This window comes from Pollicipes pollicipes, unplaced genomic scaffold, assembly GCF_011947565.3.
Source record: "Pollicipes pollicipes isolate AB1234 unplaced genomic scaffold, Ppol_2.1 Scaffold_4295;HRSCAF=5057_pilon_pilon_pilon, whole genome shotgun sequence".
NCBI classification, from domain to species: Eukaryota; Metazoa; Arthropoda; class Thecostraca; order Pollicipedomorpha; family Pollicipedidae; genus Pollicipes; species Pollicipes pollicipes.
Window position 1 is genome coordinate 7,275,881 of NW_023596461.1, and position 128,267 is coordinate 7,404,147.

A 128,267-nucleotide genomic window follows, 5' to 3' on the forward strand; every position below is an offset into this window, starting at 1 on the left:
CCGAGGATAAACTGGAGCAGCTGAGAGAAGCGTGAAGAACACCCGTTTACGGTGGCCTCAAAGGTATACCTCTGTGCTCCACATAATGCTATAGCATTAGTGGGTCAAACTGACATCCACCATAATATAAAAAAACAACTGGCATTCCTTAAAGGTGCATGACGTTACGCTCTCAAAAGCGCCGTGCAAAGGCTAGGGTGGAAATGTGGTCGACGCTGCACAAGGGGTTTTGAGAGGGTAATATTTCAGTGCGAAAAGACTCCTTGACATGGGGGTAGTTTCCTATTCAGATGTTGGGGCTTTTCCCCCCTCCCCCCCCCAGCTTGGGGTCCATTCCCCAAAAAACTTTGGGAAGAAAATGACACAAATCTGGAGAGAATACTGTTTGTTGGCACATTTGCCCATTTGCCCCCCCCCTACCCCAACTCATGTAGTGAAACTACGCCCCTGCTCCCTGATAATCATTCAGGGTATTTGACAGCGATTGCTCTCAATAAAGCATAAATAAAACAAAGAGATAATTTTGTCGATCCTCACAAGGGCTTTCCGTGCGTAATTTCTTTCGTAGCGTCTTTTTCGTGAAGATCCCGAGATCTGTTCAGAAATGCTCCCAAGGTCTCAGTTTGGAAGGCGAAATGGCCACGGTATGATAGAATGGTTTAATGTAGCATGCCTTAAAATAGGAAATTAAGTGACATTTTGGATAAAATGAGATGCTGCGCGCGCTGCTGTACTTCAAAAGAAGTATTTCGGGGTATGATCTTTGTGTCCTCACTTTTCCAAACGATAAATCCTTCGGGTCCCACTTAAGACTTACCAAAGACGACTATTTTGAGGCGAAGCGAGATCATTTGAGTTTGTATCACGTGGATCGGTAATCAATGAATCGGAGGTACTGCGAAAACCTGGGACCACGAGCGGAACTTCGCAAAATTCAAGGTGGGGTGGGGCTGAGAAGACCGGACAATCTCCAAAATATAGATGTTTTGCTGCTTTTAGAATTCCTAACCGTTTGTTGTGCAGCCATGACAAACATTGTGGTCGGGGAAAGGCTCCTCTAATGACATAAAAGCGCTACTCATTATGAAACTGCTCGCATGATGAAACAACGTATGCATCTAAATAGTGTTGGCACCCGAGAAAGGAAGCAGGCAGTCCAGCTAAAGATACCGTGTAAGGGAAGCCTATTCGTAGTAATCATATCTTTCAAATGTAGTGAAACTGCGGTGGGCCGGCAACCCGTGCAGCTATATCATGGGTTAGTGACGCATACGCCCACTGCAGTGCTGCAGGCGGTGATAAACCACTTCACATGCTTTGGTGCAACCACCCAACATTTCATCAGCTCATCACCCAAGTACGAAAACGGTTAGACAGCTGAGCTTACAAAAGCGAATCAGTTTTGGTTAAATTACACCATATGGAGGGCTGGCAAAGAGCGTTCTCGTTCCCTCGCCGTGTAAATAAAGTGCCGTGGATAATCGACCGCTGTAAATCGGGCGCCGTGGATAATCGACCAATCTATCAAAACGTCATGTGTCGGGTAATGATCGCGCTAATAACGGTACGTGGGAACTCAAAGTACCTTTCGAACGAATTTCATGTCGACACGCTCATGTGAAACAATCGAACATTGTTCAATCGTCACAACACCGAAACATACGCGTTCGCGGCGGCGTGTCATCCGTCGTCATGGAAACATGCCGGGGACTCACTGGCATTCTCACTTTTTGAAAAGCAATTCAAATGCTCTCGCGCGCTTGAAAGCCTGTTTAATAGTTGACAGGCTTGAGTCTCTGAAGCATGCATTTGTATTGAGAACAGACCTCTAGATCATGCATTATGCATTCATTTAATGCATTAATCCGCGGTGCTAATCACATGACTGGACCATGACCAAGGGTGATGGATTTCACCATCTGACTAACTCGCTCACGTTGGTTCATGGAAGACGACAGCACCAGAGCTGCAAACTGTAACTGGCATCAGTCCCGACAGTGGAAGCATCTTGATATATCATCCGCAAGCATGAGGTACAAACGAGCTTGTAATGTGTGGTCATTTTAAGAACACGGCATCATCGGAAGCCATTGGGTTCAAGGTGCATCCGAAGAGAAAAACAGAAGAAGAAACAGGGTAGAGGAGCGAAAGAGAGAAAATCATACACGACACGGAAACCTGTCGGCTGTTTGCTAGCTGCCGTTGTGATGCTTCTATGTTTCCAACAGCCCGCCAGTTGAGAACCATTCACCTGCTGCTGTGTTGCGGTGCTGTTCACCAGGCGCCCACCGTACACGCGGCCAAAGGGGCCATCATGGCCCTCACCTGGCCGCCGGCGCCGTTTCTCAGCTCGTTGGTCACCTCACTCGCACCGCCACCTTCCCATGCTCTCCATTATTTCCAATTATCCCCGACGTAATACATAAGCACTAATTACGGGAGCTTACTTCCTTCTGGGTCGGCGGCTTTCAATTTTCGGCCCGCCACGGGGAAGTGGGCGTGGCGTTGGCGCCATTCGCCATCAATCACCATCTGATTTGAGCGCCAACTACCGGTGCTGGTTGTAGGGCGCCGCGGCGTAATCGCGGCCCGTAATGGAATCAGATCAAATAATGGCCGCGCCGTGGCGGTCAATGGCGCGGCACCTCCTGCGGCGGCACCGCCGTCGGCCGCGTGTCGCGCCGTCTTTGTCGCCTTTCCGGCGCGCGGCGACTCCGGCGCGTCGCCAGCGTCGCTTTGGCCCCGGGATCCATGGAATTTGTCACCCGGACAAAGGAGTGTCACTCACACACCCCAGCCGCGACGCCGAAATTTGAAGAGCTTGCGCGGGCCCGGCTGTAATTACGCTCACGGCGGCAGGTACCCATTGGGCCCGCCACAAGGAATGGCAATCACTCGGTCTTTTCATTTACCGCCCGGTGCGGTGGAATGCCGCATTCCTGCCGCGTTTTGGGGCGAGCCGTCAGTCTCAGGCCGGAAACGCTGACTCCGAGCCCGAGTTCCGACGGCCGATTCAGATGCTGGTGTTGGTGATGCAGGGGCTGGTGTTGTTCCGGGACGCCTGGCGCAAGCCTGCGGAGAACTCGTGGATGCAGCGCACCAGTCAGCACCTTCACCAGTCAAGGGTGAACTGTTGTAGGCGGCCGAATTTCATCACAGTGCAGTGGGTCGCGTCGCTGATTTCTGTTGAGTCGGAGCCTGACTTTACCTTTGGTGATGTTTGGACGCGGCCGCTGTCAATGGCCTACAGATTACTGACACTACATTGTTGAGGCATTTAGGTTTTTAAAAATGAGTACTTACACAAGTGATCATTGGTAGGTGTAGTTTTGTTTAATGTACATAGAAAATGTAACCCTGAATTCTGCTTAGGATCATAGTATCAAGGAAAAGTTATATCTATATATGTATACATGCATATAAACATGTACATATAATCTCCCTAGTAAGAGATCACAACTCACTCAAGTCTTTTTACAGGCAAGACACATAAGGGGTGAAATACAGGATGCTGATGACGATGGTATCTGTCGGGAGAAAAGCCAAATAAAAAACGCAAGAGGAACGTAGAGTAAATATCAGTTTGTTACTTCGAAACCAGCTCGTTACATCGCTGCAATGTGAGCCAAATCATGTGCTACCTTGACATGTATGTTGCAATGTGTGTTTTTGTTTTCTGTTTGGTCGACACAGGCGTTGGCATCACCAGACCAGGGCTATATCGGAGGCAAGACCGAACGACGTCAAGCCAGACTTAGTTCACGCAAAATACGACGTGGTTGGACGCATCAGAGTTACCGAGGCGGCTGGGTCGATAAAAGTCAGCAGCGAACCCGCCCAGCGAGAGCCACCACATGTCGGCCGCCCCCCCCCCCCCCCCCCTAGTCATTGCGCAACGACAGACACTCTTAGGGCTAGTGCCGTTGTTGGACTTACTCAGAGCCATCATCAGTGCAGCGGCTGGTCTCGCTGCAACTAACGTAGCGGTCGGCCCCTACAGCCCTCCAGTGCAGCCCGCGACTTTACCCTCCAGCTCGGCTCAGCTCGGTCCCTCCACACTGCTGTACGCCTGTCACTGTCATACAGTATCATCTGACGGCTCGCCTCCAGGCTGCGTAACTGCAGTATGACTGTCCGCCGTCTCGCTGTCTATGTTTAGCAGTGTGACTGTCCACCAGCTCGTTGTATGTGCCCAGCAGTGTGACTGTCCACCAGATCGCTGTCTACGCCCAGCAGTGTGACTGTCCGCCAGCTCGCTGTCTACGCCCAGCAGTGTGATTGCCCACCGGCTCGCGGTCTGTGTTCAGCAGTGTGGCTGTCCGCCGGCTCGCTGTCTATGTTCAGCAGTGTGACTGTCCACCAGCTCGTTGTCTATGTTCAGCAGTGTGGCTGTCCACCAGCTCGTTGTCTATGTTCAGCAGTGTGGCTGTCCGCCGGCTCGCTGTCTATGTTCAGCAGTGTGACTGTCCACCAGCTCGTTGTCTATGTTCAGCAGTGTGACTGTCCACCAGCTCGTTGTCTATGTTCAGCAGTGTGACTGTCCACCAGCTCGTTGTCTATGTTCAGCAGTGTGGCTGTCCGCCGGCTCGCTGTCTATGTTCAGCAGTGTGACTGTCCACCAGCTCGTTGTCTATGTTCAGCAGTGTGACTGTCCACCAGCTCGTTGTCTGTGTTCAGCAGTGTGGCTGTCCGCCGGCTCGCTGTCTATGTTCAGCAGTGTGACTGTCCACCAGCTCGTTGTCTGTGTTCAGCAGTGTGACTGTCCGCCAGCTCGCTGTCTGTGCCCAGCAGTATGACTGTCCACCGGCTCGTTGTCTGTGTTCAGCATTGTGACTGTCCACCAGCTCGTTGTCTGTGTTCAGCAGTGTGACTGTCCACCAGCTCGTTGTCTGTGTTCAGCATTGTGACTGTCCACCGGCTCGCTGTCTGTGTTCAGCAGTGTGACAGTCCACCATCTCGTTGTCTGTGTTCAGCAGTGTGACTGTCCACCAGCTCGTTGTCTGTGTTCAGCAGTGTGACTGTCCACCAGCTCGTTGTCTGTGTTCAGCAGTGTGGCTGTCCACCAGCTCGTTGTCTGTGTTCAGCAGTGTGACTGTCCACCAGCTCGTTGTCTGTGTTCAGCAGTGTGACTGTCCACCAGCTCGTTGTCTGTGTTCAGCAGTGTGACTGTCCGCCAGCTCGCTGTCTGTGTTCAGCAGTGTGATTGTCCAACGGCTCGCTGTCTATGCTCAGCAGTGTGATTGTCCATCGGCTCGCTGTCTGTGTTCAGCAGTGTGACTGTCCACCGGCTCGTTGTCTATGTTCAGCAGTGTGATTGTCCACCGGCCCGCTGTCTGTGTTCAGCAGTGTGATTGTCCACCAGCTCGCTGTCTATGTTCAGCAGTGTGATTGTCCACCGGCTCGCTGTCTGTGTTCAGCAGTGTGACTGTCCACCATCTCGTTGTCTGTGCCCAGCAGTATGACTGTCCACCAGCTCGTTGTCTGTGTTCAGCAGTGTGCCTGTCCGCCGTCTCGCTGCCTATGCCCAGCTGTGTGCCTGTCTACCGTCTCGCTGCCGGTCTCCAGCAGCCGAGCCTCTGTCGGCTCGCTGGGCCTGCCCACATCGGCTTTACTCGCGTCCGTGCCGCTATGCCTCGCCAGCGTGGCGCACCGTCTGCGCCCTGGCCAACGTCGGCTTATGCGGCGCAGCGGACGGCGCCGGCCGTGGCGCGTCGTAACCGCCGCAGTGCCGCGCACTACATGACGCGTGGTGTTTTGCGGCGTGTTCGGCGCGGCGGTAACGGCCGTCGAATGGGTCCGGCCTACGCAGGCTCGGTCACCAGTCCCCGTCGAATGGGTCCGGCCTGCGCAGGCCCGGTCACCAGTCCCAGTCGAATGGGTCCGGCCTGCGCGTGCTCGGTCACCAGTCCCCGTCGAATGGTCCGGCCTGTGCAGGCTCGGTCACCAGTCCCCGTCGAATGGGTCCGGCCTGCGCAGGCCCGGCCACCAGTCCCCGTCTGGGGATTGCGGCCGTGGCGTGGGGAGAGGGGGGGGGGGGGGGAAGTCACCTACGTGTCGTGAGTCGACCGCTGGCTGGAGTAGCGGCCGTTTTCTGCGGCCAGTCGGCCTTGTTGAGCCCCTGACAAAGACATTTGTCTGTTGCTCTAAGTTCATCACACTTAGCCCGCTGACATTGATGATGCTGAGCATTTTGACGGCCTGGGCTGGTAGGTAGCAGGAATGGGCTCCCATGGAGTGGCTTCATTTCTGTAGGAGGTGTATATTTCCGTAAAAGTTGTACTGCTCACGGTAATGAATTACAGGAGCTCAACTAAAGTACCCATGTGCTCCAACACATTGCTTGATAACCGAACAAATTACGTGCGCATCATGCTAACGTTGGCACAGCTATCATGATAAGATACTACCGTGTTATGCTGTTCTAGCTCTGTCACTTGGTTGCTTAACAATTAACTGCTCGCCTTTATTCTTTCACCACTCGGCGATGGGAGCGTCACGCTGTTCAGTACACGCATGCTTACTCACGACTGCAGTTCCCGCCAAGTCGTGCGGCCAGAAAGCTACCTGGTTTATTGTAATAGGCACCTTGCTGAATGCCGCCCGCTACAAGCAGAGTTGCACATCTCTGTGGGGCGCCCCTCGGCGTGCCATGCCCGCAAGTGTGTGATTTTCGTTTGTAAACACCACATTCATCACCCAATACGGCAACTCAGCAGCGCCCCGAATCCGCCGTGCTGCGGTGATGAATGGGGCCGTTACTCCATCGCGACGCGGCGGTTTGCGTCACCAGCCGTGACGCGGCGTGCTGACGGCCGACATCGCACTATGCACTCAGCGCCCGCCAGCGTGTGTTCGCTCGATCCCGCCATGGCGCGGTAGCGACGCAGCCGCTTCGTGCCGCCGCGCGACCGCGAGCAGGTCCGGGCTAGCGCTGAGCTATGTGGGAGGTCGGCGCCGACCGTCCCGCCGCGTCAGGCACGAGGACGAGACGTGCCAAGGCTGGGCGGCGCTGGAGGAGGCAAGAAGCGCCGATTAGGCCGGTGGTCATCACGGCGCGCTGCCGCAGGTCTGCGTTCTGTGTTGGTGCCGACTCCCACGTTTGGTCAGACCGTTGGCGGAGATTGCAGAGCGCGATTTGGGGAGATGAAGACCTACTGCGTCGCCTGCTCTCTCATTTCGGCTGTCTAGGCGCGGAAAATTGACGCAATTATTCCACTTAGGCGGCTATTATGTCACTCACCCCTGCGCAACAAAGGGTAAATTAATGTGGCAAGGTGGACACCCACATGCGCTGCCGCAGCAACCAGTGGCCTGGAGTATCTTGGAATTTATGACACTGTCGGCTTGCAAATGCCTCCAATCTAGACCCCCACCGGCATAGGCGAGCTTTTTAATCATTTTATTTGGTTCAATTAATGCCCACTGGGACAGTTTGGATTGCTGAAAATCTTTATATGTAAGAACAGTTCACTTGCATAGAAGTAAACTGCGAACGGTAAAAAGTCTGCCATGCAAGCCCATGTAGGATCAGATGCGCAGGAATATCCCAGAGAGGCGTGACTTGTTCGCGCAAAGCTTTTTTGGAAGTAAACCATTTATATGCGGCTCCATAAATTTGACGCCGGGCGTCACGAATAGTGAATGGAACACGGCACACCGCCCACACAACTCCCTGTTCCTTGGCTTATGATTGCTGGCGGTCATGATAGGCCGGCGGGGGCGGACCTCGCGAGCCCGGGCACAAGATCATCCTGATTGAAGAGGCATGGTTTCAACTTGGGCCGCGTTGTTGCTGAGCAGAATCCAGTGACAGGTATGGTGCTGGCTACCCACTCATCACGAGTGCAACGAAAAGACGCATTATCCATAGGCTAACCGTAGTCTCCTTAACTTTAGTCTGTCTTCTTACGTAGAACTTAAGATGACGTAGTTACATAATGCTTTAGTCTCAGTCTCCTCCAATTTCCACGCGTTTTCGATACAAAGTTGAGTTGCGTTTTGGTCGGAAAAATAGCATTTTACCACTAGGGTTGTTGTTTTGCGAAATAAGCCGGGGTTTGAGCCGGGAAGAGGGCTAAACATGGCTTCAAAATACGACGGAAACACGTTTTCTCCGTATTTGGCCCACTTTCTTCTCAAAGTAACAGGATGGGGTTCCCCAAGAGAAAAGAAAACTGCACCCCTTCCCCCCTCCCCTCCCCCCACACACACACCCATGGCTGACAATTCGTCCCATCTGCAGGTGCCGCAGCCGAGGTCTGCTCGGCGACGGCGGCAGCGGTGGGAGGCAGCGGGCGGAAGCCCCTGCCTGCCATCTGGCGGGCGGCGCGCATCTAGGGCGTCGAGATGTCACCGGCCTAATGACAGCCCACCCGTCATAATGACGGCCGCGCCGAGAGGATGGGGGCGGGTCCGGCCACCGCCGTGACACCCATTCCGCCGCCGACACCCGTAATCAGCTGGTTACCGGGCGCAATCAGCTGATTAATCCGGCCAGCGCGCCGGACGCCGCGATTACCGAAATTGAATTACATTGAATTTGGCGCGTCGCGGCGTCGCGGGAGTGGTGATTTGACGAGGAGACGTGCGGTTAGCCGCGCCGCGAAATGACCGTCGCGTGGTGCGCGGCTGTCATTTACGTGTCGGTGTGCAGCCGGAGGCCGCGGTCGCCGCCGGTGGGCGTGACGTGACCACCGCCACCCGCAGACGCTGGCCGCGCGAGCCGAAGGGCGCACCAATTCGGCGGCGACGAAGTGGCGCCGATTAGGGCCCGGGAACGTCCGCGGAACACTGCAGAGCGCCGCGAATGGCCACGGCAGCCGCGTCATTATACACACGAGACCCGGTAGCTGACAAAGAGAGGCGCCTACTTGTAATTTGGCCACAGCTGGCTGCCCCGAGGCGCGCGCTTGCTGGGCTCAGTTGTTTGTTGCAGTTTTTCTCGGACTGGTCCCGCAGGTCTCGTAGACGGAGGCTCTTTTCGCAAGCAAAAACCTGCATTGTGCATGTCATTTGCTAGATGCGTTGTGCGCAAACAAAAATTGGCTGACGTCGATTGGCGATATTGATAGCACGTAGCTCTTTCTTTCTAATTTTTCCACCGAGGCCTACACATGGGGTGGCTTGATCACATTAGCACAAATCTTAGAGTTCTATGCATGTTAAGCCATCATATCTCCAACAGCGCGTTGACTTACTTCCTGGTCTCCCGGCAATCGTCTGCGTGATAGTATCTTTTATCGGGAAAATGGCTTCACCACGGTCAATTCGTCTGAAACTATAGCCAGTTGCATCGCTGCTTTTGCGCTGGCATCCGACTCTCGCTTCCTTTGCAGCTTGGTGAGACAAGTCTCCACGTCAGCTTGGACAGCAGGACGGGCATCATCTTGGCCCCCGGTGTGGTTCACCTCCTGCCGACCTCGCCCCACACGTCCCACCCGAATGGCGGCCAGGAAAGGCTAAACACCGACACATTTATCTAAATTGGCATCAAAATAACGCAGCCATCATGCAGCGGCTCGCTGCCATCCTGTCTGGCTTATCTGCGGCGCGGCCGACCGGACGCCCCCTGTCCACCGGGCGCCGCTGCAAAAACGGCCGCTGAATATTCAGCCGGCCGGCGGCGGCTGACGACGGCCTGTCGCCGCGCTGACGCCGCTGACGGACCCCCGCCGTGACGTCACCTGGCTGTCAGCGCTGACGTGCTGACGCCGCCCGGGCGGTCGGCGACGCGGCCGGGCGCGCGCCGTTTTTACGCCGGCGACGCCGCCGACTGCCTCCGGAGCGTGAGCGGACCGGGACGGCGGGCGCCCCCTGGGGGTGAGCTGACAGCAGCTGGAGCGGTCCGGACCGACGGTAGAGTGGCTCGGAGAACTTGGGGAGGGGGATAGCATGTAGCTGAGCCTCAACGTGCTGAGCATGCCGGGCGCCCGATGTGTGAAGAGGCTCTCTTCAACTGGCGTGCATTTGTCAGCAGGAATGTAATATTTACGAGAGCGTTGTATAAAGCCTTTAATGCATCCACCACGACGTGGTTTTGTTGGATTCTTGTCTACTTGTTACCGTCACGCTGGTCTGCACGGTGAAAACGTTACTTCAAACCTCTCTCTGACCCTTCGGAACTAGACTCCCGGCATCGGCTTACTACAGAACCTTCGTGCAACACTTCTCTCCTATTTTCCCCTCACAAGATGTGTTCTTTCTGCACCTCGTCTGCAACGATTCCCCGGCTGCGCTCGCCCTCCTGCCGTCCTCCCCACCTGCCGTCTCCTCCTACCGTCCTGTCTTGCTGTCCTCTCCGCCTTCCCTCCCCTCCTACCGTCCCGTCCTCCCGTTCTCCCCGCCTGCCCTACCCTCCTACCGTTCCGTCATCCCGTCATCGCCGCCTGCCCTCCCCTCCTGCTGCCTCGTCCTCCCATCCTCCCCGCCTGCCCTCCCCTCCTACAGTTCTGTCCCCCTGTCCTCCTCACCTGCGCTCCTCTTCCTGCCACCTCCCCCACCGGCCCTCCCGCCTGCCCTCCCCCACCTGCCGTCCCGCAGTGGTCTGACCCGGAGCCGGTTTTGCTGCCGCGCGCCGCCGTGCATCACCGCGTGTCCTCGCCGGGCGACCTGTACCTAATAAATACGCCTAATTAGCGTCCGCTTGCGTATGCGGCGCGCGGCCGGCGCGCCGTCGCCGCCCGTTACGATGACGAATATGCCGGCCGTCGGCGATTGTCGTCGCATTATTTATTCACGCCGACCGCGGCGCAGCCGATCGGCGGCGCTCGTGGCGCGCGGGGGTCCGGCGGCGATGGATGGCGCAGCGGCGCGGCAGCCGGCGCCAGGCGGCGCTGACCGATGTGCTTCTGTCGGCGATAATGGCGCAGTGACGGCCGGGCGGCAGGCTGGAGCCGGCGTACTCCGTGGGTCATGCAGCGCAGAGAACGGGGTTGCGGGTTCATCGCCGTCCGTGGGGTCAGCCGGGGTCGCGAGGGGTCAGATATGGCCAGTGGAGAACGTCTGGGGTCAGCAGAGATTAGTGGGGTCAGCTGAGGCCAGAGGAGACCAGCTGGGTCTCTAGTGATCAATACGGGTTGGCTGAAGTGAGAACACCTCAGCCAAGGTCAGCGGTGACCGGCTGGGAGCGGCAAAGATCAACAGATAGTATCTCAAACTACTAGAATTGCAGTCAATCAGTCGGCGAGTTTAAGTTATGCGAGGGCAGCTGAGGTCAACAGAAACCAGAAGACCGCACTGGAGATAGCGCAAAACAGATGAAGCCAGCACAGATCAGCTGAGGCAGAAATACGAGTTGGGGTCGGGAGAGTCTGCCGGAATAGGTGTTATCAGATGAAGTCAGCAGAGACCAGGTGAAGTCAGTAGAAATTGGTTGAGTTCAAAAGATGTTGGTACAGCCCGGCTGAGGTTCGTAGCACTCAGCTGGCGTCAGCAGAGGCTAGCAGAGGTTAACTGCAGTCAGCAGAGATACCAGCTGATGCCACTTCAGGTCTTCTGAGATGAGTAGGGATCAGCTGAGATAAGCAAAAATCACCTGAGGTCGGTGGGGATTAGGAGTAGACAGCTGATGCCAGCAAACATCAGCTCGGACCAGCTGAGATCATACAAAGTTATTTGAAGCCAGTATAGATTAGCTAAGATCAGAAGAGATCAGCTAAAGTTGGTAGAGGTCTTTTGAGGTCAAAGAGAATAACTGAGTCCGGCAGAGGTCAGCTGAGGTCATTAGAGTGCAGACGAAAACGGTTTAAATGGTCAGAAATCCTCTAAGTTTAACGAAGATCTAATTAAACTGTTAGATATCAGCCGGGCTCATTGGTCGGTGTAGGTTAGCTGAGGCAGACATCACCTGGGGTTTATCACGGACAGAAGAGACCTGTCGAGTTATGAGTGATCTACTGAGATCTAGTGACCTACTACTATGAGTGATCTACTGCGACCAGCAGCGGTCGCCTGAGGCTTGCACAGACCAGCTGAGGTCGGTGGGGTCAGCTGGGGTCGGTAGAGGCGGGTCAAGATGAGCTGTGGCCATTTGTGGTAAAGGGAGCCATTGAGGTCAACTGGGTTTGACTGAGGTCATACGAGGCAGGCGGAGGTCAGGCGAGGGCGTGACGTAGGGACGGGTCAGCGTATGGAAACCCGGCAGGGTTTTAGTTCGCCCCTAGCTGACTACGGTAGATACATACAGAGTGACGGCTGTAGGCACGTAGTGGTTCTCAGGGTACGTCCCCGTCCCCACCGTGAATAGCCGTTGAGTGATCGAAATCATGCGATGCGTTGTATAGGTCATGCGATATATGCGGTACGTCATGAGAGAATTTTGGCGCGGTTACTGCGCACTAAACTGGATTTGCAGTGCCATCTTCAGTGATGCATTCTTGAGATGTGCTCCCTAGTGCCCATTGTTCCGCTCCTGCTCTAAAATTAGTACAGACTGCATCGTAAGCGCCCAGCACCCTTACTCTTATCAGGTCGGAGCCAAGGTAGACAGAAATGTTTGTTTTTTAAGGATAACAGGCGAGTGGGGACCGAACGCTTCACTTTCATATGGGCCATACAAAACAAGGGCCCTGAGCTGTAAGCTTTGCATTAGGATCAGATGAGTGTTTCCTTTTTCCGATAGAAAAATAGAGTAGGACCATTCTGTACAGAAATTCCCCGCATTATTTCGCCGCCGCAAATCGGTTTGTGGGCCCGAAGTCAGACGTAATCGCGGTGGCTTTGTGAGCCCTCAAGCAGACACCATTCGTCGTTCAGCAGCATGATAACATTCGTCAGGTAAGTGGAGCGTGAAAAGCACCAGCCTAAGACCCACTAATCCACCACAGACCCGGTCCCTTCAAGTGATCTAAACACTTCCAGATTGTATGGAGCATCGTCAAGCTCACTTTGATCCCTTTCCTGCCTTCGCTGATCGGCATCGCGGGGCACGGGGGCAGGCAGGCCCGGAGAAAGTCAGCCCGTTCCCAGCTCAGCCCACATCGAGACACCGTCGCCACGTGACGCCGCCGGCTCGGACCTCCCTCCAGCGCGCCGTGACGGGTGCCAAGTCCCGTCGGGTCCGCGTGGGACGACGCCCAGCTGGTCAGCCCGGCCGTCGCCATCGGCCAGGCCGGTGAAGGACCGTGCCGAACGGTGACCTGCCCTCCCGCGTGACCCCGCACGCAGGTCGTGAGGAGGCGCTCCGGGCGTGTTGCCCGCGCTTTCCGGGCCTGACCGCAGGTGTCGCCGTCGTCCATCACCCACCGCCATCACCGGACGAACGGTGGCGCTGTCGGCGCTGTTGGGACAGCTGGCGATAGCGGCCGTGTCAAAATAGCGGCCGGCCGCGGAAGGACGAGATCCTATCGCCCCGCGGCGAGGTAAATCATTGGTCGTGTTCGGCGACCCCGCGCGTAGGTGCCTGCTCTCGGCGGTCACCACGGACGACCTCGGGCCAGGAGATAGCCTGCACGCTCGTGGCAGAGGCTGGTCCGGACTGTGGCAGAGGCGGGTCCAGAACTGGGTCTCGGGGAGACAAGTACCGAATGACTGTGATTATCCTCAAAGCAAAAACGATAATAGTAATATAATAGCAGCATTAGTTACTTTTTGTCGCGGTATTCGGCAACATGGACTTAAATATGGATTCTGTGTCGATCCTCCCGTTGGATCTGCCAGTGGGCTCTGGGAAGCGAAGCGGCCCTCCTGGATGCTGTCTGCCCGCCCGGGCACGGTGCGGGGACCAGCACCTGGCGCTGGTCAGCTGGTGAGCCCTGTCGGGGGTCAGTCAGACCCTCATTATCAACGGACTGGACACTGGCCGGCCGGGGGAGTTAATTTGACCGGCCACGCTGGCCTCCCACCCACCGACAAAGGCGCGTCCTTAACGCAGCTGTCGGGCAGTCCCCGGCGAGCAGGCCACTTCTGCTCTCTCGCCGCTCAAGAATGCAGCCACCCGACAGCCCACTTGGGTGTCCCATTGTCCGACGCGCATGCTCGCCTTCGCCTCACCTATCTATCACCGGCAATTTCTTTATTTTCCCAACGGCGGGGTGCCGGACCACCCTTTGGACGTGTGGCCTTCCGCCCCCTCCTGTTCGCGTTCCAAAACAGGTCTTTCTTCGCCAGCCCGGCCGGGCTATCAACTATGGTGCGCGCGAGCATTAATCACCAGCCCGATGGAGAGTTTACATTCTGGCGATGGCCGAGATAAAGTGGCTCTTGGGTGGCAGGGTGTGAAGCAGCGGCCACTGTTTTCGCCGATTTGGCGAGGAAAACACGACGGCAAAATCTCGGGCAGGGCCCCCGGTCGCCGTCTTTGGAGCGAGATCGCGAGGGCTGGGCGGCACGAGAGCTGGTGCTAAATTACGGCCCACGCCGATTAACTCTGTACGGGTGCGCGCGTTCCTCCTGTCACACGGCTCGCGCTTTGTCTTGTCTCCCCTCTGATTAGGGCAGATCGGTCGGCCTGCCGTCACTTCATTACCATAAATCCAGTCACAGTTTGAAGTTCAATCTTTTGATCCCATTTGATGATACAAACCCGCCTCGGTCGTTTCGGCGACTAAATCCTTTCGACAAACATATCTCGCCGGAGATGAGACCAACTCTTCTGCTTTGCAAGTGAAATTGACAACAAATTGCGCTCGCATCGGGGGATAATCGCGGACGATCCGCTGGCTGACGCGCCGCGTCCAATGCATTGACGCTCCCCTTGTAGCGCGCAGTGGGCGAGCTTTGTTGCGCCACCGCCGCCGGGGGGCTCGGCTGCGATTAATCAAAGGATTGTTTTACTCGCTGCCCCCGACCGGCAGTGACACTTTGAAAAAGCGCAGGCTCGAGAGGGGGCGGCGGGCGACCGGTGTGGGAATGCCCCGGTGACACAGAGACGGCGGGCTGAGCACGGAGGCTGCAGGGGGGTATGGAGGCTGAGAGGGCACTCACCGTTCCTAAGAACTGTGTATTGTGATAGATTAAAAGGCGGTTAAATTGGATGGTGAAGCAAAGCTTTTCGAAGGCATCGATTTGGACGAAGAGGCTGCCAGACATTTCCGACAAGCACAAACATCTTCGTGAACATATCCGTTGTTTTGACCGAATTATTCTAGGCAAATTTGGTACGGTGAATTGTATTTGAAAGCTAACTAGCTTACTGACGGCTACCAATAACGGAACTCGAAAGCTTTTTAGGTTCGCCACTCAAATTAGCAGAAAATTGCACACCATACGATTATAAGAATCGAGGGGAGACCCCTAGTTATTAACGTCATGCATGCATTAACAGAGATCACCGGCAGAACGCAGCGTCGTGTCACGTCTAATACCAGTTGGCCTCGCTCCTCTCCCACTGGTCTGGGAATTATCACGAGTTTACTGGTGTTGTGGGGAAAGAAATGGACTGAAATCCGACTACAACAACTGACGCAATGTTCAGAAAGTTCCTGCACGCTGCTGGTAAAAGTGCGACGACTGGAGGCGATGGAGAAAGGAAGGAAGTTGCGAGGAAGTTGCTGGCGATGCGCAGCAGATCTTCAGCGTTCGCCGGCGGCTAGTATGGTGTCCAGCTTTCCAGGCTGCGCGGCAGTGGCGACCGGCGGTGGCGAACATCCCACTGCATGTTTAGCAGCGTGGCTGCCCATTGCCCCATGTGCGTGTGTTCAGAGAACTGCTGCCAAGTCATAGCAGCCCCCACCACTAAGCGCAGCTGGCAGTTATGCGCCGCATTCCCGTCACGGCGTACCAGCGTGGCGCGCACGCACGACCAGCCTCTCCAAGCCGGCGCCACTCGATGGTGACGAATGCACGATCAGCGTGGCTGGCCGCGAACGGCGGCGCCTAGAACAACCGTCATCTCACCCGGCGCTCGGGATATTTGAGCTCAACGATATCTAGCTTAAACTATGCGGCGACCCAAGCCCGATTTCCGCGTCGATGCTGCGTTTTTTGCGCACTGGACGTTGCCCTCTAGTAGAGCAACACTAGAGGACTTGTTTGCTGTTTAAAAGTATAGGATAAGCCTATTGGCCGCCTCCAACTGCCAGGCAGCCTGAGAGGCGTCCTCTCCGTGGCGGCTGGGAAAGCTGGCTGGGTAGCTGTATCTGGAGAAACAGGGCGACATGAACAGGGGGCGCAGCCAGAGTCTAGGTAAGGAGGGGTCAAAGGGCTGACAAAGTGGCCTCGCCAGTGAACGCCCCCCTCCCCCGGAAAAATCAGGCCATTTGGCTCGCTTTCTGTCGGTAGCACTAAGTCTCCTCGTTCATTTCTATATTTTGTCTTCTTTAACTGAAACTGAACCCAGAAGCCTTCGGGAGATGTACATATGACTGCAGTTTAGATGTCAATAAAATAAAAAAAACTCAGGTCTTAAATGACAAGCTCCAACAAACCACTGGGCTGATTCGATCCTTTCTAAACCGACTGTTGGGGCGTTATGAGTTCAAGGTATTTATGTAGAGTTAACGACCGTCACTTTATCGGGAGAAGTTGGTTCAACAACGTTGTAGCGCTAGATAACAGTGAAATTGGCGGTCATCAATGTTTTGAGCGTTGTTTATCGTTAAGAGTGGAAAGGGCTCAAAAAGTTAATGAATTTATATGATATTGACGTGCATTGAAGGCAGCAAACTATTCATAAGAATTAACGGATGATGTCAAAAAAGCTGGGACTGAAGGACTTTTATATCACGTGTAGGGGGCGTTATTGTTATTTCTTCGGGATTCTACAGAGGTATTTGGTAGTGCCAGATTATACGCCTGCGTTGAAGCAAATGGTGTCAAGCATTTTAACTGATATGACTAACCCATGTTTGCCCGTGGATGTTCATCCTGGACTGGAGGCACACTTGCTGAACGAGAACGGGAACGGCACCCCGAATGTCAGAGGGCTCTTCCGCTAGTCGGGGCCCTCTGACAACTAAATAAAACATGACGAATGACAATGCGACGTTCACAACACAGCAATGGCAGGGTTCTGTCTGTGTCCGTCAGGAGCCCCAGTACCGAACAAGGGAGCCCTGCGCTCCGTCTCAGCCAGATGCCCACGGATAAGCCGAGTCATGGTCCATGTACGCACTTGGGTGATGTGCCATGGTGGTGTGCCAACCAATGTGCCATTCTTTTGTTTGCTTCTCGTTCTTAAGTCTTCTCCAAGCATTTTTGATCAAATGAATCTAAGGCAGCAATTCACGAAAAGCCAAGTTTGTCGTATGCTCCCTGATACCGCCTTCCAATCGTCGAATTTTAATTAAACAACCACACTCAGTGGCAACAGTTAAATGTGCCACAGTGCTCGGCACAGTCCGTCCCACCCTCTGACCTCCCAGGCCTTGAGCAGCTGCTGCCATGGGCTGTAGGCCATCTAATCGGGGCATAGGCGTAACCAGGGGGCTTTTAAAGCCCCCCCCCCCCGTCCCCTGGAGGTGGTTGGAGCTCCCTGGGGCCGAAGGGCTGATAAAATTCCCGTAAGTCTTCTGAATCATGACGAATGAGCCCTCGAGACTTCAAAATGAGATGTAGAGCCTGAACAGGTGCATCAAATAAACAACAGAAACTTTATTGCAACGCCATGGGGCCGCTTGGCTGAAATGGTCGTTGTGCATCAATTTGGGCAACTCCTGCGCGAAATCCCGCCAACGCCACTGGTCAGAGGTAAAAAGCAATCGCACATAAACGCGGTGAAGCGGGACGACCACCTCCATCATACCGAGGGCGGCATTTTCTGTTAGCACTGAAGATGGCTCCGGACAGAAAGACAAATTGTCAGAAGTTCTCACTGAGCTGTGACGCCCTCCTCATGCAGGCTATCCTGACTGTGCCTCAGGCGTATGACATGCATGGCGATCTGAACCCTGATCTCGCCACGGGTGGGCGGGGATCGCCAGGTAGTCTGACCGTCTGAGCTGCGCAGGGCGAACAAGTTGTGCTTTTGGTTGCATTTTAATGCATTTCTGTGATCGGTGATGCCCCTCTAACGGCACTGTCATGTTCAGTCTCATTTCTGGTCGGCGTCGTTTACTAGATTTGAACTGGCTCCATTGGTGCACATCAGTATTCTTTGTGAAAATAAGCTCCTTGGCTTCCGGACTCAGCTGATTTGCATATGCATTTTGGTGATGGATGTGACCATTCTGGTTATCAAATTAATTGTGTTCCGATTTTACCACTATCACAAGCATATCTGTACACACCAAGAAATAAGCATCATTCCTTAAATTTCATAATATGCTGCAAACGAATGCCATTTTCACAAACATTGCATGAACATAACCAGCCACAAAGCTCATTCAATGTCAAGCTCATTCCTAAACCGCAACGTTTACCACATTCTCCTTAAAGAGCATGCAGCTTCTTCGATCCAGACACAGGCTTTCAAAACAGCACACTAAGTACTAGCAGCTTAGCACACACCAAGAAATAAGCGTCAGTAACAGGCAATAAGTAGGTTGATTCCAATGTTGTGTGTATTGTATCGTGTGTGTATCGTGCCGCGGGTGTATCGTATCGCGTGTATCGTGTGTGTGTGCATCATCGTATTTTAATGTGTTGTATTTTATAGCATCGTGTGTTGTAGTATCGTGTTTTATTGCAGCGTATTTTATAGCATTGCACATTGTATCATATTTCATAGTAATGTATTTCAAGATATCGTATTTGACAATATCGTATTTTAAAGTACGTTCCTGGATATTGCGTTTCTTAGCATCGTATTTCATAGCAAATTCCTTGGCATCGTATTTTATAGTGTGTTTTGCAATGTGTAGAAACGAGTAAGCGGGTGTTGTAAAGAACCGAACGAACTTGAACAACCAGCCGACAACCTGAGAAGCCACCTCGTGGATGGATTTAGAGCAAATGAATATAAAAACAAACTTGTCTTCTTACTGCTAGTAGCTTTAATATACAACACAGGTTCAAAAGGTGGAACGAAAGAAAGTTTCTCAGTTGGATTTTATTCAGAGTGCAGGGTTTCTGCATCATCATGTCAATTGCTCAGAAAACCATATGCATTAAGCATTGAAAACTACCATGAAATTACCATACCAAACATGATAATGGGTGTTACACTAAACGTGATTGCCTATACGTTATCAAGTAAAGAAGTTTGTCAGTTTACCCTTCATCCATTACCTCAGTATATCCAAGGTAAGCTGGCAAATAAAATAATAAAACAGCGTTTAAAATGTGTGTGGCCAGAGTATAAGAGAATCATAGCATTCCAGCACCGACAGGTAAAAAACAGGAACCATAAAAAGATACACCAAAGGCAGCACTCATGGTCGATTAGGTCCGCGACAAAACTTTTGAGAAATAGTTTCATTGTAGCATTTTCAGGCGTTAGTTGCAGTGTTAATTTGTTTTGTTATATGAACTCTAGCATCGATGAAAACGGCATGGAGATCAATTTAAAGAAATGATTCAGAGTTAGCATAAGTCTGGGAAAAAGCAAAGTACGGGAAACCACCATTTCTGTCAACCATTTGCCTGTGGACAGCTAAAACCTGTCCAACACACAATGGTAAAAAAATGATGAGCACGCTGAGCTTTTCCATTCCACAGCGTTATCTACCGATTGTATTCCAACTAAAACCCGACTTTCAAAAGGAGGTTTCTTCTTCGCATTGCGCAGTGCCAATTAAGAATTGTTCCTTACCCTTATGGGAAGCATTTCCGCTTAAGGCACCGAAAATGTTGCGTGCTTTTCCGGACACAAGAAGTGTTCCGGTACAAGTGTTACGGCATCAATTTCCGGTCCCGGTCCCGGTCCCGGTAATCGGTACATTTAGTGCGCCAGCGGTTTCAACGCCCCCAGCAGTTTCATCACCCCACGTGTCTGTTAGCAGATACTGGTAATCGCACCAAGCTCTGGATCTGTGTGATCAGGTGAGCCGCTCAGCGATGGCCAGTATGGCAGGGATTACCTGAGTCTGCCAGCGGCTGGAACGACAACCGTACCCCTTCAACGGAGAACGCCAGTTCGGACTACTACAGCAGAGCTGCTTTGTCGGAGTATGTGCATGCTTTGTCGGAGTATGTGCGGTGACATCGCCAGCTGCTGAGATCGGGTCTGCCAGAACCCATAAACCCCAATTCTCGAATGAAACTAAAAAAACATAAACGCTCAATCAACAAATGTAGAAATAAGGAGGGGGAGAGGGACGAAAGAGAAAAAAGGGTCAGGGAGAGACAGACAGACAGAGCGAGAGAGAGAGGGAGAGAGAGAGAGAGAGAAATAGAGAGAAAGAGAGAAGAGAAAGAGAGAGAGAAAGAGAGAGAGAAAGAGAGAGAGAGAGAGAGATAGAGAGAGAGAGAGAGAGAGAGAGAGAGAGAGAGAGAGAGAGAGAGAGAGAGAGAGAGAGAGAGAGAGAGAGAGAGAGAGAGAGAGAGAGAGAGGAGAGAGAGAGAGAGAGAGAGAGAGAGAGAGAGAGAGAGAGAGAGAGAGAGAGGAGAGAGAGAGAGAAGAGAGAGAGAGAGAGAGAGAGAGAGAGAGAGAGAGAGAGAGAGAGAGAGAGAGAGAGATGAGAGAGAGAGAGAGAGAGAGAGAGAGAGAGAGAGAGAGAGAGAGAGAAAGAAGAGATAGGGAGGGAGAGGAGGGTCTTCCTTACCCGGTATGCCCGCATCGTTCACTCCAACAAGGTAAGGTCGACTGAGCATGTCGGCGATGCTTACTTAAATCCAGTCATTCAATCACTGCCACTGTCAAGTATTCGGAATACGCTGATTTTGCAAATTATTTCTTATCAGACACCAAAACTGATCGCTCCTGAAACTCACTCGAATGTTTAACGCTCGCCACTTAACTCGAATGTCATAGCGCTCACTTTAACGACCCATAACGCCCACCACTGAACCCAAATCCGCCCATGTAAACAGCAGCGCCACAATTGTCACATGGAAGCTAGGCTGGGTGCAGCACACCGATCTTGAGTATACGTGAGTCTGCGTTGTCCGCTATTCATGGTGCCATTGTGTCAGAGCATGAACTTTCTCTCGAAATGCCTAACGGATCCATTGCTTTGTTTCATTGCTGTGAAATTTGAGCCACTGCAAAGAGGCCTCCAAAGATGTATGGCGACTGAAAAACTGCATGAACCTGGCAATGAGTGCCTGAGATAGAGCATCAGGGCTTTCCGTTCCTTTCTCTCGCAGGAAGTTTAGCATCAGTCCTATAATCATGGTCGACAGCAATTACCCTGAAAATAAAGTTTTGCCTCCGCGGTTTTCTGACCTTTCTTGCCCCCCCCCCCCCGCCCTCCCTGAAGCCGTACTGGAAAATATGCATGCGATGTTATTCACCATAAACTGACCAGAATAAGTCAGCGAACGGCGGAACAAGATGGAAATGACAGAAAATCAGGAATTGGCAGCGAATTAATCATCCAAAGCAATTTCGTTCCGTGCTTGAGCCCTAATCATACGTCACCATGCAGTTGCCATTAGAGACCGACACAAATGGCCAAGCGCAGCCATATTTTGAGGCGTGACGAAACGAACTGACGCAAAAGCTTACTTTCCCCAATTCCCATTTTCTGTTCTAATGCCGCATCCCTCGCACCCCGGTGCGGCGTTTTCGATCTGGCATTGTCTCTCGCGCCGCTGCTCGTCACCCTCCTCGACTGCGGCGATCTCGGCGCGGCTCGCTCGGCCAATCACCATCCGTCGGCCTGCCGCGCCGTTATTCTGATCTCCTGTCCAGTCTCCGTCTCCGTTATTCTGATCTCCTGCCCAGTCCACGTCTACGCCCTGGCTGTCGCGGCGGGTCGCCGCCGCCGAGCCGTTACTTAAGGCGAATCAGCAGATATGGAAGCCGTTATTTCGAGCAAAGCTGATGAACTATTCCGACAACGCTGGAACGACACAGCGGCAGTGAGCTGGAAAATTGCCCGCCGGCCGCCGTCGACGGGCGCGCGTCGAGACCGACGAAAATTACCTCGGATAGCGCGCGCTGCCGTCGCCCGCCGACTCCATGAATGTAAACGAGCGCTCGTCGCCCGCTTTGATTCCCGGACACGCCAAAATCACCGCCGCTTGCCGCGAAAGGGCGGGCGGAAATCCCCGGGCCAAGCAAGTTGAGATGAAAGAAATGGAGACGTTGCTCTAATGTCGACGGCGGAAAGTTTGCACTGACGGTGCGTGACAGGTTCGCTGTGCAGGAAGAGCCAGAATACATTACTTGCGTCATCCTGAGTCCGTTTCATCGTCTTGTCAACCATGGAGAGGTGAGCTTTACCGCGACTCGGGCTGGCTCACCGCGTGCGTGCTAATCACAACGCCACCAAAATGGACGCTCGATTGGTGTTTTGAAGCCCGAAGCCTGATGGGCGGTTTCGTCGATGATGAATGATGTCAACGCGCGCCCAAATTGTTTCACGAGCGCGGCACCTGACGTGTCGCCCGAATTAGCTGCGGAGCTATTGACCTCGGCAGCGCTGTGAACCCGAACAGTCATCGCTCACCAGCGCCGGCTGCGAGCGAGGCGTGTCGCTGATGCGCGTGCGGCACTCTCGGCCGCCGCCGCTCGTCCAGCTGGCCGCCGTCGACTTTGATCGGAACGGTCCGGGGACGCGGCGCGGCCGCACCAGCGCGCCGACTCTCCCGCTATATCAATTACGATTTATAAATTGGCCAAGATTACATGTTTATAATGCGAGCCGAGCGGTGAGTGGCCATTTGTCGTGGCTGATGGCCGCTCCAGTGACAGACGCCGCCGAGCAAATGATACGGGCCGGTCGGGCGGCGCGGCGACCGGCACCGCGCCGCGCGCACCCCACCCCCGCCCCACTCCCCCACCCCCACCCCCTCGGTGCCACCCCGCCACCGTGGTCAGGCGGACGCCCGCCTGGCGCCGCGGACATGACGCGGGAAGGCGCTGCTGGCCGGCTGTGCCCTCTGGTGGGCACGGGCGGCACCGCACCGGCTGCTCTGTGGAGCCTCCTATAGCGCGCATCTGTTGTGCGCAGTGAGAGGGAGACCTTCAGTTGCAGGTCATTGGAGAGGGAGCAGGGCTGAAGTGTGCGGAGTTCTGCGGGCGGTGATATCACGGCTCGCGCTGGGCGGGATGGGAGACGTGCCACATGACACGAATGACCGCCGATATTTTCAGCCCGGTGCCGATAAGAATGAGAAATGTCGTAATATGAGACGCCGCCTGCCCGAGACGCTAGATGGATCAGTGCCATCGCAGACGTCAGCTGAATATGATGGCCGAAATTTGGCCCGCGCGAGTCAATCGGCCCGTATTTGAATCCGGTTATCTGCGGATATTAGTCTGCTAACCCTCGTTTGTCACCGACATCAGGCCGACGGAGATTCCTCTAAGAAAATATTCGAGTCAGCCATTCGAGGACAATGGCCTCATAACAAATGATGCGGGACTTACATCAAATGCTGCACCAACGAAGGGCGAGATAAGTATATTTGAGAAAAATCAGTTGTCTCCGGTATTCCATATCTGAAACGCACAATGGGTTATCATGACTGGTATCAGCCAACACACGCCAAACGGCTCATAAAGCATCGTGCGGGCGCCGGCGGATGGCGACGCCCACTTGTTTAACTCAGTTTTTGTTAGTAAAGTGAGTTGCTCGTAGAGCAGAGTGGCGCAGTGGAAGCGTGCTGGGCCCATAACCCAGAGGTCCGTGGATCGAAACCACGCTCTGCTAGGTGCGACGTTTTGCTTCATTGCTGCTGGTAACGGCTAACGCTGAATCGCACTAGACGTATATTTCTGAGCGATAAAGGTACTAGTCATACCCGTTTAATCTACCTGCTTTAGATGTCTGTTTCTTCAACACTTGAAGGCGGGGTTAAGGTCACTTGGACGAGACGATTTTAGCTAGACGAAGGGGCTCCAGCACGCCGTCCCTCATGCGACCCCTACAACCTCGGGCGTAACGTCTGATCATATGACTGCCAAAACCTCGTGTACCAGCTCTGCCCAGGCGGGAGCAATAACCGCACGTGCCATCGCTGTCCATGCCATAAACCCGTGTTTCACCTGTGCCTGTGTGACCACCATAACCTCGTATACCAGCTCTGTCCAGGCGGGCACAATAACCTGACGTGCCATCGCTGTCCATGCCATAACCCCGTGTTTCACCTATGGCTGTGTGACCACCATAACCTCGTGCGTCACCTGCGCCCGTGTGACCACTCGCCTCATCTGTCACCGGCGCCCGCGCGTCTGGCACACGCGAGCCGCCCGCCGCGCCCGGCGCGGCACTGCTCGGCCGCGAGCCCCGCATTAGCGAGCCACCGCCGACCGCCGGGCAGTCATCGGCGCCGCCGCTAATTGGCGAATCGATCGGCCGCCTGCAATTTGGCTGACGCGCCGCGTTGACGCCCTGACACCACCGGCGGCGGCTAACGTGGACGCGACGACGTGCGGACGTGTCGGCCGGCCGACGGCCGGCCGGCCGCACGCTCCGCCGGCCGGCCGACCGTCGGCCGCGAGGACGTGACGCGGGACAGGATTGGGCCGGTATCTGGACGTGATTTAGACGTGACTGGACGTGATTCGGACGTGGTTGGACGTGATTGGGGGCGTGGCCTGGGCGTGATTTGACGGCAACTGAACGTGACTGGGGCGTGTTTACGTGCGGATTGGACGTGAATGGACGTAGCTGGACGTGAGAGAAGAGGGACCATGGTCCCTTGGGGCATAACCACGCGAGGCAAGGGTAGAATGTATGCGTGCTGTTGTCCCAGCCGCATCATCTGAGTCTTCCGTGTTGTTACGGCCCCCAGCTGCTCGTTGCACAGTCACGTGCCTGTGGAATATATCTGCTGCGCGGAGGACCTACAGCAGAAACACGCGACTGCGCAGCCAATTCATGACCAGCGGCTGGCCTGCGAACGAGCTGACTTTTTTCGGCGAACTCCGCAAATCCGCGGCTGGTCACGTTTCGGGCGGCGGGTCATTCTTACGTCTACCTCTCACTCGGTTTGGGTGACAGCGTGTTGCTTTCGAGATAAGTTTCGAAAACGCGACATTACTCTCTTCACGATCGCCTGCTGACGTCCTTACGGATCGAACCCTGTCGCGTGGCACGGGCGGCTTGAAGGCGGCACATGTGCCTACATCATGCAGTTAGTCTTAAGGCGTTCTGTGCATGGTCTGCCGAGACCTGACATGAATCTTGAGCAGCAACTGCCGGATCTGTGGTTTTCGAACGAGCGCACATGGGCCGCCTGCACGCAGTAACCCGTGCGTTTGCCAGTGCGGTAGTCCGTTCCTTGTCCAGTCGAAATATGCTGCCTTCGTCTCGTTCAAAGGTGCCAGATTTGTGTCTTCCGGCAGTTCTGTGTAACGTTGCATTAGCTGTATTTTCGACAGCAAAGTCACCTATGAACGGAGCGAACGGAAACCAATGGATACCAGCGGCATGCATAACATTAAACAATATTGGGATGATATCATTCATAAAAGAGTTGAACAAATGCATTGCTTAAATTTCCCTGGTTTCGCTCGTCACAGTGTACTATTTTGCTACCAAAAACACACTTACCCTAAGAAGCTATGATCCGCCATCTATCAGGATCTTGGAATCGTCTCTGCGCCTATGACCCTTCCGACCAGAGGATAATTCACTCATGCTGTCACATATATGCGTTCTGCACACCTGAGTGCATCAGGTGTGCAGAGAGTCATGCACTGTAAAACGGAATGAATAAACTTTCCCATTGTCTCGCGCTTTGTCTGATATGCCACCAACGAGCGTACCACCTTTGGAACATGTTTCAAAAACATGATTCGGTGAGCTATCAGCACCCGTCACAATTATAACAGCGACAGAATATCACGCGCCAATTGATTTAATTCACTTTCGAGTCCAAATTGCGTCAACATTTCAAACCAGCACTGGATTTCTTCTTTTCTCGTTTTCCCATATGTCATGCTGTGCATAGGCATTTCTAAACCTTTGGACGATTGTAGCGCACGCAAGACAGTGTTCACCATTGTGAAGTTTATGGCCATTTGGGATTATTGTTGGAATTTGCGCACCGTATGCAAATTGCGAATACGGGCTTTCAAGATATTGAAACAGTCCTGTTCTGCGTATGGTCGTTTGTTTTTTACACTTTGTTCAGTAGGCCACTATTGGCCTGCTTAGTTGTAATTGGCAGCTCCGGCGCCTCTAGCATATTCGTAAAGGTAATGCGGTGAGTAGTTAGGCCCAATCTTACAGCCGTTGGCAACGGTTTTTCAACCATGTTGTCTACTCCAGCCAGCTCTGCTTGCCGTCCCAGTCACGGTCACCTCAGCACAACGTTCAAATGTCCATGTGTGCAGCTACATGTACATGCTCATCCTCAAGCTCTCTAGTGTCGTGTGCAGGAGAAGTAATCACGTGACTTACCCGCCGGTCGGGCGGGTCACATTGGCCGGGGCGATGCCAAGAACCCGATTGCTGGCCCGGCGTGGCGTGTCAGAATCAGTTTCATGTCGTTATCGCAGACGTCAGAGCGTTTCAGTGATTGGGCAATGCATGCAACTTGTGCTTTGAGTCATGCGCTTGCAATGCATGCTGGATTTTGGATTAATTCGCGGTTTAACGCCCGCTTGAGTGTGCTGGACCCTATAACTATTCTATTGTAGTGCCATAACTGTTTTAACTGCAGTCCCCTGTACGTATTAGAGACGCAACTTCTCCAAAAAATCAGCCCGCAGCCCAGCCCGTCCCGCCCAGGTCGCAAAACCCCACTATGCTTAAATGGTGCTCCACTGTTAACCCGCAAGCACAAAGTCATTGTAATATGCAGTTATCATTTCACCTTAATTTTAGACCTATGGATAAAAGTGTGCATAAAATGACATGTGTCGTCCAGTACATAGCATTTCTGGCTAACACCAGTGATGTTGCTGAGAAAGCAGCAATCAAAATACCTGCACAATGGAATTTATAACGCATCAAAGTAAATCTAAACTCTGCGATAGCAGTGTTGACTACAAATGAACAAGAAGAGTGCAGAAATTTAATTTGCCTTTCACCAGCATGTTAAAAATTTCACGCTTCCGCCTTATCTCAATAGACCACCTAACATTTTTATTATCCAAAATTGCATGCATCAACTGATAGCTTTGCAGCGTCAGAGAAAAAACTGCAAGATGTTTCAACTAATGGGAAGTCTCAGTTCATTACAATGCGTGTAAGCTCAAACATTATTCGACTGCGTCACAATTACCACAATGGTTGTCCGTTTCTGTGTTGTCAGACGCGACTCTCAACACGCGCTAGGGTAAGGGTCAAATTGAGCCCCCCCCCCCCCCCTCCCCCTCCCACCCGGGCGAAGGGCATCCAGCCGGCCACCCGGGCGCATGTTAAGCGACTTTAAAATGCGCCCCGTGAAGCCCCAATTGACGTACGGTTTTGCCGTAGCAATGAGCTTTGCCAAAGAATCACTGCGCTTCTGGGGTCTCTTGACGTACCCGTTGGAATTATCCCTCACTCGATATGTGTGATTTCTTTTATAATTCTCAAAGCAAGAAGTTGGGGCAATGCATTTGATCGTCACTATGACTCATTTGTCTCGTCGCAACGAATGCGTAAATGAGTGGCGGCCGCCAGACGCCGGCAATGTTCAGCGCGCGGGTCCACCGGCGGCGGCTGAGCAATCGACCGGCCGCATTGAAGCAGCGCGAAAATGCCAAATTGCAAGCTCTTGGGACCGGACAGCGCACAGAATGATATATAAATGGATAGTGAACACAGGCAATGAATCAGTGCGTGTGGCAATATAAATATAACCACAGGCCGGGGCTATACTTTCGACGACAGCGTTTTGTACTTCGCACCGTTTTCGAAATGCCAACATTCCCGGCCTGCCCGACGATTCTCGGCACAACCGTGCATCACACAAACTCATGTCATCCCATGAATTCCACTGGGTACGGCGGTCGACGCTTTGAAATCGGGTTCGCGTCTCTACCCGCTCAGACCGCCGAGCTATGAGAGGCCGTAAAAACCAAGCAAATCTTGGCCGCTTCTGTACACGTCACATGTGGTAGGTGCTAATGAATATCTGGCACTATGAGATTCCCCGCGCATTTATCTGCCGAGGCGTGCCAATTTCTTGTCCCTCCGACCTCCGGCGTCCGGCATGTGGCCGCGGTTTCCAACGGCTGCTTGCCGGCTTTGTCGTCCGTCACATTTTCACGTTGCCCGAAAGAGCCAGCGAGCCTAAAACGGACCTTCCGGCATGCGTCACGCCTAAACCCCTGAAATGAAGCCCAAACCCCTGAAATGAAGCCCAAACCCCTGACGTCACGCCCAAACTCCTGAAGTCACGCCCAAACCACTGACATCACGCCCAAATACTGACCGCATCATCTCGCAATCTGCCCGTGGAAAACTGCCTCGTACGCATGCGCCTCGTGTCCAAACTTTGTCATTCAGCGACCCGATGCTCGGACCGTGCACGACGCACCGCAAAATGGGTAGACATGCTGAGCTCCAAGCGAAAAATATAAAGCGTTTATACGCTTGCTCCGCTGCACTCTTCTACACATTTGCGCCATTCTAACGCATTTAAATCTTTCTTGCTTTGCAGTTGAGTTCACGCCTCTGGTAGGTACATTGTATCGTAATAATGGCCGGCAATTGCCTCTTACATAGTCCCCTGAATGTTGGCGACCTGCCAAAAATGTGACTTGCTGATTAAAACCAACCTTGACAAATCGAGCATGATCTGCGAGATGTTTTGAATTCACGGTGAAAATTGTTTTGACAACGGCATGCAGCCGAAATAAGAATGCATCTATTTTTCCTTTCACCTAGACATTCTCGCTACCAGTACTGTCTTATGCATGTGCAAAGTTCCCGCAGATGCAATGAAAACTTACGAAAGCATGTCGAATCGATTTACCTTCAGTGGTCGTCTTGCAGCAGAGCATCCTACCACAGGCCAGCGGTCTTCTATAGGTCAGCGTTTTTGGCTGTCTGCCTGCAGCTGGCGCTATGAACAGCCTTTCTCCATTTTCATTCTTTAAACAACATTCCCGAGGGCGAAAGCAAGTGACACATAACATCAGGGCATTTTCACAGATGGCAACGTGTTTTGAGGTAACTCACTGTACAAACGTGGCACTACGCGTGGGATGCGTAACTGCACTCAACACACCTGTTGCTACAGCGGATGGCGAAAATCGACTGCAGTCGACTCAGCCAGAACGTATTTGAGACGGTGGCCAAATGCTAGAATTATCAGCAGCTTGCCAGCAGCCCACAGTATTATCAGAACCTTGCCAGCAACCCACAGTATTATCAGAACCTAGCAAGCAGCCCACAGTATTATCAGAACCTTGCAAGCAGCCCACAGTATTATCAGAATCTTGCCAGCAACCCACAGTATTATCCGAACCTTGCCAGCAACCCACAGTATTATCAGAACCTTGCCAGCAACCCACAGTATTATCAGAACCTTGCCAGCAACCCACAGTATTATCAGAACCTTGCCAGCAGCTCACAGTATTATCAGAACCTTGCCAGCAGCTCACAGTATTATCAGCACCTTGCCAGCAACCCACAGTATTATCAGAACCTTGCCAGCAACCCACAGTATTATCAGAATCTTGCCAGCAGCTCACAGTATTATCAGAACCTTGCCAGCAACCCACAGTATTATCCGAACCTTGCCAGCAGCCCACAGTATTATCAGCACCTTGCCAGCAGCCCACAGTATTATCAGAACCTTGCCAGCAACCCACAGTATTATCCGAACCTTGCCAGCAGCCCATAGTATTATCCGAACCTTGCCAGCAGCTCACAGTATTATCAGCACCTTGCCAGCAACCCACAGTATTATCAGAACCTTGCCAGCAGCCCACAGTATTATCCGAACCTTGCCAGCAGCTCACAGTATTATCAGAACCTTGCCAGTCTACACCTGCCAAATGACAGCCAAGTGTATTCACTCGTAGGTAACCACATTTCCACTATCCAGCACTAGCCATGCCGTCGTCGATGGCACGTCAACAATCCACGTCGAACCGCAGTTCGTGCAATAACGATTAGCTAACATAAGCTAAAACACGTTGTGAACTTATTTTACTTATGTGCTAAGTATTACGAATTGCACTTGCGTTCCAAACAAGCGCAACAAAAATCCACTTTACTCGACCGCCGTCCTCCGGTCAGTCAGGTGAACTGCACTGAACTGAGCTGAACAATTGAGGTAGAGATAGGCTAACGCAGGCGCCGATCGTCGTTTCCGCCAAGGTACCTTGAGGTCATCTCACCAGGTCACTGTGATGACCCAGGAGTCAAAACAGGCTTTTGGGCTGCGTAGAGATTAGAGAGCTGCGTGCACTTTACCCACATTCCAAACGTAGTAGACTCAGAGACGAAATTCTCAGTTGCAAGCTGCGTGTTGTGTGGGAATATTTATTGATGCAATACTCGGGAGGTCACATTCCGTGACATACCATTCGCATATGGAACGAGCCGACCCGGTCACTATCGCTGTTTATTTCATAAAGTCTCAGCGATAGCATGCTTACAGCAGTTGAAGTAATAGTGAATGAGGGGTCAGGTATAAATTAGTTCGTTGATGTGACAACTGATAATAAAAAATGTGGCCAGCCCTTGGATTTTATGAGGAGCAGACAATCTTTCACTGATTTTAGCATAGGATATAGGAATGTAGGACGTATGTACCATGTAACATCTTCTGGTTCCTGGCTGAGATGGCGGAAACTTTAGTCCATGATCAACAAAGTTGTGCCTGCTGCCTAGAAATTACAAGAACAAACTGTGCGCTGAATTTGCAAACATATTTATAGCCAATGCTGCGTGCTGTTCATTTTAACCCTCTGAAATGATCCGTTGATTTGCCTGGGGCGTGCTGTGTTTCCACCGAGTAGTTTCCACGTTTCCACACACCACATTTTCATTGGAGTCATATGGCTCACTGACACTGTGTCAGTGTCACTGACACTGACACGATATTGTAAAAAAATGTTTGGTTCACGATTCAGCTCATGATATTTACGGAGACTGCGATTCAGTTCATGACTCAAAGCGGCGTTCTCCGAGTGAGCCGACTCAGCTCACATTCCGCTCCAAAACAATTGACTCATGAGCAGATTCATGATACAGCTCGAGTCGGTCACAAGTCTACTAAAAGTATGTTATGCGCAAACCAATTTTCTTTCGAGTACAAACTACGTGGTCAACGTTTCATACCAGCACTGGGTTTCTTTCTACCGTTAGTATTCCTACATGTAATGTTGCCCATGCGCATTTTTAAAATCTTAGACAATTCTAGCGCACGCAGGACAGCGCTCTACATCTGTCAATTTGCTGGCTTCACCCCGGCTCTGAGCGACGGGCTCTGACACACCGTTCTCCGCTGGTCAGCGGCTGTGCAGCCGGAGGTCACCAGCCTGAGCGTCTCCACGGCCCCACATCACAGGCCGCGCAGAGGCGCCGCCGGACCAGCAGAGCAGGCGGGCGCGTCGCCCCTGCGGCGGCGGGTGGCGTGGGGGGGGGGGGGCGGCCCATCGGAATTAGAGAGCGCCGGCCGCCAGCGACACGTACCCGGACCGTAAATCAATAGCCAACAGCAGCATAACGCTGGACGGCGCGCTCAGCCCGTGTGAATTCCGAAATCATTTATCAGGCCGTCGTTAGCAGCTCTATTTTTCATCGGGTAATGGCGCTACATATTGCGGATGATTATTTTATATCACTATGATTATGTGAGTGGCCAATTTGCTACGTGATGTTAAGCGGAGCAGTTTGCGGGCCTAATTCGCGCCCTGCGCGTTTATGTACTTGCCGGCCGTTGCGAGCGCCTCAGCCGTACGCCCTCACGACCGACCGCGAGGTGGCGACCACCCGCCCGCTACAGACCCTGCTGAAAATCGCGGGAAGGCGGGACGGGCCGTTCGCAAGCCGGCCCTTTCGCGTGGGGTTCCCTTGTGGCACTTGCCGCCACCCTCTCCCCACTCAGCCGAAAGCAGGCGTCACTTCAGTGCAGAATGCCGCCCGCTTGCTTGATCGATGCGGCCGCGATCTGTGACGTCATCACCCAAACGAGAGGGAGCGTTGCGTGATTTCGCAGCGACAAGGAATTTGGAAAGGCGACGTCGTCAATGCTGATCTAGCTCAAAATGAGGCATATGGCCTTTCCACACAAGACATGTCTAGATGACGTCAGCGACCGACGAAATCGTCTACCTGCAGAACCGTTGCCAGCTCTGCAGGTAACGGTACGGCGCCAAGCAGTAACGGCACCTGGCGGCTCAGGTCCCTGTGCGGTGCCCACCTGTCTGTCCTGCGACCTCGACTGTGTCCCTCCGCCAGCTACCCCCGCCAGCTGACAGACCTGTCCGCCCACCGCTTCGGCGGCGACACACGCACGATCCGCACCTGCAGCGCCGGCGTCGCCGCGCGCAACCCGACCCACTCACCACCGGCCGTTCTCACATATTCGGAATCTATTTAGCCGTCGGCCGCGGTGAAATACGCCGGCCGGCGGCGCCGTAACTCGGAACCGCCGAGCTCGGCGCCGGCAACTTCGTACTTTATTTGTCAGCGTAATTGCGCGTTGCCGCCCGGCCGGCGCAGGCCTTGCGCGTCCGGCGGGCCGCTGACTGCTCTATCGTCGCCCGGCCGGCCAGCGAGGTCAGGCCCGCTGTGCGTGCGGCCGCCGCCGCCGCCGGCGCGGCATAACGATCGCAGGCGTCGAGCAGCCGCGGAGGCGAGGACGCCCGTCCGACGGTGATTAATGTCGCGCCGGCGCCGATGGCCGCGGCGGCGTATCGGCGCTCGCGTCTCGGTCGAGGTGCGAGGCAAACAAACATGCTAATTAATATCGTGTGAATGTCGGCCCATGCTAATGCCGGCCCCCGGTGCCGCTAATGCCCGCTAAAACAACGGGAAAGCGCGGCACTGAATATGCAGGCGCATAGACGATGCCTGCTTTTCACACGTTTGGTGCCGATTTCTGAATGAATTTGGCGCACGTAATGCCCGAAGACAACAAGGATGGATGAGCACGCTGGCGGTCGGCGGTGTTACGACGGCGCGCTGCGAGCGGCAGGGACCCGGCTCGACGGACACCGACAGAGAAGGTGAAACAGTGGCGGCGGTACCGGTCTGTGGTCTCTCTGACAACAGACTACAGATGCGGAGCCTTGTAGGCGGGTACCCAAGCTTTCGAAATGGTGCGTCTTCCGACTCGTTTGACCAGCCGTCGAGTCGCTGGAGATTAAGAACCAGCCGAAAGCCAAGCCGAGGGCTGTGAGGGGGAGGGCTTTACCTCTCTGCCCTCTCCCCCCTCCCAACTTGCGGGGGCGGGGGGCTCTGTTTACGCCAGCGCCGGTCGGCCGACACCACACGCGCGTTGCCCTCTCCGGGGAGGTGTCGGCGGGGTGGAGCTCCCCGTGTTCGTCCGCGCTGACCCACATCCGGCCGATCCGGGAGGCGATACCGTGCCAGGCCCGGCTGGAGCGGCCGCCGGAGGGGGCGGCCACCCCCCGCCGACGCCCTGACGCGGCCCTAACTGATGGCGGCCGGCTCTAATTGGCGTCATTGTGACGCTGCGGCGGCCGCCGGCGGCGCGCGACCGTGACTGGGCGGCGGCAGCCGGCGCTGCGCCACTTGTCACGGCAGCGCGGCCATCCCGACGCGGCGCGGCGGACCCGGCGCGCCGCGGCGTGACCGTGCCGGAGAGCCCCGCACGCACGCGTGGCCGCAACCTTTGAATGGCGCTGAGAGCGTGCCGGCCGTGGCCGAAAGCGCACGGACAAAGTCGGCCGCCGCGGCCTGGCCGATAAAACCGCAAGCGCGCACCGATCTTGGCTAAAAGGCGCGCGCCGTCAACTGACACGCGCCTCCAAAAACAAAGCCTTTTGTCGTACAGGAAAAAGCAATCAGTTGTGTAAATCTGAGTGGAGTCGGCGCTGAAAAACCCGACGGGCGACAGGAGCCTTCAGAGCGCAAATCAGCGCATTAGCGAATCGGTGAATCGTTTAATTTGCTTCTGACAGGACGCAATCAAAGCAATCGATAAGGCCGGGCCCACCCCGGACCCATCACTATCCGTCCCACCACTCACCAATCATAATAGGGAAGGTGTGCGGAAGTCGGCTTTCAATTTGCCGTCGTGATCATCTATAAAGATATCTGGCGCTTTTTGCTGCAGCATTCCGGCGGTTCGCTCGGGCTGCGGCCAAGATTGATGGCGTTGTAAGATGGTGATGCCGATAGCGTGATGTGGCGTGAATGGACGCGGCGCGGCGGCGGTGCTGCCAGATCCGTCAGCTGCTGGCTGCCAGATCGGCCCACCTGCGGCCGGGCTGCCGGCGCCGCGGGGAGCCCAAAAAACGCCGCTGGGAGGCGGCGGCGGCGGCTTCCCGCGCGCTTCCGGGGAAGCTCACATCGTTCTCCCGAGGCGCAAAGCTTAGCAGCTTCTGCTGTTGTCCCTGCAGGGGCTCTGCAGCTTCCAGCGAGACCGCCGTGTGAGTCAAGCCTGGTTCCGTCGCACCTCTGAGCGTCTGTTTACCCCCGTGGCTTTACCGTTGCCCTCTGCCAGGTCTCGTAAGCCTTGAACTTTTCCACCTCAGCTCCTGCTACAGCTTCCGCAGCTTTTGAGACTCCTTCTGAGGGTTCCTCTGACCTCAGAGATTTTTCTGGGGTTTGTTCTTGCTCCCGATGCGTCACCTGCAGCGGCGAGGCTCCCTATGAGGCTAAGGCTCCTTCTGCGGCTTCCAGTATCCTTCGTTTGGCATGTCATGCTACGTCTCAGCCCGGAGCGGAGCCTGCCGGTCACCCGCCGGCGCCAGCTCCGCTGTCCGTCAGCGCTAGCTCCGCCGCCCGCAGTGCCAGCTCCACCGCCCGCAGCGCCAGCTCCGCCGCGTCAGCGCCAGCTCCGCAGCCCGTCAGCGCCAGCTCCGCCGCGTCAGCGCCAGCTCCACCGCGTCAGCGCCAGCTCCGCAGCCGTCAGCGCCAGCTCCGCAGCCGTCAGCGCCAGCTCCGCTGCCTTCACTGCGAACTCCCCCTAAGTGTCAGCTCCGTCCCCGTCAGCGCCAGGTAGGTCGACAGCTGCCTTCGCCGGTCGGCCGGCGCCGCCTGCCGGCCAGCAAATGAGCGCTGACGGTGCACAAGTCGCCCACTGTCGGCCGCCGCCGCCGCCCGCCGCCGCCGCCTGCCGTCCGCCGCCCGCCGCCCGGCCGGACTCGGGAGCGGTGGCGTCCTCGATAGTCGCCCGGGCGGGCGGTCCACGCCCGTCTCGCGGACTGTTGGCTTCATCAAGCTCTCCAGGCAAGCGATGCGGAGACAACGCCTCTGACGGGCGCATGCAAGATGCATGAGGCGTGCATTTGTTTGCGCATTCCGGCAGGCACGAACCCGACGAGGCATTCAGAGATTGTACTCATGCATCATAAAAACATGGCCACACCACTTCAGGAGGAGAGTGCTTGGATTAGGAACACCCAGGGAGGATTACTATCATTGTCCGCTGGCACGAGCATCCCACCACGACCGAGTTGCCTGATCTTCACAGCCTGCCTAAGTATTAACAAACTGTCATCGATCTTCCTGCAGGGATTTCACAACAGCTGTATGCGTGGCTGCATGCGTCGGACTCAAACAAAGCCACCGCCCGTGCAACGCGCGTCGCAGTCGGCGGGCCCGCCGGCGCAGCCTACCTGGCGCGGCGCCCCGCAGCGGCCGCCGCCACCTCCCGCAATTATCCTTTTTCCGCCTCTTGACGCGTGAAACGGGCGGCACCTTTTTCACTTCCTGCTCTGCTCGCGCCTCGGGCCGTCGCGGGCAGCGACCGCGCCAGATGACACACCGCCATGCGTCTTCATCTGCAAAACCGCGCGCGGCAAAACCGGCGCGGCGCGCGCGCTATGACGGATGTGCGTCGGAGGTCCGCTCGTCGGCCGCCGCGCGTCCATTGTTCCAGGCCCGGGACGCTTCGACGCCTGGTGATGACATGTCTATTGGCGGCCGGCGGTGCGCTCCGTTTTTCGGCGGCGCTGGGCCAGCCTACCGTTGGGCGGAGGTCGCGCGGCGGCAGCTGCGCCCGTGTGGCTACTGAGGTTAGCGTGTGGGTGTGTACACGTTTTGCATGCAGTAAGTAACAGTGACGTCGCTAAGCAGTCATATGGAAAGCAGTTCAGTTGACAAGGCGAAAAGAAGGGGCCTATATAGGACGAGACTCTAAAAGGGCAGCGGCTAAGAGAGAGACAATGGAATGACAAATCAAGGATATGAAATCCGAATGGATAAACGCTAACTGGAAAAGCTGAAATGGAAAAGATGGGAACCCAGAATTTCGAATAGACAACAGCTTATAAGGATAGAGGTCATAATGAAACAGGCAGAGAGGCTCAATATTCACATCAATAAGATTTTTAATGGCTTAGCTTGAGGGCGAACAGTCAAAAGAGACCGTAGTACATAGGGGAAAATGAAACATGATTACGGGCAGGGGTCAATGAACTGCCAGGGTGGACTGCATCTTGATGCAGCAGTCGATAACTAAGATATTTGAGACTTGTCGGGCCGAGGTTTCTCACCCCACCGGACGAGAGAGTGGGATTCCTCATGAAATCGACGAGCGTCAGCTCGCTCTAATCAAGGGGAAAGTAACATTGCATGGCCCCGTCCTCAGAACTGCATGATACTGGATCCATCCAACTCCGGTACAGGGAAATCTAGCTAGGTGTAACCAAAAAAGCTCGCTCAAGACGGCATCCTCCCGTCTTTTGCATTGTCCCACGTGCAAGATAAGCCTCCTCGGGTACGAGCAGCAGATAGCCGCCAGTTCTTACTTCTTCACAAGGTGGACGTGGTACTGACGTGACATTAGGAAATGCCTGGCACCCGCTTTGAAATTCGTTCACTGACCACAAGCGGCATCAGCTTTTGACGCCCGATAGGCGTCAAATAGCGCCCGATGGGCCAATGACTCCCGATGGGCCAATTATTTTGGGAGCTGCTGCCCTTGGGAGCCGGTAATTTTGGAAGTTAAGCCACTGAATCCACAGGAGCGTCGTTGCCACCAGGCAGGCTGATTCAGACCCCTGGAGTTGCGTGGCAACCACGTGACCCCTCATGGGCTATTCTTGATCCATATCGACCTTTCCACGTTGACTTTTATTCCTCGCGACCTTTTATAACTAAAATGGATGGAGCCTTCAAATAACTTTTCGAATTAAATGCATAGGAAGCTGCGGCATATTGTGCCGTTCTATTCGGAATTTTCTCTAGTCACCAGAGCTTTGCCCTCTACGTTGCAGTAATTCTGTAAAGTGTCAGAATTAACATACGGCCATAGGCGACGAGCAGTCTTGTTTCCATTCCATAGTTTAAGAACTGGTTCAACATCGATTCACTCCTCTTGCTGAGTGATTTATCCACGATATGAATCATGATTTTGTTTCTGAATCCATTCATTGTCAACTCGCATTTCAGAGTTAATTTCCAAGGAACATTATGCATTTAGATAAAACAGTACTAATAGGCTTATTACTAGGAGAAAAACCAGCTCCATTCTCCTGGGTTTTCTACGAGGAATAAGACTATTACTGCTGTTTTGATTCAGTTTGACTCAAATCATTATTTTGCAGTGAGTTAATTTACTCTTGTTCCATGTCTAATGGTTCTAAGCTGCTTTCAACCTGTTTTAGCTCGTAAATCATTACTTCAGGGCAAATATTTCCTACTTTTTGCCTGTTTTTAGTCGTGCTATCAGGTAAGCAAAAAATCCTGCGAATGTATTGGCAGACTTCATTATCTCAAAACCATGTCTAACACGCGTGTTAACGTGCATCCTTGTCGGTTTATTCTTGCGGCTTCGTCCTTGTCAGCCCATGGGACATGTTTGCGTTGTATACACCTTCCAGTCTGAGTGGATTTGTTTGGTATGTTCACTCCTTTTTCATGGGTCATTCAACACATGACGAAGTTGGTGGAATCAAGTGCAAGAGGGAGCTGTAATATCGACGTCATTGTAAAAATTGGTCAAGGTATGAAGACCAGATCAAGTGCCCAAGCCAATCTTTAAATAAGAAAAAAACACGTGTCGCGTGTTTTCGATTGCTGTGTTTCATTCCAAGCCAATGTGATCGAGGCTAAAAGCAACCTTTGAGCTAACTGTTCCTCTTTTAACCATAGCGTGCGCAACATTGGCATATGATACGTGTCCTGTAACGTCTCATGGGTAAGTTCCCTTGCGACAATTTTGATAAAAATTAAGAAATTATTTTGTCACTGAACCGAAACGCTGTTTTCACATGTCGTTTTCACTATATTCCTTTCCGAAAGATCCCAGCTCCAGAATCCATTAGTAGCTAATCATGATATCGGGTAAATCAGTGTGGCATGTAAAGCAAGAAAAGTTTTGATCGAAACTTCAGAACAGCCAACGAATGTGTTTTGTACCTTTGAAATCACTGGTCCAGAAAATCACTATTTTGTACTTACCTTTCACTAGATTGAGGCAAATTGTTGCAGATGTTCAAATATATACATGATAAATGATTACATAGTGACACATCAATACATAGCCCACGTACAAGACTTCCCCAAAGCGCCCAATGGTTTTATATAACAATGTTTCGAGGAGTCTGTGGGCTCGGCGTAATAACTTCAACAATGCAATCGCAAATCACCTCAGCCAACAAAGTGAGCGGCGGGAATGCGTAGAAACAAGCGTTAAGCCCCTTTTACACTTAGAAGCATTCCACTAGCCCTCTGTGTATATACCGAGTCGACAGGTAATGGCAGTTTCCCTCTTTTAGAATGCCGCCGTGTCCCTGGAGGACCTGCCCACTGGGTGGTTATCATCGACCCCTCACTTCCCAGTGCTTGTAAACGACCGTGCGTAGACAGACGCCGCACTATCAATGTCTGGCGATCGTACGCCGCTAATTTCCGCAAATTATCCAAACAACGGATACCGGCCGGCGGACCCCGCCGCCCACAACGGCACCTTTCATTAAGGAGACACTCGTATGGTGAAAATACCTCGTTTCGTCGAGTGCTCGGCACCAGCGAAGGTGATTACAGTGGTCACGCGTCTGATGCGAGCACGCTGTCGAATAGCTGGCATATTTCAGCGTGGTTCGTCTGGTCATGGAGCGTCGCCCACCCGCCCCCTCCTAACAGGCATGACCAGCCGGTATTTTAATGTCACCCATGGTGGGCGGCCGCTGAATATGCATGCGTCGCGCGCGCGCGCGCGCCCCAGCGGTGGGGCGGACGCCAATTTGTCATCGGCTGGTGGTGGCTCATTAGGGGACGGAAGTGGCGCCGGTCCACCCCCGCCTGCCCCTTCAGGACCACCCGGGAGCACCAGTCCGCTCCGATAACAGTAATGGCACCGGGTGTCATTAACAGGCTATTTATCACGGCCAGTCGGACCATCAGCGCGGCTAGATTTCCTTCACGAACAGTCCGCTTGTTAGACGGCCGACAACCCTTTCTCCGGAGCGGAGGTGCCCGGCCGTGTTTTGCGCGCGCTCAGATGACGCGAGCACCTCCAGCAGCGGAGAAGCAGGCACCGTGTGAAATCACCCTTGCACGTCCACAATGGCGGCGGCGAGGTGTTTGCCGACGCCGCGCCGCGTCAAAGACCGGCCGATGAGTCGCGGTGCCCGCGGCGGCCGGCGCCAGTGATTGTGATTGGACGGACGGCCGCCACTCGGCGGTACAACAGCTCGGCGGATTAGAGCGGCGGCGGCGGCGGCGGCCAGGGCCGGCTGACCGCGCGCGCCGGTCGCCGCTTTGTCAGCTGCCCGCCCAACAGACGTCGCCACAATGGGTAATTTATAGATTTTTGACAAGACGTCAAACGCGAGCATCGGTGGCGGCGGCCGGCGGGCGGCCGGACCGCCCAGGATGTGACAGCGCCATGGGTGGAGAGCGGCTGGCTGCCTTGTTCGGGTGGGAGCGCCGGCCGGCCTGACGGAATGCACCCCGGCCGCGGCGGCGCGCCCGGCCGCTCTCACCGCTCTCGGCGGCGCCGGTGAGTCCGGTCAGGTGACGGGGTGTGAGCGCTCGTGCAGGGTGGCGCTCAGCTGTCTTACACCATTCCGGACAGGCTGCGCGCTGGCTCGACCTGCGCCCACCCGCGTAGAGGTTCTGGAGAACGATTGGAGAAGCATGAGCTAGTACTTCTCCGGCAGTCTGGTGAGAACGGTTCTCACTAACGACTCGTCGGCCGGGAGCCGAGCCTGTCGGACGGCGTTCGGACGGTCAACGTGATGAGACGCTTCTGACCGACCAGCGGAGGCGCCGACGTCAGCAGTGTGCCAGCAGCCTGGTGGCGACGGTGAGCGGCAGCTGGCTGGCGGCTCCTGCTGACCGGAAGCCGCGGCCAGACGCTGGCGATCATGTCGGCAGCGTCCGCGTGACTGGGATACACCGGCGCGGCCTGACGCGAGAGGCCAAGCTGGTCCATCCAGCTGCGATTGTTTGGCCTGTCGGCCGCGCTGCTGGCACTAATGCAGGTTCCAGGTTTGATATCCGTGCCTACAAGCGCACCCACTTTCGAATGGAAAACACGTTCGCTACCTCCCGAGGCCTGACTGAAGCATAATGTAAGCTTTCCTGCACCTGCTCGTTTACCTTCCTGCATTTGTTGTCCTGGCGGTCCACTGGTACTTTATTTTCAAGCATAGAGAACAGCTCGACTTCGACATCCAAACACAGCGTGGGAAAAAATAACGATACGTGGAATAGCTGACGCTGGCGGAGGAGTGAGAGGGGAGTGGGATAAGAACAATCTGACTAAGCGATGTATCTTTCCATTTTCTTTTTTTGGAAGCGACCAAGTCCCCGCATCCATGATTTCTAGCGGCAGTTCTCGTGATTTTAGCATACACCACATGAGTGATATGTTGTAAGTCGGCTTTATCCAAAATATGCGCCTCATCCCCCGCCGATCTGATACATACGTTTCACCTCTGAAGAAGTAACTGTTGCACAAATTGAATTCCAGTATTTTTGCGCATGCAGCAAACTGTGACAGTTTTGTAAATATGTGACGGCACCCAGATCGGCAAAAGGCTGTGATCGTTCCAATGATGACGGAAACGAAATTAAGTCCACTGAACGTTGCTGAAGTTGACGTGCGCACCATCCGGCCCTGCCGCAGCGCAGCGGCACCGAAGGTCACTCACGTGTCTCGGCACATCCAACTCCGATCATGGACAGATCCGCATGTCTCCAGGATGTACAGCTTGTGCTAAATGGGCGCTTTAAGATTTCAGAAGCACACAGATTCCAATGTGGGAAGTTGGGTAAAAGTGATGCTTTTGGCAAGGACGGAGCCTGTCACGCGCACGAATATGGGGCTATCCTACATTTCACATACAAAACTTTAACGGAAGTAAATACACCCGGCAGCTACATTTTGTAGTGACCCAATATGCAGGGACATGAAGAGCCGTGGGTGTTTGGATGTTGGCATGGCTGGATCGGCTGGAGTTGCTGATCAGCTACGTGGAGCAATTGCAACTGCCCAATTTTGTGCTAACGAGGCCCCTTTTCTGGCTCGGGAGGGCCCGTTACGAGCTAGGAGATCCTTGCTTTGGGTAAGGAGGCACCCCCTATATTCAGGGGGTGCTTTTCTGGAACAAGAGACCCTGTTTTAGAAAAGGAAGGGCCGATCAGAACGCCCTTATTCTGAATTTGTTTAATTGTCGACATGTATTTACATGGATATCATTCATGTAACAATTTGATAGGGGACATTTGCCCCCAGTGACTCCCACGCTCTTGAAAACGCTTCTGCCCAAGAGGCCCCACTGTGAGGAGGCCCGATTTTGTCCAGGAGGCCTCTGACAATGCGGCTCCCAAAACCCAAATCCGTGGCAGCGCCCCTGCTGAAAGGCACAGTGCAGGGCACAACGCGAAGTAGCCACAAATGCCAAGCTCTTCACAAATTGGAGCAATCTTCAGTTTATAAGTTAGACTGAGTGGAATGGGCGCTATTAAATTAAGATTTCAGATATTAAGTGAATCATCTAAGACTACAACCATTACAAATCACAGATTTTCGACGGCGCCAGTTAGTCATTCACTGTTTCAGGGCTAAGGATTAGTTTCTCTACACGCAATCATTCAATCAGACAGCAAATACAATATTATATACGATCGATACGCAATATATGCGCAATGTCACGTGCATAAGACAGCTCATTTGCGCCGGGGCGCGCAGGAGAGACAACAGATCGTGCTCGTCACGCCGCGAGTCGAAGGGGGGCGGGGCACTTTAATGTTAAGCCTAACCCTGACTTAAGTCTTAACCGCTTCGTCATCGTAATGTTTTATTACATGATGCTCGTGCTATGTTAGCGTAAATTTCTGTGCCAAATTGCCCGGTGATCAAAGTTGTTTTGAACTATTTTACATTTCATAGGTGCGAGCTCGTAATACATACGATATGATTCTAAGTAAGCCAACAACACGCCGACGTAAAAGTCGACGGGATTTGATTTTTACCTCAATATGAATGACTTGTCAACATCATCGCCGAGTTTGATATGGAAATCGCCTAGCTCAGACGAAGTTCAATGGGCTGAAGAGTTTGGTGTAATTTAAAAACACTGAAATGTGTTCATGCCTGTAACGTTGTTGTTAAAGTTAAACTGATACTAGATTTAATGAAAAAGCTATATAAACTTACACTTAAGAAGCCCAAAGTGCCGATGGGCAAAATTATTACGTTATGGTCCTCAATTCATGTTTGAGCTGTCATATGATGCCAAATTCTGGGAAAATATAACAAGGAGATGTCCCCGGCGTGCACTTACAGAGCAGATGTTTAAACAACACTAAGGCCTAACTGAATATAATACACGCATAAAGTTAGATCGAAAGACACCAATAATTGTTCACACTTAAAAGCAGGATTGAAAGTGTGTGCAAGATATTTATCAATATCCAACCATTTAACGGTGCCCTACTATTTCAAGCAAGTGTTCAGTTCTGTTCGTCACATAAGAGGCCTAGCATAAGGACCCAAATCCACCGTAAAGGCGCCAAAACTGTGAAGAACGACAAAACCCCAATACTGTTTTCAGCCCGGTCTTCCCAACTTGATGCGTGTGGAGCTCCGTCTCTGCTTAGAAGCAAGCACGTCGTTTTATGAAGCCAGTTGACGGGGAGGCCGCCGTCCTGGCCTGATCAGCCTAGTACACGTCAAATTAAATCTCCCGGATTTGGACAGCCGCAGTTTGCTGCTTGGAGAAGACAGAAGCATTGTTTTATAGGGTACTTACTTTGCATTGATTTAACCATTCGTGGGTAAAGGGCCTAAGAGATGGCGTCGCTCTGTCAAGATGAGGATGCTAGGCTTCAAGTGTGAAAGAATGCATTGAGCTTCTCCAGTCAAATATGGCTAGACGCCATAACTAACAGGTAGGTACCAGAAGCGTGCTGCATACTGGGTGATAAAACAGGGTAAGATTTGTGCTTCGCTCAGGGTCTGTTCCCGTCGCACCTCCAAAAACAGATGAGATGAGTTGGGAGGAGGTTGGAGGAGCACGAACATTTACTGCCACGGGAACGCTTTTGGACGAGGTATCAGCTGTGTGCACGCAGTTTAACCAAGCAGTTTTGGCGGACTGAAGGAGAACAACGTTGAACGTTGTGGTTACTTAAAAAATTAAATTCAAAATTGTTTCACAATAATAATAATATTATAAACATGAAGCTGTAAGAAATGAATTAAAATATATTCTATATGCACCAACTTACACACCAGTCGTTTATTTTCTTCATGAGACAACAAATGGCGGCAAAAAGCATATGAGTGAACTGCACCGCTAATGTCTATCACAGCTTCCTCCAAACTCAGAAAGCTCAGAAGAAACACCTTTCATTTCGGAAGAGGTTGGGGGAGGTAAGCGGCGAGCTTTGAGGCGCTTGGAGGTTGTTGGAGGAGCCACGGGAACGATCTGATTAGTTTGGAGGAGCTGTGAGGAGGTTAGGGGAGCGACGGAGATAAGGTACCAATATCTTTCATCTTGCGATATCACGTTCCTTTCAGTTGCAAGCTCTTTGCCTTCAGTCATGTCAATATCGCAGTTTCAGTCTATCCATATCTGAGTACGGACTATCGCACAGCGTATGTGGCCATGTATCCTCAGTTCACCTTCATGTCCACTCCATTCAAGCCGCAACAAATAGAGGCTGGTGCACCCGGCTTCATTAAATCACGCCTCACAATGCCGGTAATTACACCGTAATTGTGCGCTCTTCACATCAGGCTGTGGAGAGCTTTCGTTTCCAGTTTGCCACACTCAGCCAACAAAGACTGGCTAATGCAGTGCAGCAAGACGTCCGTTTGATGCGATTCACCTCGCGAAAAACCTGACTGATTTCTCGCGATAATCTGTGGCCTCATCTCGACACGGAGCCTCCCACCGCAAGAAGCTAAAAATTCAAATTGCACATAACCGTGAAGTTTAACATGTCACTCGCCGTTCAGACCGATTAACTACCTACAAGAATAGAGAGGCTGCAAAAACGGAGCGCGGGGGCTGCCAGGACTCTCGGCGGTAACGTGATCATCCATTAGAGGCGCGATTCGAATCGTGCGAGCGGCCGCCAGCTAATGGTAATCGGGGCCCGGCAGACACAGTCTGCATGTTTTCAAACGATTAGTCACGCTCGTCCGGCTCGTCCCGTCTAAAATCTTGTATATTCAATTGCTATCTGCTGAATCGGCGCGGGTCGGTCCACCAGCGAGACTGAGAGGCCGCTCCTGCCGGCGGGCGCAGGCCCCGCCCCCGGCGGCGAGCGCGGCCGCCGATTGGTCGCCGCCGCCGCCGGCCCCGCCCCGCTACCATGGTGACGACGAGCGGCCGGCCGGAATGTTCACACCTCCTAGTCGCGGTCAGTCGCCGGGGGAGGGCGCGTCGGGCAGCGGCGATCGATACTGCGCGCAGTCGTGAGCGCGTGACGGCAGCACCGACAGCGGCACGCAGCGTCCGGCGCGCGCCGTGACATGTCCCCGGCCAGCATGCCCAGCTCTCCGGAACTGGCGCGGCCCCGTGCCACAGACTTCTCGATCGCGGCGATCATGGCGCGCAGCAGTAGCCGCCCAGAGGTGCGCTCGACGACGCCGCCGCTGCTCTCGCCAGGTCAGTGTCACCGCCCCGCCCCTCCCCTCCTGGCCGCTGCCCCCGGGACCGAGTGCCCCGGCTGGGTTCAGTGTGCCGGGGCCTGAGCGTTTGCCCTATCGTGCCAGGGCCCCGGCTCTTACTCTGCGCTGGCTGCGGCGCGCTTGGAGTCGGTTCAGACGGGGGCTGTGGAGCTGGACCTGGACTGATGCCCACATCTTGCGACGGTTTTCCCTGTTGTGCGAGGTGGTGCAGTTGCAGACTGCTATCCCAGTTTACCTGGTGAACACCCTGTGAATCTTGTGTGAGCCTGCGGCGCTTCTGGGGCGAAAACGTGACCTGAGCCCAGCCTGTCAGTTTTCGTGATAAGGCCAACCCTTGATCACACTTCCGGTCTGCTGAACACCACTAAAGACCACCCCTTTCCGCGAGCTCAGGATACAGAGCACGTTCACTCGCTGGCCGGGCAAGGATGAAAGAAACTATCTCGTGCCCTTTCTGGGGCTAGTAATCCTAAATTGGAGTTGGCACCCTCTCGCCGTACAGTGTCAACGCCGAGCGGAGGGCGTCTGTTGTCCCTGACGATTCTCGCTGTCCGCTAATGTAATCCTCCCTGAGCACCGCCTTAGTATTCTCCTCGGCGACTGCTACCCCGCCTGGAGCACGTCAGCCGTTCGGGTTCATAAGATTTACAAATGCAAACGCCGTGGGGGAGAGGGGCAGGCCAGCGGTCAACACAACCCTTTCCCACAAGGCTCTTTTTGGAATGTGGCCGAATGCCGCGCTGTTTGTTCAGGTTTTCTCTGTCGTTCGTGACGAGTGGCACCTTTCTGCCGTGTTGTGCGTATGGTGTCAAAGAAACTGATGCACAGTGCCGACTGACCCGCGTGAAGCGCGGTCACAGCTGGTGCGGCTCCATCAGCGATAGGTGCTGGAAATGCATGCGATTCGCGACCTCACGCCTGTAGGCCGGTATTGCCGACTTCGTGTCACACCGCCGTGGCCTCGCTCCCAATGTGTGAGACCACCCGCGTGTGCCGCGTGTCCGATTCATCCGGGCTATGGGTTAGGTTGGAACCATCCTCTGGGTACGACACGGTGTTGTCCGTGCGCTCGCTGTGGGGCCATTAGTACCAGGAGCGGAGGTTATCCTGGTAGGCGTTGCTTGTCCAATTCCGCAAAATTGCAGACATTTTCTGAAACATAAAGCTGCCTGCCCCTAAAAACGATTTGGCTCTGTCGCCTGCTCAGACATTTATATGGTCATGAGTTGGGTTTTCATTATCTCCCAACGTTCTGACTAACCCCGACCGTAAATGTCGGTGCGAATATTATTGTTGGAGTTTTAGGGCGCACAAGCGCCAAGGGTTACGAGCGGCCTATTACTTGTCACATAGGTAACATAAGGTCATTGGCGGGTATTTCAGGAGTGACGCTAAGTATTCCTGCTGTTGCATCAGTCATGCTCCATGTCCAAACTGTGATGCCAATGACAACAGTGTTTTCTGAAGATCCTTTGGCGATGTCTATGATTAACCTTGTTGAGATTAACAGAAGCGATGTGCTGAACTGAGACCATTATCTGTTCTTTCAACTAAAATATTTGCCAGCGGCTAGGGTATTTGCATTGCTTTTCCTGGTATGCTTATTACCATCTTGTTCTCTGTATCGCCTTGGAAGATTTGAAACCTTAAACACCGTCTCGAACTTACTTCAGGACATTCGCTTCATCGTCTCACGAATTTTTTTGATTTCACTAGCATTAGCTCTTCGCGCAAAACTGTCGTGGTTCTCAGCTAGACCGCCGTTTTATGAACATAAGTGAGGTTTTATAAACAAAACCTTAAAGCCTACCTAAATTCAATGAATTTGCAATCAAGTTAATGCATTCAACTGGTACAACACTTTCAATGGGTATTATAGAACCATTGAGGCTCTGATTTCACTTAAAGGCAACCCTCTTGGATAGGGTGACGCGATACACGACAAGCCAGCACTGGGGCATTTCATCCAGCTCGTGATCGCTTCGGATGAAACTATGAAGCCCGGACGTCCGCCGCAGGCGCGGGGGAGGCTGCGTGCCGCCGGCCATGACGCGCTGCCGGACGCTTAACCCAGGCTGCCACCCATGTGCACCGAGCTGTGGGCGAGCTGGCAGCACCGGGTAGCTATATTCGATGAGATAACATTGCGCAGTGGCGATGTACACAATGAAATCGATCAAAATACCCCAACACTGGGCGAGGTCCAACGACTGGGCAGCTGTTCGTGCCGGGGACGCGGCGGTGTTCGCTGCTCTCCCTCCAGTCGGCGGCCACGACGCTCCGCATTTGCCTCGCTCACCGCCGTCACCCCCACGACACAGGCCTGCCGCCCTTGCCGGGCGCCGTCACACCCGGCACAAGCCGCCGTCACCCCCGGCGCAAGCCTCCGCCCCTGCCCACCGCCGTCATCTCCCCGGCGCAAGCCTGCCGCCCCTGCCGAGCACAGTCACCTCACCGGCACAGGCCTGCCGCGCCTGCCAACATCGGGCGCAGATTTTGAGAAAGCAAAAGAATGGCTTGCGCCAATTTTTTAGCTGCACGGTGTCCGCTGTCAAAATGTCAGAAACGGGGCTAATTATGCTTTATGTTTAATGCGTAAGTCAAAGATGAATGGGAGCAGTCTTTGAGACTTCGTAGTTTGTGATCCTTGCACTCAGAACATCCCACAAAGAGGGGGCGGGCTTCGTGTGATGTAGGGCTTCATGGAGCTGACCACTGACCGCGGTCGGACCGTGCCGTGACACAGGCGCCGGTCAGTCCCGGACCCGAACACCGACGTCAGTCCGACCCGGAGCCGACCACTGACCGCGGCCGAGCTGTGCCGTGACACAGGCGCCGGTCAGTCCCGGGCCCGGACACCGACGTCAGTCCGACCCGGAGCCGGCCACTGACCGAGACTGGGCCGTGCCGTGACACAGGCGCCGGTCAGCCCCGGGCCCGGATATCGACGTCAGTCCGACCCGGGGCCGACCACTGACCGAGACCGGGCCGTGCCGTGACACAGGCGCCGGTCAGTCCCGGGCCCGGATATCGACGTCAGTCCGACCCGGAGCCGACCACTGACCGCGGACGAGCCGTGTCGTGACACAGACGCCGGTCAGTCCCGGGTCCGGAAACCGACGTCAGTCAGACCCGGAGCCGGCCGCTGACGACGCCTCCGGCGCCGCCGCCGGCATTTCCGGCCGGCCGGCGCCTCTGTCAGCTGAGCTGGGGCCGGGCGCCGCTGCCGCGGCCGGCGGCGGCGCCCTGGTCCACTGGACAGCTGGCGGTGGTGCTGATGTCGGGATATTGAGGTGGCAATCCGATCACCGTGCTGCCGGTGCTGGTGGTTGGGTTAATCATGGTCGCGGCATGAGCATCGCGCTGCGCAAGCCTCGAGAGTCTCGGGTAGTGCAACAGGACCCCCTGTATTTCTCGTGATGCATCGCACGGGGCTGAGGCGTGATGTTCTGAAGCACACAGTAGCGGAGACGGACGTCTACCCCTCTCTTCTTCGGTGTATCAGCGGGCAGTGCGCCTCGGGTCCGGCTGTGTGGGTCTCGCTCTCTGGACGGGCTTCCCGGCGGTGGTCGGGCGGCGGGCGCTGCGCGGGCGCGGGTGCGGGCGCTGCGCCGGAGCGGACGCGCCAGAGGGCGACAGGGTGGGCACGTGGAAAGTGCGCCGCCGCGCCACAGCGCCCTGAGTCGGCGGCTCTCTCTCCGCCTCTGGAAGGAGCCATCGTGTGTTCGGTGTCGCGAGCCGTGTTCTCCTCCCACTGGTGTCGCTCAGGCGCACCAGAACGCTCTCGTCTCCGCTCCTGAACCGGTACACAGAGATACACGTTGACACACGACCTCTCTTTCGCAAAGCACAATTTTACCGACGGGGTTGGGCGTGGGGTGGGGGGCGTAGTTGGGGTCGCTTTTTGAAAGACTTCACTTGATCAGCTAAATCTGGTTCGCGATTTCGCTCATTCACATCTTCGCATCACATCTTCCCCTGAAGACCTTCAGCCAGGAAATCGCTACGGACAATCCTTCAGCCAGGAAATCGCTACGGACAGGGCCGGTGCTCCTCTTATTTATGACGCATTCCTTCTGGTCAATTCTGCCGAATGTTGAGAGCTTTAATCTTCGTTTGCCTCGCACAGCTAAACGTGGTTCACTTAACCCACAACCTCATACATGTGCTTATGCATATCTGGATACATAACCCACATTATGCAACATTGCTGAAGTATATATATATATATATATATATATATATATATATATATATATATATATATAGTCCTTCCTTGTGTGAGTGGTCCTTCAGCTGGTACATTTGACGTGGCAGAACGCGCGGTCTCTGCCTCCACCGAGCCGTCGCATGTCAGCTGCTCCAATATTGACATTGTTGAGCCTGCATAAACACCTGGCAAGGTCAGCTGAGCAGGCTCTATCAGCACAGGGAGCGAAAGAATACAGGCGATCGTCCCGCGAGCTTAGCGTAACCACAATACTTCCACGCTGGAAATGCTTCCACGCTGAACAGTGCGCAGCTGTCTGAAGACACTCAGTCGAGGCACATCCAGCGACCAAAGGCTCAGACTGCAATATCTACAAGCTCATTAAATGCTTGGGCCTGGCGGTGGATGATGCTCGTTTGATCGGCGATTATCCCGGGCTGTGGGAAGCTTACGTGAAATTGAGATGTAAAATAAGCATGCAAACATCCCAGAAAGCTTCTGTTTTCGGGTTATGTGTGATCACGTGTCACTCACCCGCCGCACGCTCCATACGTGTCCTCGCATTCCCCCAAATGGATCATCAAGACTAAACACCTGATGTCCTCTACCACAGTCTTCCAAGAAGTGATGGTATGTTTTGCTTGTCTAGTAAGCACGTAACATCAAAGCTTTTCTTAAAGGCATTAAAAATCATCAGGCTTTAACGACAAAGCACTTGCGGTTGTTTACTGGTGCCGATGTAAGGAGAAGCCCGAGGAAACCAAGCGTTTAATGCTAGTCTTCTTAATGTGAGTGATGCAAGCCTACTGCGAACAGGATAGATTATAACTCTCGGCGAAAAAGGCGAGGAAAAGTGTGGTGACAGTTACTAACTGACCTAACTTTCTAGGCCTCTTTGTGGATCGTGGAGCTCTTTTTTGTCAGGGTTATCTGTGCCAACTGGATGTACCAGCCCGAATCAAGAACACGGATTTTGGAAAGTTGTAATGTAAAATGCATGCAGCTTCTGCGTTTTCCAGGGTACTTGGAATTTAAGATCACGCAAGGGCTTTTCAGTATTCTGACTTCCAAAATGATTTCAATTGTACCTACCAATATATTCGCGAATCTTCACACGCATACTCACACAACAACGCCTCGCCCTCTCCCTCGACCGCAATGTTTGACGACGGGGGCGAAGAAACATTCTGCGTGTAGCATTGTTTGCATAGTTTTCTTACATATTTCTTAATCTTTGAGCACCCTGCCATTATTTAACTGCTTCTAGCGCACTCTATCTTTCAGCAGAAAAGAGTCTCTCTGTGAGCGACTCAAAGCACATTCCGTACATTCCTTAACAGCGTCTTTGGCCACGTCAAGAAAATTGCAGCTCTGCCACCACTAAGAAAAAAATGTTGGTGACCACAAAAGCCTTCATTTCAACCCCGCCATAACGCCTAATGCCGCCCAGTCAGCCGTCAGACAGACCACCTATTGCTCTCAATTACAACGCCCAAACTGCTCATTGGCTTCCATTGCCCACGGAACACTATTTAAGGCGAGCGGCGATGAATCCAACAAAACCACGCACAGCGAAGCTGTTCTGGTGGCCAAACTGGTTTTAGTGGGGAATCAACCCACCGATGCCACTTAATGGTCCCTCGGGTTCGAAGTTAGATGTATTTATGCTTCCTTTCTATCATGATAATGCGTGGGTCTCACGTTGAAGGCACGACTGTGTAAGCCTTTCAAAGGAGGCGTCACCTGCATTTTATAACACTTGAGCTTCCCGATGGCGGGAGCAAGTTTGGGAAAAATTCCCGCTGCCGGTGTTTTACGAGATACCTGCTTGCGCTATTTGTATGACATGATTAAATTCGGGCCACTAAATTCCAGCGCCCCTCCTCCCGCTCATAACACGACCCCGGCCCCATTCAAGAAGCCCGCTGCCATTCCGCGGGCCCACCGCACTCCATTGAACCCCACCGAGTCCCCCCCTCTGTCCGTCCCCTCCCCACATGGCCGCCAGCCACACCGTCTGCCCACGCAGCCAGCGCCAGCGACATTTTTACACGCCTATCGTGTGTGGGATCTGTGAACGATTTCGCGGTGATCTGGCCAGCCGGACCGGACGGCTATGAGAACGTGGGTTTACCACCGCTGTGCGCGCGGGGGGGCCTCGGCGCGAGCAGCGGGCGTCCCGCAGGCAGCCGGCCGGCGCGGCCGCCCGCTCCCAGGGCCGCGAACGGCGGCTCGGCCGCGCCGGCACGCGGGATGCGGCTCGGGCCGAGCACCTGTCCCAGCTCTCGCAGGCATGCTAGGCGGACACGGGCGCTTCAGAATCGATTGGTGGTTGAGACACAGCTGGGTCGGTTACCTGTAGGCATCGGTAAACACGGCAAAGGCACGTTTGTTTCGATAAGACCGTTCTGTTTCAGTCCTGTCTGGGGTTCACGCATTACTCCAGTCTCTCGTCTTTAGAAACCGCGTTTACAAGCCGTGCTTTTTACTGGTCTCCGTGAAGTTTCCGTTTCCGTTTTCCGCGTTTTCCGTGTTGCGTCTGTCCCTCACGGGGCACACGCCCGGGAGCTGACACCTGCCTGGCCGGCTCGGGAGCGGCGTGTGCTCCGCCGCCGTGGCAGAGAGCTGGACCTCGCTTTTTGCGCGGCGTCCCGCCTGACGAAAGAAGCGCCACTCCACCTGCCGAATACGCGTACAGCTGCTCCGCCGACGGGGCGTCCGGACCGCCCGCCGAAAAACCACCGCCGAGCGGTGACCGAAGCTCCGGAGGTCACCGGCGTCCATTGTTTGCCGGAGGGCAGCCGTGAGGCGCGCATGAGCGACGTGCTGGCCCAGTTGACCGACGTACCGCGCCGGCGGGCCCCAGACGCGGTGGGCCGACGTACCACGCCGGCGGGCCCCGGACGCGGCGGGCCGACGTACCACGCCGGCGGGCCCCGGACGCGGTGGGCCAACGTATCGTGCCGCGGGCCCCGGACGCGGCGGGCCGACGTACCGCGCCGGCGGGCTGACATCCCGCGCCGGCGGCTCTGTGGCCGACGCGGGCCGCTCACGTCGCCACCGTGACGCGTGAGCCGTTGTTTTGAGCGCCGATCGAGTCGTTGCCGGCGCGTCGACGCCGGCTGCCGCTGACGCTAAACGCCCGCTCGGCGGCACTGACACCGGCGGCAATCAAACTGTTCTCGTTTCGACATCGCGCGGCGGCAAAAACGACGCGCGAGCGACACGCCGCCATCGATCGGCGCCGCGGCGCCGGCCGTCGCGCGCCACAAGCGCCGCCGTACGTGTCTGGCGCGCCGGGATGGGCGGCGGACAGCGGGCGCCGACCGCCGGCCGTCCCCGGCGGGTAAAACTCTCGGGCCGCCCAGCGCCGCCTGAAAGGCCGGGAAACGGCGGTGACCGCAGACTTTTTGCCGGCCGCTGGACGCGGAATGCGCCGCACGCCAGCGCCGCACGTGAAGCGCCGCACGTGAAGCGCCACAATGGGGCGCGCGGCACGTGAACGGCCGCCATGTGAGCGCGGCGCGAGGTGGGCCGCGGAGGCCGCGCGCGGAGGCTGCGGTCGAGCCTCGCGCTCGAACACCGCTCCGGAGCGTAGTTATTTTCGCCTGTTGGTTGTCTGAGGCGGCGCAGTGCCGGAGGGGTCCCATCCAGGGCATGCGAGTGCCGCAGCCTGCTTACGTGCGCGGCGTTCAGCGCTCCAGGCCAGCTGTTCCTCCGCCCCGTGCAACGGTCGCGTCTTGTGGCATCTTTCCATATCATAACTGGCTGCCCCCCCCCTCTCGTCGCCTCGACATCCGGGATGCGCGGTATTCCTGCCACCTGCCGAGATGCTCGGCATTTCTTCCCACCATCGCGGGCAGTGTTGGCCGGCCGGGCTCGCCGGTGGTCGGCCAGACGAGATGATAACCTCGCCCGCCGGTAATCATATTTCCCGCGCAGCACTCTGTGCGGCCGGCCGCGCCGCTCGCGGAATGGGGGCTTCATTTTTCATTCGCGGCGCGGCGGCGCCATCTCCGGGCCGCTAATGTGCGGCGGCCTCTTTGATGTGCCGCGCCGAGGTTTTGCGATGATAAGCCATGATTTCATTTACACATTACGTCAATTAATAAGAGTCGGTCATGTTTCAGAAATTAGATACGACACGGCGAGTAGAAACGGGCCGCGCCGGGCGGTGGAGCCGCTGGAGAGGGTAACTGATATTGGACCGGCGCCGCCCCCGCTGCCGGCGGCCGACAGTGAAAACCACACGGATCATTGCAGTGCGTTGCACGGAACCCGAGCGGCGGGGGCGGCGTGTCCTCCCCGGGGGATGGGGGAGGGGAGCTTAAGTGACACCGCCGCAGCCGGTGTCCAGTACAGCAGCGGTCTGATTCAGCTGGGTGTATCTGGGTCCGGGGAGCGAACCGACTAATGGACTGACCCGTGCAGCCGGCGGCGGCGCTCCGTTTGATCGCGACTCTGGCTCGGGGGCCGGTCCCCCTCCCCGTCCAACCCCGGCGCCAGTCCGGGTCTCCGCGCGACACCTCCCGGCTGACGTGGCGGACAGGCTGGCGCCGCGCTCGCCGTCTTCGTCTCGGTTTCGGTCTCGGCCTCGGCCTCAGCCTTGGCTCCGGTCTCGGCCTCGGCCTCAGTCTCGGCTCCGGTCTCGGCCTCCTCCTCGGTCTCGGTTCCGGTCTCGGCCTCCTTCTCAGTCTCGGCTCCGGTCTCGGCCTCGGCCTCAGCCTCGGCTCTGGTCTCGGCCTCGGCCTCGGTCTCGGCTTCGGCCTCCACCTAAGTCCCGCAGCGATCTTGCTCGCGGCTGCTTTGGCGGCTTCCGATGTGCAGTGTATCCACTGGGGTGCAATGGTGCAATGGTGCAATGGGGTGGCAATCTGCATGGTATACCTCAACGAGATGTAAACAACCCTAGGCCAACAAAAGCGTTACGCTCAAACATGCAGGTTTGTCGCAAAATGGCCTAGGTACCGGACGAGGAAACAAGTCGCGTTTCGCTTCCGCTGCTGCGCGGACAACACCGTTTACAATAAATTGTATCCCAGTTACGGTTTGGCACAAGCTGACGTACCCCGCTGTGAGTGTCCAGCCGTTGGTGTTCACAATACCGAAGTGCGGCTGGCCAGAAGTCGTCTGGCATGCCAGCTTGGTTTCTCATTTTGATGCACATTCAGTGTTCCTTTTTGAAGAAATTAGTGCCGTAATTTAGTGAGTGTAGCAGATGAACAAACAGATGAGTACTTCAGCAAAATGGATGACTTCATGTTATGAGCAAATATCCTGTCATAAACATGAAACACTGAACATTATCTTCATTGTCTCTGCATCATTAACAGAAACAGGAGTGATATTTTCCGAGCAACGCCCTTGAAGTACCTCAAAAAGCCTCTGTATTTTCAGAAGCCACTGTTTTTTAACATGAGAAAGATGACAGTTTTCTGCACTTGCACCAGCTGCCAGCAGCTCTCAGTAATATCAGGACCACTTCAGTGTCCATGCAGTCAGTCACTGCATATACAATCAGTGTAAGGATTTGTAATCCTTTTGGCGCCAAACCTGTTGCTTTCGCTCTCTCATGACGAAACGTCCACCTCGCGCTGAGAGAGGAAGTCAAACAATAGTGGTGCATATTTCGTGTCGTAACTCAATTTGCATAGGACAAACCCATGTGCTACCTCCATTTTGGAACTCATCTTCACTTTGTTTCTGTCCGATACAGTTTAGGCAGCAACGTCCCGGTGTCGGCGAGCTTTGATGTCATACAATACACAGGCCAGATGACGATCTATTAATAACGAAGCCATTGGGCTTTTTCATATGCCCACTCTGCGCTCATTGCTCCGCGTTATTTCCCGATAGTTAATCACAATTACCGGCCCTACCGATCATTGAGTGTGTTCTTTAATTACATTGGCAAACAGATAACATCTGTTCTAACGCGATAAGTGGAGCCAGGTAATCGAAATGAGACCCTCCTGACGTGAGTACAGCTAACGCTGGGCCAGCCGCCTTCGCTCTGGCTGTAAATTTTACTCACGGCTTGACCGTGTCGGAAAATGATAGCGGTTGGGGTTCCACTGATTTTTTTATCGCGCTGTTTATATGGGAGTCGATCATTATAGTACAGTTACAGCGGTAGGATTCTCGAAATAACCAATTGCGTGATGAGTGGAATTTTTAATACTGGGACCATGATGTGCCCACGAAGCGTTATGAGGAAATCCAGGACTGACTGTACCTACATGAGTGGGCCACGAAGAAGGCCCTTATTCCTCCACGAATGACTTCAGAACACATCGCACCCTCACATCACCAAGAAAATCCTAAGTTGTCTGCGTGCTGTATGACACATCGCATCCAAACAGGCCACCTCAAACGCAAGACGCGCCCCCGGCCTGGTAAATCAGACACATGACACAGCTGTGACCCAGTGTACAACTTCCCCTCCCCCTAGCAAAGCCCCCAGCCGGTCAGTGTGCCAGCGGGCCTGGGGATCGCTTTCGCAGGCGGCGTCTGTCGCGCCAGCCCCGCCGGCAGCGGCAGCGGCAGCGGCGGCTAAGTCGACCGACCGGTCCGGGAGCTGCGTGCATGCACTGATCGCCGGCGCGCGACGGGTCGGCGGCCCCTTTGAAGTGGCGGGAGTCGGTGACGAGGTGACCGCAACCTCGGGTCTTTTTTGTATTGACTTTTCTCCTGTGGCTGTGTTGTCAGCACGCGGCGGGGAACCGGCTACCACCTGTCTTCTGAAACACTCTGCAGCCTCGACACCCTCCCCCCCCCCCCTCGCCGGGCCGCCTTGCGCCTGCAGTCGGTCCCCCTGAGAGGCTTCTCGGCGGTGCTTGTGACAACACCCAGCGACAACCGCCAGGCACATGACGTTTGAGCGTGACTGACGCCGGTCGCACCAAGGGCAGCGCAAGCTGGGGCGAGCGCGCTCATCCCGGCTCCCGGGCGGCCGCCCTCCTTTCGCCCGCGCGCCCGCGCCCGTCCGCCACGCAAACAAGCCCGCTCCAGATCCGCTTAGCTCGTGCTCGACATTAGCTCGTCGTGCTGACTCTAATGGGCCCGGCCCGGTCGACAATATCCGGCGGATTAGCCTCTCCCCGGCACACACACCCCGCACACACACATACACATGCGCGCGCGCCCCGCTCGACACGCGTGTCATTATCAGGCTTTTTATCTTGCGCCACGTCTCCTCCGCCGACCGCATTTCTTCGTCAGCGCGCACAATGAAAACGTCAAAATATTTTTTACTGTCGGCCACGTGCGCATTGTCGGCTCTCGGGCCGAACGCTGCCCAGCGCAGATAAAAGGGCGGCGCCGGCGGCACGCGGCTGCCAAATTCCGGCCAAATGGTCCGCGCCGCCCGATCGGGGGCGATAGGCGCCGGGCAGGACGTCAGCTAGCCTGCCGGGCAGCGGGCTGAAGCGCGCTGCACTCCGCTGGGGCGGGCTGCCGGCGCCGTCCGGTGCCGTGCGCCGCGGGCGAGGCCCGGCCGAGCTGTCGGCCGCGGAGAGGGCGGCAGTGGGAGGCGTCCGGGGCGCCAGCAGAGCCGGCACGGACAGATGACGGCCCGACAGCCCGGCAGGCGGGCGGAACGAGTCGAGACGGCTGGGCCGACACCGACCGCAGTTTCGACTCACCCTCAGCGAACAGTTACCGCAAATAATGATTTCTGATTCCCAGTTATCCGTGTATCTATTAGATCTGCACGCCATGTGAGGTGTTCGCCCGGCTTGCACGGATGGAGCCGCAACACAGACTCAGACTGACGGATCGGCGAATTTCTAAGTGATGTGGAAAAGGTCGTGCCCTTGTCAGCAAGACTGTGGGAAGTGAACGTGAACTTCCGGGAATTTGTTTCCGATCACCTCGATGCCTTTGACTATCCCCGGTGTCTGTACATTGGTCGGCGTCCATCAGTGAGTCACGTCGGCATGTACCAAAAAATAAGAAAAGCAATTAAGGATGACAACGATGTGAGTACATCAGCTCAGTTAAGCTCCAGGCAGGAACGGCGCGTTAAAACGTAAGCACATGAACTCAGCCAGGTTCCAGGAAGGAGTGAGGATGTTCTGTCTTCGCTGAGACGGATTACTACGAAAGCTCCTCGTTCAGGGGAGTGTAGCTTTCAGGTCAATGTTTGGCTGCATACAGACGGGAGAAGATCAGGCACATCCCACTTGGAAGTCACTTATCTCAACTTACTCTCTAACAGCTCAGATCTTCGGTTGAAATGGCCGTTTCAAAGGAATTCCTCAATCGAGCGCATGACTTGCTATAAAAATCCTATTTTCTTAAAGGTCTTTCCTGGTTTTGTCCACCTCCCACGGAACTATTTGCAGCCATACAGTATACAGCAGCCATACTTTAAAGATTTTGTAGCCTAAATTTCTTCGTCGCTAATAGTTTTAACGGTTTGTATTACCATCTGTCATTAAGAAAACTGCGTTCAAAGCATTTCATTTCAACAGAAGCTTGCCGCTTGAAAGTCCAGGACAGAAGAAAATTTTCGTCGGCCGCGTCGGCATCCCTTTAGACCGTCGTCGTCAAAGAACTGGAATCATTAGGCTGCCCAAAGTGGCTGGCTAGCCAGCGCCCGGTCTTTGGTCGCCAGCAGTAGGGCTGTTTGCAGCACTGATCAGCGTTTTACGCGTGACATTCCTTGAAAATGTAGTACTTCTGATGTTATGATAGGAGCACATCTTTCTTACATCTTTACACGCGCTTAAACCTTCCTCATTGTACAAGACGATAGCTAGAAAGGGTTCCCTCACAGTGGATCGCATTAAACGTAGGTATGGTAAGAGTGGGGTAAGAATATGTCGAAAAGGCGTTATTTAGATTTTATACACCACGCTGTCAGCAACCAAACTTCTCCATTTCGTTCGGAATTTCCATTTCATTCATTCAAACAACACCTCCTTCTCTCTCCCTCGTTTTTCTCGTCTTCCGCCAATGTTCCCTCTCAGAGGTGTAGTTCTCTATTGGGTTGGGAAGGGAAGCTCTTGTCCCTCAACTTTGAAAAGAATGTGGGGCTGGTTCCGGGAGCAACCCGTTTTGGGGCGTATTTTCTGAGCAGATAGTCATTTTTCTCTGCTCAGTCCCAAACTTACTTCGTCAAACTAGGCCCCTGGCCCCTCTTCTTCCCACCTCTCGTTTTTCCCTCTCCTCTCCCATCTGATTCCCAACTCCTTCCCAGCGCCGACCCTTCGAGTTCCCGACTCCTTCCCAGCGCCGACCCTTCGAGTTCCCGTCTCCTTCCCAGCGCCGACCCTCCGAGTTCCCGACTCCTTCCCAGCGCTGACCCTTCGAGTTCCCGTCTCCTTCCCAGCGCCGACCCTCCGAATTCCCGACCCCTTTCCAGTGCTGACCCTTCGAGTTCCCGTCTTCTTCCCAGCGCTGACCCTTCGAGTTCCCTTCTCCTTCCCAGCGCTGACCCTTCGAGTTCCCGTCTCCTTCCCAGCGCTGACCCTTCGAGTTCCACTTCGCCTGGGGCCTCTCCAGCCTGGCGCCGGCCAGACCGATGACGCCTTCTCCCCCGCCCGCAGTGAAGGCGACCGAGGCGCGCTCGGACGGCGACGAGGCGCAGGAGATCGACGTCGAGGAGCTGCCCGAGGCGGCCGTCGACGACTCGGCGTCTCGCGGCTCGACGCCCTGCTCCGAGCCTGCCGACAGTCCGCAGAAGCCGGCCAAGCGAGGCGTGCGCGTGCAGGCCAACTGCGACGAACTGCGCGACGTGCACTGCCAGCTGGAGGCAAAGGAGCTCTGGGACAAGTTCTACGACCTCGGCACCGAGATGATCATCACCAAGACCGGAAGGTAGGTGCCTGATCGGTCGGCGGAGCGGGGGCGAGGGGAGGGGGGGGGGGGGGGGGCGGACGCCACTGGCTGGTGCGGTCGGCAATCGGCCACAGGCTGCAGAACTGAGGTCTGCCGAGTTCGAAGAGTCGGGCGGTGGGTGTGAAGTGCTGACATTCGAGAAGGCGAGCGGTGAGATTTGGCGAGGCCGGCCGCAGGTGAACATGGGCCCAGATGACCACCAGGGGGATAGGTCTCCACGAATGGGGCTGTACACCATAAACGCTGCCAGCTTTTGTCGCCTAGACCGGGGTTATGGACGTACCGCTAATCCTGACAACATTCGAGTTCCACGGAATATCACTGTCGTGACTTTCCTGGCGAAAGTGAAAAGGTCAAAAGTGTTTCCCTGCCCAGGTGTCTCTTCAAGTAGAAGCAAAGGAAACACGAGCCCCGAATTAAGCCCGATCCGAAACGATGCTCATGTCTCTGAAAGCTTAGAGGTAATTCTGAAAACGCGCCGGAGTGTGTTCATTTCTCTCAAACCTGCTACCTTAGAAATTCACTTGATCCCCTCTCACGGCACTTGCCATGCGATCCGACTACACCTCGCGCTTTCCATCGCCCACACCAAAGCTTCCGGGAAGTGCACTGACGACACCAGCACTCCCTCAAAGCCCCCGCTCCCTCGCAACGCAATGTCGCTGTCCCACAGCATCCAAACCTGACCGGGATCCGGTTTCCACCTTCCACCACAAGACCTGCCCTGGGTCTAGTCTTCACCCTCCGCTACCAGACCTGCCCAGGGTTCAGTCCCCGTACTCCACCACCAGACCCGCCCAGGGTCCAATCTTTATTCTCCACCACAAGACCTGCCCTGGGTCCAGTCGTCACCCTCCACTACCAGATCTGCCCGGGGTTCAGTCCCCGTACGCCACCACCAGACCCGCCCAGGGCCCAGTCTTTATCCTCCACCACAAGACCTGCCCTGGGTCTAGTCTTCACCCTCCACTACCAGATCTGCCCGGGGTTCAGTCCCCGTACGCCACCACCAGACCCGCCCAGGGTCCAATCTTTATCCTCCACCACAAGACCTGCCCTGGGTCTAGTCTTCACCCTCCACTACCAGACCTGCCCAGGGTTCAGTCCCCGTACGCCACCACCAGACCCGCCCAGGATCCAGTCTTTATCCTCCGCCACAAGACCTGCCCTGGGTCTAGTCTTCACCCTCCACTACCAGATCTGCCCGGGGTTCAGTCCCCGTACTCCACCACCAGACCCGCCCAGGGTCCAGTCTTTATCCTCCGCCACAAGACCTGCCCTGGGTCTAGTCTTCACCCTCCACTACCAGACCTGCCCAGGGGTCAGTCCCCGTACGCCACCACCAGACCCGCCCAGGGTCCAGTCCTCAGCCTCCACCGCAAGACCTGCCCGGGGTCTAGTCTTCACCCTCCACTACCAGACCTGCCCAGGGGTTTAGTCTCCGCCATCCATCACCGGACTTGACCGGGGCCCAGTCTCCCCCCCCCCCCCACCACCACCAGACCCGTCCAGGGTCCAGTCTTCAGCCTCCACCACCAGACCTGCCCAGGGTCCAGTCTCCACCCTCCACCACCAGACCTGCCCGGGATCCAGTCTCTACCCTCCGCCACCAGTGGCGAGCGCTCACTGGACGTACGCCTCCAACGGAATGTCTCAATAGTCGCTGCTCCAACCCCTGCTTTTAAAGTCACCTGTTTCCATGCATCACCGTAGGACCAACGGTCCGCGCGCGCGCGAGAAGCGGCCCGTGGTCGCCATCCTCCCCGTCCCTCGGCCTCCGTCTCGTCCCCGGCGCCCGCTGCCGCCGTCGCCGCGTGTGACCCAGCGGCGCCGCGCCGGGACCGCCGGCCGTGTCGCTTCCGCTCCGCTTGCCTCCCCAATGAAATCAGGTAGCATTGAGCGTCGCGTCGCGGCCGATGTGGCGCGGCGCCGGCGCATTGTCGAGCGGGGGGCGGCGACGACGACCGGCCGGCTGACACGCGCCTCTGACAATGGCCCCCCGGCCGGCCCCCACCGCCGCTGACGGCGCCTGGGGGAGGGGGCTGTCCCGCGGGCGCGCCGCGGGTGTCAGGGCACGGCCGGCGGGGTTTTAAATTTCCTGCGCTGCACACTGACAGCCGACAAACAGGCAGAGTTGATGGGAAAGTGTTTGCGCACGGTTGAGAGTCAATTTAGATAATGAATCTGTCAAGCTGCAGGGAACCGTGCGACGATAGCGACAGCCGCGTTCAAAATTTCAGCTGGGTTCCCGCTGCCTAACGTGCTTGAGTATCATCTTTAACAATTTTGAGTTGAAAACCTTTTTGGTTCAAACAACGAAAATAACCACTTAAAACATAGTGTTATTTTCCGTTCTCGTCCTCGCTTTCGCATCCACATTTTTCTATCAGTTTTCCTGCCCTCTCGCCTGCTGGACAGCCGGCCCCCATCCCCTCGATGGGCCGGTATCGGTGGCACTACGCCGCGTCGGGCGCCCCTGCGCGCCATTATACACTGGCTCCCCACTCCCCCCATTAGATGACAATCAGAACGGACAATCGGAACATTGCGAATAATCGCCTGGGGGGCGCCGACGCGGCCGGCAGGTGTCGCGCCGGCGCCGACGTTCCGGAACGCCGCCGACATTGTCGAGATGTCGGGCCCGTAACGAGAACGACGGGCGGACAGATGGGCCTGCCGGCGGCGAGAATTGGATAACGACGGCAGCGACGCGGCCGCCGTCGGCGCGGCTGCCAGGCGGTGGCGGCGGCGGCGGCGCTCACGGCGGGCGGCGCGGCTGTCTGGCGCCGGCCTCCCAGCGGAGCCGGGGCTAGGGCGGCGACCGGCCCCGGTCTCAGCGGCAGCCTGCGCCCGTCCGTCATCCGCCGTGTCCGCCGCCGGCGGCGGCGGCAGGCGGCGCGCACGTGCGCCGGCGCACCTGAGCGGCGCGCGCCGGAAGCGCCGCGTCGCCGGCGGCGCGCGCGCTCAATTCGCCGCACGGCGCCGCGCCGACCGCGGTGTCGAGTTCAGAGACGCCGGGCAGCGGGCGACGCTGCGGCACAATGGGCCGACGGCGGCCGCCGGCCGGCCGGCGGGGAGGGTGGTCCGCCGCCGGCCGATCGGCGCTGTAAGCCGGCCCGCTCTCGGCCAGCCGGTGATCAGTCGCAGCCGGACGCCGCGCGTCAGGCCGCGCTCCAACAGTTTACAGCCGGGCGTTGGCTGCAGCTCGCCGACCGGCTCACGCGCCCGGCTGCAGCGTCAGCTGGCGTCTGACCAGATGCTGATGGTGCTGGCGATGATCGGCGGCCTGCAGCAGGGATCGCGGCGCGAAACACGGCTCCGTTGAGGCTCCCGCCGCCGCCGCCGCCGCCGGACGGCTCCCATCGGTCGGGGTGACCGCCGCTCGCTGCGGCCGGGCCGCGGCCGCGGCCGGGGGCGGGCCGGCAGCTCGTTTGCCGTCAGTGGGGCCGGCCCAGTCGTCGCGCGCCTCTCGCGCCGACCGCGCGACACCGAACCGTCGCAGGAATCCGCACCCACGTCCTAATTGCACCCCTTCGCCCGGCCGGGCGGGGAGGGGGAGGCGGCGGGCCGTAACTCGCGGCGGCGCGGCCGGGGCCGTACCTGTCAGCGCCGTGCCGCCGCCGGGGTGGTCCGGCGGCCCCGGTCGTCCGCTCCCGCGCCCCGGTGTTTACAATCGGCCTACAAATTGGTAAATTGATACTTTGCGGCGCTGAGTTGGCGATCGAATTAATGAGCGGCGCGCGGGCGGGCGGCGCGCGGCGCGGCCGTCTGGAGCACGTCTCGCCGCCGCGGCGAGGGTCACGGTGTCGCGCGGTGTCACCGCCCGCGGCAGGGCCCCCCGCGGCGCCTCCTCCCCCTCCAGCGCCCGGTGGCCCGGTCTCTGATCCTTGGCGGCCGGAACACATCATGACTGGTGGGCCGACTGACCTGAGGGGGGTGGGTGGGGAGGGGAGCCTGCTGACCGACTCTTGGTGGGGTCGGGCGGGCGCCGGCGATGGCGGGCCGGCTGACAACAGAGGACGCCTCTCCCGTGGAATGTTACAGCTGCTGACACGTACACCGCACCGCCTGAGGCGCAGTCGCTTTGTCGCTTTTGCCGTCTGATGCACAGGATCCGATTCCGACCGACCCCTGCCCGCTGTTTGAGAGCCCGACTTGCGTCTGCTTGTGATGACCTTTCAGGCTCACTCGCTAACACGCTCGGGACGTTCGACAAGACGCCCCCTGGCGACCTATGCAGCGGGCCGCTCCAGGTCGTCGCCTGCGCGCGCCTGGCGGTGGTGTTGGCCGGGGAGTGCTCCGGTGCCCCGCGGGAGGTCCCAGGTGCGACCTCGGCTCGCCTGCTCGGCCCATGTCACACCTGCGGGCGTGGCCCGCCCCTGCCGGTGGTCCCCATGCAGCCGGTAATGTTGGCCCGTTACACGCGACCCAACACACATAAACACGGTCTTGCTAGGGCCGGGGAGACGCGAAAGGCGATACACGCCGGGCTGCAGGGGCTGCACGGTCGGCGGTCAGCCAGTTTACACGGCTCGTCTCCGCTCGTGCCTCCAGCTACGCCGCACCCGGGTACGCTGCGACCCCTCCTCATGTCAGAGCTGTGACTCTCCCTCGGGTCACAGCGCCGCTCGGACACCGCTGTCGCCTGGCTGCCGCAGCTCCCCAAACCTCCGTCTGACGCAGCAAATGCGCCAGAAACGGCCCGGGTTCATTCCGTAACGCTTTACGCGCACGCGTCTTTAATGACGCGAGCATAATTGAAGCTAACAGCTGTTTATCAATCAGAAAGTCCACGGAACGACCACCGCTTGGTTCGAGCAGCGCTTGAGCGGCGGAACAGCGGCTTATCGTGTGAAGCTGCGGGCTGACGACGGGCGACCGCGTCCGTGGAGCATTACCGTCACGGGGTCCCGGGGGAGCGCCGCAGGGCCGCGGCCCTATCAGCCCGCCTGGCTGGGACGCAGCGCAGGGTCCGCTGTCGCACTGGTGCCGATCCGCGGACCGGCTGATTATTTATGGCGGGTTACTCTGCGGCACGTCACCCGGACCGCGGCCGCCGGCGCGCCTCCGACTGACGGCGGAGGGCAGCCGCTGAGGTCAGGGTCACCGGGCACCCGCTGAGGTCAGGGTCAGGTCACAGAACGGTCAGCGGTGGAAGCCCGACTGCCGGGTCGTGCAGTAGCGTGATTTGCTTTGGTCGGTACAAATTGATGTACACCATTAACGAGAGACGGTGTGCTCTGCTTGGATTAATAGAGGAAAACATGCATATCGTAAGCACACTGATCTTGTATGGACGTTTTCTTTGTAGTGTATCCACTGTGACACTGATAACATAGGTGTTGTCGTGACAACGTTTCTATCGATGTCGCCTCCGCTTCGGAGTACGTCATCACGAGCCTGCGTGTTTCCCGCCGCGGCGAGGAATGCGCCCGGCCGCTGAGACAATGCCTGTGTCGACCGCGGGTCCCGGCAGTCACGTCCGCGGACCGCGCGGGGGGCCGGCCGGACCACGTGGTCCCAGACGGACCCCAATTTGTCACCGGCGTGGCGGCGGCCGGCCGGCCGTAAAACGTTTACGGGGACCAATTTGCGTCGGCGGGGGGCACTACGCGACCGTGCTGTATCGGGTAACAAGGCGACGAGCCGTCGGCACCGGGGCGCTGGGAGAGTGACGGCGGCCGGTCGGCCCAGCTGCTCCAGGTGCGCGCTGCGCCACCGCGGCCCGCGCTGCGACCCGGCGGCGGCGCGACGCGGGACCGGGACGGACCCGGACGGTCGGGGACGGCGCGGCGGGAGCGCGACGCGCCGGAGCCGGTCGTTCCCGCTGACAGCCGGGCGGCCGGGCTGCAGCTTTATAAACGTCCGGCGCGGCGCTGGCACCCAAACAGATTGGTCATTGCTTCAAAATGTCCGTGCCTTTGTTTGCGTTGCGGCCGCGCGCGCCGAGCCGCTGACCGGCCGCGAAAATAGCGCCATTTAGCGGCGGGGCTCCGCCGGCCGGCGACATGTTTGTCGACAATTCCGACGCGCGGCCGGCAGCTGCCGGAGCGGCCGTCGGCCGGCGGACAATGCCAGGCGGCGCGCCGGCCGGCAGCGGGCGGCGCGCCTGGTCAGCGCCGGCCAGTTTGGCCGGGCTCCGGACGGCGGCTCGGCCGGCACCGGCGCCGCCGCGGGCTGCCGGCCCGTCGGGGGGCCGCCGGCGGACCCGCCCCCGCCAGGCTGGTGACAGGGCGGCACACAACCGGCCGGCCCCGGCAGGTCGCTGAATGACGCGCCGCTAGGGGTTAATTGTAGCCGTCAATGAGAGTTGATGTTGTGCGGGTCGGCTAGATGGGATGACCGGGCCGGCCGGGCGCCCCGCAGCGCCCTAACTACCTGGATACTCGCTGAAAAATGTCACACAGCCGGGGCGGTCCCCCGCTGTGGCAGCGCGCGGCTCTAACCCAGCAGTGGGCCGCGAGTGAATGCGGTGCCTGCACGTGCAGTGCTCATGTTTGTGCAAGAGCTAGCCCAATACGTTACGCCGCCACCCTTGGTGACGCAGCTTTTTACAGAAGCCGTAATTAAAACTTCGTGTTTGCACCCGTGGTCCGCCTTGCATTTATCAGAATCAAGGTTCATTTATGTCGCCGGTATCTTCCGAATCGGAGGACCCCCGGGCAGCCCGTTTTCACAACATTCGGCGCCGCATCATTGGTGCCAGCGCGCGCCGGGCTCTGCTCATTAACGGTTATTGTCGTCGGCCCGGGAAGCGGTCATGCCAGATTTGGTCGGTTAGTCCCGATAAATTGAACGCGCCGCTGCCGCCGCCGGCACCCGGGTGTATATCAGCGGCGCCGGCGAGGCCGGCCGCGCCGCACGCCGCCGCCGGCCGTGTTACCTTGATAAATCGCGCCGCTCGGAGAAAGCTGTCGACGAGAGGCGCCGCGCCGGAAATCTGAATCAGTCGGCGCGAGCAAAACTGGTCGCTGACGCGCCGGGTGCATCCGAACGGAAAAGCTCGCGCCGTCCGTGCCGTCCGCGGCGGCGGCGGCGGCGGCGGCGGCAGTAGTGGGCGCTCCGGTTTCGTCGGCCCGAGTCGCGGCAGATAACGCCGTGGCGGCGCGACCGCTCTACCGCGGCTATTTGTTTTGAAGTTGCCTGCAGAGGGCGGCGCCGGCTCAGCTCGCGCCCCGCTATCTCCGAGTTCAAAGCCGACGCGCCGCCCTCTGCAGCGCGCCCCGCCGCACGGCCTGCAGCCGCCGCGCTGGCGGCCGCCGGCGAACGCACCCGGTCTTGTCGCGCGGCGCGCGCCGGCGACATAATTGGACTCGGAGTCATCCTATCTAAATGGAAATCACATGAGCGACCGGGGCGCGGCCGCTGGTGCCGGCCGGCGCTGGCGACCCCGTGGCGCCCGAGGCGCATCGACCCCTCCGCCGCGCGGCCGTCCGGCCGACACATTCCTTCCGTACGTGCGCCGACAGCTAACTCATGGCGGCGGACGGTTATCAGGCAGGACTGCCCAAACCACACATTATCACGTCATGAAATACTCAGCGAGCCGTCCGCTGAACAATAATTGCCGCCGCTGCAGTGCCCTGCAGACCAGCCGCGCCGCCAGTGGCCGCATATTTGGGCGGCGCCCGCCGGCCACGTCCCCTGGCCGTCCGTACGCGCTCTGCACGCGGCCGCCTGCCCCGGCGGCCCACCAAACAATTATTATATTCAAATGCGTCGCAATTCATCAGCGGCGACGCGCGGAGGCAGCGCCGCGCGGCGGCAGCCGGGAGAAGCTCGGCAGCTCGCGGCCGCCGCGAGCGGTGCGTCGCCTTCGCGTCTGATGGAGCGCGCCGAAACAGAAATGATAGCCGACCGGCATGGCGGCGGCGGCGAGCCCGGCATTAGCCGCCGTGTTAATCTGTGATAATAACGGGCGCGCGCTAATCTGCACTAATGACGGGTTCGCGATTGGCGGCGCGACGCTGATGAGGCGCCGCGCCGCCGACCGCCCGCACAGGCGCCCATCCATCTCCGGCAGAGACGCGCCCGAGACGCCCCGCGAGACGCGCTCCTCGGCGCCCGGAGACGCCGGCCAGGTGCCCGGCGCTCCGCAACCCGCGTCTGGAGCCGCCGTCACGCTCCGAACGAGCCCGTCACGGCGCGTCACGTCACGTCACGTCGCGTCGGGGCGCCGCTGGCGACGGACCGGCGAGCGGCCGTTACGCTGATGCCCACCGCCGCGGCCTGCGTCCCGCCAGTCAGCGCCCGCTGCCGACCTCGGCGCCAAACGCAGCCGGCGGCGGTGTCCGGCAGGTCACGTGATCGGGACCTGTCGCCGGCGCGGCCTCCATTCGTTGGCGCCGCGCCGCCTCGCGCGCTGCCCTTTCTCCCTCCGCCCCCGGCCGATAGGCGCCTTTGTCTTCCTCTCCTGCTGGGGGCGGAGCCTAAACCGGGGAGGTGCCTCGCAGACGCTAAATAACAGCCCTTGTCGAATAAATTAGCCAAAATAGTGATCAACAAGTCATTAGGGGCGCCACAACACGGAACAGAGCCGCCGGATTTACGGGCGCGCGTCATCTCGACGCACGCGCGCGCGCGCCGGCATCGGTCAAGCCGGGTGCTTCGGCACACACACACGTGCCCGAGCAGACAGACACACAAACGGAGCGTCGACACCGACGACGTCCGTCGGTGGCCGCTGCCGACCCCACCCCGCGCTCGATGGCTTCGTCTCGGCGTCGATGCCGTCGCCGCCGCCGACGCGCGTCGTCAGCGCCGGCGCGGGATGGCCGCCGCCGCTGCCGCTGAGTTTCTCCCGTCGGCTGCACGCGATGTAGACGCCGGACGCTGTCGTGATACAAATTAGTTGGCGCTTAATCGTGGCGGCCTGTAAAATATGGGCCAATATGTGCGGTCCGCGGTCCGTGCGGCCGCCGCGGCCGGCCCGTTTTTGTTGATGGTTGCTGTCACGCCACCTCGGGCGGCCTCGTCCTGCGGCAATTACGGCGCCGGGATGCGCGCCGCCGCCGCCGCGTCGATTCGCCGCGCCGTGGCGCGACAATTAGCGGGCCGACCCTGCATGGACCGGCGCGCTGCGGTGTGCGGCGCTGTTTGCCGGCCTGCAGCGGCGGCGGAGGGGAGGGGGGGGGGACGACAGAGACCGCCCCCATTACGCCCGACTGGGAAAGCGCGATAAAGCGTCGGTAGGTGCCGGCGCAGACAACAGCCGTCGGTGGCAGAGTAACGAGCTGTGATAAATTTCAGTAAAATATGCTTCTGATAGCAATGAGCGCGCCATGACGATCCCACCATAAATTCACGGAATAATAGTGCACCGACCGCCGTAAATAATGGCGGTTCGTGCACACATGACCGACGCGGCCGAAAATTGTTTCAGATTATGGTCGGCGTATATCATAAACAGCACAGAGGCGGCCATATGCTGTCGGTCTCACATCATTATTGCAGGCAGAAACAAAACTTTTGGTGCTAATTTAATAGTGCACGCCTGGGTGGCATGGTAGCCGCAGGCCACGGAAGCGGCCGCCCCAGCTTGCATATTTCACCACCTTGCGCCGGCCGCGTCGCTAGCGCCGGCGCTGGGGGCGCGCGCGCAGTCGGTCCGCGCCGGCGGTGCATTACTCATGCCTCCGCATTCATGTATATGCACGGCGCGGACGCGGCCCGCGCGCCGCCGACGCGCTGCTAATCTTGGCGGCGGTCCGGTCGGCCGCCCATAATTTCTCACTCGCCTCGCCGCGTCACAGTGCATGCATATAAGATCGCTCATACCCGGCTCCGCGACGCTTTCCGAATTAATAACTTTATGCAAACGTCGCATCCGACCCATCCATCGGCCGGGAGCGCGAGCCGCGGCGGGGGGCGGCTCGCTGTCACCACCGCGCGGTGTCGCGCGGCAGCGCAATGGACAAAGTCAACAACTTTTTACCGCGCCGCATCATAATTCGCGCGCCGATCCGGCGGCGCGCGGCGCGGCGCGGCTTGGGGCGCGCGCGCCGAGCCGCGCCGCCAGCCGGCGCGGCGGCCGGGCCGGCCAGCGGGGGGCGCGGGCGGGTGTGAGCGCGCGCCCGGATTGACAAATGGCGCGACGCGCCGGGCCGGACGCGTCGCCGACGTCCCGCCGGCGCGGCCGCCCTGACGGATGAGCGCTTACCGGGCGCGGAATCCGGCGCGGCGCGCTCCGGCGGCGGGCCGGCCGCCCTGCACACCTGTCGCGGCCCGGGTCGGCGGCCCCTGCCGCCCGCCGCCCCGGCCGGGCGGGCGCTGTTGCGCTGCACTCGCGGCCGGGCCAGCGGCCGGCGCGCCTCGAGGGCCGACGGGTGGAGCGAGCGCGGGCTTGGCGTCGGTTGGTCTTCCCCGAACTTGGTACGCTGGTGGACCTTCACGCCCCCATCCCCCTCAAAACACGGCCACTCACCGCCGGCGTCTTCACTCGCGTTACTCCACAATCACTCGCCGCTCCCGCCGGCCGGCGCTGTGCACAGCATGCACGGCCGGGGTAGCGGCCACGCCGCAGGCGGCGCAGCTGTGGGGTCACGCGGCGGCGTACACACCCGATTGCACCGCTCCAAAGGCAGCGGCCGTGTGATCGCGGCGCCGCGCACGGCCGACTTGGCGACACCAAAGGCGGCGCTGCGGTCGCGCCGCGGTGGTCAGCTGAGCAGGCGCTGTTCCAGTCAACCGAACAAAAAGGCTCGGCCTTATACAGATGCCTGCGGCCCGCCGGTGCAGACGGCTTAAGCAGCTTACATGCACGACTGACAAAACTACATTACGGCGGGCCCAACAGTCGGCGGCGGGGCCGTCTGTCCCGCCGGGGCAGCGGACGGTCCCCGCCATGCCGACCGCGCCGAGCCGATCGGACGCAACAAATGGCCCCAATGTGACGCGCTGACCCACCTCATGGGCGTCTGGCACTCGTCCGCGCGACAGGCTGTAATTACTCGCTCGGCGAACTATCAACGACGCATTCATTAGTCCGATAAATGCCCACCCAGGGCGGCGGCACTGTATATTTGACAACACGCCGCGGGGCGCTGCTTCTTTTTCCGATCTGGCGCCTCGCGGCGCTGGCCACGGCCGGGCGAGCGTCCACTGAGCCAGTGTGCCTCCAGCATCCTGGTCAGGTAATCTCGTCCTGCCGCACGACAGAGCCCGGGGAGGCGGACGTGGCCGGCGGGGAGTGGGCGCACCGGCGCGACCCGGGGCACCACCCTCTCGAATCCGCCCTCCTCCTGAGTGCGGGCCAAACGTGGACTCAGCCGACGCAAAACGGCTCCCGAGAACGCGACACCCTCTCGGCCGAGTCGACCCCCTGCTGCGGCTCCGCTGGCTCCGCCTCTGTCGTGTCGGGCCGTGACGGCGGCGGTGGCGGCGCGCCGGCGACGGCGGCGCGGCGGGAGGCGCGGCCGAGGTGCGGTGGCGTCCTGTATGACAGAGCCGGCACCTCGGGCGCGCCGACGCTGGGCACTTGTTTGCCGAGACAATGCCGCATTACAGCGCCGTGAGCTGGCCGGTCGGTTGAGTCAGCGCATCGCTCTGTCCACCCGGCTTTCTCCTCCCCTTTCTCTCTCACTCTCTCTCTCCCTTCTCTTCCCTCTCCCTCGCTGTCTCTTTTCAGGCTCCCCTCCGCCTTCTTCCTCCCTCTCTCCTTCCTTCAAAATGTATCTTTCTGACGCGCACCAAATGTTCCTCTTTCTCAGATTTATTTGTTCGTCCAGTCTCGCTTGGAGTCGCTCCGTCTCTTTCCAATCTAAAGCCGAGATAACTTTCTGTCCAATTCCTCACGCCTCTGCTTATTCCATGCTTCATTTCGTCATCTGGAGAAGAAACGGGAACTTCATACGAGCCGATACGAGCTTCTCTCGCCCCCCCCCCCCCCTCCCCGCTCCCGATTAAGCATTTTATCGGCGCCCGCAACCTCCCATCCGCTAAGCTGCATTGAAATAAATTCGCAATATTCCCACAACTACATGGCCTAACGAGGCGAATACTTCATCGGTACATGCGAGCGTTGCACCACGCGTGGGCATACTTTTGCTGTGTAAAACACACCACTTCCGCCAGCCGCAGCCCGACGTTGGCAGGCAGTCCCACGCTCGTCAAACCGACGTCAGCGCGCTGCGTCTCATCGCCCTCCCCCAGCGACAGTCGGAGCCCACCCCGCCGGCGTAAGCGACACCTCGCACCTCGTTTCCTGAAACTCCAGCGCCGTTAAGTCCGTCGTTGCATAATGTCCTTAATGGCGGCACTGCGGTCGCCGCGGCCACCCCGTGCACATGTGGTTATTACGCGTGATTTAGAGGTAGTCGCGGTGTTCTGCGGCGTCCAACTATCGTGGGATTCGGCCAGCCGCTGCTCTCAGCTGAGGAGTGCTGAGGAGGGGTTCATCGCGGCCTCAGCCGGCCGGTTCGCTTCGTAACTCATCTGAACTAGTTGCGCTCACGTCCGAGCGCTCTGCCCGCTCGTTAGACGGGCTGATGGCCGCTGTAGCACCTGGAGAGCAGGCGGTGATATGCACTTGCTCAAAGTTACGTCATGCGGTTTTTAAAATGCGACATTCATGCCCGTTTAAGCTAACTTGATGTGTCGCTACCTGAGCTGAGCCTAGCGCAGCGCATTCTTCGCCCATGAAGACATATGCCTTGCATCAGGCGCTGTTATGGGCGGCCATCGCGCATTTATAATGACGTGATGCCGGTCTGCGATAGCGCAGGGCTGCCGAGTTTAGCGACACCATCTCGATGCACTCAGCTGACTCCGCTCGTGTTCCGCTGCAGAAGTTACGACAGGGCCCCCACCCCCGCCCCTCCCCACCCGCCACTCCCCACGCCGTCGCCGGCCGCGCCGTGTGCAAAGTTCGGTAGCAGGACATGCAGATCCGGTCACTGTGCTGACCGGGCCCACCCGCACCCTGCTCAGCGGCGGACCTGTGCTGACGCCGGAGCTGTCGCCACCAGCGCCCGACGCCCGGGACTCAGCAGCGTGGGCCCAGCACCCAGCAACCGGCACCCAACACCCAGCTCCCGCACTGTCACCCAAACCCGGTAACAGAACCCGGCAACTGGTGTAAACACCCGGCACCTAGCACCCACCGCACCACAACCTGAAATCCAGCACCCAACATCCAGCACCCCGATTCCGTCGCCGACCTTCCAACACCCAGCACCCGGCGCCAGCGCCGTCCAGCAAGCGGCGCCGGAGCCGGTGAGCCCGTTTGCCTGCATATGAGTCTATAACTGGCGCGCGGTGATGCTATCGAGTAATGCGATTTGGGGGCACGCTTCGTCACCGCGATGAGGCTGCGCCGCGTCGGCGGCCGGCGCCGCGCGCCGACGGCGCCGCCGGTGTCAGCGCCGATGTTCTCGTCGGTGAAACGGGCGAAAAGGAATGCCGCGCCGGCCTGCAGCCGTAATCCGGCCCGTGACGTCACGCGCCGCGCGACAGCAGCCGCGCAGACGGCCGGGCGCGCTACCGGCCGCCCGCGCGCGCGCGCCCGGTGGCCCGCCGCCGCATAGCTGCGCACCATTCCAGATTCCAGGGACAAATTCCGCGCGCGGCGCGTCGTGGGCGGCGCGCGGAAAAAGCGGCGCGCCCCCCGCCCGCGTGACGGCGCGCCCGCTGCGATTGGCCCACGCCCGGTCACGTGGTCGGATCCGGCCGATTTCACGCCGGCCGGGGGTTATTTATTTGGGCGTGAGTTACGGCTGGCGCGGACGCGCGACAGGGCGACTTGCGTGCGCCGCGACGCTTTGCCGTTTGTTTTAATATGGACAATTAACCAATGTCAATGTTGTAATAGGAAACGTCCATGCTGGGCAGCGTGCCCCGAACATGCACCGCGGCATCCACGCCAGCATTCAAACAACGCCAACGCTAATGGCGTTCTACAAACACCAGGGTGTGAGCACTTCCACACGCTTTGTCGTGCCATATACGGCTCCAGGTGCCTGCATGCTGCACAGGGTACGCCTTGCGCGCCGTTCGTGGCGCGCCTTGGGAGGGCGTCAGGCCGCCGCGAGGCGTAAGTGGCGCGCCACCTTCGCGCCACTTCGCCGCCCCGTTTGTCGGCCGCAAACAGTGTAATCAGCGACTACGCGAGCCATTACGTCCGCCGGGTGGGCGGCAGGCGGACGCGGCTGCGTCGAACGCGGCGTAGGTGGCGATCGCCCGCCGCCCGGCGGAGCGCGCCGGACAGCACCCCCAGACAGCACCATCGGACAGCATTCCCGTACAGCACCGCTGGACAGCCAGTCCGGACGGGGTGACCGCACAGGGCCTCTCAAGCGCGGGTTGGAAGCCCGGACCGGACACCTCTCGGTCCGTCGACCAGGCCGGCCGGGCGTCTCCGCCGCGCGGCAGGCGCCGCGGCCACCCCGGCTCCGGAGCGTGGGCCGAGCGCGGCGCCGCGGCCACCCCGGCTCCGGAGCGCGGGCCGAGCGCGGCGCCGCGGCCACCCCGGCTCCGGAGCGCGGGTCGAGCGCGGCGTCGCGGCCACCCCGGCTCCAGAGCGTGGGCCGAGCGCGGCGCCGCGGCCACCCCAGCTCCGGAGCGCGGGCCGAGCGCGGCGCCGCGGCCACCCCGGCTCCGGAGCGCGGGTCGAGCGCGGCGCCGCGGCCACCCCGGCTCCGGAGCGTGGGCCGAGCGCGGCGTCGCGGCCGGCCGGACAGTCGGACAGCCGGCGGGACCAGCCGGACACCTGGCGGACGGCCAGCCGGCCGCCGGCGGAGACCAGTAGCCGTGTCGTCGGCCGCTATTCATGCGGCATGCCGCGCGCTGCAGCGCCGCCGCCCGGCGTTGATTCACGCCGGGCGCGCGCGCCGTATTTCAGGTGACCAAATTACCCGGCCATTACGGCGGGCGACAGCGGCGATATATACGGGAGACGCGAGCGTCGCCGACGAAAGCCGCCCGTCACGGCCGCCGACCGACGGCCGGCCGATGCATTATGACAGATCCTGCTGATGCTATCGAGGCGGCGCCGGCTGATTTATGCGAGGGCCGGCACATACGGTCGACGGCGGTCTTTATACGGAGGCACGATGCAGGGCCTGTGTGGCCGCCGGCGGGCCGGTGAAGTGTCCGCGGCGGGCCGGTGAAGTGTCCGCCGGTCGGTGAATCGGTGCACTCGGCGCGGGCGGGGCCGGCTGCTCAGTACCACACCAGAGGTGCTGTGTGGTCCGGCAGGTGACGCTGAGTGCAGTGTAAGACGTAGGGCGGCCGTGCTTTAGCGATGGCATGCCGCCGCTCTCCGGCATTTCGCTTTGTGTTGGGGTGGAATACGGGTTGTCCTTTTGAGTGTGATTGCAATCGCGAGGCCGTGTGCGCCTCTGTTTTTGCATGCGCAGCAAGAAGGACACAGGACCGGACTTTTGTGAAATTGGCTGGAGGCCAGAGGACAGCATTTGGAACGGACTGTAGAGACCAGAGGACAGGGTTTGGAAGATACACTGAAGAGAGCAGGGGACAGGCTTTGGAGAAGATACTGGCTCGCTTGGTATATTCTAGCTGAGATTTTTGATCAGCACTTCCCATCTGAATCTCTTTTTGGGGGAGGGGAATTCTAACAGGGAAAGGCACTCAAGGAAAGCCATGCAAGGAAAGCCACTCAAGTCACGACGGCCACTCCAGGCATTCCTGCGAGATGCAAAGCTCCACCCATGCTACGTCCTGCTCGATACACGCGTGACGCGTGGTAAACTGGGGATGATCTAAATCTGGTCTGCCGACCCAAGTTTGGTTGGCTGATCCAAATTTGGATCCGGGCATAGACGCGTGTGGGTTAAAACGTGGGCAGATGACGGATACAAGCACCGTGAAGATGTAAATAAAACATTCAAGCAAGCGATATGAATTATTTTTAATGATTTAGTATTGGAAGTTAACTATATACTTGCATTACAGAAATGTAAATCCGTTTGCGTAATCTGCATCAACGGTAACGTGTTGCAACGCAGAAGTGCAACAACTGTCGCGAAACGCAAAAGCAGCAACGTTTATCTCTGTTGAGATGGTCCAGTCGGCCTTCAGAGGGCTGTCTCCATGGCAACGCACGCCGCCCATTCCCTTTCGTCCCAGCATCGTCCTGTGGCGTTTGCAACTCAGTCACTGCGCCGCAGACGCCGCCGCAGTTTGAATGGCGCTGCCTGGTTAGCGTCAATGGGCTCCTCCGTCCGTGCTACCAGATGATTTGCCAACTGGCCGTCACTGGGAGCGAGTCCGAGCGCCCAACAATGTTTAGATGTGTCGTAACCTCCTCACTGCGGCCGGTGTTTTATTGTCTGATGAAAGGGAGGCGCTGTCCAGGAGCTAGGCTGCAGGAGTGTGCAGGGGGGAGGGGGAGGGGCAGCTGGCCCACTGACCCAAGCCAAGCACAGAGCAGTCCCGAGCCATGTGCGGCCTCAATTTGGGATAGTTCTAGAAAAAGGTCAGAAAGCAACACATGGGGCAGGTATAGGCGACGATGCCTGACAAGATGACCTGACAAGGGGACCGCGACGAGTGCGAGTGACCATGCTTGGCCGTGCTTGGCGCAAAGTACTGGGACCAGCACGGAGAACCGTGCATGATGCAGAGGACCGCGACTCGCACAGAGGCCCGCTCTCAACACAGAGGACCGCACCTCACACAGAGGCCCGCTTTTAACGCAGAGGACTGTGCCTCGCACAGAGGCCCGCTCTTAACGCAGAGTACTGCGCGTCGCACACAGGCCCGCTCTTAAGGTCTAGGACCGCGCATCGCATCAAGCACCATGCCTGACACAGAAAACTGTGCTTACACAGTTAATAACAGTTGACGGTAGAACCGGATCTGACCCATGGAACCGTGCCGGGCGAAAGGACCATAGCGGGCACAGTGGCCATGTCGGACACAGAAGATCATGCTGGACACAGAGAATTATGCTGGAGACCGTCCCGCATCACGGACCGTCCCAAGCACAGCAGTTGGCTGGCTTTCAAGCCGCGCCGACCGCATCGCGCCCAAAACACCGCCGCAGAGCAGACCAGCCACCAGGGCCGCGGGCGCCGGAAACGGCCGACACACGGACCGCGCTGCGCCGCCGCCGCCGCCGCCGCCGCCGCCGCCGCCGCAGACCGCCGGCGCCAGCAGCTGATGTCGCGGCTGGCCGCCCTGGCGCAGGTGCCAGAGCGGCGGCCGCTGCCTCGTCCCCGGCCGGGGACGCGTGCCGTGCCGCCGGCGCCGCGAGGCCACGCCTGACGCGCCGCTTTCGCCGCCTTGCAGACGGATGTTCCCGACGGTGCGCTGCTCGTTCACCGGCGTGGATCCGCAGCTGCGATACGCCGTCATCCAGGACATCGTGCCGGTGGACAACAAGCGCTACCGCTACGCCTACCACCGGTCGTCGTGGCTGGTGGCGGGCAAGGCGGACCCGCCGGCGCCGGCGCGGCTCTACGTGCACCCTGACTGCCCGTTCAGCGGCGAGCAGCTCAAGAAGCAGGTGGTCTCCTTCGAGAAGACGAAGCTGACGAACAACGAGATGGACAAACAGGGCCAGGTGCGTTGCAGATGGTGCCGCCGAGAAATCGGCCGACCCTGAATGCGACTCGCTCCTGTCCGCGTCAGCAGGTCTTCACTGATTTGCATAGTTGCCAGTCTGCAGTTCCCACGGCGTTTTGAGGAGCATTATTTTGACGATAGCAACGCCGCAGAGCGACGTTCAAATGACTTTGGCTGTCACAGAAGCCATTGGTGTCAGCTCAATGTCATCAGATGTATCAATATCGAGAATGTCAATGTCATCTTGCTTTTAGCTATTAAGAAAGTTGAATTTGCCAGCTTAGCCACGTCACGGAGCTACTCAACGTGCCATTGTGTTGTCACAGCACACTTGGCTGTTTCAGATTGTGCTAAACTCGATGCACAAGTACCAGCCACGGGTTCATCTGGTGCTCCTGGAGAACGACACGAACCCGTCATCGATCGAGGACATCAGCAAGGTCAAACACAAGACGTTCATCTTCCCAGAGACGGTGTTCACCGCTGTCACAGCCTATCAGAATCAATTGGTGAGTGTTGTGCACGGAGCGGACAGACAGTGCACGGCGTGCACGGTATTTTTAGTTAAATTTTCTTTATTCGACAATCTGTTGCCTGCACGAAGTGCCGTGAGAGGCGCCCAGATTCAGCAGCCCGCCCCTTCCCGCCGACCCCGACGAACCGTTAGCATATGTGTTCCCGTGCTGTTTACTACACGATGCCATATGGCGGGCACCGCCCAGTGTCGGGTGTGAACGTCCAGCCTCAGACCGAGCCCAGCGCGGGCCCACACGGCATGGGCCTGTGGAGCGAGCGCGCGTCAAAACAAGATTTACAGCACGGCATAGAGAAGCGGCGACCTGTTCCAGCCATACGTTAACCCGATGCATTAATATTGATTAGCCGCAAATAACGTTCTCATGAACTGTTGAATGGGGCCGGTTCGGCCCATGCAAAAGCCTTTTATCCGCGCTTCGCAGAAGGCCCACATTGAACCCACATTGAACCGTCGGCCGCGTCGGCTGGCTGGGGCGCTTTGACTGATGAAGGCTGGGCGAGACGCCGCCGTCTGCGCGGCTGGCGGCCGGCGCGGGCGTCGGGATTAGGGGGATCGGCACGGCAGGCAGGGCAGCCAATCAGCGCGCGCCCGAGCCGGGGATGCCTCGGTGAGCGGCCGCCGAGGGTGGGGCCGCCGCAGGGATTAGGGCAGGACGCCAGCGAACACTCCTTAGGGGTGATGTAGTGGGAGGGGGAAGGGGAGGGGGTGAGAATGGTTCGCGAGGTGGTGAGGTGGCCGCTCTTCGGTGGACATTGCGTCATCGAGCCGGTAGATCTTCGCGTCGGCGTCGCTGCTAGTACAACGTCCGAAAGAACATGCGTTAGGAAGGGAGACCGGTTCCCAAAGTAGCAGGAATCGAAGGTGGTGGGACTTACGGCTCGGACACGTAAAACCTGGATAGCAAAACCGTTTTGCCAAACAGCGCATAGCGTGCGCACAGATTCTACTGTAGTCTCGTTGGGAAGTCGAAGTACTCACGGCGCTGGGAAGAAAGCAATATGTTTGTTGTGATAACCGAACATTGCAAATTTAGAGAAACGGCACTGTATGCTTTATGGTCCTTATAATTATCAAGGGAATGGAGCACAACCTGAACGGTGTCCCCGAATAAGACGGACGGCACAGTGCACTACGGTGCATTACATTTTCGTTAAAATATTCAGGAGTTGACGCGACATTTCACGCTTGGTTGGTGTGGAAAGAGCGGCACCAATACGATAAATCCATGCAGAGTTCGAAATGATATTTAAAAAATAATGATATGACGTACTGAGAAGGTGACTCGTGTAAAACTACACTTAGGCGACCTGTTTGACAGGGTGACATTTAACCCATAGCACATCCTTCAGTTGCCCCCTGGCTTTACTTAAAGCTTGTGCATATTAGTGCCTTACCAGCCCACTTAAAATATAAGCATAACACACTCTTACGTATACTGGTGGCGCAATGGCCAAATGGTTAGCGCCTTCCGCTATCACGTAGGGTCCCGGGGTTTGAATTCAGGTTGCGCCACCGCACCTGAGCGCGGACATGGCCTTTGCAGACGCTAGCGCTCCGTGAATAGGTGCGCGATGGCGTGAGGCGCGTTGCTTAGGAAAATAGCATTCTTATGTTGTATGGTTTCGGCCGAGAGAGGGAGACAATTTTTTACCACCAAAAAATATTGCGGTTGTTTTGCGCTGCCCCGCCTCACCAGTCCCATTTGAAGGGCCTCAGTTGCGCCTCAGTCTGATCCTCCTCCAGCGCCACCGTCCAGTCCGAAGTCGGCTGGCGAGAGGTGGGTGCCGTCGCCGCGCCCGGCTGTTTGGCCGGCGCTCGGGACCGTTTCAAAATGGTGACGCGCGCCGCGTCGGGCGGGCCCGATGGCGGCGGCGATACCGGCCACAACAACATGACGGACAGCGCCGTCCGTCACCATTATCAGCTGCGTGCGTCGCCCGGCTTCCGGCGCGCCGGGGGGCCGCTAAGAGTCGCTAATTGTCCGCGTCAGCCGACTGCCGGCCGCCATTGGCCCGCGCGCGCGGAGCTGCGCTGAGAAATCGGCCGCTTTGAGCGGCTGGCAGCTGCCGCTCTGCAGACAGCTGTGTTGGCCGGAGTGAGCTGTCTCGGAGAGAGGAGCCGCGCCCGAGATCGCGCGGCGCTGATGTCATTTCGGCTCTCAGAGCTGGCCGGCTGGCGGGGTTTTTTACGGCGTGAGTTAGTCGGACGCGAGCTTTGCGTGTAGGGCATGTCATCAATAGCTCGTGTAACCCGACACGCGTTGCACTGAAAAGTCCTGTCGGCTGTGCGGTTTTATTACGATTTAATGAAGGACATGTCATAAATGGTTCATGTACCTACTGTTAGCTGCGCTGAAAAGTCCTGTCGCTTTTGCGATTTGATCAGCAAGAAGGCTAGAGCATTATCCGGGCTTAGTAAGCGTAAACCTCACATTTTGCTCATTGTGCCCGACTGAAATAACTGTTACCAGCACGTCAAGCTTGCTTTTTGCCTACTTTGTCAATGCTTTCATTGTATGTCATTTTCCGGTATTTTATCACACGCTCTGTTTCGTGTCACTTCATATCATGTCAAGTCACACATGCCCGTGTTTAATTACTTGACATGACACGAAAAGCCGCGGAGGCTGATATACCGTACAAATAAACAACCCAACTCGACCAGTTCACTGTTTCATGTCGCTGCTGTAGCACAGTTGATCAAGCATCGGTCACCCCGATCAATGTGTGGCAGGTGGGATGGAGTTCCCAAGCACCATCAGGTGACTCATCTTTGGACGCCTGATTTGCCGACGGGCGACTGGTCTGGAGAGTTAGGCTGAAGGCGTCAGGCGTATGCCGACGGAGAGAAGGCTGCAGGCGGCAGCAGTGTAGTGGCACTCCCTGGCATGCCAAAGGGATAGGAGCCACGCGCAAGATTTTTCGATGAAATCTGTCCACGAAGAAAAGGAAACTCATCTGTTAAAACAGTTTTTAAGACTCAACATATCCAACAAATCTGTAATCCTGCTCGCTCGGCTTCGTCCCTGGTTTTAACGCAATACCCTTACAGCGTCAAGATAAAATATATAGCGAGCAAGAAAGTAACAGATGCTACAGGGATACCAGATGAGTCAAAATCTTATACGATAACATCCTACTTACTTAATTAAATTTTTGCTGGTGGAGTGGGTGATTCTTGATCACTTAAAAAAGCTGCAGCATATGTTGGGCAAGCTGTACTAGTTACTTAGACGTATTCGGATGAGGGTTTTCGTCACCAGTCGTGATGAGGTTAGGGTCTGCGTCACCAGTCGTGATGAGGTTGGGGTCTGCGTCACCAGCCATGATGAGGTTAGGGTCTGCGTCACCAGTCGTGATGAGGTTGGGGTCTGCGTCACCAGTCGTGATGAGGTTAGGGTCTGCGTCACCAGTCGTGATGAGGTTGGGGTCTGCGTCACCAGCCATGATGAGGTTGGGGTCTGCGTCACCAGCCATGATGAGGTTAGGGTCTGCGTCACCAGTCGTGATGAGGTTAGGGTCTGCGTCACCAGTCGTGATGAGGTTAGGGTCTGCGTCACCAGCCATGATGGGGTCAGGGTCTGCGTCACAAGCCAGGTTTCGTTGCTGTCATACTTTTGACAAGGGGTTAGTCAGATCTTTTGCACAGACAGCTTATCACTCGGATCAGGTACTCTCTGTTTTATAAAAATATATATTCATTGATGCTGTGAGATTTTTCTGGGCTGTCCTCAACCAAACGAAAAGCACGAAAGATTACCGACGCAACCAGAAGTAACTGTAAACAAGTCGCAGCGGGCCGATAAACCGAGGATCCGGCGAGTGCCAGGCACCCCAAGAGAGGGAAATACACCGTCAAACCGCCATCGCTCGAGACGCGTACCCGGAGCTCCGTGTCTCGGGCGTCCGTTAGCACCTGATCACCTGCCGTGTGTCAGGCCCGTCTGCCTCTGCCGGGGGCAGTGACGCCTGCGCACCGACACCCCGCCATCTCCAGCTGCCCGTGGCCGGCGCGACGAGACGCGCTGGAGGGGCGGGCGGCGGGCGGCGGGGCGGGCCGGTAGCGGCGCGTGCCGCCGGCGACGGCGGCGGCGGCGGGCCGGCCGGCGTCCGTCACCCGGCCCGCGCCGGCCCGCCAACGCCTAATTGGATCACAACGATAGCCTTCAGATGACGCACTGGCGGCGGCGGCGGCGCCTCTGATGTGCCGCCGGCCGGCCGGAAAAATCCGCGGACGCGGCGCGGCCGTGCTGACGTCGCCCCGTTTGTGTTGCAGATAACCAAGCTGAAGATCGACAGCAACCCATTCGCCAAGGGCTTCAGGGACTCGTCGCGACTGACAGATTATGAACGGTGAGTGCACTGCTCGTGTGTGTTGATAACCTTCCGCGCCAGGTGAGGCAGAAAGCCGCTTTAATGCCGCTCAGAGGATGACAGAGCCGATAAGCGCGAGAGACACCTTGGCGGACGTGTACGCTGCGCCTGCCTGTCAGCCGGGCCGTCCGTCCGTCCGTCAGTCGGGGGCGCCGGGTGGTCACTCTCTCCTGTCGCTCCCCCGCTCTGCCCGCGTGAGCACGGCAGCCGGCCCACCCGCCGGCCGCCGGCGCGCCTGCTGCCACCCCTCGCCGGCCCACCGTGCCATCACACCGCGGCTCGCCCCGCCCTCCCGGCACGCTCTCCGTCCCCCCCCCCCCCCCCCCCACATCGTCAGCGCCGCAGCATCCGAGGGAGCCTCGTCTCGGCTCGACGACTTTTACGGTGCCTCCACGATCAAAACAGGCTCGTGTTCTCGGTGCGCAGCGGCGCGCCGGCCGCGCCGCCGACATACATCACCGGCGCGCCACTTCCGCCGCGGCGCGCGCTTTTTGTCGCGCGCGCGCACAGTTGGCCGCCGGCCGTCGGCGGCCGCGCGGCTACATGAAAGCGTGTGTGGTCCCGATCATATAAAAACGCCTCGGAACGGGGCGGGACCACGCCAATATTGGTGTCGGAATTATCGGCCGCCGCTCCATCATTCGCCCCGTTTGGTCGGGCTTTACGTTGGCGAGCGCGCCCCTGATTACCAGGTCAGCTGCGTGACCCACGTGGGAGAGCCTTTTTGTGAGGTCAGCGCGCGGCAGCGGCGGCCCGGCTGCCGGCCGCCCGACATGCGCTCTCTCCGCGGCCCGGCCGGCGCTGCCTTTCATGTGCCGCCGACCGCCTCCAGATACCATAATAATTAGCCATGATGATAGCAAATTGATGCAAATAACCTCTGGTTTATCATAATATAAAAGTTTGTACCCAGGTGGCGTCGGGCCGAAGGGTTGGCTTCCACGTGATCATACGGCGGCACGTAAGGCTCTGGGGAGGCCGCGCCATCGTCGAGGCTCGAAACAGGTCTATATGAGACCATTACATTTTGCACGTCGTCAGTGCAAGAATAACACGCGAAAATAAATTACTGGGGCGTGAAAGAAGCGCACCTCTCCACCGTTGAAGGTGCCGACGCTGCCCGAGATACCTGCATTAATTTTGCCCATAAGCCATGCCCAATTTGTCGAAGGATTGCTCTGCTAGGCTCTGCCGGGAATGCCAATATTTTCGCGGTACATTAGCATTTAAAATGATCGCACATGACTGTAATCATTAGAAGGGCCGGCTACGGGCATCGGATGGGCGTCTCATGTCCTCATTGTGAAGTGTACCGCCCTCTAACCGAGCGACCCGTCGTCCGACCCAGCGCCGTCCAATCTTCACCGAATCAAAGCCCGGCCGGCATCATATGCTACATGAAAGCGGACCGCCTGCCCGGAGGCCACCATTCGGCGCGCTCAAAGGTCACGTGCCATATGGGCCGGGGCACCTCCGCGCCGGAGAAACTCCGGAGTCTGCCCGGCCGCGGCTATTGTCTCGTCGCGCGTTGCACGGGCCCTGACGCGACGCGCTGTCCGCTCGGCGAGATTTGACCTGGCACGCACCCGAGCGTGACCCCGCGGCCGGTCCGGTCGGCGCGGCGGTCCCGGCGGTCTGGCGGTGCCGGTGGTCCGCCGCCCCCTCTCAGCCGCTGTCATCCGCGCCGGCTGACGGAGCGGCCGCGCCGCCACCGAGCCGAGCATTAGCCGCGGCCGCGGAGGCCAATCTCATCTCGCCGGCCCACCCGGTAATCACGGCCGCACCGCCTTCTAACGAACCGCCGCCGCCGACGCCTTATTCGCTCCAAATTAATATAATATACCGATACGGCGCCGCGGCACGCCACGCGGCGCCCGCGGCGCGACCTCCGACGCTGCCCGGCCCGCTCCGAACATGATTTCAATTAGCTCAGGTGCGAGATTTACACGGCCTTTAATTAGAGCGGGCGCGCAGGCACGGCACAGGGAGTGGGCGGGCGGGGGGCGTGCAGGACCGCCCGGGCCTCGGTCGCCGGGGTGCGGAGACGGCCGCTGCCCGCACCCACCCAGCTATGCATGGAATGGTGCACTGACCACCAATGACACGCAATCAAAATATATCATTAATTCCGATGTTAATAAAGGTTCAAGTGACCAGTAATTATGCTTTAATATGCAGGTAATCGCTGCGCGGGCGAGATGAAAGGCGCCGGGCGAGGTGAGAACATACCTCCCCGGTGCCATTAAGTGCACCCTCTCGCGCGGCGCCGCTGCACAAAGGTGCTCGGACAGGCCGACCGCGGTGCGCAGAATCAATGTGTGCACGGCGGCGGCGGCGCGCGCGCGCTGCATATGTGATTAAGATGTTTTGTTCTGGAGCCAAGGTAAACTGCGCGCTTGATTCCGCGTCAATTAGGACCGTTCCTGGTGCGGTGGAGAGTCCAGCCCGACGCTCCGGAGAGAGGCGGCGGATTTAAGCCAGTTTGTGCAAGGTTCGGCGCCGCTAGAGCCGCCCCGGCCAGACATCAGCCTCCCAGCCGTGACTGCTTGTCGTCAGCGGTTTTCCTCGCTTGTCGGGCGCGACCGGTTTGCCAAAAAACGAGCCGTTTGTGGAAGATGCCGCCACTTCCGCGTCTGTCAGATGCGATTCGTCTACCCGGAATTCAGTGACCGTTTCTCGTCATGCTACCCGGGCGCCTGGGCGGATGAGAACTGAAAAAAGTTTTCTCTACGGGGAGTGTTTATGCCCAGCAGGTTTTAGAGCAGGATCTGCTGCATGAATTATGCAGCAGCTCTCGAAAGGCGGCCGGATGACAGGTGGCTGCGTTGCATTGCGGTGGACGTTAGTGCAATAGTAATTGCAGACCGGGTGGTCATACTAATGATCCCATCTTTCATCCATCATTACCACCGAAAACATCATTGGTGGCAGGCGTCGCTCACATTACTCCTTGATGTTGTAGGCGGGACACTTCGTAGCTCTCCTCGTAAGCCACCGGTCATAGCTCCGCGACGCATTTGCCGACCAAAGCCAATGCGTCCACATCGGAACGGCACCTGCCCAAAACATTACAGTAGGAATAGCCCCGTTTGGCGGCAGGTGACCGGCCCGGCTCGTCCTGAGGCCGGCTGCTCTCCATAGAGCTTCGGAGGCCGCCGCGTCACGTCACGTCTCCTTCCCCGCCCGAGCAGCAGTGAGCCCGCGGACGCGTCTCCGATCCTGACCGGTGACCGCTGACCTCGCGGGGAGCAGCAGCGGTCCCGTCCGGTGGCCGCTGCCCTCGCGGGGAGCAGCAGCGGTCCCGTCTGGTGGCCGCTGCCCTCGCAGGGAGCAGCAGCGGTCCCGTCCGGTGACCGCTGCCCTCGCAGGGAGCAGCAGCGGTCCCGTCTGGTGACCGCTGCCCTCGCGGGGAGCAGCAGCGGTCCCGTCCGGTGGCCGCTGCCCTCGCGGGGAGCAGCAGCGGTCCCGTCCGGTGACCGCTGCCCTCGCGGGGAGCCGCGGTGGTCTCGCCCGGGCGGTAATGGCTCGCTCCGAGGTGGGGAGAGTTCACCATTTATCATTATTAGAGCAGTTGTGTCGGTGTTATTACGGACCGGCCGGCCGGCGGCGATTGCTGAACAAATCCCGACATTAATACCACACGTCCGGCGGCGCCCGGCTTGCCCGCCGGCCGCCGCGCGCCCGCCGCTCTAATTGGATCGCCCGGGTCAGTGGGCGGCGTGGTCCGGTAAGGTACCGACTGTTGGGCGGTCTGGCCCGGCGCTGTACCGACTGTTGGGCGGTCTGGCCCGGCGCTGTACCGACTGTTGAGCGGCGTGGTCCGGCGCAGTGCCGACTGTTGGGCGGTCTGGCCCGACGCTGTACCAACTGTTCGGCAGTGTGGTCCGGCGCTGTACCGACTGTTGAGCAGCGTGGTCCGGCGCGGTACCGACTGATGAGACTTGGATACGTTGGAAGTGACCATCCCGCCGATACGGCTCCCGCTGGTTCTAGATTTCAAGCGCTCAACAATTACTTTAAACTGCATGTCCACAATGCATCCGAATGCTGTTTTGACATTTTGGGATCCCCGTGTGCAGATTTGCTTTGAGTGCTATCTTAAGTAGTTTATTTTAATGTGTTGTTGCCTGTGCGCGCCATTCCGAGGTCGTTTCTCGTTCGCTTTCTAACCTCCGATCTCAGCGTTCCGGCGAGCCAGGTGTTCCTCCGGCAAGAGTCGATAAAGGCTTCCTCACTAAGACTCCGGAACAGCCGGAAACACCCGTGATCCCTTCGCGTAAACGTGATTCCGTTCGCAGTAACAGTACAGTTGGATACAGCTGACCGACAATGGCATTACTTTCAACTTGGCTTGTCCCGAGCAAAACCTTTGACAAACCTATAAAATCTTAAAACATCTAAGCCACGAAACTGCGCCATTATCGCCAAGCTGAGCGGCTATCGCGCCCTTTGGCTGAGTTGATGCTAACAATATTTTACTTTCGAGCTCTTTGTTATTTCTTTTTGGGAGATCAGAAACATCCAGAGATTGCCTCTTTACTCCGCTCGCTGCCGTCTTCGATTTCTCAAGACTCGACGACACGCACCGAACACAAGCCAGGTCATCACATTCTTGATCACCGCGTGCAGCCGTCTGGGATAGTCACCAGCCCACACGCATTGCCACTTGCCAGAAACATGCCTGGGCTGTTGAACGTCCGCCCTCGCCGCACTCCATAACTCTGCAGTTAGTATGCGTCACTACCGGACATGGAGCTGAGGAGTTAGTGCTGGTTCCACCATTGTGACGTCAGACAAGAGCGGTGCCCTCCATGTTGTGTTTTCATGCTGGCCAAACATCAGCGTTGCAGCGTCGGGGAGGGCCCCAACAGAGCGCAGCGCAGCATAATTCGAAATTACAGGTTTTAAATCGTCGGCACAGACTTTTACGGCACTGCGCCCACGTTTGGCGCATTAGCCGAAACGTTAAATGCCGCCAGAGCAGTTGGGTAAGCGTTGCCCACCACAGCGCGGCGCGGCTGCGGCGAATACGAATATGAATCACTGATTGTCAGCCTGTAATTATCGCCCGGCGCGAATTAACACTAATTACGCGGGCGTGTTTGCTCTCGCCGCACTCGCAGAAAGAGTCATTGTGGACTTGGTGGGCGGCCTGGGAACCGGCGCAGGCTGTCGCGTCGCGAATGCCGCCGTCGCGCCGCGGCTCGTCGCACTGTGCGTCGCTGTCGTCCGGGACAGCGGCTGGCTGTGCGGGCGCGGTGTTCCCACCGCCGCGTCGCAGCCGGCGCCGCCTTCTCACGGCGCGGTGCGCATGTCTCCCGCACGCTCTCACACGGCCGCCGCCTGTTGCAGGGACAACCTGGACTTCATGTTCGACTCGCAGCAGTACGGTTTCCCGCGCCTGCCGCCGCCGCCGCTCGACGCCGACAACTCCAGCCTGGTGGAGAAGGCGCGCGCGCAGATGGCGGCGCTGGGCAGCCGGCTGCCCGGCTTGCCCGGCCTGCCCGGCGTGCTGGGCACCGACGCCGTCGGGCAGCTGTACTCGCTGGGCGCGCGCGGCCCGCCGGCGCCGTTCCCGCTGACGGCCCAGCTGTGGTCCCAGTGGAGCGCCCTGCACGGCGTCGGCTTCCCGCTGGGCGTGTTCGGCGGCGGCCCGCTGCTGCCGGGCCTGGCCGGCCTGCCGCCCTCGCCGCCGGCGCTGGCTGCGCCCGTGACGCGGCCGGCGCCCGTGCACGTAACGGCCGCCAGCCGTTACTCGCCCTACAGCGTGCCCGGCAAGCGAGCGCCCTCGCCGCCCTCGCCGCCCCCCAAGACGGCCGTCTAGGCCGCCGCCCGCGCGAGCCGCTCCATGCCGAAGGTGATATTTAGATCCGTATGCGTGATTGGTCGCCTGTGACGTTGCTGGCCGGACGTGACGTCACAGGGTCAGTGGCGCGAGGTGTTTTATTTACATAGTATACGGTTTAACAGGCGCGCGCACGTATAATATAGCTGAGGTACAAACCGAATGTCTGTACATTAATTGGTGCGTTGTCTACATCTGGTACGTTGTCTACCCTACGTGTCGAGTCTAGTCCAGCCGTGGGTGGGGGTCACGCTGGAGGTCAGAGGTGCGGGTCGGCCGGAGAGGGTGCCAGTATCGCGCGCGAGCCCCGTCACCAGTCGCCGTCACCGCGCTGACGCCGGCCAGCCGCTCTAGCTTTAGCCGTGAGCTCCCTGGATGTGGTATACCAACCCGCGCGACCAAATGCACATTGTTTCATGTAAAATATATTGTTGTCGATGTTCTGAAAATACATTAAGATTTACATGGTGTCGAAGTTTCCGGAATTAGCGGATGCCTGGCAGGGCTGCGGCTCCATATTCATTTTGGGTACTATAATTTTCCCTATTCGTTCTTTTCACAGTTTGGGGTTCTAGCCTCACCCTCTGCTAACCATGTAAAGAAAGAGGGTGTAATCCAGAGAGGAACCCGTTTTCCCTGTACGTTTGGCTGGTTTCAGCCATTTTCTCTGCTCCTCCACCACACTCACCTTATTTTGAGAAAATATATCCTTAATGGCCGGGGTGAAAATACTATTGACGATGGCATGAAATTGGTACCTACCACATACGTGACTGAACTGACATCGGCTGGACCCAGCAGAACCCCTTGGTAGCTGAGATGTAAGGTGCTCTCCATGCGCAGGAAGGCTGAGAGAAAAGGAAAGAAACATGGATCTGACCTCGAACATACCTCGAACAGAGTGGGTTTGAGAACATCCTGAGCTCTAAAAGCAGTCCTTCAGCAGCCACGAATAAAACGGAACGACTGTGAAGCACCAAACTCACCTGCAGCGATTCAAAATACAGATTCTCATGACGATCAAAGTCAATAAAAAGTCAAGGCTTTGAAGACACTTTAGCATGTACGGTGAGTGGCTGGCATTCAAAATGTTGCTCAACATAATCAGAGTTGATGTGTCCAATGCACTTGAGTTGCTCTTAGGCTTAGGCTCTTGAAGTAAGAGCTCATGATCGGCCTTGTTCATAAATTCGGGCAGGGCTGCCATGAAATAATGACTGTTGAATATTTACTTGTTAGTATATAAATACATCCATTGTGATGGGACCAGTGCATATTGTATGCCGTAAAAAATGGAGCGGATCCGACAACCTATCGAAGCGCTTCCATCTGCACTAGACATTTCGCAGGTAGAAGCAGGCTGAACCCATGTTGGAAACCACACTTCAATGCCCACCACGCAACCATGACAATGGAGACGGGACCAAAGCCAGCCATTCCGCAAAATTCACCGCATACGAGGAATAACACGGAATATTATCACACTGGCAGAATTGTATCATTGTGAATGATGCAGTATCATTATACTTATTCAGAGTTAGATGGTGCATGCAAAGTAACTTCGCCCCCTGCTCACAACACCTATCGGTTTATATAACGCGGTAGCTTCATGTAAGCAAGGAAAGCCCTGAGCTCTTGGCTTTCTAACGTTGATAAACCAGTACTTCCTGGTACACTGAGTGTCAATTATTTCCAGCAAGAGATTTTCCGACTCATGGTATGTCGGTTTTGAGGTCTGCTCGCCGGGCAATGTTTATCTCAGAATTTGCATGTCTTTATCTTCCTGAAAAACGCCCACAAATTACGCCAGACAACCGCTGCAGTGAGCGTCCTTTTATGGGGCTTGACGGGTGCTTTACACCACAGAACAAATACGCCGGTCATTTTCATGGAAACGGAAAATTGAACATGTGCTGGAGCGATAAACGAAACTCTCCAAACTCCGCACCCGAAGTTTTACTACCCCGCGCGCGGGTGGCCAGCGTTGTGATCCTGTTAGACCATGAATATTCACGCCAGTAATGATCCAACACCACTAAAGTTCCCTCAGCTGCGGCACGGCCCGTGAAAGCGGCTGGTACCGGACCATCCGAACAGAAATGTTCAGAACGAACGAGAGCAATCATGGCACATGGCAATACAAGTTTGCCATGTTTTATTGCTTGCGTTCATCTATCTATTGATTGCCAAATATTAGTTCTTGACATCTGCTCGTGAAGGCTAGAGGAACAAAGCACTGCTTTTTTCGCTGCTGGAAGTAGTGCATGTTTCTCATGTAATAAGTTCCCTTAGAAACGTTGAGGAGATCGAACGACTGAAGAATTGCTTTATGGATTAAGGAGCTACTGACTGCATTTCACTCTGATGTTCCAAGCGATGTTCCGTGTCTGCTGCCCGTGGCACTAGAACTGTTTTATTAAGCGGTAGCTTAAAAACGCCCAGGATTACTTGCTCTTAAGTACATTTAACGCTGTGAAAGCGTGCCAGCAGCCGGCAATAACCAGCAATAGCTTGAGATCTGATTTTGTGGTGGTGTTTTAGATTGCCAGGTACATTTTATTGCAAGAATACCAAATGAAGCAATGGGGCGTGCCAAAGATATTTTCTATTTTGTCTGGATGGCAACGAAAGTTTTTATTCTAAAAATGCCTCTTTACAGCCCCAAGAATCTCTGAGTGCATGAACAGCTTTGATTGATCGGTTGATGATCGTGACATCTTACATCGTTGATGCCGGATCGTCACATTTCTGTGTGTCGTCATTTTCGAAAGTTTTTTTGTTCATTTTTTGTTCATTATTTTCTCATTTTGTTCATCACATCACATCAACATTCACTGTTTAAAAGGTTCATTTTGTTCAGTTTTCCTTCTTGTTCGCTATTGCCGACATCGCTACCATATCTAAGGTTTCCACTATGAGTGCCGTCACATGCGAAGTATAATTGCCCTCCCATCTGACCCCATGTTAAGCCAAAAATTTCGCAGAACAACTACGACGAGTGAACGCGTGGCCACAAGAAAAGGCCATGAGAAGTAGGAGAAACAGAGCAGCCTTCTACGCATTTAGTTTCAAACATGATTTTTTTCCGGTAGCTCCCAGTTCCTCGAAGCGAACCACGTATTCCAATTCTACCAATGCGTCCGCTCCCCCGTGTTCCTATCCAGAATACAGGCGCCAAGAGCACGCCAGCACAGTGCCATCCGGATGCAGCGGTCAAGAAGACTTCAGGTCAAGCCGGGCTGGCGGCCGGCCCGGCCATCCCGGTCCAGCTTTGAGTGGCGCTGTCACGACGCGTTGGCTTCACCCTGGCTGAGGGCTAATCTGACGAACGTGCTGGCAGGCTCCGGCACAGATAGTGCAAGATAACATCGCGCTACCAGCTTTCCTCCAATACGGGTCGGCTCTGGCGGTTAGCTGACGAGAGCACTGAGAGAGCACTGCACGCTGAGCACCAAGCGGGTCGCAGGTTTCCCGACGGGGTTTTGATGACCTGCTATGATGATGACCTGCTAAATGCTAGTCGCTGTTTGCGTGGCCCGCAGTGCCGGCACCACTCAAGTCATCAGTGAACTCTGTCATCTCTGTAGGGTAGCGCAGTGGTTGGCGATAGGAGTTATGCGTTCGATTACTTCGTTCACAGATGAATCGATGTGACTGCTGATGACTTACGCATGGACTCGAGTGAATGCTAATGTTATTAGCATCGTATAGCGGTAGAAACTAGCGCCAGTAGAAGCCTCCTTCCGGAAGACACCTGGAAATGAGCTGAATCTTTGACGATGACCCCAGGTAAGTAGACTGTGACCCATTGGATTATAGCGTGTGCCCTTGGGGCTTTACGACACACTTGGCGACTGAGGCTATACGGCGTCGCCTGCCTCTCGCCCGGGCAGGAAAGGTGGCCTCCGCAGGGATCGAACTTCGTGCCTTTGGTTCCCCGTGTCTCTAGCCTGGTTTCTCATGCGCACGACATTACCACTGTTGAACTGTTGTGAACTATCTGAAGTGAGCTGTTTATGGCGAGTAATAATTTCGAGGAACTCTTGTCAGTAATCCTCACAAATTCTCAAGACTGCACTGATCACACTAATCACATCACTGCACTTGAAAACCACGAAAACGGCTCCATTTGTTGCACGCTTGAATGCATACAGTCCACATTATATAACCACAGGAGTATTTCATAGCATGTGAGTTCAGGCGTATTGTGGTAGCACACGGCGAGTATGATTTTTGTGCTACTTATCCCGGAACTGGCATGCTTTTCTGTGCCAACATTATCTCCCGTCACCAAATCCATGCGGCGCATTCATGGTATATTCTGATGTAATAACGCTTCACTCACTCAGAAAGCCATTTATCTCTTTAATGTTTATGCATAACCAGCAGCACTCAAACTGAACGCAGCCGTGCTTCATTTTGGGTGACTTTATGGTCCCGTGTTCAAAGGACGTGGCTGTTTGATATGACAGTATCCTGTCCGAAAAGCACTTGACGATAATGACGGGAAATCAATCAGGGTTCACCTCGACTACAATATTGCATTAGACTTTCTACGCTTTCCATTCAAAGGGTTGGAGTTGGGTGGTCAGCGGAGCAGAAAGCTCCAAGAAAGCTACATCGAGACAGATCACCGTCAAAAATTGATGGCCTCGCAAACAGACAGCGGGCGCGCTAGTGCCGGCAGGACGTGAAGAGCGCTGACGTAGGATTAGGTACTGGATACAACGCTGGAAATAGTACATACAGAAGATACAGTGTAGTGGGATATATAATGACTGATTAAGCTTATCCTTCGTGGGAGCGATTGGAAAGCAGCTGTCCGGCGAGTCCATGTTCTGCTATTCATTATCTATGACAAAACAATATCAGTCTTGCGACTGTTCGTGCGTGTGGGTGAATGTATGTGTATGAGTATGACACTAACTATATCAGAAACCGCTTTGCAGGGCATGTCTCCGTTTCGCTTGCATACGCATTGATGCGGTAACAGTGCGGTTCACTTTTTAGCATCATCGTTGTAAGTGTCACCATTCGACCGAAGCACATAGTCAATAGGAGAGAATGCTCAGAAAATCTACCCCATGCAGCTCGTCGTCATGAAACAATGGTGTGTCCATGTCGCACTGGAAGCAGTCCACTGTCAGTAACAGTACAGTGTGTGTGTGGAAACAGTGCACAGTGTTGTCGCGCTGCTTATTCCCACAGTTCCAGTTTGGAACCGGGAAAGCTAACAATGTTAACAGAGCTCCGTTTCCCAAGTGGAGCGCTGCGCAAACGCAATGCATTCTAGCTCTGTTTTTAAAAGAATGAGGAGAACATTCGGCGTCAAGAAGTTGCTGTTCAATCGCAATAGATCGCAGGTCTGTCTTTCACACTAATGTCATGGACAAGAACGCTGCTGTAAAGAATCACCAGGTGAAATTTGACATGACCAGGTGAAATGTGACCAGGTGAAATTTGATTTGACATCATAACCTCATATTGGAACGCATTATCGCCGAAAATTCAGAACAAATAAACAGATTTAACCAAGCGTGAAGACAGCACTCCTGGCAAAAGCAAATGAAATGTGTTAAGAAAATATGCTGCAATGTAATATATACATATATATATATATATATATATATATATATATATATATATATATATATATATTTATATATCCATATAGATTACTAGAATACTTTTCCTTTCACTAGCCCAAACGACATTATGAGTTGGTGTTTAACCAGCAGGACAGTTAGCGATTGCATTATAATTCACCAAATTACATTAGCAATATACGTTTTGGACCTTTAGTAAAATGCTTTTGAGTGACCTTTCCGCCATGGACATTGATCAGGGAGCCAAAATACGGGCAGACCTCAGACGCTTGCCAGTGTTTACAGCCCTTAAGTTGATTGAATACTTATCATAAGAGTTATCATATCAATAAGTCTCATCATAAGAACATATCTGACGAATCTTGGAAACCTCCATATTATGGTTTTCTTCCAGGCAGGGTCCATTCACCTTCCTACAAAACCGGCGAAAAAACACGGCGTTCAGCTATCCAGTATCTGTCGGTTTCACGACGGGTTTTCGCCGCAAAAATGAGGCGGTCACCCAACTGATGATATACAGCGAAATCTCCGACAAGCCCACTTTAGTTCGTCGCATCACATCAAAGTGGTGGAATGAAAATATTAGGCTAGCGCGCTGAACAAGAAATAAACTGGAATGCGTTGTGGTTGAAAACACCTGGCGACTTTTGTCATCCTGCTGGTCCGAACCAGGAAATCCGCCGATGTTTCGAAAGCTGTACTAAAAAACAAGTACTGTTAGCGATTCTACCGCAGATGCTTCGAGCGGAGATCCATGCATGCTTTGGTCCCAAGGCGGAAACAATTCATCAAAAAACGCTCACAGTTCAGCAGAAAAGGCTTGCTCGTTGCATAACTGCAACAGGCGCACAATATGAATGGGAAGTTGAGCTGAAGCAAAATTACAGCCAAGCTGCGAGGTCAGAAAATATCAGAATTAAAAATGGTCTGAGGACCACGTGACAGCCTCGCTCTCGGAACGCCATTTTCCAGGTGAGTGGACTCACATAGCTCCCATCTTCATAACACAAGTCCATAGCTGCACTTTGTTTCTGCCTTGGCAGGAGCGATGTCGACAGTCACCGGGGAGCATCGTAACCTGTGCAGCAGCGCGTATCTAGGACGGGCATGTACGCCAGATCATCGCATAATTCGGCTGTCAGTGCTCGATTATGGACATTCAGCCATAGATTTGGTGTTCTTTGATCATGGGAGGATCAAATATGACTGTGAAATGGCTATATGGCTATGAAATATGACTGTCGGACAGGGCAAGCCTTGCCAGCTGCCCAGTTTGATGCAGGATGCAGTGTCCAGCTGACAATACTTGAGCCGTGCAACGTCCATAGCTCCATGCCGCCCAAGTCACTAACGTCAGGTTATTAGTGGTGTTGAACGTTTGATGAACCGCTGAAATTCTCCAGTGAAAACCCGTGAACAAAGCAAAAAAGGAGAACCTCCTGTTGTCAGTCGCATTGTTTCTGAATTATTGTACATAATTCGGCTATCAGTGCTCGATTATGGACATTCAGCCATAGATTTGGTGTTCTTTGAGCATGGGAGGAAGGCTATGGAATATGACTGTCGGACGGCGCAAGCCTTGCCAGCTGTGCTTTGCCTTGTGCAAAACAAGAAACGAGGCAACCAACTATTACGTTTCATGCAAGTGGCCCCCCAAAAGTATGTGCTTCTCAGACGATGCTGCTTCAGCCACGAACGAAACGGAACAATGTTGGAGGACAGAGCGGACCTCCGTCCGACAGCCTGGCGGGGGGCCCTGTCGGAACGGACCTGCGTCCGACAGCCTGGCGAGTGGCCCTGTCGAAGCAGACCTCCGTCCGACAGCCTGGCGGGTGGCCCTGTCGGAGCGGACCTGCGTCCGACAGCCTGGCGGGTGGCCCTGTTGGAGCAGACTTGCGTTCGACAGCCTGGCGAGTGGCCCTGTCGTGAGCAAGCCGATTACTGACGGACCGGCTAAAGTATGGTAGAGCAGGCAAGCAAGCCGCGACCTTGGAAACTGACCATGTCGCTGCTATTGGAAATGCCAATCATGTCATTCATGCACGAGCTATCGTGTGAAGCGAATTGGGAGGTGAGTCATAGCGATCGCCTGTAAATCCGACTTTTGGCAATTCTGGGAAGGATATGAACAGGATTTAATGATATCAAGTCGTACGGAAGAAGACCTTCTCCAGTACATCTAAAAACGTGCGTTAAGTCTCGTCGCAACTCGCGGAGCAGACTCTTCTTGATGACGTCATTGGTATGATAGTTCGACGTTTCTGACGCTGCTTCTGCAAAGATCGCCACGGCATATAATTTCAGCCCGAGCCCCCCTACTCCACACAGCAGCCCCGCAGTTGCAGGGCACGGGCACGTCCGGTGTCAACGCCGGAGATCCAGGTATGTGCCGACGAGGCAGCATGGCGAGAGATCACCGTCAAATCGCCCCTCTGACGTCACACAGGAAGTGCGGCGAAGTGTGCTGCACGCCACGACCCCAGTTGTCTGAGAATGCCCGTCCCGGGTGGGAGTCGACTGGTTTTCTGAGGCCCGGCCGGTCCCGAGGCTCTCTCTGATCCCGGTCAGAAAGCCTGCGGTGCAGCCCGAGGCACAACCGCTCTGAGACTAGCAGGAACTCGGGATTTTCAGGCTGATGCCCGCAACAAGCGGAGGTTGTCTGTGGACATCCGATGATACTGAACCCAGTTGGGAGATGCTCCCGCACGTCTTGTTCAGTAAAGGCTGCTTCTCTGCTCGTTGCGGATAGATATTCTTGATAAGTTTGACCATATTTATTGCGGCCCCGGACAGTCTTGATTTACGAGGTAGGACTGGGGCAATGCAAATGAATGCGACTGAATTGCCAGGCTGTGATTTACCGTTCTTTGTAAAGTCTGCTAAGTTGGGGGGTCACGAAACAGCGCAAGCCGGCATTTTCATCGTGCCTGACGTCTTTTTGGCCTCCAACAGAGTCGGGCATGGCAAAATATGTGTTATATATTGTTGTCGTCAAACAGGATTATGAGGTGATTCTCCCTGACCTGGCAGAGTGGGAAATCAAGATGTACGTCAGATGTGAAAAAACTTTACATAGTTCGTCTAATTGTAATCTGGCGAGCTGTTCGGAAGATATCTTGCAGGCGAGCTGTAAAGGGCGCAGCACTCTTCATGCACGAACGTTTAAAGAAACGCATTGCTTACGCAGTCTTCAAACTCTGACAGCTGTGTGCTCATTGCGACAGCTCGTCAAACCATACCGTTGCGCCTGTATGGGTATCCACACAGAGTTTGATGATGATGCCTCATCAAGTAAGAATTTGGTTCTCGTCAATTTCGCTTTAATTGGTCTGCGCACAGTGGTAAGGAAAGAACGGTTTTCCAAACGTCTGTAAGGGGTTAGAAACTAATATCATGGGTGCTCGCTCTGAAACGAGCCAGCAACAGCACAGGCCTGAAGAAAACTACGAAGTAGAAGAATGTGATGATAGATAGGTCAGTCTTACAGGGTATTATCCCGCTTGGTCCTACTTGTTTAAATAACGGGAACACGGCAGGCTGAGGAAGACCCATCTTAGAATCAATCATTTGAAACACAAAGATAGCTTTTAAGCCTGGTGTGCAAACATTAGTTTGGTGTTCACTCGCTGAAGCGTATATAGATGCTTCCCTGCACTGAGAGTGGAGAACATGGTGAATTGTTTGGCTGAGCCACGTGCTTAATCACATGACGTGATTACATCCAAGACTGCATTAACACATCCTGTTTGTTATCGCTCGCAAATGAGAAACTTAATCTTCCAACTCGCAGCGTAAAACGACCCTGCTTAGAAAATGTGCCTCGTGTCATCGCCACTGGCGCCGCGCTGCCTGAGGGCATGTTTGCAAAGTTTGTGTGTTTGTATGTTTGCAAGGACAGCGGTTTGATGCGGTTGGTGTGGCCTGACACATTTTTGCCCGCAGGCCAAAGGGAAAGGATGCATGGTACCGCGCATGCCACTGAATCTCCCATTGACTCAGGGTCCCACTCACTCATCAGCGTGAAATCGCTTTCATCGCTCTCGTCGGTAAACACCTTCGAGAAATGGTGGCCCTCCTCGGTTTAGATAAGAATCAGCGCCTGCCCGAGAGCGGGGGCTGCGTCTGGAGCTTGCTTGCCCTCATCGACCCACGCTCAGACTGAGCTTGCCGTGGGATTTAGGCAGCCGGCTCGGAAAATGGCGGCGAAATGCAGTTTCGACTCCAACAGGGTCGTTGGCCTCGGTTGAAGTGAACGACCTGGTGGCGTTGTAGCATGACACGTAGTCTATCCCTCAGCCACCATATTGTTGAGCAAACGCAACAGATCTACCACCGGCGCCGATCTCCTGCCTGCGACTTCCCCCTCCCCACCCCCATCCCCCTGATCGCTGACCGACTGGACCGGCGGTCGGGTCGCTCGGTCAAATCTTGTCATCACTGGCACCACGACTGAGCCTAGGCCACAGGCACCGAACAGGTCACCGAACAGGAACAGGAACCGTCAGTAACCTTATACTTCACTCACCGCGGGAACCAGACAACGTGATCAAAGTGCACGGAACACTCTCCATAAAATACACCGGGATGAGAGGAGGTAAATAACTTCTCCAAAACACTGTCTTTTAAAATTATGACGGAAACGACTGGTGGGGGCCAAGTCACAGTGGGTGCCAAGGCACCCCAACGAGGACAAAGTGGCACGCACGTTCTGGTCCTCATCTAAAGTGCTGACAGTATACAAAAATGAGCTGCTCAAGTAGTGATCAAATGAAGTGACTGCATCCCAATCTGGGTGCGACCCAAAATGACGCGTTATGGATTACAAACAGCTTATTAGGAATGCTACATTCGTCCAGAGGAGGTCTGGACAGATTACCGTTCAAGATACAATGAATACAAGAATCACTAGACCCTACTCACAGGTGTCAGCTCAGAGCGTCTGACACGTCTTCTGCTTATTCATTGTTTACGTGACATTCGCGAACAGCCGCCTAGCTTACCGTTTTTCTGTAGCCGCCGGTGTTATCGAGCTTGAATTAACCAGGTCTGTGTGGGTATTAATGCAGTTGAAGTTATGCCAAGGATATTCATGCCCTCACACCAGGAGAGTCATCACACCGGTTCACTATTTCTATGTATGCAGGACAGCTGTGGCGCATGCGTTGATGAAAACAGCTGTTCAGAAAAAGTCATACCCCATCCACCGCATCACTTTCACCAAAACCAGCGATATTTATAGTGATGGAATATCTAACACCTTGCAGAGGTCGAAGTGAACCAGCCATATTTTGTGGTGGCGCTGGTGTTTGGTTGATGGTGGCTAGGTAAGGCGCTCGCCGGTGGAAGCGCTGATGCTTGGTTGATGGTAGCTAGGTAAGGCGCCCTCCGGGGGTAGCGTTGATGTTTGGTTGATGGTGACTAGGTAAGGCGCTCGGCGGTGGTAGCGCTATGTTTGGTAGATGGTGCTTAGGTAACACGTTCGCCGGTGACTGCCAGTGTAAACCTGCCTAAAATGGTGGCGCAATGATATCTTTAGCCTTGGCTTCTGCCCCAATGCCTGCGGGGATGATGAAACATCATGCACTATGCTAAAACTTGAGTATGTTTGCAAAAGTTGTATACGACTGTATCATTTTCATGTATCTTAAGAGTAAGTTTACTCCTTTTGGATGTTATTGAATGCAAATAATTTGATGATCACCAAATTTCATCCATGATTCAATGAATGCAACTAGTGATACTTGATACAATAATTTTAGGAATCATATTGACTGATCTGCTATACATCAGGAGAAACTGATTGATGTGAAGAATGTGAAAATCATGTATTTTAAAGCACACTCGTTTCGAATGTTTATCCGTCCTTTCATGTTTGTCAGTTCGACCTTTTGGAAGTGGAAAATTACAGCTGTGTCATTGACGTGTTTTAAGTCGCACCGTTTAAGTTTATAAGCCTGGAACAGCGTAGGTTTACGCAATTATTTGAGAATAAAATCGTTACCATTAGTGAGACACGTCGGAGTGCACATTCTCAGTTCATGGTCCGTGTGTTCTTACGAAGCAAAAACAAAGATAGGCTGCAGGTTCTCATGTGACACTAAGCTATTACAAGTCCAGCGATGAGTTGCGTTTTGGGCTGGGGCCGTATCACACCGTGGAATAGGCCAGAGGCCTTGTGTGGAGAGTCCTTGTCTGCCCTTGAATGACGTACCAAGACACAACTCAGCTCGCAAATCAGCGTTTCCCCTTGGAAGAGTTTTCATAAGATCACATAGTGCGGCACGAGGAGGTTTTAGGTTACCTACGTGCGTGCATGAATTGAGATATAGGATAGGCACCGCCATATATGATCTTATTACAGCTGCAGAGTTGTTACAATGTATATCATGCTGGCTTTGCTAGAAGCTCTCTTACATGACCAGATTGATTTAGTTCAGCCAAAGAATGCGCGTAACTTGTTGCTTCTGATGACATTTCTAAGCACGTGCGCCTCTTTTTACATGAAGCCCTGGAAGTCCACGAGCTTAGCAAATCATCCGAGAGACAAAAACAATGAGTAATATTGAGCACTTAGTGCGCAAAGCAGCAGCCGAAACAGTACTTGAGAAATGCAGAAACCCTTCCGTAAAGAGCTGGCTTTGTTCAGTCATAGCTTTCCACACAAATATAATCTAAGTCTTAGACGGCAGCATAAATGAAGCATTAAACGGGAGCCATTCGCAAAAAAGAACAAAGGAAACACACAAGATGCAGTGCGCAGGAATACACTTCCGAAGCGCATATGAAAAGGCTACATCACTAGGCGTTGCTATTGGCCAGTTCTTTTGTTTTTTTGTGATCCTCTGTAAACAATAAGATGCATTTGTTCGGCTGCCTAGCTGTTCAAAAAGGGTTTACTCGTGCTTTGCTTTCTCCAGCAACTTTGCTCTCTTTTACGCCCTTGTATCTTCCTAAAACCAACAGGCCCCATTCAACCACAGCACAGGTAAAAACAGTATGGCGTATTGGGACGGTTTTAACTAATAACCGCACCTTGATTCACCTTCCCGTCAACAGAATGGCGTGCCCCGTAACCCAGCGTATACAGTGCACGGTACGGCAGTGGCTAGATTTCATCCATTCCATGACATAGGTGAACATGTGCATGTTCCTGCACCAGCCCATACACATGCTGTCACGTAAGCGTGGGACGGCACAGCGTTATGTAAGTCTTCCAGAAGCGAGCCGGGTCCTCCGGCTGGTCCGCTGTCGCCTGGTCGGCTCCGTCGGGATCTCTGAGACCCGCCGCGGCGCCGCCGCCACCGAGCAGCCGCCGCACCTGGCCGCCAGGCGGCAGCACTGTGCAGCTGATGGCCGACGGCGCTGCCATTTGCAGTCGGAGGCCGGCCGCCGCCGGACGCTGAGGGGTAATTAGTGTTGATCGGGAGCGCTGTGCCGGCCGGGAGGGCGGCGGACGCGCCGGGGAGCTGCTCGAGCGGCGCGGCGGTCAGGGCTGCGCGGTTGGCTTCCGTCGGGCAGCAGGGGGCCTCTGACAAGTGATGGGCTGGGCTACCAGCAGGCGGCCTGAACCCAGGGCATATCCATGAGCGCAACCACCGCTGTGATCGGCGGGGCGCGGGATCCAATGATTTTTGGAGAAAATTGGGCTATTTTTGTCTTTTGACCATGAAAAATGGCGCCAAAAACAGAAATGAGCCCCAATAACATTTAAGACATTGTCTGTGGGTAAGTCCTCCCCCCTCTCTCTCTCCCTCTCCCTCGCGACCCTTTAAATGGAATGCAGCACCTCTGAAAAAATACTGGGCAGACCTGGGTGCATCACACATGCTAAGCATTTCTGAAACTAGCGTATTGCACGTTTCACGTAGATACACCTCACCCATGTTAAGACCCAGCTCGATTTGCGTTTTACCCATCGTTGTTTGCAGTCTCTTTATCCATTTGGTTTAACAGGGCGGCTCAAAGTTCATTCTCACCCAGAGTAGTGCCCTCCTGACCTGTGTCGCGAGTACCTTTTGCCATGCAGTATACATCTTGCTTCGCACGATTTCACTCGCGGTTAACTGTAAGCATTGTTGTCGAACCATTCCAGATTTATTCCGATCGCGTTTCAAATGATGGATTTTACCGTTTCCAGCAGTGAACGCAAACAATGGAGTTCGCTTCATGTAAACTATGATGCATTGAAGTCACCAGACAATGTGATGCATATATCATCCGATTCAGGTTGTACAGAGCCCTGCGGTGCAGCCGCGCAGCGCAGGCAAAGTGCCGGCCAGAGCCATCTAGTAGCAGATCCGCCAACTACGGCGCAGCTGGATGACTTGTGAACCGGAAGCCTGGTGAACATGCATCATCGGAACACGAATTCACAGTGGGCGCTCACATTTGCCCCGGCATAACTTATGCCTTGCAACAATTGCCGAGAAGTTTGCACATGGGTGAGAGTCATTGCCTGTGACAGGAATGGCGTGTATAAATCCATTCCCTTCAGCATTTAGTGTGGGTTGTGTACGGGGCCATCATTACCTGCCGGGCCGATAATGCTTTCATAACTTGCTCGCTCCAGGGTTCGTGGGTCATTGCCGATTCTATCGCCTGAGTGCGAGTGATGTCCGAGCGTGTCAAAAATGAATATTGGGGTGGTGGGTAAACATTACTGAACACCACCTGGCCTCGTCATGTCCAGGAGTTTGCGCGCCGTCTTACCCAGGTACAGGTCATTAGCACGTGACAGTGGCCCTGCAGACGCGTTGCCCATTCAGCCGGACTGTCAGCGTGGCCGTGTCAGCTTGAGTTGACATGCTTAGAGTGTTCATTGTTAGGAACATACGCTCTGTTCACCAGTCAATTGTAGACAGATGGTTGCGTCAGCTGATCAATCGTGTGTGACTGGATGGCACATCGGCCGTCATTGGCCCATGTCACAAATGTGTCCATGAATCAGGACACCACGGAAAAGCATGCTAGTCCTCATAGGTGGTTCGACAGGGATGACAGGCCATTATCAAGCTAAACATCAAGACAAGTAACATTATCAAGCCGACCATCAGCAGCAAAAGGATCACGGGCCTAAGCGCGATTTTACAATTGGTGGAGGAGCTACAACTCAAAGTCTACACTAAAATCATACCAAACAATCACATTTTAAGCGTCTAAAGGGGCACGGAACTTTGTACACGACGTATAACAATGATATGCTCTCAATCTACTTCACTTTACAGGTCTTTCACACATGTTGACTGATAAACTTTACTTAAATCCATATTAATTAACGCAAAAATATTATAAAGAGGGAAACATATTGCCCTAATGCCCCCTCCCCTCCAGCTTAGAACGCGATCCTGCAAGCGACCAAATGCGACGCCCTCCAGGCCATCGGTGGGGGCAACGTACCTGACGACCGCCCTGCCAGGTGCCAGCGCTCTTGATAACGCCGACTTGTTATTGATTCACGCGCAGCCGGCTCTACTGTTACTCGGCCCAACAATCGGGACAGTTTCTGAAAGGCCCGACTGTTGGAGATATCACAACACGCCTGGAATTCGGCGCCGTCATCCAAGCGCCGCACCTCAGGCAGAGGCAGCGGCCATTTGAGCCATCATTTACCACTTCAGAGAGGTGCCTCCGCTGCCCAGACATGTGGAGAGCGAACATCGATTGCGGCGAGCGACCAAGGTGACACTAGCGTCTCTTCACCCTCAGCGTAAACACGTACTCACGAGCCGCGGCACACCGACATACACTGTGTCGGTGTGCCGAGGCTCTGCGTGCGCACTCACACGGCTATTGCACGTAGAGGGATTGATAAAAAGGGTAGGAAAGAGGACAGGAGAAGATCGATATGTAGCGGAAAGTGAAAAGGATGTCCATAACGGGAAGGCAGGAAGAGAAAGAGAGAGAGAGAGAGAGAGAGAGAGAGAGAGAGAGAGAGAGAGAGAGAGAGAGAGAGAGAGAGAGAGAGAGAGAGAGAGAGAGAGAGAGAGAGAGAGAGAGAGAGAGAGAGAGAGAGAGAGAGAGAGAGAGAGAGAGAGAGAGAGAGAGAGAGAGAGAGAGAGAGAGAGAGAGAGGAGAGAGAGAGAGAGAGAGAGAGAGAGAGAGAGAGAGAGAGAGAACTGACTCCAACCCGCCAGCCATTCAACTCCAGTCAGCCGGTGGTCGGCCCACCGCGGGCCGAATATTTGTGAAAGGCAGCGGCTCCTCCGTCACTCGTGTCACAACAGGCATTATTGTGTTTTTTAGAGGACCGCCGCGCCCTCCGGCCCGCTCAAGAATCAATCTTAATGTATCTAGATGTCATCCATTATTATCCTCCGGCATTTGTGTTGGCGTAAGCCGGGCTGATAAATCATTTGCGAGTCCGGCGCTTGTCGATGCGAGATAAGGCGCGCTCGGTTGGCAGGCCGCTTTGTGACGGTCGTGGCGCAGTGGTGCGCCGCGGCCGCCGCCGCGCCTGAAAGCGGCTTATTAATGCGAGCGCGGCCATTTGCCGGGTGGCCGGGCTGACAAGGCGCCCTTTGAGGGTGTCACTGCGGCGGCAAACACGCGCGCCGCCCGCGACGGGACGCCAGCCGCGACAGCGCCCACACTCGGCCCAGACGATGAGTACCTGGAGGACGCGGTGGTTCGTGCGGCACCGAGAGTGACGCTGGTCTGTAGAGCATCCGGGAAAAAGGCCGTCTGAGTTGTGCCGGGAAGGTGTTTGGAGCGTTCGTTAAAAACGGCAGTTCGGACTGCACCTATGAGAAGATGGCAGTTCGGACTGCACCCATGAGAAGGCGACAATTTGTACTGTACCCATTGGAAAACCACTTGGGCTATATCCTGTGGAAGCAGATCACGGGCATTGAGTTCAGCGCAACGGCACAACGAAACGGTGCGGCCGAAAGAGCGGATCGTTTTGAGGATGAAAAGTGGGAAAGAACTGAGATAAAAATGAACGTTGAGTGGAGAACACGGTGTCCTGTCCGAAAGGTGATGCACTGAAGGAGGAAGCTGTCTGTGTCTGAGCCTGCTGGCACTGCCGTCAGGCTGTCAGCGGCTGTGGCCAAGCTGTTTGCGCCTGAGAGAAGTGCGCTGTGAACATGACGTCTGGAGGACATGGCCGGGCGACGGGTGGACCGCGCGCTTGGCAACCCGCCCAGAGAAGAGGAGAGAAGAAGTGGAGGGGCGTCAAGGAGTGGAAATGAGACGTGGAGTGGTGTCGAGGAGTGGAGTCAAGACGAGTGGCCGAGGTGTCAAGGAGTCAAGGGACTAATAGGGATCGAGGAGCAGGGTCGAGAAGGGGAGCCGAGGAGGGTGACCGAGGAGAGCGGTTGAAGGGACGGACGGATAACCCAGTTGCTGCAAGAGACGAGAAGTGTCCATGACGAGAGCCGGGTGGAGCGGTCGAGGACAGAGTGAGGGAACGAAATCTAGGGGATAGTTGGAGGCGATGAATCGACGGAAATTATCCAAGGGAAGTGTCAACGAGCGGAGTCTGTGAGAAAGATAGTACGGAGTGTCAGTCAAATGGGCCGAGAAGGGGGCCGTCCGCGCGGCAGGCGGCTGGCCGTCCCAAAGGTGCCGTACACGTCACAAGCGGCGGCACCGGTCTCGACCGGGGCTGACACGCGCTGGCGACGCCCGCCTGCACGCAGCGGAGGTGGACACTGCGCCCGGCGGAGATGGATCATCCGGCCCCTGCACAGCCAGCGAGAGAGCCGGAGAAGGTGTGCAAGGCGGGGGCTCGCAACCCACAGAGAGAGAGAGAGAGCCCAGAGAGAAAGCCCGGGGAGAAAGCCAGGAGAGGAAGCCGGAGGAGGTGCCCAGGAAGGGTGCCTGGAGAGGGCGCCAGGTAGAGAGCCTGGAGAGGGTGGCAGGAGAGAAATGCCGGGAAGGGTGCACGGAAAGGGCGCCAGGAGAGAGAGCTCGGAGGGAGTGCACGGAGAGGTCAGAATAGAAGGCAATGAGGAGGATAGGCAGAAAGCCTGGAGAAGAAGCCGGTGCTGATGTCGACATCGGAAACCCAGGGGAGGGCCAGTTTCAGAGGCAGTTTCATGCAGTTTCAGAGGTGGTTAGAGAGGCGACGGTCTTGAGAGGATCTCGTGCTGGGCAGACGGCCTGGCAGTGCAGCACAGTGAAGCTACAAGCAAGATACGGAAGTACATGTGCAAAACAATGGTAAGATGTGATTTGGTGTGAGTCGACTGCAAGAGATATTTATGGCGTGGCTGCTGGTCTCAGTCTCCATAGAACAGGGGCCCAAGGTGAAGAAACATCCAAAATCGCAGGCGTACTAAAACTATCGTGAAGAAACCTTCTTTCATGCATAATCAGAGGGCTAACGCCGGACTCTTATGAAAAGAGGCTGAGCGACCATGGCCCACCATCGGCCGCTCCGGTCCGAAGGCTGTGATATCACTTACGTGTTATGATGAACTTTAACACGGTACGGGACCCTAACGATGCGCCTCAGGAAAGGCAGACTGAAGTCAAAAGGCATTAGCTTTATTCCACAGTATGTGGTCTTATGTGAACACGTTTCTACTAAGGGAAATCTAATATTTGGAGTTGGAATGAAACGACAGGTGATTCTTAGTGATATCTGAGAAGTAGCTTTGAGACGCTACCTAAAGCATACGTTTATGAGCTGTTTACATGCTCCAAAATCACTCTCACAAGGTAAATGCAGACGTTAAAGATAGAATATTTTCTATTCGAATAAAGAAAAGAAAGAAAAACAATGGTATTGCCAACATTTCCGAACATTTTTGTTCGCAACAAGCATTTATCAGGGAGTTTCTGACACAATTCAACAAGCACCACGCCAGCAAGGAGGTAAATTCTCACACGGTGGCTTACAGGCATTGAGTGAGCACCCCGCTACCACCTGGACGACCTTCGACCGATAACTCGCACAGAAACGCACCTGTCCACCGCAGACGGGAGGCAGCTGTGAGCACCGCGCCCCGCCGCGTGGGCGCCATATCCACCCGAAGAACGGCCGGCTCAGCCTCGTGCCCCCACCCGCTCGGCTGGCCGCCGCGTGACCGGAGCTCTGGGGCGTGCCATTCGCCGCGGCAGGCCAGGCGGCCCGCGCCTCCCGCTGGCGGCGGTGGGGTGTCCCTGACCGGCCACGCGGACCGTCACGCCCCGGCCGCCTGCTAATCCGCCCCGCACGCCCCGACCGGCCCGGGGTCAGGATCCTCACCCCTGCGACAGCGGCGACCTCGGCCCGGGGGGGGGGGGGGGTCCAGGAGCTTGGGTGTTAGGGTAGTGGTGCAGTCAGAGGTTTGGGCGGGAGAGAGCTTGGGTGTTAGGGTAGTGGTGCAGTCAGAGGTTTGGGCGGGAGGGAGCTTGGGTGTTAGGGTAGTGGTGCAGTCAGAGGTTTGGGCGGGAGAGAGCTTGGGTGTTAGGGTAGTGGTGCAGTCAGAGGTTTGGGCGGGAGAGAGCTGGCAAGTAGGGTGCGTTTGGCACTGGTTGGAATAAGGCGGACTGCACGCGTGAGAACCCAGCACAGAGCCGGCGCTGAGTTCGGCGGTGCATTAGTTTGCAACTGTTAGCTCTTTTAGCTGTTAGCTCAACTGTTAGCTCAACTGTATGCTCAACATGCAACTGTTAGCTCGCCAGGCTCATAGCATGAGGCTGATTCATGGCCACGAGTTGGTGTGTAATTGTAATCGCATTTTTGAAATATTTTGGCCCAATGGGAGGCACTTCCCCAAAAGTCACAACGTTTCTATTGCCTTTGTCAGAGATGAAGAACACAGCTCACGTTTAATGCATGCTAAGTTTGTCGAAACATTCCTTTAGCTTCAAAAACCCTCTCCGTAGCTTTTCGTCTATCTCGGTTCCAATACGTTGGAAATGCCACCACTGTGGATAGTTTGACCAGGAAAAGTAGAGAAAAACCTAGTTCTCAAATAACACTGAAATGCTAGTTGCGTGCTTAACTTGTGGACGACATCGAAGAGTTGGTAAGATCCCACTTTCTTGGTACCAGAGTCGTTATCATGAAGATACCCCATCTCCAGTATAGGGTGGGGCATTGGTGAAAAGCATGTGGCAAGCAACCATTGGGATCTTTTATGAGAATGCTCTAGATTTTGAGGCAGCACTCATGGACACGAGAGAACGACCTAAGTACAGACGAAGATTAGAAACCTGAAGTGCGTGAAAGACAGGCATGTTTGGACACGTGCGAGCCGCCAATAATGAAGATGGGCCTATGTTAAGGCTGCTTGAAATCCAGGTAGCCAAGACGAACGGTCTCGACTACGAACATGACGTTAGAAACTTCCAAGAACACCAGTAGTGTCATTCAGGCTTCCATATTCTGACACCCGATACAAGGCACGTTCGCTGGGAGCGTAAAGACCACTAAGGAACCACGTGACTGAGGAATCTTGCTAGGTAAGTCGTGACACGATTCCTGCTTTAAAATGATTAGATTACAACAGTTGGGAATGTTGATAAAATACTACTAATATCCCCATTTCTCGTGGAATAGCAAAGAGGATGGAGAGATTGCTGCTTAGATATTTCGGCTTCATGCCTTTATCGAAAAGAATATCAATAGGAAATTCCAAATTACCTGCCGATTCCACTTGATTTTTCAGGCTTTAGTTTAAAACAGCGAGCTACAGCTTTTACAGGTTACCGACATCCAGAGGATTAACCAGGGAGCAATTTCCAGCCATATCTACGATACAGTGTATTCCCAACTAAGAATCGTTGACATGTATGGGTGATGTCTGACGCGTGATACACAATGCCTATTCAATTAAAATTGTTTGCATGCATAAGCGATGCGTGATGCCTATTTATTTGAAATCAACTGCATGTATGAAAGACACGCGATGTGTGATGCCTGCTTACTTGAATTCGTTTTCATGTACGCGTATTTTTCGCGTATTTTAATTCTTAGTTGGATATGCACCTGCAGGGTACTAATGGCTCGCAAGTGATTCCTTGTTTATTCCCCCGCATGTGGGTGGTCTGTAAAAACGAAAGCCCACAGTTAATAAAAAACTGAAAAATCGAGTAAGATCGGTGGGTAATTTTGAATTTTCTGATGATATTCGCTTCGATAAAGGCATGTAACCGAAGTATTGATGCAACCTTCTCTCCATTCTCCTGGTTATTCTAGACTATTGGTTCTGGCTATTGGTACTTGGTACTATTGGTATTGGTAAGACCACTGGTACTGCGTTATTCGTGTGGAGAATGTTCCTCGAAAACGCACTTAACAGCTTACGTAATTGGTGATGTTGGTCTGTACAAGATGGATCATGAAAGGACTTGCTATCTCCTCACTCTGGGAAACCCTTTAAAACTACTGGATGCCGTTGATGCGTCCTGACATTTCATGAAGTCATCATTGGTTCTATGAAGTTGCTTGGAAATATGAAAGCGCAGATTTTTGCTTCAGCCCCCCAACACCTGGGGTGAAGTTCCACCTCTGTTGCTCTCTCAAGATATCCATTTCAAGATGTCTTCTCAACTGTTCTGCACATAGAGTTTTGAGGAAAAGCTCGTTAAAAAAAGATCGCAAGTAGGCATCTCATGCCTCATTAAAAGTCGTGCGCGATGTTGAAAACCTCACTGAAATGCTACAACATTTAAATGTTTAATACCCCGATAGATAAAACAAATGGGCTCGTTATTCGTTCTCTCTAGCGATATGCAATTAGTGTGGATTGAGTCAGTACCGACGTCAAGGACTAAAACATTGCAATGATGCTGATACCACTGCCACGTTGTTGCCTCCCACATGACTAATGCTCTGCAAAAAGTTCGCAGAACTATTACAATGAAAGGGGAAAGCTCCTTACAAAACGAAAAATACTAAACAAGTTGGGTAAGCAAGTTGCAACCCTGCACGCCCTTGACTCGAAAACGATTCTTCGTTGGGCCCATGTACATCTAATACCTCAAAATCGGTAACCCCCATGTGAAATTACTAGCAGACGGTTGCAATGAAAGAGGAGCACCAGCTGACAAGCATAGACTCGCAGGCAAACTGTACAAACCCAGGTAAGCCGGGCGAGTTACGGGCAACCCAACCCGGCGCTTTTCTACGACGGTTACGAGAAGCACGCGTTCATCAGCCGAAATCAACTCTTCATTTGCCTGCGTCTTAAATACTGTTACTGTTGCTAAATACTGTTACTGTTACTGTTGCTGTTACTAAGCCATACCCCGCCGCTTATACATGTGGGTTAAAAGCTTATTGCAATGTGTAATGCCCTTCCTTAGCCAAGTGCACTCTGAGCATAGCCGTTTCCGATCTAGTGGTATTATCTATCTATGGGTGGGCGTACTCCCTTGAAAACATAACCTCATAATCTACAGTTGCCTCAAATCCACATTATCACAAGCGTAGAATGCTTGAAATTTTAAACGTCAGCTCCACGTCGTATTCACTTTTGGGTCACGACGACATGAGGACGTACGCACAGGTCATCGGGGTGCGACTGAACGCCTTTCGTAAGACTGATGCACTTTAAATTCGGATTGTTGTGCGTGGTTGGCCACATTTAATCCTTGTCCATGATCTTCTGTCGTCAAAAACTTGCGCTGTCTGCTGAGACCAAACGTCCGTGACAGGACGCTTTATGATACCTTGTGGCAAAGACCCAAGCAGGTTTTTATCGCGGTCTGACAGAGCTGAGCGGACTAAACGACAACGACAGTCTGCTTGTAACGCCACAGCGACTGAACACAACACCCGAATTTCCATAAACGGCCGCCTCGTATTCGAGCCGTCACACCGAGCCGCCCCGGCCGGCCACTAATGCAGCCATTTCAAAAGGAATCCTCTGAGACGACAGCCGGCCGGTCCTAATCCCCTGCTCGAGCCTTCAGCCGCTGACGTCGACTTCTGCGCGTCCCCCCCCCCCGCACGTCCCCCTCAGCGGCGCGTTCCGATTGGTTCTCGACCGGCGCGCGGGACGAGGGCTTCACGGCGACCGCGGCCAGGTCGCCGCCACCAAACGGGCCAAGATGGACGCCACGGCAGCGGCCGGATTCCGCGTCTCGACATGGCGACATTAATATCGCATTCATCATGCCGGCGACGGCCATCGCGCCGGCCGCTGATAAATGGGGCGACCGGCGTTTCATTGTCGCCGCCGACAGCTCTGCGTAGGAATGCTCCTGTGCGCGCGCTCCGTCGCGCCGATCCGTCACGGCCGTGACGCGCCGAGGGCCGCGTCACGGCCGTGACGCGCGGGCCGTGACGGCGCCACTGCCGGCGGCATCGGACACGGCGGCAGGTGAACGGCGACGGCAGGGGACGAGCGAGGGGGAGGGCCTCCGGAGAGGACGGGAGGACGGGAACGGAGCGACTGTGGCGGACGCGGGACCAGAGAGAAACAGCGAATATGATGGACATGACACTTTGGAAGTGGAAAGGCCGTGGCAGAGACCTGGGCACGGAGACGCGGCGGCTGACCACGGGGACAGCGCGGCTGGTGAAATAACAGCCACGGAGACGTGTGGCCGAGATGCGTACGGCACCATGCGATACGGAGGCGCTCGGGCAACAGGGCGCACATGCTCTGGCGACATAATAATTTTAGCCGCTGGGTGTGTTGGAACAGCATTACGCAGAACCGAAAGACGGCAGATGTCGGTTGGTTGGGGTTTAGACTTGAAAGCAGATATAAACAACTGAGCAAGCAGCTGAGCACGAACGGGCCACGGCCTGGCTGACTGCGGCTGATCAGGTGCAACAGAAGCAACCAAACATCTCTACCAGGGCCGGTGTAAGAAAGAGCCAACCGTTAGCGTTCTTTCGTAGCTTGGCGGCACCCATTCCAAATTTGCGAGGAATTCTGCACACCGACAATGGCCTACGTATCCACTGACCCAGACGAAATTGGTCTGGGAAACCAGTTAAGCCATGGTTAAACGAGAGGTCCGCGGATATCACCATTAAGGTAACTCCTCTAGTATTATCCAATAGCTGGAAGGCAGCAGCGGCAGCAGGCAAAGCTAAAGAAGCGGCTAATTTTGGCGGGACACCTGCGTGGAAGCGTGGAGCTCGCGCGTTTCCGCGCCGATTTCCAATTACACCGCCCGCTCGGCGCGATATATGCAAACGCTCCGCTAAAAACACTTCTAAATCACAATTTCCTAAGCGGTGGCCGCCTGCAGCGGCCGCGTGGCGCTGTAATTGCCGGTGCTCTCCACACGCGCGCACATCTGGGCGGCGGGACCACACGCGGTCGGGGCGGGCCGTCTGGCTGGGGGCCGCTATAACTCGCGCCGGCCGCCGAGGCGCGGCCCGCGCCGTGATTCAGAGTGCACTAGACGTCACACTATTTGCTCGCCGCCGCCAGCCACCGTCGCGCCGGCTTCATTAAAGGCCGCGGAAAAATAAACACAGGCTAACGAGGAAATGTGAGCCCGCTTAAAACATGTGCTAATTTTTGGCGCCGCCGCGCCCGACGGCCGCGTCGCGCGTCGGAGCTGCTGAAACGGACCACGACGCCCGGTCCGTGTCGCGTGGACTGGGGAGCGTCGGTGTCAGACGGTGTCATGAAGGCGAGGAGAGCCGTGTCAGGTGGTGTCACGAGAGCTGGGGAGGGACAGTGTCAGACAGCGTCGCGTGAGAGATGCAAGAGACAAGCCCCAAGTCCCAGTGCAGGTGTGTCCCAAGCCCTGTAGAGAGACAAGTCTGAATTCATGTAGAGGAGTGGCTATAAACGCGTGTAGAGGAGCCCTCTCAAACTGAAATAGGAGTTTGTGGTGCATGAAGTGCCTAAAGTCTGAATGCAGATAAAAGCCCTGGAGCCAAACTGCAGGTCCTTCGAAGCCTCAGCAAAGTGTCCTAGAGAGATCCGCCGCCTCAAGATCGAGGCAGCGGAGGTCCTATAAATGTCGGCAGAGGTGCACCTCAGACATGAGTAATAGTGCGTCCGCTGTCTAAGTGCACAAACGTGAACAACCGTAGACAGAGCTCCCCCGCCCCCTCCCAGACACATGTACAGATGCGTCCCAGCCCAGGTGGAGGGCGCCCCAGAGATCACGACAGCGGTCATACTGAGCCCCGCTGGACCCATCTGTCGCCGATGTAGGTGGTAAACCTCGAGACCCAGTAAAGGGTCCCACCAAACCCACAGGTCCAGTGCAGTGTCTTACCAAACCCAGTATAGGGTCTCACCAAACCCAAGAACAGAATCGCTTCGAAGTGGAAGGCGAAGCCAGGTTGAAGGCTAGACTGGACAACAGTGCACAGATGGGGGTTTATAAGCTTAGGGAGAAAGGCGTTCCAGGTGTGGGCAGACGACGGCCCACAAAGGCATGCAAACGACCACAAAAGGGCGCCCGTAGGCCGAGTAAGAATGGTATCCCAAACCTGGACATAATTCCAGTTGATTCATGCCCTAAACCACCATGATTTAACGATTTTCATCGACGAATCTTACAGCACCAATGCAACCACAGTTGTTTTTACATGTAATATTTGAGTGTTAGCTACCGCGGCGTCCCCAATACCAAGTAAAGGGACGTCCCGAAGCCAAGGTAAGCAGAGCGCAGAAACTATCTGCGTTTGACAGAGCAGGGTAGTAGAGGAAGTAAAGAAGGAGCAGAATTACGCGGAAGGAAGAAGTCAGTAGCGAGGGAAGTAGAAACAACAAATTGCTTCGGAGGCATACATTTGCTGGTGCGATGGTGCGGAATACTTTACTTGAACAACCGAATGCCGTACCTTTGAGCGAGTGAGATCTACCGCTGCACTGATTTAACACAAATGGCCGGCACTTGGAAAAATATGAAAAGTTTACGGTAGTGAAAGAAGATTTACCATCTCGCCGAGCTTTTGGCGGCTGTACAGTTCCATCCGTGGACCGGATCCGCCTAGAGGCGTGCCCCTCGGGCGTTGTTGTCGCGGTAAGGTGTCAGTGAACAGTGTTTTTGATCTGGGATAATTCCAACATCATTTGGCGGGTTTAGGCAAAGACGTGGACGCGGGTCGTGACTGTTATTACACGCATTGTTAGCGTGCATACGGTAAGCTCTAAGGTGTAGACACTGGTGGAGGTGGAGTTGAAAACAAATGCATAGCGTAATTTACGTATGGTCACTTTATTAACTTCATTCACTCCCGACCATAGTATTCTCACTGAAATTAATATCAGGAAAGTAACACGCAGAAAATTCCTTTTTAACTACGGTCTTATGCAGTCCGGGCCAGGTTTTTCAGCACTCATTGTCAAGGGAAAAAGGGGTTTAGCGAACCGACATTCAAGATCAACAACAAGGAATTACAGATTGCTGAAAGGACAGTCTTAGGGGCAGGACATTCTTAATACACAGTTATCTATGTTCTGTGTATGTGTTCGCCATATTAATGCACTCGAGGGCGCGCTCAGTGTTGACACACTTGTGCAATCGCAGCTGTTTAGATATGTCGCAGGTGAAGCTTGGGAAATACATTCAACATTGGCGGCATGTCTGAAAACAGCACGAAATCTTGAGAGCATTGGATCACATGATTTTGTATTCGTGAATCCCGTTTAGCAATGCCACGCCCAATGACAAGAGTGACTCTCCGCATACCACACGAAATGACACGGGTAAGCATTGAGTGCGTTCTTCCTGCGACGTCATGTACCAGACGAGGCAAGGAGTTTATGAAACTGATGCGAAATGGAGGGGGGAGGGGAGGGGCAGAGTGGGAAGTTTCGGAACGGGTGACGTCGGCTGTTCTCTGATTTCTAGCCGGCACACTCGCCTGCGCCGTGCAGGGGATTTCATACCTTCATCTACTTTGGTTGCTGAGACACTCATGACATCGACACTTAAATACTCCCCCAAACTCGCGAATCCATGGCTGCCGCTCGAAACCGCCCAACCGCTGACATACATTGACCCACAATGTTTCCATTTGAACTGCATCGGCTCACTCCTTTGTCGAGACGTGCTGGTCTCGCACCGATGCGATGCCTGACCGTCGATGTCCCGGCCGGATTCAGTACGGTTGTGCAGTCTTTTCGCTGCTAGCGCATTTTGTGTTTCTCATGTTTATCGAATGGGAAAGATCGTGTTACGTCAAAATTGCATCGTCGTAGGAAAACCGCGCCTGACTTCAGGGCTTGCATGCGAATGCCTCAAATTTAAACAGCATAAGTTTTACCTAATTATGTTTCAAAATGCCAAAAAACGGCGTACAGCCGATATCAATGACTGCTAAAACAAAAACAAATAATTCATGATTTCACGGGGTTGGGATGCTCGGCATGGGTGCCCTCAAACTGGATATTTTCTCATTATCGAAATGGACTCACCCGGCCTGCATCTTATGCGCTATCAAGATACTTTAAAACTTATTATTGCAATGAGCATGATCAAAAAATTGGATATTGACGCACCGCTCTCCTCACAGCTAGAGTACGGAAAGTCAAACAACGCACGCATATAAAATCTCGCGTTGACAGTTGCAACGCTCTGTTATCACATATCACTGCCTTGTTAGAATATGAAAGGTCCTTGGTTTTCTCGGATTTCGTGAAGCGGAACAGAATGCAGAAATCAAGTACGTCACTGTAGTACTCAGCTTGGCTTAGCGACATAGTGACGTCACCTTTGTCCCGCATTTCGTGCCATTGCGCGGTTTGCCATGCAGCATTAATATGCATATCATTGCACAGATTGTGTCATGAATACCAAAGGCAGTGATCACCGGAATAGCCCAACTATCACAGTGGAATGAACCCAGCGTAGCACACATTTGCGTGGGCTCATGTCTGTGATATGAACGCCCTTTTGCAAGCAGCAGACTCCTTAACTGCGGCATTCAGTAGCATGTGGCTCGGCACCATCGCCTGGACACTGAAAATAGCTCGCTCGGAAGGATCGCATTAATTCTGCAAAACAAGGGATTCCAAAAACACAAAACAACGCTGCGCTGTTTTAACACTGCATTACATCGAGCCAGAATGCTGAGCTATGACATCAATTGCAGTCGCTTGGAACCGGTGATATAACCAGTGCATAGACGCTGAACAAGCCCCCCCCCCCCCCTCACACTGATGGACTGGGCATCCCATGACCCGCCTCGTGCCTCATAATCGCCAATCATCCGTGAACCAGCTCTCACAGCGTCGCAAAGTACTCGAAAATGACTAACACCGGCAAAAGCTTCAGGAGATTCGAAAAGCCTGACACCCAATGCACTAATGACGCACGCCTTACGTACGTCAGTCAACGCCGCTGTACACGCCCGCGCACGCTGTCCGTGCGCTGTGCGTACACGCAGGCGGCCACGCGCATGCAACACCGCCATTTCTGTCATGGCTGGACCGGTGGTTGGGGTCAGGGCCTTACAGCGCCGCCGCCACCGCCCCAAAATGGCCTCACGCCACCACACCGGACGCTTTGGATTGCATTCGAGCGAAAGAAAATGGCCGCATCCTTTGCAGCATTTTTATGTTTCCGGGAAGACCGGCTGTTCGGTGGGGTGAAGTCGTTCCTGACAGCCGTACGCCTTTATTTTTCTTTGTCAACTGCTGTGTCCGGACGGTGGCGCTTTCTCAGCAATTATGCCACTTGATATTTTAATTTTCCCGTCGCCCTGCAGAACTGTGACGTGCCACTTGACCATATACTAACGAGCCGCTTACAAATTCATCATAACATGATAATTTGACCATTTTTTGGCCGTCATTACGTTGACTAATTGCCGAAATAAATGCCCATGAAGCTTCGTGCATTCTCTATAACATGCAAATCTTCCCGAGGGTCCTATTTATGGGGTCATTACAATTTGTAGCAGCGCGGCGGTTGCCGAGGAGAGGAGGATGCGCCAAGTGCGCAGCGCCAGACATAGTTAGCCGCCATTGGCGCTGAAATATGTCGGAGAATCGTCACCGTCGCTGTCGCCTTAATGCATAGTTAGCAGGGAAAATTCGCGTCTGCGACGCTAAATTATGTCCATGAAATCCCCATGGCATTTGAGTTTGCCTGTAATTAGCGGAGCGGAATTAATCTACACGCTGGGAATCGAGTTGGGTGGGCAAATTAGGCGGGCCATGTGCAGCGAACAGCCTGCGGGCCGGGCTGCCGGCAGCCCGGGCTGCCAGCGGCTGCCCGGCTGCCGCGAGAGGCCGACAGGACGGGGGACGAAGGGGGGAGGGCGGCAGGTCGAGAAGTCCGGGCTGCCGGCAGCTGCCTGGCTGCCGCGAGAGGCCGACAGGACGGGGGACGAAGGGGGGAGGGCGGCAGGTCGAGCAGCCCGGGCTGCCGGCAGCTGCCTGGCTGCCGCGAGAGGCCGACGGGACGGGGGACGAAGGGGGGAGGGCGGCAGGTCGAGCAGCCCGGGCTGCCGGCAGCTGCCTGGCTACCGCGAGAGGCCGACAGGACGGGGGACGAGGGGGGGGGGGCGGCAGGTCGAGGGGAGCAGACGGCAGGGCAGGGGCAAGGCGACGAGAGCACAAGAATGTAAATCTTCCGAGGGACGGATGGTGTGGAAGAAGCTTTTCGTTCGTTTTATGCGACCAACTGCTGTGTAAGAATTCAGTGATGAGCAAACGCGCACGTGGCAAGCTCTCACTAGTAGCTGGAGCTTGTTGCGATTTTCTTCACCATCTTAAACCCGCCAGGCACGTTGCAGCGCGTGGCCCGCCGCGCCAACTCCCCTCCCCCCCCCCTCATTAGCTGCGCCTGCGGGCCGCAGCCGGGCCCGCAAACAGCGGTTCCCGGGTCCTCCCCCCCCCCCCTCCCACCCCCACTGAGGATACCGGGACGGGGGCGGGAGCAAACCCGGCGCCCGGCCGTAAAGGCTCGACGGAGGCTGCGAGCTGCCGCAGTAAAATGGCCCACCCCGGCGCGGTGCGGAATTTATCGGCACATGATAGCAGGGCGAGAAATTCGCTGGCAGAGATAACTGGCTGTCATAAAACGCTGAAAGTTCGATGGTGGTCTCTTGATAACGTGCCATTAGGCCAAACGAAGCGGGCGTCGGCAGGATATCTGGCGGCCAAGCGTCGGGCACGGCGTGGTTTATGGCCAACGAGCTTAGTTGGGGCCGTGACGGCCTCACTGTCGCCGTTCTGGCAACTTTATGCAGGCGGGAGCGCGGGCATTTCTGCAGTTGAGAGGTTCTCGTCCTGGACGTCGGCCCCTTAACGCTGTAATATGCTGAAAGGAGAGGAGAACAATCAAAACGCACGGACAGACTTAGAGCGGCAATGCACTGTGTGACGTGGTGAGAGCCTCGATAAGGACTGAAAAGACAGGTTTAAGAACGAAACAAAAACGGAAATAAAAAATTGTGGATAACAAAAGATCAATATCACAACGGCGAGGCTCGATGGACGACTGCGGTTCAAAGCAAGGAGTGACTCGATCAGAACATTCTCACTGCGGCCAAGCAGAGCCCGCCAGGCCGGCCAGCGGCCTGTGTCTGGGCCGCCGGCTCGAAGTGAGAAGCTGTGACGGCGCTAAGTAGAGAGTGAGTGAGAGGGCGGGAGCCGGGCGTCGCGCGCGCGCGCCCGGCCTCTGGCCGTTCCCATGTCGTCGCCGGCGGCGCGGCCCGCGTTTTTTCGCGGCGTCGGCGGCGGCGCGCCTCCGCGCCGGCCCATAAATTCGGCGGCGGTAACGAGACAGGCCGGTGACGCGGCGGCGGACCCACCGCAGACCGCTGGCAGCCGCGCCGCCGCTGACGCGCCGCCGCCGCCGTCGACGACGGAGCCGTCGCTGACTCATGCCGCGGGTGACGGAGTGACGCGCCGGCGGAGACGGCCACGGAGACGGCCGGGTGAGCCTGGTCGGCTGTAGGGCAGAGGCGGCCACGGAGACGGCCGGGTGAGCCCGGCAGGCTGTAGGGCAGAGGCGGGCACGGAGACGGCCGGGTGAGCCCGGTCAGCTGTAGGGCAGAGGCGGTCACGGAGACGGCCGGGTGAGCCCAGCAGGCTGTAGGGCAGAGGCGGCTGCGGAAACGACCGGGTCAGCTCGATCGGCTGTAGGGCAGAAGCGGCTGCGGAGAAGGCCAAGTCGGACCGGCAGGCTGTAGGGCAGAAGCGACCGTGGAGACTGCCGACTTAGCCCGGCAGGCTGTAGGCAGAGGCGGCAGGCAGCCACGGAGACGGCCAGGCCAGCCCGGCCGGCTGTAGGGCAGAAGCGCCTGCGGAGAAGGCCAAGTCGGACCGGCAGGCTGTAGGGCAGAGGCGGCTGCGGAGATGGCCGGGTCAGCTCGGCCTTCCGGTGACGAAAAAAGGATCTGCATGCGTTTGGAACGACGGCTGCGCGAGGTTGTTGTCTGGGGGTGGGGGTGGGGGTGGGGTGGGGAGGGGTGGGGGGTATTTGGTCAGATTCCCTCGACTGATTCAGCTAAGGGTAAAGGTAGAAACTCGAGTTTTTTCCGAATGTCTCTGGGCACCACTTCATGTGTGTAGGCACATGATCCAAGCAATTTGACACATTGACGCTGGTTGGAGCCGGAAAATCATACAACAGCTGATCGTTGCATACCGAGTTCCACAGAGACCGCTTAAGAGCAGAACAGAACGGCGACGATGTCGCTGTGCCCTTCCCGTCCCTGTTTTCCTTGTGTCACCTTGTGTGTGTCATCTTGTTCCTTGTATGAGAAATGCATGGCTATCCAGCCGACATACGAAAGCTGCCAAATTTGCTTGGTTTGATGCCCACAACACATTGCTCTGGCGGCAAATTCGCCTCATTTTTCCTGCTGAGTTAAGTGAACGTCTGAGGTGCCACGGGGGGGGGGGGGGGCAATGTAAACAATCGCAGCACTGCATTGTTTTGAGAAAATCCTTGACATCTGCTGTGTGTTGTACGTCGTAACGTGCAGTGCTCACGTTTGCCGGTCGAGCCATTACCGCTATCGATGAAAAGCTCGTTCATCCGTGGCATGATTGTTCCAAAGCTCGCCGAGTAAAAAATCAGTGCAAGCGGCAGCGCCTTATCACCAAACAGGCGACACTTTCCCAATTACCGCCAGCGAATCGCCACCTGACCCGTCGAGCCGTCCCTGCTGACCTCCCAGGTCCGGATGGTGCGCATCCCACCCAGCCCGTGCGCAGCCTTTCTCCCGAGATGACCTCCGCCCGGCGGGGCTCGCACTGTCCCCGTTCCGGCCCCGACTGGGTGACAAGTGGGCGCCGAGCGGCCCGGCCGGGGTCGGCCGGCCGCGGGGCGGTGGTCTGTCTCACCGGCGCCGCGCAAACCATTACCATAAGAATGCCGACGGTTTATTAATTTGGAGACGGGCTGCGTCGGGCGACCGTCACGCCCCGCGCGCCGGGATAAATCGCAGCCGTGTATGAAAACATTACCTTAAACCACAATGCCCATGGCTCACGCCGGGATTTAGATGTCAGTCGGAGCCGGTGGGGGGCTGGAAACCCCCGGCGCCGCGACAAAGCCCGGCGCACGTTTTTTGTCTCCGCCACCGCCGGGAATCAAAATGATAACTTGGGACCACACGGGCGGCCGGTGGCGCGCCAGCCCGCGGGGCGCCCTCCTCCCCGCGGGGCCGGAGGAGGCGGCTTTGACCAGCTGGAGAGCCGGCTTTATGCCGGCGACGCCGACAAACTAGCCGCTGCTCCTCCCGCGGCGGCCGAGGGCCGACCGGCGCCCCAACCCAGTTTACGACGACGCGGCGTAGGATAGGATCTGGCGTGCATTGTGCGCGGATTGCCGACGGATGGAGTGTGGCGGCCGCCGGTCGGCTCGGGCGCCGGCTGATTTATCGCTTTATAGCGTCACATTACCGACCCAGTGACCGGCGGCCCAGGTGTAAAATAGGGGTGGTCAGAGCGGCATCAATAGCCGTAAACGTCGCCGCACCGCATAATGGCTACACGATAGCACCACATGCCACACGGGGCCCGGCTGCGGACGAGAGAAGGGAGGGGTGCAGGGGCTGGGCTCCACCCGTGGGCAGCTGGAGCGTTCGAGGGATGAGCCTACAGTGCCATCAGGGGAGATAGTCACCAGGCGTGGCGGATGTGACACATTCTGCACTCACGCCCTGCCAAATTGCTCGGGATCCAGGACCGTGTCGTTGAAGAGTTGTGTTCGGTGTTGGCTCATGGACTGGTTATGTCCCTTTTGCTATGTTTCACGGCCTTGCTCCTTCATGCCTCACCCGGCTCTTTTAGCTGAAGCGTGTTCAGGTCAAGCTGGGCTTATTCTGTCTTAGCGTGAAAGTATGGATCATAGACCCCCAAGCCACCAATCAGCCATGAGCTCTTGCGGGTCAAATAACGCCAGCAGGACCACCCAGACATTGATTATCTCGTACCAGATTACTGCAAGTTTATGTCCTGCCTGTAAAGTTAACAATGCATTGAACGGGGCAACTTTTACTGCTCATTCACATATCGTATTTTGTCTCTTTATGCAGACCAGCAATGGCGCCTGTTCCGTCGAGGCTCTAACAAGAAGGGATAGGCGGCGTTTCAGCCAAAGTGGCACCATTCCAAGAGCCGCAGGATGGATAACAGGTGGCTGTCGTCGTCGGACGGGCACTGATTAACAGCCAACGTTTGAGGCATGAAACACGTGGTCTAGTGATGCACCTGTCATTATCTCGCTTTCTCCCTCAGCTCCTTTCTGGCTCCCATTTGCTTTTTTCTCGCTTCTCCCCCCCCCCCCCACACTCTTCTGTCTCCCTTCCCTCTCTCTCTCCTCCCCTTTCATCTCACTTGCTCTTTCCTTATTTGAGTTTCTATCTGATCGCTCATCGTCATCCTCTTTCTCGCCCTTTTTTCTCCTCCCTCTCTTTCCTTTCCCTCCTCTACCTTCCATCTCTCGCCCTCTTTCCCTTTCCTCTCCCTCTCACACCAGTCCCCCTTTCCTCCTGTCTGTGCGGGTGGCGCCACACCACATCGCAGTGTGACGGACAGCTTCAGCTCCACGCCGCCGCAGTGCCCATACACCGCCGCTTCGTCACCACCTTGGTGATCACCACCAAGCGACGCCACCTCGCCACCACCTGGTGATCACCATCGAGCGCCGCGCCGATCACGCCGCCGCCGCGCCGTAAGCGCCGCGCTCCCGGCCGCCCCAGCTGGCGGGCCGTGTGACGGCTCACTCGCGGCCGCCGTCGCCCCGCACGCGGCACGTCTCTGCCCCCGATGACGGGCCGCGGCGGCCGATATCGGCCGCCGGCTGGCCTATTACGGGCTTTTTGCGTCGCCAGACGCGCTGTTCGATGACGTACGTGACGACCGGGCGCCGGCACATGTGTGGCCCGCGTGCAGGTGAGGGGGGGGGGAGGGGGAAGGCACGTGCGGCGGCGGCTCCAACTGGTTTTAACAACACCCGCCTGTCAAAACCATGGCTCGCCGCTGTTGTTTGTGAGCTCATTGTCGGGTCAGAAGCGGAGAGCATGGCGTGCATTCCCGGGTAGTTGCCTGACTGTTCGCGTGATCATGGAAATTTTCATCTGCTTCGGATACCCGAGCCTCGCTTGATCTGAAGAGAGTGTCAACCCGACAGGTGCGGAATGCTTCTCGGTGAGGATCTTACCTTTGTTTAGCCGTCTATTTATGACTGGAAAGGCAGCGATCGACAAGGTTCAGTTCCCACGTCAGTCAGTACCGCGGTATTGGCACGGCGCTGAGCTGCCTTCTGACGGCCGCTCCAGCGGCGGCGGCTCTCTGCGGATGCGCCCGGGATCAAAGTGGCGGCCGGCGCGCTTGTCTGCACTGACGGCTGCTGCACGACTAATGCCTCAATCATATTCCGCACCTGACGGTCTGATGCTTTAATCGCCGCCGGGAAGGGAACGCTTGTCAGTTCAGAGGGGCGCACAGGTGGAGATTTCGCGCTTGTCTCCGGCCTCCCGCCGCGGCTGCTGACGGGCTGAGATGGTCCGGATGGCGTCTGGCCATCGCCTCGGACTGGATCAGAGCAGCTGATGACCAGCTGCGGTGTCAGCACAAACCACACAGCCACGGCCTCCGGCAGCGGCAATTCTGGGATCTGGTGACGCCTGCAGCCTGGAGATGTACAACTGCCGCATGGCCGCTGGGATCGTCTCGAGTGAGGCTCAGATGTTTGGCTAGTCACCACGAGCAGCCGGAGGGCGGGGCACCTGAACTGCTGGGGAAACTGTGCGGGTCCTTCCGTGCCGTGAGAAAAGTGCTTGAAAACTTCCCGATCCAATGCTTTTGTTGATACTGGAATATTCTGCATGCAATCTCACTCTGCCAGCTGCCAACACCAGAGTGAGGATGGCCGGATGGCCGTGTCAGCTAGAGACCTGGCGAAGGCCGCAGGCTGGGGCGGGGCCGCCCCAGCTGGAGCCAGCTACTACCGGCGCCGGGTCGCGGTCGGGGTCGCAGGTTCGGGGTCTGACCGGGGGTCGGGGTTTGACCGGGGATCGGGATCACGGGTCGGGGTCGGGAGCGGGGGTCGGGCTGGGAACGAGCTCTGCGTGACGGGTGAGCAGGGCCCGTCACCAGCGGCCGGCGGCGGCGGGCCGCCACCCCTCGACACCTCGCGGCAAAAACGGCCGACACTCGACAGCCAGACGGACGAACAGACAGACAGACGGACGGGCTGAGGGACGGACGGCCTCGGGCGGACGTCGGTAATGGGGCTTACCTGCTCTCCAGATGCCCCCCCCCCCCCTCCCTCCCCTCCTGGATGCCCCATCACGCTGTCAGGCGACAGCAACGGATCATACACTATAGGCACGATGCGGTCAATCAGAAAAAAACTGATTATAGGATAGCTGAATCATGAGCAGTTGAATAGAACGCGCGCCTTGTCCCCAGCCTGCAGGTCATGAGTTCAGAATTCTTAAGCTGAGTTATCATCCTTCAATATGTCAGGAGATAGCGGTGAAGCGATCAGCTCATCGTCATAAGCACAGTTTTAAACGTTGAGCATTGGTGCTATAGCCAATATTGACGATATGACATTGTAAAGCCCGTACCTCCTGGTACATTACAGGCCGATATATCAGCATAGGAACACAACACTCGCAATACCAGACAACTAGGACCTGAAACCCTTTCTTACTTGCATAAAGTACAGCATATCGCACAGAAAAAAATGTTACTTGGAATCAGACGCGTTATCACTCTGATCCGTAGGGCCTTAAATTTACCTGAATTCGACGCATAGATGAGACAGCACTCATGGCCTTATTCCTCATAGAATACACAGAAGAATGGAGAGATAGATGTGATATTTCGGCTACATGCCTTTATCGAAACAAGAAAAAAACGTTTCGATAAAGACATGTAGCCAAAATATCAAATGTATCTCACCATTCTCCTGTTTTTTTTTCTAAGAGAAATAAGAAATAACCATACGAATAAGAAGATACAAGTCAACACTCTGCCATCTATATGCATGATATTCCTCGCAAATGCATCTAACAACCTATGAGCGTGACTCACAAGGCATACGCTGATTTGTGGAATTTCAAGTTACATTTCTTTCGGTTTTGGAAAAGCGTGATACCAGCATGGGTGCATGGGCGCCGCGGCATGGGTCATCATACTGGTTTTCCAAAACGTTCCTGCGTGCCCAAGTGGTGCCTTACGTTTGGTGCGAACAATCTTACCCTGGCTTAGCGCCATTCTCATTCGAGTACATTGTTGAGCGCGTCGCCCTCTAACTGACGCGTTGCACACTGCCGAACCCAGCCTTTTCCTTCATAGCGTTCAGTGCAGGCCCGTGACCAGGCGGATGCGCTGGGTGCCCGTGCATCCACTGGGATCTGGGATGCCTCCCCCACCCACGTTCTGTGCAATCCATGTACTCAGGGTATAGGGGTTTGACGACGCGTGGATGGTACCCTTCCCCTTGATGAGATCTGCAACAATGGTAACGGAAAAGCATTTGAGTGCACAGCTTCCACTGCGCGAACACTTGGCTTCTGCCGATCGCTTTTAAGTGCCAGCGGTCGAGTGCTCCGCACTGCGAACACGCGTTAGATCACGATCGACAGTCGCAGGCGATTTTGAGTGTCAGGAGTTGTCAGGTTATGCTACATGGGGACAGCCATGGAGACGAATGGGGACGGCCATGGAGAAGGAGCCGGCTAATCTTCGGCTGCGCCCAGCCGCAGTTTCTTGCAATGGCTTTGGGTTCGGCTTCCGCTTGTGCCATTTGTCACGACTAGCTTCGGCCTTGCGTCATTTTCAACACCTGCTTTGGTTTCGACTTCGAACAATGTTCGAATTATGGGTTTGGTTTAAAAGCAGCCTCTCCCCCCATGCCTGCTCTCCTGCTTGCTCGGCCTCATGCGATCTTGCTCGGCTTCGTCATGATGACTTTGTCACTAAAGCTGCGGCTTTACTTCACAAAAAGCATGCGAGCCTGTCCGGTCATTACTATATGCCTACCAGGCAGGTTTTCCAGGCGGCGATACATACATTCCAGATGGCAAAAAACTGCACGCCATTCTCAGCATCAATAACACCCTGACAACAGCTGGGGGACTAATTTCCCGAAGCGGTGTGTACATACCAGCACACAAGGCGAGCGGCCTTAGAGCAGCATTCCATCCGTAAGCCACGCCTCGTCTCAATCGCTCAGCAAAACTCTGACGATAGGCTTTGTTCCCGTGATTTTAGTATGCGCGAAAATGGTTCTCGTTTAGAAAACAGCCTGTGCACTAGATGCAGCTTCAGCTCGGCCTCCTGATTTTAAACTGTCTTCCAACCTGTTATCTTAAGCTGATATGCCCGGCTGGCTGACCCAGGTCAAATGGTGGCGTTTGTATATTTTCTTAAATGACGTCCGATTTGGCACCATTTAAGAAAATACGCAATGACGGCTTATAAAGAGCAAATGATTTCCCTATCGAAATCCCTTAACTATGCATTTTACACGCAGTGTTGGGAGGATTCCTTTGTAATTTTTTTGCATTTAGCAGGTACCTAGTGACACGCCTAGCACTCCAGACAACTGTTTTGAAGTATGCAGGGAACATGTTGCTGTTTTTTTTAAAATAAATGTCCATGTTTCTCATCAGTGTTAAACTACGAAACAGTCAGGTCGTAAATATCACAACGTAATCACTTTCTTTGAAGAAATCGGGCTCAAAACCCAGCATTCCAGCTTTTTAATTTTTTTCCATGCCGTTACCCAGGAACAGGTAACCAGGAGTACCCCGCCCTCAATCCCAGCGACGCAGAAAACCGTACGTTAACACCAGAAAACAGGAAATTAAGTCGCGGCACTCCTAGCTAGGAAGATGAAACAAACGTAAAGAAGCAGGCGAAGAGGTGATGCAGACCCCAAGGAATTGTGTTATGTAATAGGCAGGGAAAAATCATAGATGAGAAGGTTTAAAGTAGTCATTAGCCAAAGTCAGCTAATGACAGCCCGCTATAACCGCCCAATGAGCTACAACCATTCAATTCACCGTGTTAGTAAGGGCTATACAGTCACACAAGTTGGACGGGGCAATTACCTGGTCATTTTCGTGCTGGGTTTTGAGCTGGATGTCCAGGGAGCCCACCCAGCTAAGCAGAGCTTGTTGCTGGGAGAAATCTCGGAGCCAGTGCCGTGAATTTGGATATATATGAATGACTTTAACTATATCAGAAAGTGATTATGGAACATGAAGGGGGTCAAATATGAAGTGCTTTGGATATGTGCAACGCAAAGGATTGCAATGCCTTCAAATATGTTGGTTACGTTAATATGTATTCACAAAATGCTTGCGGATGATGTTCTTAACGATGGTTTTTGATACACAGATATCAGTGATTTTTGGAAAATATGAAACCATAATGTCGTTCCACAGCTTAGGGCCAATCGTTCCACAGCTTAGGGCCAATCGTTCCACAGCTTAGGGCCATCCACAGCTTGGGGCCAGTTGGTGGTGGATGAAGGAGAAAACTGTGATCCAACATGCCAGCTTTTTAACCCCGATAAATTCGATGTCGTTTCTGCTGTGGTTCGCTGGCCCATAGCGCTCTTAAAGATGGTATTAAGTGTTACGTCTATAACGGATGCGGTTAAAGTGGCAGCTTGCCATAGGGCCCATGTTAAAACCAAGTTTGCGCATACATATCCCAATGTGAGGCATGACAGGTTGATGAAATAAAGTTGCATCATGAGGCAGGGAATATCATGCAGCTTTCTTCCTTTGCAGGCAACACAAAAGGGATATTTCTCAGGGCTGATCTTTCTGGGTTCCGCCGGTTGAAGCCCGCCAGAATGCACGATCCGCTATCCTACGCTTCAGATCTTCGAGCATGCACATGCGATCCAGATCGGTAGCCGAGAGCACTGATGCTTATTACGACACCGACCTTTACGACACATGCTCGCGCTTGTCAGAGATCGACGGGCGCCGAGTCCAGAGTTCTCCAGGTGCTTGAGTCCTGTGCCACGAATAAATTCTCTGCAGACTGCTTGTACGGCGTGTGGATGCCCGGGACGTCTCAACTCCGTGTGGACGTTGTGACATGTTGCAATACAACAGTAAAGTTTTGCATTGAAGCAGTGTAGGTTCTGGTGTCTGATTGCATGCAAAGTGCAGGTTGATACAGTACATTTGGTGGGTCGACGACCAGATATCAACAAGTATAAAAGGCTTTTGCTGTTTTTAGTGTTTTAGGTACCTGTTTATACTTTTTAGTACAAATAGAACCGACTAGAGATAAGCGCTACGGGCCAGGAACCATGAAAGGAAATACAAACTGCCACGATAGCAGGTGTCTAGGACCTACGATTGCAGGTCGGTTGTATAACTCCATACTGAGATCAAAATGAGAGTGCCAAGCGCGCTTTGGACTACTCAGCGTTGCTTGAAGGGACGAACGTAAGCTCGAATCAAATGCTATGTTCGAAAGCCTTCGTACTAGTTCGAAAGTTCTTTACTAGTTCGTAAGTACTAGTACTTTACTAGTAAGAACTAGTAAGTACTTTGTACTAGTATTACTAGTTCGAAAATAACTGTCACTTGATGTGCACCAAACTAGTCGGATAGTTGTGTGTTTGCTGACGCTTATCTGGGATTGGATACCTCGTGGCACACGTTTTCCTTCTGAGCAGTCATGTGATTCCTACTTCACCGCGTGCAGCTGCATGCCTTTCCTTTTCGGTAACAAACGTACCTTTAACCCAAGTGGAAATCAAATACTTTCCGTCCCCCGCCCCCTCCCTTGAAGGGTAGACTATGGCTGCATTCGCAACACGATGGGGCCCGGTATCCTTGCGCCTCTGAGCTTATTACGTGCACTCCATTCCATCCGCCAGCAGCGTGACCTTGTTTGATGCGCGAGAACGATCGACATCGCCATCAGACGAGGAAGCAGGTGTCATTAGCTGCCTAATTGTTTGACGTCTGGCCAACACATGTTCAAAAGTGCCGGACAATTTGGAGAGAATTAAGAGATATTGCAAGAGAAAGTCGTTAAAAGAGGGTTGGCACGGGCATATCACAGGAAATTGTTTTGTCAACAGCTGCCGCCTCATGCATGACAAGTTGACTAGGCTCGGCTACATCCGTCACCTGTCACTAAGACTTCGTATCCAGCTGTCAAAAAAGTCGTGGTCCAAGCCCCGCCTTTGCACAGGCTTCACCTCTTGTATGTGGACGAATAGCGAAGCGAAGTTATTAGTGAGATTTGCAGCTCTCTGGGAGTAGTTTTGAAAGTGCATTGAAAGACTTATGCTGCAATTTGCATCCCTCATCCAGTCACGTCTTCAAATTCCAATGCGAATCCCTTGCACCCAATGTTCATGGCCGCACTTGTGTTGATGTTTACGATATATTCTTTCGGCAGAATAATCTCGTTCCATCGTCAGGCGTTCTTCGCTTCATCCTCCTTCCACAGCTAAATATTTGATAGCCCCGTACGTGGCCGGACGGACGGTGCCTTCTCACTTATAGCTGGCCCCATTTGCTCGCCTAGCTCCCTCCCGCTCCCTGCCGAACACCTCTCCCAAAAGGCCTTGTTTTCGATTCAAGATGGTGCCCCGTCGCCATCAACTTTGGCAATTTTCCACCGGGCCGCGGCCGCCGTCGCTCTAAAATTCTCACTCCCGCGAAACTTTCCGCATTTATTTTGATATTCTCCGCCAGCGTCGGCCATTTCCCACTTGAGAAGAGTTGAGAATATCCTCGTTTACGGGCAGAGTAAATTCCATTAGGAAAATTAAACTCGGCCCGGCCCGGCTGACAAATTTACACCGTCGTCGGCGCGTCGGGATTGATCGGCTGGATTTGGCCGCCAGCCGCGCGCCGTCCTGACGTCATCAGCGCTGCCAAATCTTCTGGGAGCCATCG

At 55.7% G+C, this 128,267-nt stretch overlaps 1 protein-coding gene and 1 non-coding gene across 2 annotated transcripts; both read left to right on the forward strand.

Annotated features, from left to right (window-relative positions):
* Positions 1–23,564: 23,564 nt before the first annotated feature.
* On the forward strand, positions 23,565–23,636 carry TRNAM-CAU (transfer RNA methionine (anticodon CAU)). The gene has a single exon. It is a non-coding gene; the product is annotated as a tRNA-Met (tRNA).
* Positions 23,637–44,847: 21,211 nt separating this feature from the next.
* LOC119096616 (T-box transcription factor TBX20) lies at positions 44,848–121,002 on the forward strand. The gene is made up of 7 exons (XM_037219513.1): positions 44,848–45,085; positions 58,870–59,140; positions 76,409–76,682; positions 77,029–77,193; positions 81,498–81,574; positions 86,948–87,273; positions 120,929–121,002. Exons 1-7 carry the CDS (start codon positions 44,950–44,952, stop codon positions 121,000–121,002), a joined length of 1,323 nt encoding a protein of 440 aa, XP_037075408.1. The 5' UTR covers positions 44,848–44,949.
* The last annotated feature ends 7,265 nt before the right edge of the window (positions 121,003–128,267 follow it).

Excerpts from the sequence above, each read along its gene's own strand:
- LOC119096616 (XM_037219513.1), top strand. The coding sequence starts at position 44,950 with ATGTCCCCGGCCAGCATGCCCAGCTCTCCGGAACTGGCGCGGCCCCGT. Across the intron at positions 45,086-58,869 it reads GCCGCCGCTGCTCTCGCCAG|TGAAGGCGACCGAGGCGCGC; the intron begins GTCAGTGTCACC and ends CCCCGCCCGCAG. Across the intron at positions 87,274-120,928 it reads GCTGCCGGGCCTGGCCGGCC|TGCCCATACACCGCCGCTTC; the intron begins TGCCGCCCTCGC and ends ACGCCGCCGCAG.